Source organism: Anopheles coustani, chromosome 3 (assembly GCF_943734705.1).
Source record: "Anopheles coustani chromosome 3, idAnoCousDA_361_x.2, whole genome shotgun sequence".
Classification (NCBI taxonomy): domain Eukaryota; kingdom Metazoa; phylum Arthropoda; class Insecta; order Diptera; family Culicidae; genus Anopheles; species Anopheles coustani.
In genome coordinates, this window is record NC_071288.1 from 86595516 (window position 1) to 86715391 (window position 119876).

The following is a 119876-nucleotide window of genomic DNA, read 5'->3' on the forward strand; positions in this document are numbered from 1 at the left end:
GTGTGTTATCTTCCTTAAACTGTCCTTTCCCCGGTTTATAATCGTATAAAAGAAACGTTCATCCAAATTCACTGAATCCTTATTGAAGTATTTAACAAAGCCCGAGCAGATCAAACAAGGAGAATTAAACAAGTGACTGATTTTAAATCTTAATTTTCGATGAATCAAAACATTAGCATAAAATAGGTGAAATGACCAAAAGTAAAACAATGAAACTAGCGCAACTAACAAATGTTTACTCGCGCAACAAACGAATTCCCCTTCGACGGAATTCCGTATTCAATTTGATTTCGTGTATGAATGAATGAGAATATGCTGGAATTGAATATGTTTCTATGAAAGCTTTTGATTTCATGACCGTATCAAGAAATGCAAATTAGGTTCTACTTTCGGCATTGAACTCTGGTAACAACTGACGGAGAGGAATTTTTAAGGTAGGATGTCCACTTTGTCGTGATACGAAGCCAAACTTGTCATGATAAAAATCCGGAAAGTACGGAGGGAAATGACAGTGACCCTGTGCTTCACTTTGTAGCGAAATTGATGTTCGATGCTGAGGATCTGGGCAATGTGAGATTTCTTTCTTACATTTGACCATGGCTGATTTAAAAGAACGATCGGCATGGAAAATTGATTAGAAACCCGGATAAGCAAATGTGGTAAAATCCCAAATGAGGCCCCCTACTCGCCACATCGTCGCCGTTTTTTCCACATTTCCGCTTGAAAGTTATGCAATTGGTGGCACATCAATTCAGAAGAATATAATGATGAGAAACTGTAATGATTTGAACTAATCGGTTAAACTGGGCAAGATGGACAGCATAAACCAATGAGTTGGACTGAAGAAATGAGTTTGAAACGGCGGCGCGCCCGTAGCGAGCGCAGTGACAGCGATTTTGGTTGGGTGGGCTTCGTTTGGGATTTTACCATAAAACAAAAACAAAAGCTGCTAAATACAAAAATGTGTTCCGATAATGATAAGCTGTGGAAAACAGCACAGTCATCAGCCCGGAAAGGCGCTGCAGGCAAGCAACCTGTCGATGAAGCAAACGCTCGAGGGTCATAAATCGTCCATCCAGGTGGTGACCTGGAACGAATCGCAGCAGAAGTTGACCTCGTCCGACAAGGATGGCGTTATTATGGTGTGGATGTTGTACAAGGTTGGTTGGTGGGATTTATATGCCATCGGGCTGTTAAATATTTTTGATATACCATCCATTCCAGGGTTCCTGGTACGAGGAGATGACGAACGATCGTAAAAAGTCGACGGTAAAGGGAATGGCTTGGACGAGCGATGGGCAGAAGATATGCATCGTGTACGAAGATGGCACTGTCATCGTTGGCTCGGTCGATGGTAACCGCATCTGGGGAAAGGAACTGAAGAACGTGTCGCTGACCGGCGTACAATGGAGCCCGGACGGGAGGCTGCTCCTATTTAGCATTAAAAATGGTGAGGTTCACCTGTACGACAACCAGGGCATCTTCGTGATGAAGCTGCACGTCCAGTGTGTGTACCTTACGCCGTCGAAGAGCATTACGGTAGTGGGGCTTTGTTGGTTCCATAAGGGCACCTCGCCGAGTCGTCCAGTTTTGACAATTTGCTACGAAAACGGTCGAATGCAGTTGATGCGGCACGAAAACGACGACACGCCGGTTGTGGTGGATACAGGGGTGCAGGCCATTTCGTGTATGTGGAACCATGATGGGACGATCCTGGCGGATTGCGGAATCAAGTCGAACCTTAGCAGCGATAAGGATAGCAGCCAAGTGTTGTTCTACACTCCGTTTGGTGTGGTAAGTGGTCTGTTAAATTGTAGGATATTTGATTTACAACAATATTGCATGAATTATTTAAAATGCGGTAAATAGCGCTGCTTTTGCAAAGTTTGGGATCGGTTGTTACCCACAATAATTAGCTCGAACGAATCAACCGATTTCACTTTTAAACTGCTTGAATCCTTTTACAGCCTTTTACTCAGCACCAGACAATTGCAGCAGTATGCTTAGATCCGCAAATCATGCAAGCCTACTAAAACCACTGACTGCTGAAGGATCGCTGATTGCTTTTTGCTGCGAAATTTGGTGTGATGAGCGGTCATTTCCCGACGAGAAAAAGTCGTGTCTACAACAATCATTTATGCGACACCTATCATTGTGGTAGATCTTAGAAAGCTGTGAGTTGCGACTCACCATGAAGTGCTTAATAGGAGGTTTGCATCGTTCGACGATCCAAGTGCACTGCTGGATTTTCATGCTGGGAAGTAAAAGACCGTATTGTTAAAACAAATGTTTCGCAAAACCAAAAGATCAATTTCGATCCGGATCCACATCCTTCAATCGCAATATGTTTGATAGTAAATCATTCCTTTAATAAGCTTTGGGTTTCCTGTTATCCCTTCCACCAGCACATCCGTACGCTGAAGATTCCCGGCAAAGAAATAACGTCCCTCTCGTGGGAAGGCAAATCGCTCCGGATCGCTTTGTCGGTGGATTCGTTCATTTACTTCGCAAACATCCGGCCGGACTACAGTTGGTGCTACTTCAACCGTACCGTCTGCTACCAGGAGGCGGGTGGTGGTGCCGGGGGCGACGACACGGATTCGGTAACGTTCTGGGACACCAACTCGAATCAGTGCTACGCGAAGCAGATCGAACCGATGATGTCGATGGCCTCCTCGGCTGACCACTGCGTGATCGCCGTTGAGACACGCATGACCGGCAAGGAGTTCAGCGTTGTGAGCGAGGGCAAGGGGAAGGATCTGATGTACCAGCTGCTGATATGCAACTCGATCAGCACGACGGTGGATTGTAGGTTCATTTATTTACAGACGAAGACTAGGTCGCAATTAGTTAATAATCTTTACCACATGGTTCTCTTCACCATCAGCCAAATACATCGACATTAGACCGGAGTTTGTAACAATGAACACAACGCACGTGATCGTGGCGTCGAAGGATCACTTTCTGCTCTGGCATTATCATACACCGAAGGTAAGTCCGCTCCGCCACGAGTTCTGGAAGTAATTTGATTGCCAACGCAAGCTCTTTCCCTTCATGTCCAGGGGGCCTCCACGTTGCACGCGAACCTCAAGACGAGACGCGATCGCAGGTACCACATCGACGACACGCCCGCCCTGGAAGTGCTAAACGATCTCGACTCGAAAACGGCCCACGAAATCCCACCCAGAGTGGACCCGAGCCAGGATCCGATCTGTTGCCTGGCATCGTCGGAGAATTTGCTTTTGATTGGCCGGGAGAGTGGCCTCATCCACGAGTACACGCTGCCCCATCTGGTGCTGCGCAACCGACACTATCTGCAGACGCGCAGCTACAAGTTGGCGATCAACTGTTTCTCGACCCGAGCGGCCATGATCGACTGCAATGGCGTGCTGACGACGCTGACTCTCCGTGACGACACGAGCAACGAACTGGAGCAATCGAGCGGCCACATCGAACGGAAGGACGTGTGGGCCATCTGCTGGGCGAAGGACAACCCGCAGCTGCTGGCCATCATGGAGAAGACGCGCATGTACATCCTGCGCGGGGCCGACCCGGAGGAACCGATCACCTGCTCCGGCTACATCTGCCACTTTGAGGAGCTGGAAATCACGGGCGTCCTGCTGGACGACATCATCAAGGGTGGTGCGACGCCGAACGTGAAGGAGCATCTCGTGCAGTTGCGCGTCAAATCGCTGCGCGACACGGAGGACCTGCTGGCGCACGTCGGGATCGCCGAGGCGAAGCAGTTCATCGAGGATAACCCACACCCGCGGCTGTGGAGACTGCTGGCGGAGGCATCGCTGAAGAAGCTGGACCTCGAGACGGCCGAAGCGGCGTTCGTGCGATGCAGCAACTATCCGGGCATTCAGCTGATCAAGCGCCTCAGGACAATCCAGCTGGAAGCGCTGCAGCGGGCCGAGATCGGCGCGTTCTTCGGCGAGTTCGATGAGGCGGAAAAGCTGTACATGGACGTGGATCGACGGGATTGCGCGGTTCGGTTGCGCCAGACGCTGTGCGATTGGTTTCGCACGGTGCAGCTGTATCGGCTCGGGCCGGGCACGTCCGACCAGCAGATGGAGAACGCGTGGCGCGAGATCGGCCACCACTACATGAACATGCGCGCCTGGGACAGCGCCAAGGAGTACTACGAGAAGGCGCACCACATCGAGGGCCTGATGGACGCGCTGTACGGTTTGGAGCAGTACGACGAGCTGGTCGGCTGCATGCACAAGCTCCCCGAGAAGAGCCCGCAGCTGGCGAAGCTGGGCCAGATGCTGGCCACGGTGGGGATGTGCGAGCAGGCGGTCGCCGCCTACCTCAAGCTGGGCGACGTCAAGTCGGCCGTCTCCAGCTGCATCGGCCTGCGGCAGTGGGGACTGGCGGTGGAGCTGGCGCAAAAGTACAAGATGCCCCAGATCAACACGCTGCTGAGCAAGCACGCGGCCCAGCTGCTGCAGGAGGGCAAGCTGCCGGAAGCGATCGAGCTGCAGCGGAAGGCGGGCCGCTACCTGGACTCCGCCCGGCTACTGCTGAAGATGGCCGAGGCGGAGGTGGAGAAGAAGTCCGACTACGTGCGCATCAAGCAGCTGTACGTGCTGTCGGGGCTGCTCGCGGAGGAGTACATCGAAAAGCAGATGGCGCTGCAGGCGGGCGGCCCAAGCCGAGCGGCGGTCCTGGCCCAGCTCAATCCGGACGATGCGGTGCTGATCGAGCAGATATGGCACCACGCGGAGGCGTACCACTATATGCTGCTGGCACAGCGACAACTGCGCTCCGGGTTGCTGCATAGCGCCGTCATTAGCGCGCTCCGGCTGCGCGAGTACGAGGACGTGCTGGACGTGGAGGTGCTGTACGCGCTGCTCGCCCTGGCCAGCTGTGCCGATCGCTCGTTCGGCACCTGCTCGAAGGCGTTCATCAAGCTGGAGGCGATCGAGACGATCTCCGAGGGTCGTCGGCTGCAGTACGAGGAGCTGGCCATCAGCATCTTCTCGCGCTACGACCCGAAGGACAACAAGGTGAAGCACGTCAGCTGTTACACCTGCGAGACGCCGGTGGCCGACTGCAGCACGCTCTGTCCCAGCTGCGGCAATCGCTTTCCGCCGTGCATCGCGTCCGGACAGCCGCTGACCAATCCGACCGGCGCCTGGCAGTGTTCCGGTTGCTACCACGTCGCGCACCCGCTGGAAATGACGTCACGCAAGACGTGCCCCCTCTGCCATCTCTGGCTGATCGCGCCGGCGAAGGGAGCGGTGGAGATTTAATGTTTTACTGCACACAAACACACATGCTTATTACGTACCTGCGTTCAAGTTTATCGAACACTCCGTTTATCATGATCTTTTCTTAAGGTTAGTACACATTATTCAAATCTATTGTTTCCCAACAGATGAAACAGTTAACTGATAGTTACAATACCTACGATGCGATGTTCCCATTATGTTATTTTCATTTATCATATTACTTTTAACATCAACATTTTTACATTTTTGGGAAGCTACATTCGAAAAGGTTTAAAAAAGAATTAAGTATGACAGTTTTCAAATTATTATGAATATGCAAAGAAGATGTTTTAGATATTGTTGGGAAACCAATCATCGGGCAGTATGAAACGTCGATAACGCTTTCAATTGCAATAAATGTAACACACCAAAATAAACTCAGAAGGACTCCGTGGAAAAATGGTTTAAATGATTGGTAACGAATTACTGGATGATTAACGTGATTAAGTTGACAACCTATGATGAAATTACTCCTAGTAGAAAGAAAATGAAACGTAATAAAGTTAAATAGGTAAATAAGACACTGGACAACTTCTTCAAACTTACTCTACCTACCTTCTTATTTAAAAATACTTACTCTGCCTACCTACAGCGCAGGAACCGATAGGAGGGTTTCTAAAGTAGAACCACAGTTAATATCCTTAGCGAGGGCAAGAAAACTTTACATTTTGATTTATAAATTTTGAACCATGAAGTGAAGTTATACAAAAGCCCTAGGAACGAAAAAACTCACCACAAACCCAGAAACACACCTTTCGGATATTTTGATTAAATACTATCAAGCATGTTGTTTATTTGAGGTAGAACTTAAGTGCGAGTTTATTGCTCAATAAGTTTCTGGTCCTTACATTAACATAGTTTCTAATACAAGTTTGGTAATAATTAGTTGTATTCTTTAATATGTTATCAAATTTACAAGATTTCTATTTTACAACTAACAAATCGATCAAGTCGACAACATCTGACTTTGCGGCCGCATCTATTTATCTCGACGGATTAATCGAATTCGTCTAGATTATTGACATTGTTTGGGCTTGCTGTTAATTCTGCGTCAATTCATCCTTTCAAAATTTGATTTAATTTCGACGTAAATTTCATGTTTTGCGTCCACAGTAGAAAGTTGCTTCCAATCTGTTAAAAATCTATCAATATCCGTACCCGTTAGTTTTGATTCACTTAACCGTTTTGAAAACATCGAAGCCCATTCTTTAACCGAAACGGAATTATTTGCAGGCAACTCATTTCGTATAATAAAGTCTGCAATGAGAACATTATCCAACAACGCATAATAAAACACATTATGATTTTCGGAATCCAGTTGACTGAAGGAGTCGAAAGGATCTTTCTCCATCAAATAAGTGAATATTTCTAATTTGTTTGAAGCATTTTCACTATTGCTCACGCAGAAGAAGAAAGCATTCCAGTTCCTTGCTTTTTCAGGGATTTCCTTCGCATCAAAACCATAATGTTCTATGAGACATTTCGCCAAAGTTAACGAACCCTTCCTGCAAGCGATATGCAGAAGATTCCAGCCCGTTTCATTGCTTTTCCAGTTCAGCTCTCCAGTTCTTTTCAAGCAATCGCAAATGATCTTTACCGACTTTTCATCAACTAAATTATTTCGCTCAAAGTAATCAATTTTGCCGTAGCTATTGAGGATACCATTTTTTAACTTGTCCATCAACACAGGGATTCGCTCTTCGATAGGAAGATGTTCCTGCAATTTACTCTCTCGTTTGAAAATATCCTTGCCAATTTCTTTATTATAAGCCGTCGCATACCAAAAGACGCTCTTTCCATTCGAATCCAGTTGACCGAAACAGTCGAAAGGATCTTTCTCCATCAAATAAGTGAATATTTCCAGTTTGTTTGCAGCATTTTTACTGTTGCACACGCAGTAGAAGAAAGCGTTCCGCTTGTTTTCTTTTTCATTGATTTCCTTCGCATCAAAACCATCATGTTCAATGAGACATTTCGCCAAAGTTAACCAACCCTCCATGCAAGCGATATGCAGAAGATTCCTGCCCGTTTCATTGCTTATCCAGTTCAGTTCTTTATTTGTTTTCAATCGATCGAAAATGATCTTTACCGACTTTTCATCAACCAAATGATTTTGTTCAAATTGAAGAATCTTGCTGTAGCAATTGAGGGTACCACTTTTTAACTTGTCCATCAACAAAGGGATTCGCTTTTTGATAGGAAGATGTTCCTGCAATTTACACTCTCGTTTGAAAATATCCTTACCAATTTCTTTATTATAAGCCGTCGCATACCAAAAGACGCTCTTTCCATTCGAATCCAGTTGACCGAAACAGTCGAAAGGATCTTTCTCCATCAAATAAGTGAATATTTCCAGTTTGTTTGCAGCATTTTTACTGTTGCTCACGCAGAAGAAGAAAGCGTTCCGCTTGTTTTCTATTTTATTGATTTTCTTCGCATCAAAAGCATAATGGTCGATGAGACATTTCGCCAAAGTTAACCAACCCTCCTCGCAAGCGATATGCAGAAGATTCCTAACCCGTACATTGCATTTCCAGTTCAGTTCTCCATTTGTTTTCAAGTAATCGCAAATGATCTTAACCGACTTTTCATCAACCAAATGATTTTGTTCAAATTTAAGAATCTTGTCGTAGACTTTGAGGTTTCCACTTTTTAACTTTTCCATCAACACAGGGATTCGCTCTTCGATAGGAAGATGTTCCTGCAATTTCCATTCTCGTTTGAAAATATCCTTACCAATTTCTTCATTATTATCCGTCGTATACCAAAAGACGCTCTTTCCCTTCGAATCCAGTTGACCGAAACAGTCGAAAGGATCTTTCTCCATCAAATAAGTGAATATTTCCAGTTTGTTTGCAGCATTTTTACTGTTGCACACGCAGTAGAAGAAAGCGTTCCGCTTGTTTTCTTTTTCATTGATTTCCTTCGCATCAAAACCATCATGTTCAATGAGACATTTCGCCAAAGTTAACAAACCCTCCCAGCAAGCATAATGCAGAAGATTCCTGCCCGTTTGTTCGTCTCTGTAGTCGAGTTCTCCAGTTGTTTTCAAGTAATCGCAAATGATTTTGACTGGCTTTTCCTCAAACAAATAATTTTGCTCAACTTCAAAAATCTTGCCGTAAGTATTACGGCGAGAGTTTGTTAACTTGTCCATCAACAAATAGATTCGCTCTTCGATCGGAAGATGTTTCTGCAATTTACATTCTCGTTTGAAAATATCCTTACTAATTCCATCATTATTAATCCTCGCATACCAAAAGACGCTCTTTTCCTTCGAATCCAATTGACCGAAACAGTCGAAAGGATCTTTTTCCATCAAATAAGTGAATATTTCCAGATTTTTTGAAGCATTTTCACTGTTGCACACGCAGTAGAAGAAAGCGTTCCAGTTATTTTCTTCTTTATTGATTTCCTTCGCATCAAAACCATAATTTTCAATAAGACATTTTCCTAAAATAAACCATCCATTTGTAATGGCAATGTGCAAAAGATTCCTACCATTTTCATCGCGGTATCGAAGTTCCCCGATTGATTCCAGAGTGTCACAAATCAATTTACATTTCGTTTCATCTTTCAAATGTGTGTATTGAAGATATTCTAACATGTCCTTTGCATCAAAACCTGATGTTTTGAGGACATTAATCAAATCAATAATCTGCGCGAAATTAAAATCTTGCAACTTCTTCTTAAATTTCCTCTGGAGGATGTAATCACAAATGTTACGATTATTCTTGGCGGCATAATAAAAAACACTTTTTCCATTCAAATCCAGATATTCGAAAAAATCAATAGGGTCCTTTTCTATCATATACAAAAAACTACGTGTTTCGCTTTCATTATTACGTTTGTCTTCTGACACACAATAGAAAAATGCGTTCCAATTGTTTTCTTTTTCATTGATTTCCTCAACACCAAAACCAAAATCTACAATTAGACATTTTACTAAAACATCCCAATCTTCCAGAATGGCGATGTGTAAAAGATTCCTTCCTTTTTCATCGTGGTATCGAAGTTCCCCGACTGATTCCAGAGTATCACAAATCAATTTACATTTCGTTTCATCACGTAAACGTGAATATTGAAGATGTACTAACATGTCCTTTGCATTCAAGCTTGATTCTTTAAGTAATTTTATCAAATCAAAGATCTGAACTGAGTTCAAATCCTCCAACTGCTTCTCAAATTTTCTTTGAATGATGTAATGAGAAATCTTCCTGCTATTTTTAGCTGCATAATAAAAAACACTCTTTTCTTTCGCATCCAATTGACTAAAACAATCCACAGGATCTTTCTCTAGCATGTGAACGAAGATATGTTTGTTATTATCATCCCTTCCGCAACTTGATACGCAGTAAAAGAAAGCGTTCCAATTGTTTTCTCTTGTATTTATTTCCTTCGGTTGGAATCTGTAATGTTCCATGAGACATTTGACCAAATTTAAATCACCATAGCCAACCGCAAATTGTAATAAATTTCTACCTTTTTTATAAGTGCCTGTAAGATCTCTCTTATCGACAAGAAAATGATATGAGCTTAAACAACACCACTTTATTTTACAGGTCAGGCAAATTTGCCTAATAAAATGATTGTCTAGATTTGTTTTTGTTTTGTGCAATAAATATTCGACTGCGGATGCATTATCAAGGTGCAATGCTCGTGCAATCAAAAACTCAGTCCCACTATCAATACCGGTAGCGTCTCTTATTTCAAACTTTGTAGGAAAATTAACCATAAGATCGTGTTGCGATGAAAATCCTCTGTTCCATTTCTCAGACTGAAGTGGAGTGTTTTCGCGGCAATTGATGTTATGCCGAGTGCAATATTCGTGGAAAAGATATTTGAACTCCAGTTCATCATTTTGCAAGTATGCAAGCAATTCCCACAACTCCCGCTCAAAATTATCTTTTATCAATTTCAAATACTGTCGATGATCTGTTATCAAATACTGTAGAACATTAACCGAACGACATTTTAATGCTAACTTGAAATGGTATTCATTAGGTTGTTTGAGTTTAATTTCATTAAAATTTTCAATGATAATTTTCGACATTACAGAATCCATAAAGATGTAATACTCTAAAATTGGTATACTACTGGAGAAGTCTTCCATCATTTTTTTTATGCGTTGATTTAGTTTTGGATATGGTTTAAAATAAATTTCCATTTCTTGATGCGGCTCATGAATCGGTATCTTTAAATTAAGTACCTTGTCCGATCCTAAATTCTTTACTAATTGCGTGAAAATCGTTTCAAAGTTCGGTTTGTAGTTTATTTCTACGAAGAGTTCAATTATTAACACGAATACGATGATCATGAAATATTCTTTTGTAGAAAATCTAGATAACATTTCAGAAGTATCGATAGAAGCTCCTTTGTGTAATAATGCCACTACGTAGTCTGGACCGTCATAGTTGTACAAGGATTCCCTGTTGGAACGTGGAAATACGAAGTCAACGCAATATGCATAATCCAATGGAAACCATTCGAAATATGTATCGCGTATATTTGCGCTATTCTCATCAACTCGATGCAACAAGAATTCAACAATTTTCTTATGGCCTTCAGATGGAGGAAGTGAAACTGACAAATGCAACGGAGTTCTTCCCCAATCGTCCCTTTCAGTAATGGAATTTGGGTTTTCAGTTAGAATTCTCTCCATTTTGACTTTTGAACCATCAAGAATTGCCATATGAAGTGAACTTTTCCTACAAATCATTCTATCTAAAAATTGTCTTATTTCTATTCTGTCCCTCGTCTCATAAATGTTACGTTTCAGGAAGGCTTTAACACCGGCTAGATTTTGATTCGAATAAAACCAAAAAGCTGCAAAGAACTCTGCAAACAACCTGTGATTGAATATCGGTGTGGTATCTACAACTCCATCGATAAGAACCAATTTTTCTGAACCATTCTTAACATTTTCCATGTACCGGCGTGCAGTGTTTTTCATTTCATTCGTCAATAATTTCTCTAAATCATTTTCGTGCATAATTGTGTACAAAGCCAACAGTGAGTGGGTATCATGGTCCTTTTCGTGTATTTTTTTTGCATTTTTCCTTGCCACGACCGTTTTAGAACTAGCAATAGTTGAACCAGTTTTCTCAATGTTCAAGATGTCAAGCTTCTTTTTAACAAAACTTTCCACCATGCCAAGAAGTTCAAAACTATTCTCACATTCTTCAATAATTTGTTTGGAAATTGTTTCTTCTTCTACACTTATATACATTTTCACCATAGGCATCAACAGCTCTATTCCCATCGATATAAACAGAGGGATTTCCATAAGGTCTCCCAGGATCTCTCTTAAAATTGCAAAAATAACACGACATGTTCTTTTTTGTTTTGTATCGTCTGATGATTTGTATTTGTCGTAGTGCTTTAAAAGATATTTACCAATAAAAGAAAGTTGATCTTGTTGGTCGAATTCCACTAAACGGTAGCATGCGCAATCTTCTAATGCGGTTTCTACTTCTTTTCTCAAACCATACGGACGACTAGATAGGTACAGCTTGCAAATTCCATCTAAGGTTTTAAGCGTGGATAAAAGGTTTAGGACCACCGTCTTATAATATGGCGCGATTTCGTCAAACCCATCCATTAAAATAACGATTTGTTTGCTGTTGAATTTATGTGCAAATATTCTAAGCAGTATTAATTCCTCAGAAGATAAGGATTTCGTTTTGTTTTCATCCAACTTCAAAGAACCGTTTGAAAAATCAAGTGCTTCTGCAATTGCCCGAGCATAATTGGATTTCTCATTTGAATCCATTTGAAACATGTTATCGACAAACCAAGCCAAGTAGACAAGCTGAAAAAGAAATCTTATCGTGATCAGGTCATCCATAATTTCAAATTTATCAGTTTTTTGCAATTGGTCGAATACCATGGAATATTGGTTTAAATTGAACTTAATAATCCACCAAGACGGACTCTTATCCTGCAGATACGTAGCTAACCAAGTAAGATAGAATGATTTCCCCGATCCGGCTTCGTTGAAAGTTACATGCACTTTAGGATCGGTTTTATCGAAATCACATGGATTGGACTGTACTTGGTCATGAGTGTTTCCAACAACATCAGGTGGATCTGTGTATTCACTGTTTCCATCCAATAGAATCCTGTTGAACTTTTCGTTGTTATAATCCAAAAATGTTTTGTAACTGATTTTATTCTCATTTTCACTGCCAGGAAATAGTTTGGTAAGAGTCGTACCTTCTTTTCTAGCTGACCAAAAGCTCCAACTCGAAGTTTCTCTTAATTCGTTTTTATCACAGCGCTGGCACCTTCTTTTAATGAACACGTCTTCAATTTTTCCAAAGCTATCCTTCAATTTGTTACATTTTATTCGTGATTCACTGGAAAGCTGTAAAATATCTAAAACAAAATCAAGTTTATCTTCACCGAGGATAAGCTCACTGTTTGATGTTTCGGTTCCAAAGAAATGTATGCTCTTGATTTGATTGACTACTTTTTCTCTGCTTTCGTCTGTCAGATCTCGGACAAGAAGACCCCTTTCAACCTCTAAAGCATTATAAGTTTGGTTGATAAATATAATCATTTTGATAGTTTTTGTTGGCATGCCTCCTTCAACTCGCCCTTCTATATACCCTTTAATATTGGCCATACTTGTGTATTCAATGACCAAAATAAGAGGACTTTTCATTGCACCAAAGGCATCCATTATCTGTTTTCTCCGTGGTTCAAACTCTGTGTCTTCTAAAAATAGAAAATCCAGTTTGGAATCGATAGTCTGTATAATTTGAGGTACAACCCACGCGGGGTAGTTGTACTCATCAATATCCACGTTGAATTCCTCATTCCGATTAGTTTCTACTTTAACAAGTAACGAATGGAGGTTTTTGTATAATTTAAATTCTTGCAAGACTTCCCGTTTGCATTGAAGTCCCAAATTATCCAATTTGTTACAATTAGAGTTTGATAAGGCTTTTAACTGCGAGAAGTTTAACGATGACTCAATGTTCATAAACAGCTCATCCACATCCCGTCTTTGAATAGGTGTTCTGCTTTTGTCTATCATCCTCTTCAAAACCCACATTCCGACTTTGTTGAAAGTAAACGCGGCAGCGGATTGTTCTCTTATGTTTTTGGATAACACGTCACCTTCGAGAATGCTGGCAACGACTTGGTCTTCCTCGTGTTTTGTGTTGCAAACTATTACAAGTGATTCGAAAAATTTCTTGATTTTATCATCTTGTACTGATATTGGTAATTCCTTCTTGCCGCTGTTGTCTGGTTGCTTTATTTTCTTGAGACGTATGCCTTTGTGTTGAGCATCTTTCCAAATGGCTATAGGCTCTGGTTTGAGCAGGTTTTGATACTCCATATCAAACAGCATTTTGAAATCCTTACATCCTACTTTGATGAAATTGTTTTCATCGACTACGTAACAACCTTTATGGTTTTTTCTGTCTGTGGCAATAAACTTTTCTATGAAATATCGGTATTTTTTTAATACAGTAATCTGAAAATCAATATGTTTTCCTTGGTAAATATGTTGGGCTAACTGTGTCGCAAGATCAGCTACATCCGAAATGCATATTCGTTTTGGATTTTTTTTGTCCTCCAACTCTGTTGGTTTTGCTTTTTCAAGTTTAATGCCTTTCTCTTTCATATCATTCCGAATTAATTGTTCTCGATGTTGAAGTTTGTACTCGTGTTCAAAGAAACTTCTAAATTCCACATGTTCATTGAAAAACCCTGCATTTACTTCGTAACACTCGTGGCCTTTACTTTTCTTAGCGGCAATCTCGTTTTCTATGATAGATCGGTATTTTGTTTGAACCGAATCATTACGAAAATCGAAATTTTTTTTCTGGAAAATATGCTGTGCAATCAACTTTGCGAGACTACCTAATTCGGAGTCTTCTTTTAAGTAGTCCAATAATTTGTTTTTGGTTTCGTCTTTCAAGATGTTCAAATCAATTTTATAGGCATCATTAGTGATGGATTTGAGAATAGAATCAACGATATTTGTGCCAAAAGGGTATTCTTTAACGGACGTTTTGACATCTTCGTGCAGTCCAATGTTTGTACAAAGTACTAATACGGGCGGCTTTTCCCTCTCAACCCACTCTTTCCCCAAAAAACATTTCAAGTACTTACTAATCGCAAACGGTGCATCTTTTTCCGTCGATATAAGGTCGTCCCATGTGATGGTGCTGCTCTTATTTTCCTTGTGCTTAGCTTGAATGAAAAGCTCTCCATCGTCGGATTTAAATACGATGTCGTCAAACAATCCACCTTCTTCATCGTCATTGGTTATTGTGAAGTTTAACTGCTTATCTTTTCGAATTAGCGTACCAACTCGACATATGACTGGTATGGACAGCTTTTGCTGATAGGTTGCACCAACAAGAGAGTCTATCATACCTAAATTTCTTTGTTTTGCAGTAGAGCTATCATTGGACTGTGTTGATGCTTTCTCCTTTCCTCCACGTTTTTTGCTAGATTCGCTCTTACCAAGCGCTTCAGAATTGCTGGCACCATCGTTTGTTGGCGAAATGTGGGCTACGGTGTTTGACTTGATGTGAGGATGTTTTACTTCACTCGATTTGAACCCTTCTTGCAGATTTGAACTGCCGAGTATGTTTCTTCTCCGAACAGCGTCCACTCTCAACAGGGGCCCTCTCTCTCTCTCTCTCTCTCTCCGTTTCTTTCTGCACTCTCATGTGTAGAGCTGCCATTGCGAGTCTCTGCTAACCCACGTCTATGCATGCTAACCGCTAGACCGTCGCTCTTGGTTGAGTATGATAGGCTTCAATATATGTATATCTAGCCAGTTGAAACGACAGAATCCACGCGGCGCGCTCTCCGTACCGAGCCGCTATTACGCTCAGAGTATTGTGAGTTGCTTCAGAGCGCGTGCTCAACCAGAGGGGGCATTTAATCCTTTCACGGGATCCTCGCGGTATACTCTTTGCGCCGCTTTACGTTGGGCGTATGGGCAGCAAATGGGCACGGTAGGGAGACATTTTTGGCAGTGGTGAGATTGGGGCAGTCTTAACCCGAAGCAAGTCTCGCTTGGGAATTGTTCACTAAGATATTTATAGTTCAGAGACTGACTTATGGTCATATTTGTAACGATTATTTTTTTCGTATCTTTCCATTTCCATTTCCTTAATCGTTACTTTAAAAAACTTCAGCTCCTTGTGTTTGTAGTCTGTAAAGAGATGTTTAAGAAACTTAGTTTATTGTTTACAGCAATCAATGTAATAACTCACACACTGTGCCCTAAAATGATAGCCTCCCCCACATTTTGGTCAAAAATTTAAAAAATGGAGTGTCCCATAATGATAGCCTTACTTCAACAATCATTCAAATTAACAAAGTAACCCAGTTCCTAGCCTCACTCACTAGTAACTCACACACTGTGCCCTAAAATGATAGCCTCCCCCACATTTTGGTCAAAAATTTAAAAAATGGAGTGTCCCATAATGATAGCCTTAGGCAGCGCTCTGTGAGCTATCGAACAAGACAAACACGACAAACACGACAAAAAAAAAACGATCAAACCCAAGCAATCGTATGGAGGTGCTCTGTCAACCTGCATCGAACATGTCCGACAAACACGACACAGAACAAAACAGTTTGATTTTGTCGTGCAGGGCTGTATCCCACGGAGAAACAGTATATACCTTGTTTATTCTGCTACCTTGCTGCTGGGAGAGTGACAGTTCTTCACGACAAGTCGCAGAGCACCCTTCGAACAATGTCGTGTTTGTCGTGTTTGTTGGACTGTTCACAGAGCGCTGCCTTACTTCAACAATCATTCAAATTAACAAAGTAACCCAGTTCCTAGCCACGTCATCAGTTGCCAAAAGTAATTTTTAAGTTCTCTTACTTTAATTTGTAATTTTCTGAGGATCCTTTTTCTAATTTTTTATGAGTTTATCATCATTTTGTATAATTATTGAAATGATTACCAACGACTTCGTTTGAAAAGAAACAATCATCCACTTCACGGAAACACTTGAGCGCCTTAGGTATAAACGAAGCTGGAGGCTTCAAAGGAACCTTTGAACATATAAGGTATAAACGCACAGAGTTCATTTTTCACCGACCGTCGAACGGATTTTATCCGATCGTAGTCCGTGCTCTACCCGATTGTCATTGCAATATTTCTATGCGTATTTCATTGCAACATTGCAAAGATCCAAACGGGGAGGTTAAGCATCGAAATATTGCATTCACTGTCATTTTTGGTAGAAATGTCAAATTTTATTCCATTGCAGTGAAATATTGCCGAAATCCGATCCGAAATACTTGGCGTTCCTTATCAGTAAATACGTTAGAAAAATTATCGGAGATCATGCCATCAAGAATTTTCCAATCAATAAATCGTAATGGGAGACCCACTGATTATTAAATCATGACTTTTGAATCCATTCATGCTATTTTTGTTGATAATTTAATCAAAATCCTAAGTGAGGCTATCATTTTGGGACACCACTGATTTTAGTTTCTTGGTACAAAAGGGATTGTTCATTCGTTTTCTTCAACAATATTTATACAAAGTAGTCATTGTATACTTACAAATATTTGTGTACTTTTTGAAAAAAAATTATATGCTCGGTATTCGCGCTGCATAGAAAAAAACTAGGTGAGGCTATCATTTTGGGGCGCAGTGTATGATTTTTCTCGACATCACTTGTGAAATACCACAGCAACTGGTTTTCAAGGTCACAGACACAATTGGGTGCGGTCGAACATGAATTTCGTCAAGGGCCGTTTCCACACAGCGAGTATGGGCCGGATTTCTACCCGCTAGGCAGCTCGAAATATCGTCCTCAAAACGTTCGACACGCGAACAAACGTCCTACTTTTTTGTATGGGGATGAAACAAATGGAGGACGTTTTTCGAGCAATCGCCCTGCTCGTCCTACTCACCATTCAAAACTGCTCGATGTTTGTGTCACGGAGGACGTTTTTTAGGACGATTTGCTCGAAATTGCCTAGCGGGTAGTAGTGAGTTTTTGATAGATGTCAAAAACGCGCACCGTATCTGGGTGAGTATGCTTCCGTGTGGACGAAGCCAGGTGAGTATGGTATGGTATATGTTGACAGTCGACCTGAGTATCGGCCATACCTGGTGAGTTTGATGAGTGTCGGAGCTCCCATCACTCACCATACTCACTACCATACTCACTACCATACTCGCATCGTGGAAAGAACCCTTTATTCTTTTTTAGTTTGTTCTCCCTGCGTCTCTATCGTAATAAGAACACTTTGAAAACGGTAAGTAAGCTCTTTAAAACACTTTTTGCGGCAAATAAGACCAAATTAATCCGCCAAAGACACGACGAATGGAAACTGTACAATTATGCATTTAACTTCTAGCGGACGTTTGGCTCCACTTTATGCTCCACGTGTACCGCAAACGCGCAAACATAATATCCTTATGCCTGTAGGTGTTTAATATAATTTTGAAGATTTTGCTTTAGTCTTTTCCATGCGGATTCGTATAATTTTGTAATTTTTAGATATTTCACTTTTACGTTCACTGAGCAACTACTCACCGTCCTAATTAGAATGGAAAAGAATCCCGGCTTGCGCACTTCTTCTGGATGATGATGGTTCGTACCAAACCACTCTCCGGGTCGTAAGTTTTCGTCTTGAAAATACTGTTTCCCTCGCAGAAACGGTGTAATCCGGTGACTCTATTGAAGGTGCTAAAAATGAGGCATCATCGGTTGCTTCGAGGTCCACACGTCGACTGCCCAATACGCCTTGCTACAGATCTGCTCAAGGTACCCAACGTGGCACTACGTTCGGCTCAGGCGCCTGATTATGCGCATAATCCAATCGCCGCTGCTACACACACCGCGGTTGCCGCAGCATCTCAACCTCTACCACTCCAGAGATTTTCATGCCGCGTTAAGAATTCAACCCAGAAATGGTGGGTTTTTCATTTTGTACGCAACGCGTTATCAAAAAATTTAGTTCGTGCACTTTTTGTGAACGCCAGATAAGCCTTCAATTTCAAAACAAGAGACGTTATAATTATTGATATCAAGTTAATTTTCCATTAAACGATACCATGTTAGTATTGGGTATGAATGCACTCGTTTTGGCAGATTGAGCAGAGGAATTACACGATTACGCTAACGATTACGCTTCGATTTCCGTACCCTTTATAATAATTGGTGTGCCAAGCGAAACCGACCAAAATAAAAAAGAAAGGACCCTTTTGTCATGTTGCACGAGAGCATAATGCTGTCACCATCGATCTATGCGTAACCAAAATCAGGACGCGATGGCAATCGTGCGTACGTTCGGTAAGCCGGATCTATTTATAACTGCAACCCGCAATCCGCAGTGGCCCGAAAACCAAGGACAACTTTTTCCTGGCCAGAATGTTGTTGATCGTCTCGAACTTGAGGGCCATGTATTCCGCTAAAAACTGCGTACTTGCTTCCACACACTTAGGGGTGGCTGAACCATTTCCCTTGAAAAACGAGTTTTGGACACGTAAAAAGTAGTCACCTTGCAAGATCTAACTAAAATATGGTCATCCTGTGAGTTTGATAGCTCTACGTCAACAGAAACGCGAAATAAACGCAAATAAAATCATTCTCAGCTCAGACAGTTTTTGTTATAATGTGACGTACCATTCTGCTAAAGAATATTAAGTGCAAAAACCGATATTTACCCACGAGGAATACGAAATTTAGTGAATTGAGAATCAGTGCTTGAGACTGTTCATGAAAATTTCGTAAAGTATGCAGATTTACTCATGTTTTAGTTGAAAATGTGTTCAGCTATGAATGGGGGCAATATGCACCCAGTATGTCGGGGTAAAATGTACCAGTTTGTAAACAAACTATCTTTATTTGACGGTGGATGTTGCCTCGTTGTTGTGGTTTTTTTTATTGTGGATACGTTTTTCTTAGCAAAAAAAGCAAACGTTCCTGAACTGGTAACTAGTTTGAACCTTTATGAAACCTATCCAGTGATGAAATCAACAATCAAGAGCCAAGTTGATAGAAAATTTTTTAGTTTTCCTTAATGGGGTGCGTATTACCCCATCCACCCCTACATTCTCAAGTACCTTAGTGAGACGTATAAACTCGTAGCGAGCGAAGATATCGTTGGAATGTTTCATAAAAGCTTGGAAAGTATCGTGTTCTAGGTCGGTTACCGTAGCACACGCGTCACCGGCACATAGCAACAGGAAGCCACATGGCAACCTGCGGACACCGAAGCAGAGCAGGAACGTGAGCCAGCCAGCAAAATGGCTGCCGACACAGCAACACGTGTCGACATGGAAGCTTATGCATTGGAATCAAGAAATCTACCATGAAACGTAAAGATTTCGTTCGTCTTTTTCATAAACCATCATCTTCATGTTTCATTAAAATAAATGTGCGCCACTGTCAACACACATATACATCGGCCTTCGTATCGCTGCGTTCCAAAGAATTTCTTCAGGGTCGACTAAATGTTAAAATTTGTTGTTGAAACTGATTTGAATCATATGGCAATTGGTATGATAGCCTGACGCAACTCACATCACTTATGCACCTTAAAACTGTAGATCAGGGTTCGGCATACATTTCCTAAGTAGGTAGTGTACACAACGTTGTGCTTAATGAATCTTTTGGCGAGATTCATTCATATGAATCTTTCACCTAAGATGGATTCATGAATCTTTGAGGATTCCAATCTTCAAAGCTTAATGAATCTTTCGAAACCTTAAAGCATCTTCACGAAACTTTCATGGGTCTGTCACGAATCTCCCCGATTCTTTCATATGCGTTTGTTTTGAATAGATATCAGCAAGCGGTGTATGTATACACCAATATATGGATAGAAAAGATAACATCATGCTTAACTGCCCCCAACTGTGACCTTGTAGAAACGCGCTTTGCCAGCGTGGAATTCCACCATTAATGGTCCGGACAACAACAACAGGAAACGTTAAAGGAATGCGTAACGATGCGGGCTTTTACTGGGTTATCACACTGGTCACCAATGGTGCCTTTTCGAAGTTGCTGAAATGCTAAACTGGTTTATGTGCAAACTGGTTTGGGAAAGAAACCCAACATAGGACTTCCCATGGTATCGAGCCAGAAAGAATCTTTTTCAAACACTCACTGGTGATCGAGCTGAAATGTATACGTTCCATGTCCGACAAACAATTGATTTTGTTGCCGTTTAGTTGTTTTAACCCTAGAACACACTGTTTTGACATGGCTAATGCGATGGAGCTGATGATCTGATCCACTCTTTTACGAAACGCGGAAATTTCGACATTATTTTACATTTTTCTGATCTGTTAACTATTTCTGTTTAGAACATATGTTGGTTTACTTTTGGATTTTTTGGGTATTCGATGTACATCGATAATATTACTGGGGTCCGCGACAGCCGAGCGGTAGCGCCGGTTAGAAAATCGGCCCATGAGCGCCGGGGCTCACCACCTCGACGGCGTGGGTTCGAATCCCAACCGAGACCGGACCCTCCCCTGTACGAGAGGACTGACTATCCACGTACTACAACAGGGAAACAAGTCTCGTAAGCCCTTAACGGGCAGGCATGACCAAACAAGGTCGTTACGCCAAGAAGAAGAAGAAGATAATATTACTCCACGATCTCGGAGTAAACGAAAAAAGATCCGGTAAAAATTCTCTCAACTTGTTTTTTACTTTTGAAAAAGAAAACGATCAAGTAAAAATAAAAGGGGAGTTGGAAAGCAATAACATAAGCACGCAACCAACCCGTTGACTGGTATGGTTATTATTTTTGATAGCCAGCTATCGTAGTGTCTAAAAAGTTTTTATACCATAAATAAATAAAAATACAACTAATAGCAATAGGTGTTATAAAAACTAATAGTTTGGGATGCTTTGTCTGTGCTGTTCTTAAAAACCGACGGATTGTTTGTTTTTATAAACAAATTTTATCAAAAATTATTGAACTCAGAAAGTGTGCTAAAACGCTTGCTAGTCAAAAAGCTAAAACATCTATTAAATATATACTATAGCTTTTTTCTGTAATGAGTTTTGTGCACACTAAAAACTCGACCAATGCACAACCGAACAACTTCTGAAACATTCCACACGCTGAGTTTAAGCACTGCGGATGTTGTTGAAGATTGGTTTGATTCTGATTTTTCAATAAAGTAATTTAAATTTACATTTGAAACTCAGTTTTACTTACGCAAACAAAACAAACACATCATAAAAATGTGCAAAATCTTGACTTGTATTGCACAAACCAAAGATTCCCCGGTAGCAAAATCATCATGCTCTCTCGTTCTTTCCAATTGACAATTGATACCAACAGAACGAGAGAGCAAGAGGATTTTGCCACCGGGGTTATCTACAACTTCTTTTTCTTCTTCTTCTTCTTGGCGTAACGACCTTGTTGGTCATTACAAGACTTTTTCCCTTTGAGTACGTGGATAGTCAGTCCTGTAGTACTAGGGAGGGTCCGGTCTCGGTTGGGATTCGAACCCACGCCGTCGAAGTGGTGGAGCATCGGCCTTCAAGGCCTGATTTCCGTACATCCGTACGCTGAAGATTCCCGGCAAAGAAATAACGTCCCTCTCGTGGGAAGGCAAATCGCTCCGGATCGCCTTGTCGGTGGATTCGTTCATTTACTTCGCAAACATCCGGCCGGACTATAGTTGGTGTTACTTCAACCGTACCGTCTGCTACCAAGAGGCGGGTGGTGGTGCTGGGGGCGACGACATGGATACGGTAACGTTCTGGGACACCAACTCGAACCAGTGCTACGCAAAGCAGATCGAACCGATGATGTCGATGGCCTCCTCGGCTGACCACTGCGTGATCGCCGTTGAGACACGCATGACCGGCAAGGAGTTCAGCGTCGTGAGCGAGGGCAAGGGGAAGGATCTGATGTACCAGCTGCTGATATGCAACTCGATCAGCACGACGGTGGATTGTAGGTTCTTTTTTTTCATAGATTAAGACTAGGTCGCAATTAGTTAAAAATCTTAACCACATGGTTCTTTTCACCATCAGCCAAATACATCGACATTAGACCAGAGTTTATAACAATGAACTCAACGCACGTGATCGTGGCGTCGAAAGATCACTTTCTGCTCTGGCATTATCATACACCGAAGGTAAATCCGCTCCGCCACGAGTACTGGAAGTAATTTGATCAAGCTCTTTTCCTTTATGTCCAGGGGGCCTCCACGTTGCACGCGAACCTCAAGACGAAACGCGATCGCAGGTACCACATCGACGACACGCCCGCCCTGGAGGTGCTAAACGATCTCGACTCGAAGACGGCCCACGAAATCCCGCCCAAAGTGGACCCGAGCCAGGATCCCATCTGTTGCCTGGCATCGTCGGAGAGTTTGCTTTTGATCGGCCGGGAGAGTGGCCTCATCCATGAGTACACGCTGCCTCATCTGGTGCTGCGCAACCGACACTATCTGCAGACGCGCAGCTATAAGTTGGCGATCAACTGTAACTCGACCCGAGCGGCCATGATCGACTGCAACGGCGTGCTGACGACGCTGACTCTCCGTGACGACACAACGAGCAACGAACTGGAGCAATCGAGCGGTCACATCGAACGGAAGGACGTGTGGGCCATCTGCTGGGCGAAGGATAACCCGCAGCTGCTGGCCATCATGGAGAAGACGCGCATGTACATCCTGCGCGGGGCCGACCCGGAGGAACCGATCACCTGCTCCGGCTACATCTGCCACTTTGAGGAGCTGGAAATCACGGGCGTCCTGCTGGACGACATCATCAAGGGTGGTGCGACGCCGAACGTGAAGGAGCATCTCGTGCAGTTGCGCGTCAAATCGCTGCGCGACACGGAGGACCTGCTGGCGCACGTCGGGATCGCCGAGGCGAAGCAGTTCATCGAGGATAACCCACACCCGCGGCTGTGGAGACTGCTGGCGGAGGCATCGCTGAAGAAGCTGGACCTCGAGACGGCCGAAGCGGCGTTCGTGCGATGCAGCAACTATCCGGGCATTCAGCTGATCAAGCGCCTCAGGACAATCCAGCTGGAAGCGCTGCAGCGGGCCGAGATCGGCGCGTTCTTCGGCGAGTTCGATGAGGCGGAAAAGCTGTACATGGACGTGGATCGACGGGATTGCGCGGTTCGGTTGCGCCAGACGCTGTGCGATTGGTTTCGCACGGTGCAGCTGTATCGGCTCGGGCCGGGCACGTCCGACCAGCAGATGGAGAACGCGTGGCGCGAGATCGGCCACCACTACATGAACATGCGCGCCTGGGACAGCGCCAAGGAGTACTACGAGAAGGCGCACCACATCGAGGGCCTGATGGACGCGCTGTACGGTTTGGAGCAGTACGACGAGCTGGTCGGCTGCATGCACAAGCTCCCCGAGAAGAGCCCGCAGCTGGCGAAGCTGGGCCAGATGCTGGCCACGGTGGGGATGTGCGAGCAGGCGGTCGCCGCCTACCTCAAGCTGGGCGACGTCAAGTCGGCCGTCTCCAGCTGCATCGGCCTGCGGCAGTGGGGACTGGCGGTGGAGCTGGCGCAAAAGTACAAGATGCCCCAGATCAACACGCTGCTGAGCAAGCACGCGGCCCAGCTGCTGCAGGAGGGCAAGCTGCCGGAAGCGATCGAGCTGCAGCGGAAGGCGGGCCGCTACCTGGACTCCGCCCGGCTGCTGCTGAAGATGGCCGAGGCGGAGGTGGAGAAGAAGTCCGACTACGTGCGCATCAAGCAGCTGTACGTGCTGTCGGGGCTGCTCGCGGAGGAGTACATCGAAAAGCAGATGGCGCTGCAGGCGGGCGGCCCAAGCCGAGCGGCGGTCCTGGCCCAGCTCAATCCGGACGATGCGGTGCTGATCGAGCAGATATGGCACCACGCGGAGGCGTACCACTATATGCTGCTGGCACAGCGACAACTGCGCTCCGGGTTGCTGCATAGCGCCGTCATTAGCGCGCTCCGGCTGCGCGAGTACGAGGACGTGCTGGACGTGGAGGTGCTGTACGCGCTGCTCGCCCTGGCCAGCTGTGCCGATCGCTCGTTCGGCACCTGCTCGAAGGCGTTCATCAAGCTGGAGGCGATCGAGACGATCTCCGAGGGTCGTCGGCTGCAGTACGAGGAGCTGGCCATCAGCATCTTCTCGCGCTACGACCCGAAGGACAACAAGGTGAAGCACGTCAGCTGTTACACCTGCGAGACGCCGGTGGCCGACTGCAGCACGCTCTGTCCCAGCTGCGGCAATCGCTTTCCGCCGTGCATCGCGTCCGGACAGCCGCTGACCAATCCGACCGGCGCCTGGCAGTGTTCCGGTTGCTACCACGTCGCGCACCCGCTGGAAATGACGTCACGCAAGACGTGCCCCCTCTGCCATCGGCTGATCGCGCCGGCGAAGGGAGCGGTGGAGATTTAATGTTTTATTGCACACCAAAACACACACAGATACACATACTTATTACGTACCTGCGTTCAAGTTTATCGAACACTCCGTTTATCATGATCTTTTCTTAAGGTTAGTACACATTATTCAAATCTATTGTATCTCAATAGGTAAAACAGTTAACTGATAGTTACAATAACTGCGATGTTCCCATTGTATTATTTTCATTTATAATATTACTTTTAACAACAACATTTTCACAATTTTGGGACGCTACATAAGGAAACACTTTAAAGAAATATGAATATTAAGTATGACAGTTTTGAAGTTATTATGAATATGCAAACAAGATGTTTTAGATATATTTGGGAAAAAAAATCAGCGGGCAGTATGAAACGTCGACTACGCTTTCAATTGCATTAAATGTAACACACCAAAATAAACTCACATCCACTCCGTAAAAATGGTTCAAATAATTGGTAACGAATTACTGGATGATTAACGTGATTAAGTTGACAACCTATGATGAAATTACTCCTGATAGAAAGAAAATTAAACGTAATAAAGTTAAATAGGTAACTAAGACACTGGACAACTACTTTAAACTTACTCTACCTACCTTCGTACTTAAAAATACTTACTCTGCCTACCTACAGCGTAGGAACCGATAGGAGGGTTGATAAACTAGAACCATAGTTGATGTCCTTAGCGAGGATAATAAAACTTTACATTTTGATTTATACATTTTGAACCATGAAGTGAAGTTATACAAAAGCCCTAGGAACGAAAAAACTCACCACAAACCCAGAAACACACCTTTCGGATATTTTGATTAAATACTATCAAGCATGTTGTTTATTTGAGGTCGAACTTAAATGCGAGTTTATTGCCCAATAAGTTTCTTGTCCTTACATTAACATAGTTTCTAATACAAGTTTGGTAATAATTAGTTCTATTTTGACATAATTGTATTCTTTAATATGTTATCAAATTTACAAGATTTCTATTTTACAACTAACAAATCGATCAAGTCGAAAACATCTGACTTTGCGGCCGCATATATTTATCTCGACAGATTAACCGAATTCGTTAAGGTAACTCACATCGTTTGGGCTTGCTGTTAATTCTGTGTCAATTCAACCCTTCCAAATTTGATTTAATTTCGACGTAAATATCATGTTTTTTGTCCAAAGTAGAACATTGCATCCAATCTGTTAAAAATCTATCAATATCCGTCCTCGATAGTTTTGATTCATTTAACCGTTTTGAAAACATCGAAGCCCATTCTTCAACCGAGACAGAATTATTTGCAGGCAACTCATTTCGTATAATATAGTCTGCAATGAGAACATTATTCAACAACGCATAATAAAACACATTGTGATTTTCGGAATCCAGTTGACCGAAGCAGTCGAAAGGATCTTTCTCCATCAAATAAGTGAATATTTCCTGTTTATTTGAAGCATTTTCACTGTTTCTCACGCAGTAGAAGAATGCGTTCCAGTTGTTTTCTTCTTCATTGGTTTCCTCCGCATCAAAACCATAATGTTCAATAAGACATTTCGCCAAAGTTAACCAACCCTCCCAGCAAGCGATATGCAGAAGGTTCAAGCCTCTTTGTTCGTCTCTGTAGTCCAGTTCTCCAGTTGTTTTCAAGTAATCGCAAATGATCTTTACCGACTTTTCATCAATCAAATGATTTTGCTCAAATTTAAGATTCTTGTCGGGGCTATTGAGGCGAGAATTGTTTAACTTGTCCATCAACACAGAGATTCGCTCTTCGATAGGAAGATGTTTCTGCAATTTACACTCTCGTTTGAAAATATCCTTTCGAATTTCTTCATTATTATACGTCGCATACCAAAAGACGCTTTTCCTCTTCGAATTCAGTTGACCGAAACAGTCGAAAGGATCTTTCTCCATCAAATAAGTGAATATTTCCTGTTTGTTTGAAGCATTTTTACTGTTGCACACGCAGTAGAAGAAAGCGTTCAAGTTATCGTCTTTTTCATTGATTTCCTTCGCATCAAAACCATAATGTTCAATGAGACATTTCGCCAAAGTTGACCAACCCACCATGCAAGCGATATGCAATAGATTCCGACCCGTTTCTTCTTCTATGTAGTCCAGTTCATCAGTTGTTTTCAAGTAATCGCAAATGATCATTACCGACTTTTCATCAACCAAATGATTTTGCTCAAAGTAAAGAATCTTGCCGTAGCCACTGAGGTAACCATTTGTTAACTTTTCCATCAAAAAAGGGATTCGCTCTTCGATAGGAAGATGTTCTTGCAATTTACACTCTCGTTTGAAAATATCCTTACCAATTTTATCATTATTTTCCCTCGCATACCGAAAGACGCTCATTCCCTTCGAATCCAGTTGACCGAAGCAGTCGAAAGGGTCTTTCTCCATCAAATAAGTGAATATTTCCTGTTTGTTTGAAGCATTTTCACTGTTGCACACGCAGTAGAAGAAAGCGTTCCAGTGCTTTTCATTTTTATTGATTTCCTTCGCATCAAAACCATAATGTTCAATGAGACATTTCGCCAAAGTTAACCAACCCTCCTCGCAAGCGATATGCAGAAGATTCCGACCCGTTTCATTGCTTTTCCAGTTCAGTTCTTCAGTTGTTTTCAAGTAATCGCAAATGATCTTTACCGACTTTTCATCAACCAAATGATTTTGCTCAAAGTAAAGAATCTTGCCGTAGCCACTGAGGTAACCATTTGTTAACTTTTCCATCAAAAAAGGGATTCGCTCTTCGATAGGAAGATGTTCCTGCAATTTACACTCTCGTTTGAAAATATCCTTAAAAATTTTTATATTTGTAATCCTCGCATACCAAAAGACGCTCTTTCCCTTCGAATCCAGTTGACCGAAGCAGTCGAAAGGATCTTTCTCCATCAAATAAGTGAATATTTCCTGTTTGTTTGAAGCATTTACACTGTTGCACACGCAGTAGAAGAATACGTTCCAGTTGTTTTCTTTTTCAGTGATTTCCTTTGCATCAAAACCATAATGTTCAATAAGACATTTCGCCAAAGATAACCAACCCTCCCTGCAAGCGATATGCAAAAGATTCCGACCCGTTTCATTGCATTTCCAATCCAGTTCTCCAGTTGTTTTCAAGTAATCGCAAATGATCTTAACCGACTTTTCATCAACCAAATGATTTTGCTCAAAGTAGAAAACCTTGCCGCTGCTATTAAGGTAACCACTTTTTAACTTGTCCATCAACACAGGGATTCGCTCTTCGATTGGAAGATGTTCCTGCAATTTACACTCTCGTTTGAAAATATCCTTACCAATTTTATCATTATTTTCCCTCGCATACCGAAAGACGCTCCTTCCGTTCGAATCCAGTTGACCGAAGCAGTCGAAAGGATCTTTCTCCATCAAATAAGTGAATATTTCCAGTTTGTTTGCAGCTATTACACTGTTGCTCACACAGTAGAAGAAAGCGTTCCAGTTGTTTTCTTCTTCATTGATTTCCTTCGCATCAAAACCATAATGTTCAATGAGGCATTTCGCCAAAGTTAACCAACCCTTTCTGCAAGCGATATGCAGAAGATTCCGACCCGTTTTATTGCTCTTGTAGTCCAGTTCTCCAGTTATTTTCAAGCAATCGCAAATGATCTTTACCGACTTTTTATCAACCAATTGATTGTGCTCTAAGTAAAGAATCTTGCCGAAGCTATTAAGGTAACCACTTTTTAACTTGTCCATCAACACAGGGATTCGCTCTTCGATAGGAAGATGTTCCTGCAATTTACACTCTCGTTTGAAAATATCCTTACCAATTTCATCATTATTATCCGTCGCATACCAAAAGACGCTCTTTCCCTTCGAATCCAGTTGACCGAAGCAGTCGAAAGGATCTTTCTCCATCAAATAAGTGAATATTTCCAGTTTGTTTGCAGCATTTTCACTGTTGCACACGCAGTAGAAGAATGCGTTCCAGTTGTTTTCTTCTTCATTGATGTCCTTTGCTTCAAAACCATAATGTTCAATGAGACATTTCGCCAAAGTTAACCAACCCTCCCTGCAGGCGATGTGCAGAAGATTCCGACCCGTTTCATTGCTTTTCTCATCCAATTCTCCAGTTGTGTTCAAGCAACCGCAAATGAGCTTTACAGACTTTTCATCAACCAAATGATTTTGCTCAAATTTAAGAAACTTGCTGTAGCTGTTGAGGTTACCAGTTTCTAACTTGTCCATCAACACAGTTATTCGCTCTTCGATAGGAAGATGTTCCTGCATTTTACACTCTCGTTTGAAAATATCCTTACCAATTTCTTCATTATTATCCGTCGTATACCAAAAGACGCTCTTTTCCTTCGAATCCAGTTGACCGAAGCAGTCGAAAGGATCTTTCTCCATCAAATAGGTGAATATTTCTAGTTTGTTTGAAATATTTACACTGTTGCACACGCAGTAAAAGAATGCGTTCCAATTGTTGTCTTTTTTATTGATTTCCTTCGCATCAAAATCATAATGTTCAATGAGACATTTCGCCAAAGTTAACCAACCCTCCCTGCAAGCAATATGCAATAGATTCCGACCCGTTTCTTCTTCTATGTAGTACAGTTCTCCAGTTGTTTTCAAGCTATCGCAAATGATCTTAACCGACTTTTCATCAATCAAATGTTTTTGTTCAAATTTAAGATTCTTGTCGGGGCTGTTGAGGCGAGAATTGGTTAACTTGTCCATCAACACAGGGATTCGTTTTTCGATAGGAAGATGGTTCTGCAATTTACACTCTCGTTTTAAAATATCCTCACCAATTTCATCATTATTATCCGTCGCATACCAAAAGACGCTCTTTCCCTTCGAATCCAGTTGACCGAAGCAGTCGAAAGGATCTTTCTCCATCAAATAAGTGAATATTTCCAGTTTGTTTGAAGCATTTTTACTGTTGCACACGCAGTAGAAGAAAGCGTTCCAGTTGTTTTCTTCTTCATTGATTTCCTTCGCATCAAAACCATAATGTTCAATGAGATATTTCGCCAAAGTTAACCAACCCTCCTCGCAAGCGATATGCAGAAGATTCTTGCCCGTTTTCCCTTTTTTGTTGTCTAGTTTCCCAGTTGTTTTCAAGCAATCGCAAATGATCTTTACCGACTTTTCATCAACCAAATGATTTTGCTCAAAGTAAAGAATCTTGCCGCTGCTATTGAGGTCACTGTTTGTTAACTTGTCCATCAACAAAGGGATTCGCTCTTCGATAGGAAGATGTTCCTGCAATTTACACTCACGTTTGAAAATATCCATACCAATTTCTTCATTATTATCCGTCGTATACCAAAAGACGCTCTTTCCCTTCGAATCCAGTTGACCGAAGCAGTCGAAAGGATCTTTCTCCATCAAATAAGTGAATATTTCGAGTTTCTTTGAAGCATTTGTACTGTTGCACACGCAGTAAAAGAATGCGTTCCAATTGTTGTCTTTTTTATTGATTTCCTTAACATCAAAACCATAATGTTCAATAAGACATTTCGCCAAAGTTAACCAACCCTCCCAGCAAGCGATATGCAGAAGGTTCAAGCCTCTTTGTTCGTCTCTGTAGTCCAGTTCTCCAGTTGTTTTCAAGTAATCGCAAATGATCTTTACCGACTTTTCATCAATCAAATGATTTTGCTCAAATTTAAGATTCTTGTCGGGGCTATTGAGGCGAGAATTGTTTAACTTGTCCATCAACACAGAGATTCGCTCTTCGATAGGAAGATGTTTCTGCAATTCACACTCTCGTTTTAAAATATCCTTACCAATTTTATCATTATTTTCCCTCGCATACCGAAAGACGCTCCTTCCGTTCGAATCCAGTTGACCGAAGCAGTCGAAAGGATCTTTCTCCATCAAATAAGTAAATATTTCCAGTTTGTTTGAAGCATTTTCACTGTTGCACACGCAGTAGAAGAAAGCGTTCCATTTGTTTTCTTTTCCATTGATTTCCTTTGCATCAAAACCAAAATGTTCAATGAGACATTTCGCCAAAGTTAACCAACCCTCCTCGCAAGCGATATGCAGAAGATTCCTGCCCGTTTTCCCTTTTTTGTTGTCTAGTTTCCCAGTTGTTTTCAAGCAATCGCAAATGATCTTTACCGACTTTTCATCAACCAAATGATTTTGCTCAAAGTAAAGAATCTTGTCGTAGTTATTGAGGTCACTGTTTGTTAACTTACCCATCAACACTGGGATTCGCTCTTCGATAGGGAGATTTTCCTGCAATTTACACTCTCGTTTGAAAATATCCTTTCCAATTTCTTCATTAATATACGCCGCATACCAAAAGACGCTCTTTCCCTTCGAATCCAGTTGACCGAAGCAGTCGAAAGGATCTTTCTCCATCAAATAAGTGAATATTTCCAGTTTGTTTGCAGCTATTACACTGTTGCTCACACAGTAGAAGAAAGCGTTCCAGTTGTTGTCTTTTCCATTGATTTCCTTTGCATCAAAACTATAATGTTCAATGAGACATTTCGCCAAAGTAAACCAACCCTCTCTGCAAGCGATATGCAGAAGATTCCGACCCGTTTTTGTGTTCCTGTATTCCAGTTCTCCAGTTGTTTTTAAGTGATCGCAAATGATCTTTACCGACTCTTCATTAACCAATTGATTTTGCTCAAATTTAAGAAACTTGCTGTAGCTATTGAGGTTACCATTTTGTAACTTGTCCATCAACAAAGGGATTCGCTCTTCGATTGGAAGATGTTCCTGCAATTTACACTCAATTTTGAAAACATCCTTACCAATTTCTTCATTATTATACGTCGCATACCAAAAGACGTTCTTTCCCCTCGAATCCAGTTGACCGAAGCAGTCGAAAGGGTCTTCCTCCATCAAATAGGTGAATATTTCGAGTTTGTTTGAAGCATTTGTACTATTGCACACGCAGTAGAAGAAAGCATTCCAGTTGTTTTCTTTTACATTGATTTCTTTGGCATCAAAATCATAATGTTCAATGAGACATTTCGCCGAAGTTAACCAACCTTCCATGCAAGCGATATGCAGAAGATTCCGACCCGTTTCTTCTATTCTGAAGTACAGTTCTCCAATTGTTTTCAAGTAATCGAAAATGATCTTTACCGACTTTTCATCAACCAAATGATTTACTGCTAAATATTCCCATATGTTTTCTGTCGAAATATCTGACTTTTGTAACATGTCAAACAAAGCAAAAGCTCGCTGTTCGATTGGCAAATGCCTCATTTTGTCACTCTCTTGTTTCGACATTTTTTTTGCAAGGTTTTTGTTAAACTTATTCAAATAATAAAACAAATTTTTCTGGTTTGAATCACGTTGCTCGAAACAATCGATAGGGTCCTTTTCCATCATGTACAAAAAGAAACGTGTTCTGTCTTCATCAAACCCTGCCATTCTGTACTGTGACACACAACAGAAGAATGCGTTCCAGTTGTTTTCTTTTTCATTGATTTCTTTAACATCAAAACCACAATGTTCAATGAGAAATTTTCCTAAAATGAACCATTCTTTCGTAATGGCGATGTGTAAAAGATTCCTACCCTTTTCATCGTGATATCGAAGTTCCCCGGTTGATTCCAGAGCGTCACAAATTAATTTACATTTCATTTCATTTTTCAAATGTGTATATTGAAGGTATTCTAACATGTTGCTTGCATCAAAACCTGATGTTTTGAGGACTTTTAACAAATCAATAATCTGATCGGAACTAAAATCTTGCAACTTCTCCTTGAATTCCCTCTGCAGAATGTAATCAGAAATGTTACGTTTTCTCATGGTTGCATAATAAAAAACGCTTTTTCCATTTAAATCCCGCCATCCGAAACTATCTATAGGGTCCTTTTCCATCATATACTGGAAGAAATTTGTTGTTTTATCATCAAAAATAGAAAAACTTGCAAACACACAATAGAAGAATGCGTTCCAGTTGTTTTCATTTTGATTGATTTTTGTAATATCAAAACCATAATCTTCAATGAGACATTTTCCCAAAACAAACAAACCTTCTATAATGGCGATATGTAAAAGATTCCTACCATTTTCATCGTGGTATTGAATTTCCTCGATTGATTCCAGAGTGTCACAAATTAATTTACATTTCTTTACATGATTTAAATGTGGATCTCCAAGATATTCTAACATGTCCTTTGCGTTCAACCCTGATACTTTAAGTACTTTTATCAAATCAACCATCTTTTCTGAGTTCAAATCCTTCAACTCTTTCTCAAATTGTCTTTGAATGATGTAATGAGAAATCCTCTTGTTGTTCTTAGCTGCATAATAAAAAACACTCTTTCCTTTCGCATCCAGTTGACTAAAACAATCCACAGGATATTTCTCTAGCATATGAACGAAGATATTTTTCCGGTTCCCATACCAAGCGTTGTTATCATCATCATCAACATCATCATCAACATCATCATCATCATCATCATCATCATCATAATCATCAGCTTCATCTGCATCGCGTACGCAGTAGAAGAAAGCATTCCAATTGTTTTCCCTTATATTAATTTTCTTCGGTTGGAAACCGTAATGTTCCATGAGACATTTTACCAAATTTAAATCACCGTAACCAACTGCAAATTGTAACAAATTTATACTTTTTTCATCAGTGCTAGTAAGATCTATGCTGTTATCGAGAAGAAAATGATAGGAGCTTAGACAACACCACTTTATTTTACAGTTTCGGCAAATTTGCCTAATGAAACGATTGTCTAGAATTGTTTTTGTTTTGTTCAATAAATATTCGACTGCGGATGCATTATCAAGCTGCAATGCTCGTGCAATCAAAAACTCTGTACCATTATCAATACCGGTAGCGTCTCTTATTTTAAACTTTGAAGGAAACTTTTCCATAAGATCGTGTTGCGATAAAAATCCTCTCTTCCATTTCTCAGATTGAAGTTGAATGTCTTCGCGGCAAGTGATGTTATGCCGAGTGCAATATTTGTGGAAAAGAGATTTGAACTCCTGTTCATCGTTTTGCAAGTAAGCAAGCAATTCCCACAACTCCCGTCCATAATTATTTTTTATCAATTTCAAATACTCTCGATGGTCTGTGATCAAATACTGAAGAACATTAATTGAACGATATTTGAATATTAACTTGAAATGGTATTCATTAGGACGTTTGATTTTAAAATCATTTGAATTTTCAATGATAATTTTGAACATTACAGAATCAATCATGATGCTAAACTCTAAAATTGGTATTCTACCGGAGAAGTCTTCCTTCATTTTTGTTATGGATTTGTGTACTTTTGTATTGAACGTCAAATACCTTTTCCTCCTGCGAAAGTATTTCGAATGAATCGGTATCTCTAAATTAAGTACTTTTTCTGATCCTAAATTCTGTACTAATTTTGTGAAAAACGTTTCAAACTTAGCTGTGTTGTTTCTTTCATTGAATAATTCAATGATCAACACATCTGCGACTCCCTTGCAATGTTCTTTTGTAGAAAATCTAGATAACATTTCAGGAGTATCAATGAAAGCTCCTTTGTTTAATAATGCCACTACGCAGTGCCAATCTGAGCTGTCATAGTCATCGCCAATATCTCTTTGTTGACATAAGCTTAAGAACTTCCTGTTGGAACGAAGAAATACGCAGTCAACGCAATATGCATAATCCAATGGGAACCATTCAAAGTATGTGTCTTGTATATTCGCACTATTTCCATCAACCCGATGCCATAAGAATTCAACAATTTTGTCTCTTCTAATGCCTTCAGGAAGTAAAAATGACAAATGCAACGGAGTTCTTCCCCAATCGTCCGTTGCAGTAATGAAGTTTGGATTTTCAGGTAGGATGCTCTCCATGTTATCTTCTGAACCATCAAGAACTGCCATATGAAGTGGACTTTTTTTACAAATCATTCTATCTAAAAATTGTCTTATTTCTATATTTTCTTCGGTCGCATAAATTTCACGTTTCAGGAAGTCTTTAACACCGGCTACATTTTGATTCGAATAAAACCATAGAGCAGCGAAAAACTCTGCAAATAACCTATGATTAAAGATCGGTGTACATTTTGCAACTCCTTCCATTACACCCAATTTTTCAGAACCATTCCTAACATTTTCCATGTAACGGAGTGCAGTATTTTGCGTTTCAACCGTCAATAATTTCTTTATATCATCTCCGGACATAATTGTGTACAAAGCCAATAGTGAGTGGGTTTCTTTGACCTTTTCTAATTTTTGTTTTGCATAATCGATTGCCTCGACTGTTTTAGCAATAGCAATAGTTGAACCGGTTTTCTCAATGTTTACGATGTCAAGCTTCTTTTCAACAAAACTTTCCACCATTCTGAGAGGTTCAAAACTATTCTCACAATGTTTTATAATTTGTTTGGAAATTGTTTCTTCTTCTATACTTATGTACATTTTCACCATAGGCATCAACAGGTCTATTCCCATCGATATAAACAGAGGGATTTCCATAAGGTCTCCCAGGATCTCTCTTAAAATTGCAAAAATAACACGACATGTTCTTTTTTGTTTTGTATCGTCTGATGATTTGTATTTGTCGTAGTGCTTTAAAAGATATTTACCAATAAAAGAAAGTTGATCTTGTTGGTCGAATTCCACTAAACGGTAGCATGCGCAATCTTCTAATGCGGTTTCTACTTCTTTTCTCAAACCATACGGACGACTAGATAGGTACAGCTTGCAAATTCCATCTAAGGTTTTAAGCGTGGATAAAAGGTTTAGGACCACCGTCTTATAATATGGCGCGATTTCGTCAAACCCATCCATTAAAATAACGATTTGTTTGCTGTTGAATTTATGTGCAAATATTCTAAGCAGTATTAATTCCTCAGAAGATAAGGATTTCGTTTTGTTTTCATCCAACTTCAAAGAACCGTTTGAAAAATCAAGTGCTTCTGCAATTGCCCGAGCATAATTGGATTTCTCATTTGAATCCATTTGAAACATGTTATCGACAAACCAAGCCAAGTAGACAAGCTGAAAAAGAAATCTTATCGTGATCAGGTCATCCATAATTTCAAATTTATCAGTTTTTTGCAATTGGTCGAATACCATGGAATATTGGTTTAAATTGAACTTAATAATCCACCAAGACGGACTCTTATCCTGCAGATACGTAGCTAACCAAGTAAGATAGAATGATTTCCCCGATCCGGCTTCGTTGAAAGTTACATGCACTTTAGGATCGGTTTTATCGAAATCACATGGATTGGACTGTACTTGGTCATGAGTGTTTCCAACAACATCAGGTGGATCTGTGTATTCACTGTTTCCATCCAATAGAATCCTGTTGAACTTTTCGTTGTTATAATCCAAAAATGTTTTGTAACTGATTTTATTCTCATTTTCACTGCCAGGAAATAGTTTGGTAAGAGTCGTACCTTCTTTTCTAGCTGACCAAAAGCTCCAACTCGAAGTTTCTCTTAATTCGTTTTTATCACAGCGCTGGCACCTTCTTTTAATGAACACGTCTTCAATTTTTCCAAAGCTATCCTTCAATTTGTCACGACCGTTTTAGAACTAGCAATAGTTGAACCAGTTTTCTCAATGTTCAAGATGTCAAGCTTCTTTTTAACAAAACTTTCCACCATGCCAAGAAGTTCAAAACTATTCTCACATTCTTCAATAATTTGTTTGGAAATTGTTTCTTCTTCTACACTTATATACATTTTCACCATAGGCATCAACAGCTCTATTCCCATCGATATAAACAGAGGGATTTTCATAAGGTCTCCCAGGATCTCTCTTAAAATTGCAAAAACAACACGACATGTCATTGCTTGTTTTGTATCGTCTGATGATTTGTATTCGTCAAAGTGCTTTGAAAGATATCGATCAATAAAAGAATATTGATCTTGTTGGTCGAATTCCACTAAACGGTAGCATGCGCAATCTTCCAATGCGGTTTCTACTTCGTTTCTCAAACCATACGGACGACTAGAGAGGTACAGCTTGCAAATGCCATCAAAGTTATTAAGGGTGGATAAAAGGTTTAGGACCACCGTCTTGTAATATGGCGCGATTTCGTCAAACCCATCCATCAAAATAATAATTTGTTTGCTGTTGTATTTATGTACAAATATTCGAAGCAGTATCAATTCCTCAGAAGATAAAGATTTCGTTTTGTTTTCATCCAGCTTCAAACAACCGTTCGAAAAATCAAGTGCTTCTGCATTTGCTTGAACATTATCGAATTTATCATTTGTATCCATTCGAAACATGTTATCGACAAACCAAGCTAAGTAGACAAGCTGAAAAAGAAATCTGATCGTCATCAGTTCACCCATGATATCAAATTTATCATTTTTTCGCAATTCATCGAATATCATGCAATATTCGTTTAGATTGAACTTAATAATCCACCAAGACGGATTCACATCCTGCAGATACGAAGCTAACCAAGTCAGGTAGTATGATTTCCCCGAACCGGCTTCGTTGAAAATTACATGCACTTTTTTAAGATCGGTTTTATTGGACTGTACTCGGTCCTCGGTGCTTCCTTCAACACCGGGTGGTAGTGTGTATTCACTGTTTCCATGCAATTGAATCCAGTAAAACTTTTTGTGGTTATAATCCAAAAATGTTTTGTAACTGATTTTATTCCCAGCATCACTGCCAGGAAAAAGTTTGGTCAGAGTCGTACCTTCTTTTCTAGCAGACCAAAAGCTCCAACTCGAAGTTTCCCGTATTTGTTTTTTGTCACATCGCTCCCATTTTCTATGAATGAATATTTCTTTAATTTTCTCATAGCCTTCCTTCAACTTATTCCATTTTATTCCTGTCCCACTGAGGAGTTGTAGGACATCCAAAACAAAATTAAGTTTATCTTCGTCCTGGAAAAGGACACTGGTTAATGTTTCGGTTCCTAAGAACCGACTGGTTTGATTGATTACTTGTTCTCTGCTTTCATCTGTCAGATCTCGCAAAAGAAGATCGCTTTCAATCTGTGTAGCATTATAAGTTTGGTCGATAAGTATAATCTTCTTTAAAGTTTTTGTTGACATGCCTTCAACCCGCCCTTCTATATACCCTTTAATATTGGGCAAACTTTTGCATTCAATCACCAAAATAAGAGGACTTTTCATTGCACCAAAGGTATCCATTATTTGTTTTTTTCGTGGTTCAAACTGTGTGTCTTCTAAAAATAGAAAATCCAGTTTGGAATCGATAGACTGTATAATTTGAGGCACAACCCACGCGGGATAGCTGTACTCAGCAATATCCACTTTGAATTCCTCATTTCTATAAGTTCCTACTTTAACAAGTAACAAATGGAGATTTTTGTATAATTTAAATTCTTGCAAGACTTCCCGTTTGCATTGAAGTCCCAAATTATCCAATTTGTTACAATTAGAGTTTGATAAGGCTTTTAACTGCGAGAAGTTTAACGATGACTCAATGTTCATAAACAGCTCATCCACATCCCGTCTTTGAATAGGTGTTCTATTTTTGTCTATCATCCTCTTCAAAACCCACATTCCGACTTTGTTGAAAGTAGACGCGGCAGCGGATTGTTCTCTTATGTTTTCGGGCAACACTTCGCCTACGAGAATGCTGGCAACGACTTGGTCTTCCTCGTGTTTTGTATTGCAAACTATCATAAATGATTCAAAAAACTTCTTGATTTGATCATCTTCTAACGGTTTTGGTAATTCCTTCTTGCCGCTTTTGTCTGGTTGCTTTCCTTTCTTTAGACGTATGCCTTTGTGCTGAACATCTTTCCAAATGTCTAGAAACTCTGGTTTGAGCAGGTTTTGATACTCCATATCAAACAACCTTTTGAAATCCTTACAACCCACTTTATTGAAATTGTTTTCATCGACTACGTAACAACCTTTGCGATTTTTGTTGTCTGAGGCAATAAACTTTTCTATGACATATCGGTATTTTTTGAATACAGTAATCTGAAAATCAATATCTTTCTCGTGGTAAATATGTTGGGCTAGCTGTGTCGCAAGATCAGCTACATCCGAATTGCATATTCGTTTTGGATTGTTCTTTCCCTTCAACTCTGTTGGTTTTGCCTTTTCAAGTTTAATGCCTTTCTCTTTTATATCAACCCGAATGAGTTGTTCTGTTTGTTGAAGTTTGTACTTGTGTTCAAAAATTCTTTTAAACTCCACCATTTTATTGAAATACCCTGCATTTACTTCGTAGCATTCGTGACCTTTACTTTCCTTGGCGGCAATCTCATTTTCTATGATAGTTCGGTATTTTGTTTGAACCGAATCGTTACGAAAATCGATATTTTTTTCCCGGAAAATATGCTGTGCAATCAACTTTGCGAGACTTCCTAATTCGGAGTCTTCTTTCAAGTAGTCAAATAATCTGTTTTTGGTTTCGTCTTTCGAGATGTTCAAATCAATGTAATAGGCATCATCAGTGATGGATTTGAGAATAGTATCAATGATATTTGTGCCAAAAGGGTATTCTTTAACGGACGTTTTGACATCTTCGTGCAGTCCAATGTTTGTACAAAGTACTAATACGGGCGGCATTTCCCTCTTAACCCACTCTTTCTCTAAAAAACATTTGAAGTACTTACTAATCGCAAACGGCGCATTTTTATCCGTCGATGTAAGGTCGTCCCATGTGATGGCGTTGCTCTTATTTTCCTTGTGCTTAGCTTGAATAAAAAGGTCTCCATCGTCGGATTTAAATACGATGTCGTCAAACAATCCACCTTCTTCATCGTCGTTGGTTATTGTGAAGTTAAACTTCTTATCTTTTCGAATTAGCGTAGCAACTCGACATATGACCGGTATGGACAGCTTTTGCTGATAGGTTGCTCCAACAAGAGAGTCTATCATTCCTAGATTTCTTTGTTTTGCTGAAGCGTCATCATTGGATTCTTTTGATGCTTTCTCCATTCCTCCATGTTTTTTGATAGAATCGCTCTTATCGACCGTTTCAGAATTGCAGTCACCATCGTTCGTTGACGAAACTTGGGCTATAGGCGTTTGCTGGGGTGGATGCATCACTTCATTCGTTTTGACCCCTTCTTGCTGATTTGCTAGATTTAAACTACCGGGATCCGTTGCTGTTATCGAATCAGCATCAAGCATCTTTTTTCCCAGAGATGATGCGTTTTGTTTGAAGACAAATTTATCGTCCTCCTTGTAACGATTATTTTTGTCAGTTGATCTTTCCATCTCTTCAATCGTTACGCAAAATACTTCAGCTCTTTGTGTTTTTGTAGTCTGTAAAGAGATGTTTGAGAAACTTAGTTTATTGTTTACAGCAATCAATGTAATCATATTGTAGGCATGTAGAAAAAAAGCTTCTATGTCGATTAATGTATCTTTTTTTAAAAACACATTCTAATAAGCAAATATCTGCGATTCGAATTGATATCAAAACAAATTGAACACCTTTTACGGCAAATGAACTCCAACATATTTGGATAATTTATTAGAGTTTCGAAAAAAAAACCAATAATAATGATTTAAATACAATTTGCTTAACGTACGCGTGACGGAAAAAGGTGTCAGGATAGGAGCAACAGCGGCAACGACATCATCGTGAAGCCAAAGATATGTATGAGTGGTGCTTAGCGAGGCACACGAAACGGGAAAGACGTCAAGGGACCAAAAGAGCCAAAGCCAACGGAAGCCACAAAACACAAACCATCCGCGCTGAACCAAACCTTCCAGGATAAGGAGAGAAACGAAATAAGGAAGCTAAAGGCCAGAAAGCGGCCAGCGAACGCGGTCATACAGTTTCAGGCTGAATAGTGGAAGACTGTAGCCCATACGCTCGGCCAGGAACATCATTGCCACTACGGCATACGGCACTAAGATTCGACCGTTTGTGATGAGTGGTCAGTATGCATGGTCCGTGTACTTGATGGGTTGGAAGCAGCATTAACCTAGGGCTGATCTGTCTGTCCCCTGGAGGGGTTGCGTGGTGGATCGGTTTCGGTAAACCTCCGAAATAGCAGGACTGTTTGCTGATGCCGCCTACCAGCGAGGAGTCGACCTCCGGCGCGACCTCCATTGTAGACATAACATTTACGAGCTCCTCGATCACCAGGGCTCAGTGCATGTGCATTGTCGTACATACCCCTGCTTCATCACAACTTTGTTTGTCGTGAGCTATGCTGTTCGTAGGTTTCAGAGCACTAGAGATAGCATGTTGAGAGTTCTGAGGATAACAATTTTTTTGTAAGGGCATGTTGTCTGGTTCAAACAGAGTTCATGCATCCAAAGCGTATGCGGACACTGGGACCATGAATGTCCGGTATAGCCCCGACTTCAACTGTCTTGACAGCTATCTCGAGTGGACGAGTACGAGCGTAGTATGGCCCGTTGGCTGCCAGCACGCTGGCACGAATCTCTTCCTCGATGTTATTGTCGGTACTGACCCTTTGACCCAAGATAGGAGCAACATTTCCGATGACTTTAGAAGTGGGTTCATCACCAATATTTTAAGCACATAAAGAAAGAGTATATAAAGCTGCGGATAGACGGATGCAATATTTCAATGCAATGAAATAAAATTTGACATTTCTACCTAAAATGACAGTCATTGCAATATTGCTATGCGTATTTCATTGCAATATTGCAAAGATCCAAACGAGATGGTTAAGCATCGAAATATTGCATTCACTGTCATTTTTGGTAGCAATGTCAAATTTTATTTCATTGCAGTGAAATATTGCATCCGTCTATCCCCAGCTTAACGTGCATAGCACCTACACCACGACTTGACAAAATACAGTCTGACAAGAAAGTATCCGTACAGTCACCAATTTCAACTTTAAGCCTAGTTATCTCAGCGACTACGTGACCTAGGACAACCATTTAAACGACATATCGTAGATAAACTTCTATTCTATCCAATGAGGTCTTAATATTTCGAAAAAGTTACTTGTAGGACACTTTGTTCTAAAGAAACCCCAAAAAAGGCTCAAAATTGATGACAAAAAAGTATCCGTACATGATGAGTATTGATGATGTGCCATCCGTACATGATGTGCCAATATGTTGCAATCAATGCCACTTGCCTCTATAATAGCCTGCAAGTGCCAAGGCATCATTACTACCAGTTTTTTTTTCGAAAGATGCTTGAAATTTGACCCGATTCCAAAATAGTTCTAAAGATGTCTGCTAAGATCAAGATAATGTCCCGTTGATGGTAATTCTAGGCATCTATCGACGAATGTTGTATAGAGATCCATTACGGACACTTTTTGAGTATCGTCAACACTTGTACGATCTCATAAAGTGGTCATTCTTGGACAATACATGGCCCATTTTTGGCATCGTTATTTTACTCACAGAGAACATTGTAGAACACCTAAACTTTTACCTAGGGACCTAGGGTCCAAGGAATAAAATGGGCGAAGTAGACCATGTCCCACAGATGATTCATACTTAATTCAATATTTCCAGTTCGATTAATGGCCTCCGAACACCATAACACATACTCTCAACTACTGTGTTTTATAGTTGGAACAACGTTGCTCGTATTGATGATTGAGTTCGACGTCAAGTCTCTATTGGCGTTCGTTTTTTGGCCAAAATTGCTTAATTTTGTCTGTATAAAGTCTGTATATTGTGTATAAAACACTGTGCCGACACGCCAATGGCATCAAAATACAGCGATTTGCAAATCTCCAATCTTCCTTATTCTTTCCTAAGAAACGAAAAGTTTGCAACGTACAATTATTACATTGCAATTGTTATTTCTAAAAAACCTTTTTAAGAGTTGTAATCCAAATCATATGATTGGTGATCTAGACACTTCGTTCGACATGTTTGGGAACTTTAAGTATGGAGGACTTCATAGCTTTTCGAGCAATCACCCTCCCATAGCGTAACCACGAAAAATGTCTGTTTGCAGGGTTTAGTCTAGTTACATCCTGATTAATTCGACAAATTATAAGTTCCTGAGACTTAGCATGAGATTTGCCACAGGGTTCATCAACTAGCCATTTTAGGTTCCCTTTACATCTCATGAAAAAGATAGTTCTCTATAGGTTGCAGATGTTTGCCTAGTTTCACCGGCCATTTCGCGTTAAATGATGATATAAAATTTTTGCCTCCATTCTTTTAGACACTTGATAACTATAAATAATGACTAGGTTGATATTTTGCCTACTAGAACCTTACCAAACCGGTGTTTTTCTTCAAGAAAGGTGGGTGTACGGATACTTTTTTGTCATCAATTTTGAGCCTTTTTCGGGTTTCTATAGAACAAAGTGACCTACAAGTAACTTTTTCGAAATGGTAAGACCTCATTGGATAGAATAGAAGTTTATCTATGAGATGTCGTTTAAATGGTTTCCTAGGTCACGTAGTCGCTGAGATAACTAGGCTTAAAGTTGAAATTGGTGACTGTACGGATACTTTCTTGTCAGACTGTATGTACATTGAAAATTAATTAATTTGATAGCTGAGCCCATATTGCTCATTTGGATTACTTCAGTGATTTTCATAAGTGAGCTTCACAGAAAAATTCTGGGTTTAAGCTCAAAATGTAGAAACAAAAACTTCCTTAAACAAATTGAAAATTTCATGCTAACACGATCTGAACCGTCTTTTGTTTCAATTCAAAACTACCCAATTTACCCGAGTTGGTTATCGTAAACGTAAAGATCAAGTGTACTAAACTCCCGTGTATCCGTGGACGACTTATCCGTGAACTATTTTTAAGCTCGAAAAAAGTTGTGGCAAAGCAAAACAATTTGAATCAAGGAAAGGTAGCGCTGGCGTCGTTTCAGATTCGTCTTACGGCGAGACGATTCTTCTGCGCCATCTACAACCTACCCAGCAATACGATGCCCCCAAACATAGAAGATCGGGAATCCCCGGATGCCCAAGATCTAATTTGCATGATGATTATATTTAAATGTGGCACAAAAGGCAACCCGTCCTCAAACCACTGAGAAGGAATTTTGTACCTCCGCACAACTGAAACCAACCAGTGGACCAAGTTGTGCGAGTTTTTCGGTCTCCAACTTTCGTTGCGCGAATGGGCTATATTTTGACCAACACATGTTTTCAAATAAATTTACTAAAAATAGAATAAATCTACCAAAAAAAAATATGCATAGATCATACTGAGTTTGCATTTGCTTCACTTACATTTTAATTTAAACAATTCACGATCTTCCTGATGATAAGTTGTAGGGAAGTGGGTTGTCTCACGATCTTCTCCTTTAGAAAAGTCTGCACTCAACGTTGCTGCTTTCGTTACTGGAGCCTTGATTTATCGCCAAATTACATCATATTCGGAAATATAGCCAACAGTACGTTACAAATCATGTAAACTAAGAAACGCCGTTTTGGCCTGAGATTACGCTGTGGCACTTGCGCTTACCACTACAGCAGATGTTTTCTTTGCAAGCACTTCTTATCACTGCCTTGCCGGATCCACCAAAACCCCAGTCTGATTATTGCTAGGGCACTTTTTGTAACTGTAGTACTTTGTTTTAAATGGTAAGATCATATTCCGGTTGATTTCGATTGCTACATACGTATACGATTGTTTTTTCTCGATATCACTTGAAATACTACAGCAACTGGTTTTCAAGGTCACAGGCACAATTGGGTGTGGTCGAACATGAATTTCGTCATACTTTTCGTTTATCCTCCGTGTGTCACGATCGTAGTAAGAACACTTTAAAAACGGTAAGGAAGCTATGTTTTAAACACTTTTTGCAGTAAATAAGACCAAATCAATCCACCAAACACAAGACGAATGGAAACTGTACAATTGCTGTACAAAATTTAACATCTAGAGGACGTTTGGCTCTTCTTTTTACTACCACCACTAACGTGTACCGCACGCGCAAACGCAGAACACTTACGCCTCTAGGTGTTTAAGATGATGTAGAAGATTTTGCTTTAGTCTTTTCCATGCGGATTTGTGTAATTTACTAATCTTCAGATATTTTACTTTTAAGTTACAACACAATACAACTGTACACTGCGACGCTCTTCTCGCGGAGAAGAAGTTTTCTTCTTCTTCTTCAGCTTCGTGGGCCTTCGCAAGCTATCGTGGCGATCTCTATAGTGTTAAGGATCTGCTGCTAAGGCCATATGTCCTGATCTTCTGTGATTATCCTTTCTGTCTGTGTGAGTCACAGTTTTCTACATCCGGTTAATTTTACTTTTTGCTAACCTATTTCAGGACAACGTGCACTGCTAACCGCACTAATGCGCTGTCAAGCTGAGACTAGTCGACTAGATCTGCACGCAGCTGCGACGGTTCAACTGGTAACGAACAAGATTACTAAACACTAGACAGGTTGCTACAAATAGAACATTTTTACCGGTTGACGATAAAAAAATGAAAGAAAAATTTGACAAACAAGTTGGGAAATGCTATTTTCAATCAAAGAAGGCAGTTTACTCTCGAGCATGTCCGTCATGAGCCCGACCTTGCCTTCGTTCAACATTGCAAACGCGATAAGTTCCTGATTTTCCCTATTGTAGCTTGCATTTGAGTACGGGTGTGTCTGTAGTGAGGCCAAATCCTCGATCAGCTTCGTCAACGGTTTTGACTGGGGACGTACAAATGGATGAAGTTCATATCATTCTTCAAGATCAACTCATTGTACACATTGCGTCCTTCCTCCGATTCTACGATTTAGAGCAATGATGTTTCTCATATCTTACGCTTATCACAGCCTATATGGCCATGGTCCAAGCAAACCAAAAGAAGATTAAAAGAGAAGCATTTTTACGCGAGCCGCTAGATAATTTCCATCATTCCTGCAAACCACAACACTATCGCTATTTTGACAGCCAAGTTGTAAACAAGATATCCAAAATGGTTCCGAGCAAAGACAATTAACAGACAGGTCGGGTCAAAGCTGATTTTTGCTCCGCCATTGTTGTGACTCGGGGTCCACACTACAGCGCGACGTCCCGTCCCGAAACGCGACGTCGCCTGACAGGCGGCCGAACTCCATACAAAAAAAATGTCGCACAAATCGCACTAGTGTATAAACAGCGAAAAACGCGACCTCGCGCTAGCTCTTGTCAAATGTCAATTCGAAACGTAAACAAACCGACAGCAGGATAAAACGTAAACAAACCGAATCACAAACGCGAACAAAACGAAGAAGATAGAAGATGATGTGGAAATATATACTTCCTACGGCGGGCCAAAATATGCCGTCGTTGTCTGTTTAAGTTTGTTTTCTCAGTGAATTTCAAATGTGGAAGCGCCAAACTCACTCAGGGCGCATAAAATACGTAGCTAACCAAATATCATGCATTACTACCTCAAAATTCAATAAAAAGTTTTAGCCGAGTTTGCGCCCCAATGTGATACATATTTCCACATACTCTCCTACCTCTGTCGCGCTTGGCTTGCGCAATTGTTCTGCCGAAACTGGGCTACTTTTGAAACGGGACGTCGCGCTGCAGTGTGGACCCCGAGTGACAGTTGGTTAAAAAAGTGTTTACAAAAATTTCCAGCTTACTTGTGGGAGATCTCCGCCAAAATCTTCGCGAAATAGGTAGTTGGTAATTCTAGATCACAGTATCCATGGTCTTGCGGATAGAAACTGCTCTTCTGTGTGAATTCATGGGATATGGATCCTTTTGCTCGCTGTGATTGCCGAAATTAATTGTGTTAAGCCTTAATTAATAAGCCTTATACGGAGCCTTCCTCCAGAACATATTTCGAACGCTCAACTCTTTGTTCTGTTGATGAAACATACCAAATTTGCAGTTTTACCCCACTTTCTTCGCTGTTCGTGAGAAGTAAACAAAATTTTAACCAAGTGTCAAAAATTTTCCCACGGTTTTTGGCTCGTTACTCGGAGTCCACACTACAGCGCGACGTCGCCTGACAGGCGCTGAACTCCATACAAAAAAAACCTAGCGCGATGTCGCGCAAATCGGATTTGTATGGAGTTCAGCGCCTGTCAGGCGACGTCGCGCTGTAGTGTGGACCCCGAGTTACATGGTATGCTGCGACCTGTCTGTTAATTGTCTTTGGTTCCGAGCAAAACTGCTCTGTCGCAACCTGTCTAGTGTTTAGTAACCTTGGGTAACGAAAGATTAAGCCCAAGATCAGTAAAAAGAACGGTCGGGTCAAAGCTATTTTCTGTTCCACCGTTGTTGTGACAGTTGGCTTGTAAAGTGTATACAAACATACTTGCAACATGTTGTAGTTCTTCGCAAAAATCTCTTAACCGTGGTATGAATAAATAAGATGCTGAAATTTTAGTGCCCCCACACAGCATGCATCTACACGGTAGAGTTGTATGAGGGCGAGCATCTGGTTATGTTTTGCCTTTCTGAGTCTTGGCCGTTATGAAGCCGTAATCTCTCAAACCTGCCCTCGCCGGGCTCCCGTGCCTCGCCCGCGTCGGGCTTCTCTTGACTGTATGAAGGTTTCGATTCCATGTTACGTAAGAACTGATGCAGAGGACTTTTTAAGGCAGTATGTCCCCTTAACGGTGATACGAAGCCTAAGTTTTCATGATGAAAATCTGGAAAGTACGGGGGAAAATGACAGTGGTCCAGTTTTTCTCTTTTCCACTAGCTGTTTCCTGACATTTTCGTTTCACATTGTAACGATATTTTACTTCGATGCTGATGATATTCCCAATTTGAGATTTTTTGTTACATCTGAATAAAGCAGGGCATAAAATAGCGATCGGCATGGAAAATTTGGTTAAAAACCCAGATTAGAATCTGTCACACTCCCATTGATTCGATTTGAATTCACAATCCGGACTGTTCCATCCGCTTTCCTCCTTCTCGTCCGACAAGGATGGCGTTATTATGGTGTGGGTGTTGTACAAGGTTGGTTGGTGGGATTTATATGCAATCAGGCTGTTCAATATTGTTGATATACCATCCATTCCAGGGTTCCTGGTACGAGGAGATGACGAACGATCGTAAAAAGTCGACGGTAAAGGGAATGGCTTGGACGAGCGATTGGCAGAAGATATGCATCGTGTACGAAGATGGCACTGTCATCGTTGGCTCAGTCGATGGTAACCGCATCTGGGGAAAGGAACTGAAGAACGTATCGCTGACCGGCGTACAATGGAGCCCGGACGGGAGGCTGCTTCTATTCAGCATTAAACATGGTGAGGTTCACCTGTACGACAACCAGGGCATCTTCGTGATGAAGCTGCACATACAGTGTGCGTGGTAGATAAGTAAAAGGCCGTATTGTTAAAACAAATTCGCCACGGGAGGAGCTGGAAATCACGGGTGCCCATCTAGCTGGACGACATCATCAAGGGTCACCGAACGTGAAGGAGCATCTCGTGCAGTTGCGCGTCAAATCGCTGTTCGACACGGAGGACCTGCTGGCGCACGTCGGGATAGCCGAGGTGAAGCAGTTCATTGAGGATAACCCACACCCGCGGCTGTCGAGACTGCTGGCGGAGGCATCGCTGAAGAAAATAAGTAACGGCGTTCTCGTGCTTTAGCTCTAAGGGAACATTTGCCATCTATTCACCGAGGCCATAGAAACTGAGAATGAAGGTTTGTTAAGATTGAACCACAATTAACCGTCCTAAGCGCGGATAGTTGAAACTAACCCAGGAACATACCTTTCGGACATTTTGGTTAAATACTATCAACCCATGTTGCTTGTTTCAGGTTGCACATAACTGCGAATTAATTGCCCAATACATTACTAGTCCTTACAGTAACTAACATTAATTACATATACATTAGAGGGGGGCAACCTTCCTAAAGGCTTTCGGGTTCTTGTCAATAGGGACAAGCCTACCGTGTGTAGGATTTCAATGTAGCTTACCTCGGTCAGCTTACAAACTATAGTGCGTTCATTATGGCTCTGTCATCACGTGGCGTGGTCTTGCGAGGCCTGCCACCTGCCCTGCGTGACTCGGTGGTGCCCTGCTCAGCGACCCGCTTGAACAAATGAGGTATCTTTCTCGACTGATCAACCGAATTCGTTACTGTAATACACATTCTTTTGACATGATTTTAATTCTGAATCGATTCATTCTTTCATGTTTTGCTTCTAACGTATAAAATATATCGCGTGCCATGGTAAATTTACATTCACTAGAGCGTTTTTGAAGCCTTTTCCAGCTTCTTTTAATCATTTTCACTATTTCACAATCAGTACCTATACTGTTATCGAAAAGAAAATGAAAGTAGCTTATGAACTACTAAATGGAAAGGACTTTTCCTACAAATAATTTTATCTAAAAATTGTCTTATTTCCCTTCTGCCGTAGGTTTCAAATGCTTTGCGTTTCATGAAATCTTTAACACCGGTAACATTTTGATTCGAATAAAACCAAAGAGCAGCAAAGTACTCTGCAAACAACCTGTGATTGAAGATCGGTGTGTTGGTTTTTGCAACCGCCAATGATCAATTTTTAACATTTTGCATGTAGCGTAATGCAGTATCGTCAATAATTTCTTGATATCCTCTTCTACAAAACTGTTCATCATGTTTAGATGTAAAACGGACAGCTCGCACCCTTTCATGGTGTGTAATGAGATTATTTCTTCTTCTAAATCAATGCAATGTTTTACCAATGGCCTCAACAACTTTACTCCCATCGATAAAAACGAGGTAACTGTTATGTCTTGCAGAATGTCTTCTAAAATTTTAAAATCAATACCACATGTCCTTGCTTGTTTTGAAACATCTTCACTGTGGCTTCTAATTCGTTTCTCAAAACATAGAAAAGCGTACGATTCGAAAAACGATAGTATTTCAAATACGGCATTCTTGTTATCTGACGCGATTTCGTCAAATTCATTCAACTAAACAAGGATTTCTTTGTTGTTAAACCTATGTACGAATATTAATTCCTCAGGCGAAACGATGAATATGGTAATCATTTCTTTGTAAGTTATTCCAATCTACGTGACTACGAATAGAATCAACCATACTACTGCCAGAAGGGTATTCTGTAACTAACGTTTTAACATCTTACTTACTAATCGTAAACAGTGCATTTTTATCGATGAAAGGTCTTCCCACGTGATGGTCAGCTAAGCAACTCGACACGGTATGGATTATGATCGGTATGGACAGCTTCTGCTGATAGGCTGCACCAGCAAGATAGTCTGATTCCTAGATTTCTTTGTTTTTCAGAAGCACCATCATTGGAGTACTTTCAATCTTACTCCTTTTCTCCATATGCTTTGCTAGAATCGCTCTTATAAAACGTTCCAAAATTACCGGCACTGTCGTTCGTTGGCGATGCGTTTGCTAAGAGTATTGGTTGGGAGATTGCTTCATTTAAACCTTTCTTCTTTCAATTTAAATTGCCAGCATTCACTTCTCTTGACTCTTACAAACCATCGTCCTTAAGATTTGATTCCGATGAAGTTAAGTGTTGTTCGAAGAATGCTTCATTATCATCGTTGTGGTGATTTTTTTTATCGAAACATTCTTTCCATTCCAACGTTTCGTTTAAACCTTCAGCTCCAGGATTTTGAAGTCTGTAAAGAGATTTTTGGAAACTTAGTTAATCGTCTACAATTATAAAATGTAAAATAGGTGGTATGTGGGCGGTATGCAGGATAGTATTAGCTTCGATTGATATATCTTTTTCCAAAACTAGACTTCGACAAACGACTTTTTCCGAAACGAATTGATTTATAAGCATTTTAATTAATAAATTCATTGAGCAAGTTTAAAGTAGCAAGTAGCTTAAAACAGCAAGCAGCAAGCAGTATGGAGCATAAAACAGCAAGCCGCATGCGAATTGACAAAATAAAAACTGCGCCCTGGAGAATTGTAAATTTTATGTAAATGTAAATGTAAATTTTATTTGTTATGGTATAACGGACGTTGAACGATGTAAATATTTTACACTTTTTACGGCAGGAAAACCAAACGTGTTGGTATGATGGATGATTTTATAAATTTTCGAAAAAATCACCAAATAATTAAGCACAATTCGCGTGCGAAACAAGTAGAATTTTACCCGGCATAGCTTAGAACCTCTATGCCTCTATTTCTTAATAAGATGTACCCGTTTTCCTATAAAAAATAAACACTTCCCAATAAATTTTTGTAACGTTCAAATATATCTGGAGCCGCGACAGCCGAGCGATAGTGACGGTGTGGGTTCGCATCCCGACTGAGACCGGACCCACCCTCGTACGAAAGGACTGTCTATTCACGTACCCAAACGGAAAAATGCTAGTGAGCATTACCAAGCCGATCGTTATAAAAAGAAGAAGATTGTTCTTACGGTTGAGGACCTACGATGTCATGGGCGGAAGCAGAGGGAGAGGAGAGACAAAACTACTGATGTAGAGGCCCTACCCCTCTTAATCTTTTTCTTCGTTCAACTTAATCTTTTTCTTCCCTTCCTTAAGGACTACGGTATTACCTTGAGGTATATAAACAGCTATATGGAAATCCCCATTTGTTTTAAGCAACTAGCAACGAAGAGAAGGAGGTAGAAACAATCGAGCGGTAAAAGGACGTGATACAGGAAGTAATTTCTTCTTGCTGGCAACGCAGACACTTTGAGCTCGCCGTGGTTTACCATGAAATTTCAGCATTAAGCAAAATGGACGTATTTCTATGATAGCCCTTGATGATGTCCAGTCTCAGAAAACGGTACAGCACGGGATAGCGACGAGGAAAGGTAGCGCTGGGACGAGCGCACCTCCTCCAAGCTATCCAGCAAAATGGCGTTCCCAGCGGGTCGTAGCTTAGATGTAGCACAAGAGGCAAACTGTCCTCAAGCCATAAAGAAGATGGGGAATACGAGCGAAAATTTAGAAAATTACAATCATTTAACGAATTTAAGCATGAATAAACTTTCTTTGCTTCTACTTACATTGCACATGAAATAATCTCCGATGGTCACGATCTTCCTGAGAGCAGGTTGTGGGAAAATGATGTACCCGACGATCTTCCTTTAGAAATATCTGCGTCCGACGTTGCCACTTTCGGCATTGGTTCGTTGATTCAACGAAAGAATTGTCTCAATGTGTGTCCAGCTTGTCTTGGATCGCTGAATAACGCCAACTTCACACTTGTTTCACTCCTTTGTCACTCGTTAGTTAATACACTTGAACTGGAAGCAAGCTGAAACTATCTCAGATTCGGAAATACAGCCAACAGATAAGCGATACAAATTATGTTAGATAAGAAGCAACGTTCTGGTCCTATGTCCACGCGTCGTCATCACTATTTGTTGCGATCTAGCTCACCGACATGGACGCTGGATCAACAGTTGCCGCTTACCAGAAGGCTACCCCAGCATTTAGCTCGCTGATATGCCCGATGTAGTCTTTGTAAATGCTGCTTACATCGCCCTCGCTGGACCGACCAAGTAGCATTTTATTTTCCTCAATAGTTCCTCGAGTTGGTTTTGGATTTGATGCAGATGATGCTTGGATTTTGATTGCAGATGATATCCGCGAAATTCCACATGGTTACATGGTCATAAGTGATTTTTTCTGATATCACTTCCGGCTGCATTCCGGAAATGCAAAACACTTAGGCCTGTTGGTGCTCACGCTGATGTTGAAGATTTTTCTATAATCTTTGCTAAGTGAACTGCTCACCGCGGTGGTACGATTGGAAAAGAAAGATCACTTGTAAAAACTATAGTGACAGTCCAAAAAACGGCTTAACCAAGGTAGGTTCTGTGAGAGGTGGACGCATAGCCTCGTCGTGACAGCCATAGTGAAATTGATTTTTGACATTTGTTCTGATTTTTGTTTATTAAAAAAAGCTCTCATCGCTGGTCAAAGCTTTACGCAAACACATGCGTTTTTCATCTGTCAAACTAACACAGCTTTCTGCTCCAAGTAATACTTTAACTTTTAAAAATCCCCATTAAAAAGAGCATACAATCTCGTTAAAATGTGCTAGGAACAATATTTACTATTGACATATAAAAACGCAAGAGTCTGCGGCAAGAATCAAACTTGTTTGTAGTATTTTTTGGGGCCACAAGATGCTTTATATCGGTGCTAAATATAAAAGGTGTTATGCACTTAAACCATCCTTGGAAGCGCAATAGCGTGAAGCATCCACCAAAGGAAGATAGCCGAATATCAAAGGAAACATGCAAACATTTACCATGGTTAAAGTAGAGCCTAACGAATTCTGAACTATGTCTTGATGAATCAACAATATTTAGAACAAGGTTCCAAAAGATAGAATGTTTATTTACGATGCAATATAATACACAATTTGAGTTTGGAAAACAAAACTTTCAACTTCCTCTATTACTCCGAAATGTGATAAAAATGAAAATTCGAATCCAGACGTTTTGGTCACCCGACCCGACCCTGACGTTACTATGTGTTGTGGACAGATCACTTAAGTCTCTCAACTGCTCGAATTAAGCGACAGGATCGAGATGACAGGATCGAGATGCCAAGGAGGACCACGTGCTGTGCTTCGGGCGCATGGGCGCAGCCATCGCGATATCGTTCGGGCGCAGCCATTGCGATCGTGTCTCGGGAGATCGATGACACGGAGCGGCGAGCAGATCATCGCTGACTACCAAAGGGCACGCACCAAAAAGCACGCTAAGAGTATTCGTCCCTAGTGTCGTGTGTTAAGGTCTTATTTATTATTTTAATGTGTCGAAATATATGTTAAGTTTTAAAGTGTAGACCAGTTGTGTTTCACTAGGCGACGTGCAAGGAAAACAATATATCACACGAACTAAAGAACACAAAACTATGTGTATGAAAAATATAAAAGAACGTTGTAAACCTTCGAACTTATTAACCCTAGGTTACTTATTTCGAATCCAACAACCACTTTTGCAGATAAATTAACTAAATATTGGGGAGTTCGCAGACCCGCAGAGCCTAGACGAATACGAAATGCCAAGTGTCATACCAATAATCCAAGAAATTGCCCATTGTGCGGACTGTATGTCAACAGATTGTTTGACATCTGCCTTCATATCAAAACAAACAATTCGGCAGAAGTCTTCCGATCAAAATAGACGGCCGGTGGAAAACATCTCTGATTCCCATGCCTGCTAGGCTCTTTTTCTGACGAAATTTTAGTGCCAGTGGCCGATTTAAGTATGGGATCTCAGCAACGAACGTGCCCTTTAAATCTGCTCCCGTTCGAGGTACGGTAGGCACCCTAGACGGCTATTTATTGAAGTGAAATTTTAGCTTCATGTGCTCTCGTTCTAGGTGCTGTGCAAAATATTCGACCAGCTTGACCTGCGGAGTGTTAAAAGTGCGTCCCTTACCTGTCAACGCTGGGAGCAGATAATCTTTTCGAATCACTATATCAAACGGTTTACCCTATACGTTGCTTGCTCAGGGCGCAGCATTTCTTCGTCAACATCAACCACGTACGGCATGGCTAAGCGATCCCTATTTGTTCTACTTGTTTGAACCAATAGCTCTTCTTTCTTCGTCTGTTCTTTTCCAACAGCGGCAAACACGAGATGAAACATTTAGCCCGCCTGATAAAAGCCTCCAAACGTTGCTATCCCAATCTGACGCTCGAGTTCGATCGGCGGAGCGAATTTACGGACCACGCATTTCACATGCTGTTCGAGAGCTTAAGCTGCCAAAAGCTGGACCATTTGGTCGTCCTAAAGCTGGTGCTGAAGGCGGACCCGGACCTGATGGTGATGATGGTCGTCAATGCCGTGCCGGAAATGAGCCGCCTGGCCGCGCTTCACATCACGCTCGGCTGTGGATACGGGGTCGCGATGAGTCAGCCCGAGTTCCACTTGCATCTGAAAAGTGCCTCCTTGCGGCATCTGGAGCTGAAAGCATTCTTGCCGGACTCGATGAACCTACCTTCGCTGAAGTCGCTCGAAGTGTCCCTTCATCTGAAGGCCGACATGATCTACGGCCACTCGTTGCGCCAACGAGATGAAATGCCGTACAGCCTGCAGCTGGAACGTCTCGAAGAGCTGACGTTCAGCCAGCCTCCGTCGTGCGTCAAATGGCATCCGTCGGCGCAAAAGACCAACCGACCGGGGTACAAGTTTCGCTTCTACCAGCAACTGACGGGGCTCAAAAAGTTACACCTGTTCGAGAACAAGACGCCCGAAAACATCTTCCTGGCGATTTGCGATTCGTGTACCTGCCTCACGGAGTTGTGGATCGAAGGGCTACAAATTCTCGATCCGAACGCTCCCCGCCACCTAACAAAGCTTCCCTTTCTACGCCGGCTGACAGTTAACGAGTTCATCGCACCGTCACGGATATCGTTCCAGTCCGCCCACCTGCCCAACCTGGAGCACCTCCAGCTCGGTAGAGGCACGTTTGCTTACGACTCCTTCCGGGTGCTCGGTACCGTCAAGTCACTCCAGCTGCAGGTAACGGTGAAGAACATCGAGGAATCGATGCGTGCGATCGCGCAACACATGCACAATCTGACGGTGCTGAGCTTGAACCTCGACGCCATGCCTGACTGCGACCCGCTCGTCGTGCTACAATCGCTGCATCTGCTAACGACAGTCCGGGAGTTGGTGTTGGAGGGCGGTTTTTTCCATCAGTACACGTACCAACCTCCCAACGCAAAGCCCATGCCGGAGCTACAGAAACTTCGCTTTCGCGACTGTCGGATGCATTCGCGGGAACTTCCCTGGCTAAGCCGTATGTTCCCCAATCTGACGGTGCTCGATATGCGCCAATGTCAATTTCTCTAGATTTACTGCAACAAACTCTACTGTATGGGATGTGATGGACGCCGAGCTGTGTCCGATAATGTGATGTTACAATATCGATTGTAGGTAACTAAATGTATGCGCTGTGCTTATTTAAATTGTATTGTTGAAAGTTACATATTTGCGAAAATAAAATATGAGCTGTCATTTTAACCAAATCATTCGGATTATGGTCAATCTATCGTTATTGTTTAAAATACTTAACGGCTTTTTCTCAAATGGAAATTAATTAACTATTAAATTAACTATTCATTCTGAGACACACGTTGATGATTAAAAACACAGATGTAACCGTTAGTTATGTAGTTTATTTTTTAACCATAGCTCCAAGAATGATACAATTCGAACCGATAAGCGCTCGCTTTTTGTTCCCGTGGGGATTGTTTGTTTCTTCTTACCGTTAAATATGCGTCTAATAATATATGTTTTGCATAGTTATTATTATTCGGTGTGTTCTTCAACCGTTTACGGTTCAGTGTACGGTGCGGCACGTGATTTGGCTCGGGATAAATAAACATATTCGGGTACGAGAGGAGACTTTTCCACCGAAGGCTGCAATCTAAAACAAAAGAAAAGCCTCAAAAAACATCCACCGATCCTGGGAGGGCTTGTGTTTGGAGAAACAAATTCGTACGCTGCTTCAGTGGAAAAGCAGGAATGGGGCACATTCAAAACGAAACAAGCATGTAACCGTTTCTACCGCATGAAGAATGCTGCGCGTGATTTTCGTTCTTAACTCTTCAGCTTTGAGACGATGATGCCGGTCACGACGAGACCTATTATCACAGCGATTATCAACAGTATCAGCACCTTGCGCCGGTACCGATTTTGATACTCGGATGCCGTCTTCAGTTCCTCGGCACCGCTTTCCACGTTGTCCGCCGTTCGGCCGATCGAGTTTTCGATTGTATCTAGGTGGTGGAGAAATGAATATGAAATAGATATAAACCGAGAAGATATGGTAACGAAGTAGTCGTGAAAACGAACCTATCACTTCACTCTGTTGCGTGGTGATGCTGCTCAGCTCCTTCATTATATGGTTCACGTCCAGTACGTTTGCTTCGATCTCCCGGAAACGTTGCTCCCGCTCGAGTAGCATTTCCTGCTCGAACTGTAAGCTCTGCTGAATTTGCTTCTGTCGCTGCAACAGCTCGGCCGATGATGTACTGATTTCCCCGCCGACGGACGAGGCCGACTGATCGTCCAGCTGGGACGCGTTCACCAAAAACACTTGCTTCATCTTGGCCATTATACTCTGTGCGAGGAAGCAGACATGAAGAGTTATCATCACCAGCAGCGTTGATTTTTTTTTTTGCGAACGGAATGTCTCGGGGTGTAATACCTGTTGGCTTTTGGAGTAAAACTGAACCACTTGCTTGAAGTCGGACGTGAGCTTCTCCACCTGCAGCTTCTGTTGCTTGTCGCCACCACGCACCACCACCGTGAGCCGCTGGAGGTCCTTCGTGGTCGTAGCAATACGCTGATTCGTCCCCGATTGGATGTCATTGCTGAGAAAGAAAAAAAAGAAAATTTGAGTCATAATAAATTCCTTCCACAGCAACCTTCGAACTCACATCTTATCCCGCAGGGACTGATTGTCCTTTGCCGTGCCGAGCGTGCGGTTCGCCTTCTCCAGAAACTGCCAGCTCTGCTTGACGAAGATCGTGTTGGCTGCGATCGACTCGCTGAGCGAAATGAACTCGGTCGGGCTGAAGCCCCCGAAGTTCCCGTCCGACGTGGTCGCCGTGCTGCTCATCGCACCGTAGTCCCTGGCCTGGCCGAGTCCGCGTGGCAATCCGAGTCCCTCTCTCGACATTCCGGTCGTCTGGCGAAGCGCTTGGTCGGTCGACGTCGACGGGTGGGGCACACTGTGCACAAGATGTGATTTGATATGATCAGTCAAAACCCGTATCTACTTGAACACAGGTTGTCCCCCTAGCCATACGGGGATGACCAAACCGATTCTAACAGGGTTAAATAGAGCGATGCGCTGGCCGTTCTTCGACGGAGGGCGGGACCACTTCTTCCGTTGGCAATATCCCGTGCGAGCAATGTTTCAAAAGTGAGTAAATGTGACAAAGGAAATGAGATAAGAGCCAACAAAAAACGATCGTCAAAACGATCGCGCTGGGTGACTAATGCATGATGATGTTTTTTGTCGCTTTACGCGAACGAAACCGGTGGATTATGATCCTTATCAAAACACGACCACAATGTACGATGGGCGGGTTGGAATTTTGATTGAACCTACTCGGGCGTACTCGCCTACCGTATTATCACCAAAACGAAACGAAACCTTTCCGTGGCAGGCTGCGTGAAGAGTATTTTTCATCAACCGGAAACGAACGTCATCAGCCCCGGGGGAAAGAAATCGTATTCCTTATTGTTCCTCCACATCCGAGCCTTGGGAAGGAAGCCTTACTCATCCGTCGAGTTTCTTTTTTCATGATTCGCTGGAAATTGTCGTCACGACACAGCGGAATTTATCCTTCGCTCACTCAACTTACCAGACACTGTGTCCACCAGTCGAGCAAAGGCGACAATGCAGTCGTCCAGTGGGCTTTTACTTGAAATTCCACTCCCACAGCTTATACTAGAGTATGTCGGTAACCCTTTAAAATTGTTGTAATTTAGCAACCGAACGACGCAAAATAAACTTTCCTCTGCTCGGAGGTCAGTGCTTTTCTGACAACCAAACACATCTGTGACAGCTGATTGTCGGAGTCATATGACTTCATCACTTGGGGGACGTACAGTTTGAACTGTTTTTTTTTTACTTTCGGTTGAAAGTGCTGAACCTAGCGAACCCCGTGCAAGAACGGTTATAATCAGAAAACAATAGGTTCATCCTTGGGACACTACAATAAACTGATTACAATTTGTGGTACAATTATTATATATATTATTTTAATAATTTTTCTTGAGACAACCTCATACATTGTGGCACAAATTTCACGGAATCGAATACACCGTTCCAAAAGTGGCAGTCTTTCGAATTCGATAGGTGCAACCAAGATCTACCAACTCTACAAACAGCTGTGGGCAACGGAACGCTACATACAGTATATGGTAGAAGTTGTGATACATTAATTGTTTGCTAACAAATGAATTTATTGGTTTAAATGACTTGAATTAAGTCCATCTTGTGTTAGCATCTGTTGGTTCCAAACCACCTGCTTTACTAATTTAAAATGTCAATTAGAATAAAGGCCCATATTTGAGCCAATCTGTAATAAATATTTAACCACAAACAATTATCAATCACAGTCGTATTTATTCAATTTGAGTGTTCTTTTAATATGTTCATACAGGGCGTTAAACTAAATCCACCTCTCTGATAGTATGGAAAAAAAAATCGGATAAAATTACTTGAGTTTTATGTTTTCTATTTTGAGATTATGATTCGAAGAAGATTGATAATATGGGTTTTCATCTTGACCTATTACAATATACTAGTTCTGATTCCAACAACATATTTTGATTCTGCAGTGTTACCAGAATACCTTCCCCGAATCGAGGGAAGTAAAAGTGGTGCTCAACTTATTATCCGAACTGTTGCCAGGCGCGAAAATGTTGCAATTTTCCCTTTTTTCGCAAAAGCAAGGAGAGATTTGCTCAAGAAGTTCACCAGCCGGAAGGCAACCGGCTGCATCGCGTATGCATGCGATGACCCCAAAATTGGTGGCCAACTGAACTGTTGATAATTGTAATCGGTATCACCAGGCGCACCGGATTGTGACGAATCAACAAAACGGAAGTCCGAGTAGTTTGGTCGTATTTTCATAGGTGCGTGGTGTGTTTTTTTTGTCTGCGGAATTATTATGATGAAGGTATGGCATTATAATCCGCAGTTGATCAAGTAGGCTTTTTTTAACGTGCAAAGCTAGTCGCACAGAAGAAAGTGAAACACTGCCAACGACTTTTTGAAGGTGTTTTACGGAAATTTTTTTGGGTATACGCTCCTCAGACCTCAGACGCTGGTTTGCATTTTCATCACGGTGGCTAAACAGGGTTCAAAATAAATCCACAAATCAACATTACGATCACTTAGAGTTTGTTGCAGAAAGCCTACATAAACAAAACGTTTCATTTGTGTTAATTTCTCAGAACCCTGTATGGTTTTGCCGAGACATTTTTTTTTAAAGAAAACGTTATTTGCACTGCACTGCATGCATTTGCCAGAGAATGGAGCACACATTGAACGATCGTTGGCGATCCGGCCCGTAGGCATGGCAACCGCGAAGAAACAAATCTTTTCCTTGCATGAACCAACAAAGAGACACACAGAGGGAGAGAGAGAGAGAGAGAGGAGTTTTACTGAAAAACGCGCCGCCCCAAGAGAGCGCGACTCCACAACAAACCCCGAGTGGGGCCATTTTCCGCCTTTTGGGGAGCCGCTGCTGGTAAAGGAAAAGGCCGGCATCGCGAAGCTCTCCGGTCTCGGAATGCGTGTGCACGTTCCGCGTTCTGGTGCGCGGTTCATGCCAGGTGAAGACGCGATCGCCCATTCAGTCTTGCAAACGGTGGCAAACGCGCAACAACGACAGGAGGCTGAGTCATTCCGTGGAACATAACGCGCACACGTACACACACACACACACGGCACTGTTTGCCGGGAGATTTGTGTGCGGAAGGAAAACGCTAATCAGTGCAAGCGGTGGCTTTTCCGTTTTCCTGCCAAAATCAGTTTGTGAGTTTCCACAAATGTTACTACCTTCTCCCTGAGTGTTAGTGTTTCCTTTTGCCTGACTCGGTTCCCAGTGATCAATTCAAGTTACTACCAACGTTGTTGTGATCATTTCAATGTTCAAACGATTGCTACCCCTCTTGCCTTCCGGCATTCCACACGCACCTGTGACGCATGCGTGAGTGCAGGGAAATCAAATATCTCAACAACAACAACAACAAAAATTATGTGCAAACTGCTGGTGGTTGATTAACGGGTTTCGCTTTTCGTAAATCCATTTCCCGGCCAATCGGGGGGCGAAGGCGTATTGAAAACTGTGACGAAAGTGTATTTTTTTCGCCTCCGAACCCCGTTGTCCCGTCCGAAGGTGATAATTTTGTGCGTGTGTATGTAGGTATCATTCCGTGAAGAAACGGTCCATCCCCGAAAGCCTTGGAACTGTTCCTGGACGGGGGAATCGGGCCCAACTCCTACGGCTGGAGGCCCCAAATGCTCTCCCAGGCCTAATTATTGGACGATAAGCGTGTAACCTGACCGACAATCCGACCGTTCGCGTACAACACTACGTGTGTGTGTGCCGAAATGTATGTGCGATTTGTGTTTGTGCGTATGTGCGCCTACTAAGCGGTATTTTCCTGTCAGGGCCTTTCCTTCCATATAGCAAACATTAAACCTTCAAAGTCAGGTTTCGTTACTTAACCTCTACGTACTTTGATTCACTGGAAAGGACTTGACCCGCCGGCCACTTCCGGCCTTTTCCGGTCAATTGGTGGTTGCGCTTCCCCCGGTGTCACAAGGTCCCCGCACTGAGGTGAGCTTTATACGATCCCTTCTTAGGACTTGCTTGCGACACGACGCTTCTTGAGGAAACCAAACAAACTCACCAAACGTACCAGGGATACGGTCAATTCCATTAAGGGCTTCCTTAATCCCCTCCGATCTTGCACTTGCGTACTTTACGGGACAGGAACAACACGGTCATGGAAAGGATCCCCTGAAACGATATGCAAGGGGGGGTACGTGTGTAGGTCAGTAATAATGTTTCGCTCTTTCTTCTTGATAGGCGTGTGGTTTAATGTGAAGCAACGAGAATATTGTGTTTGTGCATTTATACGGAAGTTTATTTGTTTAAGTCTGGTGCATGCAAAGGACATCCGAAACAAAACATCCCATTAGCAATCCGCGCAGCCTGATTGAATGTCGCTGAGAAAACTGTAAAAGCAATCACGATCTTCACGACACGCGGTAAGTGAAGAATTTGCAATTGTATTGCGTATGGTTTTCAATTTATTTTGGTTATTTTGTTATATTTTTAAAGTACCTGTCATATCGATTCGATATGTGTAACGTGAAACACATGAACGTGATTAAACTTTGACAATTGAAACAAAAAGAAAAGTTCATTGGGATTCGATCGAATACTCCCCAAACCTATTTTTTCCAGATCAATTTTTTTGGCAATCTTTTCATCAATCTCACTAATAATACTAGTTCTTTAAATTTATATGAATGTTTCAGTAATGGCATGAAGTACAAGTAAAATGAAAAGAAAATTATATTTCTTAACACAAATCCATTGGCAAGCATCGTGGAAGAATAGACACCATTTTCAGATCATCAACCTACTCTCGTTAGAATTCGAGGACTAGCTATTGAACTAATTATTATTTTTGTATGTCAATTATTTAAATTCAATTCAACATTTGACAGTAAAAAAGTTGTAAGTGTAAAGATGTAAAATTAAACTTTTTTTTACCATTCGGTTTACGCATTACGATACAAATAAGAACAAATTTAAATTGATTTACGAATTTAGACAAACGTTACGTGGTATGTTGCGATGCACTAGTTGTTCGAAGTCTGATACACTTTTGGTAAATTTATTGGCATAAAGCAACAGCGTTTGGTCACAATGGTGGACTAAATTTAAATGAACTTGAAGAATCCATTACTTCCAAGGTGAATAAGATGAAAATAGGAGAGTCTCACCAATGTTTCGAAAAACAAATGAAATTTATGTGTCTCTCAGCATTGTACGGAACAAAACAAGATGGCCAGATTGGGCTTTTTTTTCCTCTTGTTTGTTTTTTTGCTGGTGGCCATCGGTTTTGACCGTAATAATTCATCTTCGCACTGCTGCTTCCTCCAAGAATGGCGTCCCGGCATTGGAGTTCATTTTTTTGGTGTTTTTGCCTTGGAAAACCGTTTTCCCAAACCCACGGGAAACTCGCGGGGGCAGTTAGGCCAAATACCAATACCTTATGGGGGATCGCTTTTTTTTGTTGGTCTTGGAAGAGCCCGCAAATCTCGGCCAGCAGCAGCAACGGCGCTATCAAGAAACTGTTGTTTTTCGGTAAATGAACCAAAACCGCGCGGCTGAACCACTAATCTTCCGATCTGCCCCGGAGTTCCGAGCCGGGATTCGCTCAATGCTCGGCCGGTCTTTGTTGCAGTCTTGGAAGAACGGATGGGCAAACCTTGGGCAGCGAACCAGACAATCTGCTGCTCTACCGTGAAAATGAAAGATTGCACTGCTGTGCGCCGCTGCTCAACCTTTTAGCCAGCCGGGGAAGAGAGGTGTTCCGGGCGTTTTCTTCCCCCCTCGTTTGCCGATGGATTTCGCTTTTACGCCCACCCCCCCTCCGTCTTGCCACCGACAAATCTGGCAAGTTCAGAACTCGATTGCCGTACAACATGTGTGTATGGATTGTGGTAACATTGGTTCAATTTCGGAACACCTTCCAATTCGCGGTGGAGATTCTTCTTGGTTCCTCCTTACTTGACGTGACTCGTTAGATGCGCGGTTCCCGTTGTTCGGTTGGTTTTTTTTTCTGTGGTACCTTCCATACTATCAGATCAATCGGAGAAGGTGGAACTGAGTGTTGGCCGCGTGGAGTAATAGAGGTGGCGAGTAACCGAAAAACCCACGGAACACGGAAGGCAGGTATAGCAGGGTTGCCGAATTAATTATGGGCTTTCGATCGCACTTTTCAGTTAGCACTCGGGAAGATAGCGTGGACCCGGGGCCGGGAAGGCTGCTATATAGCGAGAAAAGCTGTTTTGGCACGACCACCAAAAGAAAACCTTTACTTTTAGTGTACGTAAGGTGGAACTTCCTGGTTCTTGCCATTTTGATTGCAGCCCATTTCGCTAGAAACCAGATGAGGGAACTGGAAATCCGGAAACTGGTTAAACTGCCAGACTATTTACACAGTTATATTATGTACATACCGAGCCTGTCTTTCCCTTCCCAGCGACAATGTGTTTTGTACACTTTGAACTTCACATCATCTTCGGGTCAAAACGGGAAGACAAAACCCGGTTGGTGGACCGCTGCCAACCGAAACACTACGCGGCAAGAAGTACCTCTACGGTACAATGCAATTTGCCGTTTGCGATGTGCGAAAAGGAGAAGAAAGGAAAACGCGAACTTGTAAGTTGTATTGCGGCAAGTCGATCTTCCTCGTCACGGGCAAAACCTGTTTTTGGACCACAAGGAAGTTGCAAACGTAACACAATTCCACCCCGTGGCCAATTCACCGTACCTCCGTGGGCATGTCTTTTGCTAAACGTTTTGCTTCTCTTCGCTCGGTCTCTTTTTCTCCTCGGCCGCTTTTTCTGGAACCATCTCGAAACTGCCACCGACCGAGTGAGGTATCCCTTCACTAAGGTCCTATCTACCGTAGGCAAAAGGGTTGGCTCCTTGCGAATTGGATATTGGATAAGCATTGTGGCGGTTTCGTAGGGGCAACGATTTTGACCCACGAGAGGCACCAAACGAGACAAGGCATGAGACAAGAGCAGAAAGTAAACGATTTTAAAGAAAAATATGCTTGAGAAAAGATTGCATACTGCGTGTTCTGTGTAAAAAATCGTTCCGTAAAGACCATCGGACGCTTGTATCTTTCCAAAACACTGCCAAGCACACTGCTGCCCCATTTTTCAATGCGAGGAAATGAAGCAACACACGCGCACGTGGGGGGGGGGTTCAAGTAGAGTATCTTTCCGACAAATTGACAGGATCCCTTTGGACGCCACAAATGTCCGCCACATGCTGACGCTACCGGTTTTCATTGGCGCATGTGTAACAGTAACGAGTTTATTTATGCCGACGCAATATCTCGTCAACTGCATTTTCCAACTTGGCTAACGCCTAGGTGTGTAAATGTCTAGTCTACTCCATCTGCCGCCAGCTGACTCCAGTAAGGTTACTCCACTCCATTGCCGACCGAACAATGTTGCGTGGGATGAGAAAAGCCGCTTTTGGTTACTCGGGAAAATTGGCGACAGTTTGTGAAAACGTTGGAACAACTATGAGAGACTTACTTTTAAATGTAGTGCATTTGTGCAGTACATAAAAATATGCATTCAATCTACAGTATGTTCAGCACGAATGTTTCTATTAGTTTCCTCTTTACATTATCTCCCTAGAAATATTAAGACGTCTGCTGTAGTTCAAAAGTAAATGAGGAAATGATGTATAAGTTAATTTGTTCAATCGGCTATCTTGAAGTTAACGATTTGTTTACAATCTATTTGAAAAAAAAAACAAATTACATCTAGATTAGAGTTTCCGCTACACGAATGATTCCTCATAATTTTTCATAATTTTTTCATTTTTTTAGTAAATAAAGATTATGTTCCCAATGTAGTTACCAAATGTTACTTTTTGTTTTTTGTTTGTAAATGCACGATTTTACTGTGTGTTTGACATTATCAATTTATTAGCAAATGTTCTGTCACAAAAGGGGAACTACTGTGCACTGACTTCAATCGCTCCACACACAGTCAAATACACATTAAACCACAAATTAAAACCAAACAAATAGGAAAATGAACCTATCAAAATACTTCCTCGATGTGGCACACCCAAACAGTTTACCGGTTTGCAACACGGGACTATTCGTCAAACGATTAATTCAATTTAAAAACCTATTACCGTGTGGGGAAATGGCGTGCGTCACGTCTTGGGTGTCGGATGGATTGAAAACAAAAGAAGAGATGATTGAAAACTGCCGAACAGTATCGGAAATTTCTCCATGCACAGTACACCATCGCGATCGGAACTTCACTTTCATTTATCATCGAATCAGTAGGGTGTTAATCTTTCGATCGAGCGGTTGATTATAGTTTGAAATTAAATCAAAGTTATTTTGTATATGTCGACAGAAGTGGCCTAGCTTTCCATACATGTTTAAATAGAAGCGAGCAGGAATTTAAGATACATTTCTCACTGAAATCACTGCACTAAAAGTCTTTGTTTTGTCCACCAGTTTACGTAATCCACCATAAATCACTCCCCGGTGAGACGAACACGATCGGTGGCCACACTTTCCTATCGAAGGTGTGCTGATGATGCATTGAATTAATTTTTTTTGCCCTCAACGTCACTCTAAAGTGTTCGATAGAAAGGTACAATTTAAAAGCATCGTGATCACTGGCCCTGGCCATATGTTGCATCGCGTGGAGGTAAGAAAAATGACCTACCTATGTTGGGGGTAGAATCGAGGAAGCGTGTGGAGCCGACCGACAGAAAAACAAAATAAGCTGATGAAAAACTGGTAAAGAAAACCAAGCCAACACGAAATGTGCCCTAAAAGCATAAATATATCATGTTCAGTGGAGAAGTGTTCCTGATGGATGGAACTCTTTGCTCGGTAGGGTTTATCGTACCGGTTTTGTATTTTTTTTTTTGTCATTCGGAGCTGTTATTGGATGCCTTAATGTAGGGCGGCATTGTGCCCACAACCGCAACCTCTTCAAGCTACGAAATGTGGTTTAAAAAAACAGGAAAAGTAAAAGTTACTATATACGGTTGAAAGCAACAGGCTTAAAATACAAGTTTATTGTAATTTAATCTAATCCGATTCAAAAATTCAACGTCGTGCTGAGATCTCATCATTTTTGGCTTCGACAATAAAGCAATCAAAGAAATTCCTTTGCTTTATTTAATACCAGATGCCGTTTTCGTTTTTTTTCAACCATTAATTCAATGTGTGACTTTTGGAAAAATGGCGTTTAAGACAATCCAACGATCCCAGCCTCGGAATGGAAGCTAGAGGTGGCCAATTCGCACAGATCTTTCTTGTGCCGTGGGTGGTGCAATTGCAAAGCAAAGCCCGATCCAAAATCCAACTTACCGTTGCTGACTAAACACCCGCCCAAAACTTCGGGCGGCCCATTTCCAAAGCGGCTTTTTATTATTTCAGGCCCGGACGGTTCAAGCGTTTCGCAAGCAGACAATTCGCAACGCAATCTCCATGAGTCATTTTGCCGTTTTATTTCTTTTGCCAGATGGTAAGGTGGTTTTCTCGTCCGAAAAACTTGACCACTTTTCGTGCGCGTGTTTTAGGCGTGGGTGTGCATTTTTGCTGCTCCCTTGCGAAATGAAGTTTGCAGATCTTGCGCCAGTTTGCTGCCGTTTTAGGGCACAGCACTTTACATGGACAGATTTGCGAACCCTTCGCAGTGTGGTGTTGTTGACAGAAGCGAAAGTAATGATATGTTTTTGTATGGAGGTTTAGGTAGAAAGGAGAGAAACTATAATGTTTTTAGTTCAGGAAAACAATTCCTTAATGCGTTTGCAATATCAATACGCGTACAATACTGAGATTTGAACAACCGAACAACAAAAGGAAGGACTTCAAAAGTAGTTTCAAAAAACAAATTGCAAGAGCGTCAATAATGTCGAGTGAGGACCAAAACGATGGAGTTAAAAAATAAGAAGCAATATGGCCTTTGACATAAAAAAATGTCTCATCCAAGTAAAAAATTAACACATCAAAAAGAAAATGTAATGACGCTGTTGGTCATAATACACGAAAACTGTAAGTTAGTTTGGATGTTTAAAGAAACATTGTTTGAAATGAGAACAAAATGAGCTGTCGATGGGATTAAGTTCTTTCTAGTGTATGAAAATCACAACATGAACTATCCAATGGCTTTGCCAACTTGTCTTAAAACTTTAATAATAAAATAATTGCTCTTAAAAATCATCGTTTTTAAAAACAAGCTAATGGTGTTAACGTGGTTCTATTTTTTTGTAGTAGAGAGAGGATAGAGAATCGAATTTTGTAAAAATGTTGGGCTATGTTTCTTAGATGGGCTTCAAGAAATTTATGTTGTTCGTTTAAGATGTGCATCTTGCCTCATTGGCCTTGACTGTTGACATACTTCAAAACACTCTACTCATGAACAGATCATGACGAATTTGTTAGTTTTAAAATACTATGATATATTTTGTCAGCAACTTGCATGTTGTGTTTCTTTGGAACGCATGATCCATCTAAGAGTTAAATGGATTTTTTCTCGACTTATCCATATACTGCTCTTCTCGTGAGCATCCTTCGCGCACGTACGCGACGTCATCCAGCCAAAGTCGGTCTACGTTGTTGTCCGTTGCCTCCCTTTCCAGCACGTGGCACGCAAATGAGCCGACCCATGCCTGGCAAGAAGACAGTTGGCACAGTAGAGCGTGTGATATTTTTCCCTCGACCTTGAATCTCCTCCGATTTACGATATCGCGTTCCGGCGTGAACATTTGTGTAGTGTGGCACATTCATCGGTTCGAACCCGGCCGTCGTTTCGCCAATCATGCCCATCCGAACAAACCGTTCATTTCCTGCGGCGCCAACTCCGGAGACGGCGACGGCATAGTGCACCAGTGGAATGTGAAGAAATGGTGTGTTGGCCGATGAAGGACACACGGGGAGGAACGGTCAAGGGGAATGGTCAGCGCAGCCGAAGAAGGGGTTCGCTCTTTAAGGTTTGGGAGCGGAAAATAATAATAACAAAAAAAGCACGTCCAAAGAAAGAAAGATTAATTTGTTTCCTGCTGGCTGGCGAACTTTTCGTGAGTTGAAGGTTATGCTCATGCGGACGGCGATGGTTTCTTCGAAGGCTTCTCCTCCAAGGGCTTTTCGGGATTTGCCTTCGCCACCGTTTCCTACCGAATGGTAAAGGTGAGGCCCATTCCGATTGCGTAACGGTTTTATAATTGGCAGTGCTTTACTGGACTGCGCCACCCCTGAGAGGTGCAGAACCTTCGAATCAATTGGTTCAGAACGAAGTTGATTGCTGCATATTGATTATTGATCCATAAATAGACAAGAGTTTGTGATAATATTTGAAGAAATGATAAAAGCATAAAAAATGCGTCATAGCATGTTTTTTATTGATACCTATGTTTTGAAATCTCTAGTCCAAAGATTCGACATACTTTCCACCGCTAAAAATCTCACTCCTCACGCGGATTGATTGAAAGCTTAAAAACCTAACCAAACCGCCTAAATTGACATGTCTCGTGGTAAACTGGGTTACCTTTACTTTCACCGTTTGCAGCCGCGAGGGGCGAGCGCTAGGGGCACTTAAAATTCTGCCTCAACGCCGCCTCAAGACTTGACACCGCAAGACGGCGCAACTTTGATACGTTGACCCAACACCGCTTGCAACCATCACAATGTGTCCCCTGCGTTGTCCAGATCGTACCACGGCCGACTTTCGACACATCACAGAGGAAAGACGGTCTAGCCACCGCAGTTTAAGCCCACCCGTTACAGTTTGCGCAGATGCTTCGACTTCGGACAATGGAAAATGGAAGCCCAAATTATGCAGACTGCGTCGTCGCCGGCTCGAACTTTCACTCGGTGCCCTCGTGGTCGCGACTTTCACACTTGCAGTAGAATAAGCCACTTACCTCCGGCGAGGTCAAGGCGAGTAACGTTGGGAGGTGTGTTGAAAAATGGTGTATCCCCAACATGATGCGGCCTAAGCTACGCTGGGAGTAAACACTCATCAGTAGTCAGACCACTCTTGGATGGCATTGGTTTTATTTGCAATTCTCGGGACCATTGGTAAACAGTCAACGTAAACAATGTCCATCCTTTGGCAGTAACCTAGATTGTCACCAAACGAAATGGGAGCAGACGTGGAATATAGGTATTTTTATTTTGGTACTTTCTTTACGTTGATCTTTTTTTGGGTTTACCGGAGCATTTCATTTTCCTTGTTGTCGTTAAGAAGTTACTGGAATGAAACATATGGATCGATTTTGCCTAATGATCTCTACAATAGTCTGGAACATTCTGGAGTTCAAATACCATTCTTTAAGTCCCGACTTATATGGTAAATTTAGCAAATTCATTTATCGAAGATCCGCATATTATCAATACGTAGACCTTCACAATGATGTTTATTCGAAACAGAGGAGCAGAAGTACATTTCTGTTAAAGTCCTGAAGATTTAATTGGCTCAACAAACATTGTACATCCGTCAACAATCCAACTCACTGGACGAACCGAAAACAATAAACATTCGATCATCGTTCAGTTTGGTCGGCTTTGTTTTAGAATTGCATTTGCGAGAAAATATTTGTCCAAGCAACGCACAAGGTCCATCGATCCATCGGCAGCAACTGAAAGAGCTCCTACCGATGGTGGTGGTACCGGTCATTTAGATTCGTAACATGCCCACCCTCCCTTCGTTCGATGGAGATACTCACTCCGCTGGACAAAGATCTCCGTAAACGGGGTGTCTCGTGGATGCACGCATATTGTATTCAAAACGTTCCGTGGAACCCGGTCTCCTTGGATTGTTTGGACAAATGCATGCGATCATCTGTGTGGTGTGTGCATTCGACGCAGTGGTGACCTAATTTTTCGGTGAGCTGTAGCTCACCATCGTCGTCATCTTTGACTCTGTTTACCCCATGGTGGCTTGTTCCTTTTGTCTCGTCGGGATACGTGATGCATGATCAGAGGCCGCGATGATCCCCGGAATGATTCATTTGCTACGAACCGATGAATGTCTGTCCAGCAGAATGGTATGTAAAATCTCGCCCCAACTTTCGCTTGTGGGAATATTTATGAGCAGAACCTTCTGGATGACGCAAGTCATCCTCCGAGGGGTGTGAGTCAGCGTGAGAACGCAGATCCAATACATCATATCACTCCGTTAATCCCCAAAACCTGTTCGCGAGGAGCCGGTCCGTGTAGCGACAGTTCGAATGGTTCTTTCCCGAACTGTACTATCGGTTACATCGCATCGTAGTCGTAAAAGCAAAAGCCCACCCGTTCAGCCCCCGGCGTAGAATATGTTCTCCAAATCGACATGTTTTTACCATTTGCGAGTTTTTATCGAGTCATGCGAGTCAGCATCTCGAAAGCGTGTGACAGAGTGTTATCCCGAAAAAGTTGTCGGTGCCAATCGGGCTACACGGTGTTCTCTTGCCAATGATTATAAAGACATTTTATGCATGCCTAAAATCGTCTTGGATAACTTGGAAAACCTAGAAGTGCACTTGCCAACAAGTGGAAACCGACCAAAGCCCGACGTGATACTTAAGGTTCTCAATATCACACAGCTTTTCATGCTCCCGTTTGGTAGCGCAGAAAAAACGAACATGAGATAAACGCTTGATAGCCGCATCGACAAAGTCAGAGCCAGACTAGCAGAACGTGCCGCTGGCGGTCTTACCTTGGACGACGACAAACACGGCGGCAAATGGTCGTAAAATGGATCGCGTGCCTCCGGACGTACGTCGGTTAGCATCGGTTACCGGTGTGCCTGAACCTGAAGTGAAGGTCCCGGTAGAAAGATCCGCTTTTGATTTAAAGTATGTCTTCATGTTGTTGTGTTTTTTTTTAAAGACACTGTCACATTACTTCCCATTGACCTCTATGATAACCGGTGTTAATGCATATTCCGGAATTGCAGGTTTCACCATTACACTTTTGTTTTGGGGAAAATATGCCATAACCAACTGCAAGGTTGTTGCGATAAAGATGGCTTTTTGACGCAGAGCCGAGACTGGTTTTCTCTTTTTCCACTTTGAACATATAACCTGACAAATGTAAGTAGTAGGTTAAGGTACCTACTTCCCGATTCCCGATTCTTCTTTAAAAAACCTACCCAGTCTTGCCAAGTCTGGGTGGCAGAAATTGTTAGGACAATTGGTGGAGAACTTGAACTGCTTCCACCTCCTCCAAGAAGACTTTGAAGACTTCTGGAGGAAATCGGATACCAACCGACCCGACCGGAAGATGAAAATCCGATCCCACCACCTGGTAACACAATAGCGTACAATAGAGTTCCCTCCATGTGTGTGTGTGTGTGTTGGTGGTAGCCCACTTAGTAAGGCATCGTTCCGGAACGGTGGGGTCCCGAAATCGCCCGTGCACTACTGTTCGTGCTGTGTGTTACCGTTTGTGGAGCGGATTATAGTCCGAGAGCCGTGTTTGTGGCTTATCGCGGCAAGTGATCATACTTTGTTTCCACCTCCCGCTAGTCTGATCGGTATAAGTACTCCAACTACTGTCAAACTAAGCGCAGTGACGTTGTTAATCCGTATAATTTACCGCCAGTGTGCTCGGAGTGAAACCAATCCTCTTCATCTGGGACCTTCAGTCCTCCCAGGTTGGGCGTCTTCAACAGCATTATATGCAAATGTGCAAGTAGAAAGCTCGGTAGCGCTCGACCGAACTTTACCTCGCGTACTACTAATGAATTCTTCTCACAGACCTACACCCGGTAATTTGGGTGCGATCCGGAGCGCGATCGTGATCTCATATCCCTTCCCCTTTAAGGGGACACCGTGTGTCATCATCCAGCACAACTCACAACTTCTTCCGACCAAAACTGACGCCGGTAATTGGTGGGGGTGTAAAATTACTGTACGGTAGGCGCCCCGCCATACACTTTGGATGTGCACATTCGCTCCCTTCTTGAGATAAATTTAAAGCATCGTGGATAATCGGTCGGCCTGTAGCTCTGATGTTGGTCACCGCAAGCAACCTCCTTCGGTTACGTCTTCGATGTCGTCCTGCACGCGGAGGTTAGCTATTACCACTGCGTACCTAATGGCCTCTTGGCGAACGCCAATTTAGGACCGAATGGCGCCGGACGGATTGAAATTGATCAATCAAATGTCCACGTGCAGAATTACGCCATCCTACCTGTGTTTCGTTGCGATGCCCGAAGAACGAATGCAACAGCGACGCCGAACGCGATCATTACGGCATTGTTTCACCGTAAGAAATCTTCGAGCCGCGCGCACTGTTCCGTGGAGGGTGAAATGATTCCAAACCAGAGCAAACTAAACGTTTTTGTGTCCTCCCCTCAGAGCCAGCGGGGGTTCTGTAAAGGGCACAACTAAACGGTTGTTTGTTCGGTAGTTTAGCTTAGGTAATGAGTAACTGTAAGCCGAGGTTGTGTTGCACAAAACTGCGTCTAAATGTCGCATAAGTGCACCGGATAATATATTCAGCCCCAAAGCAGGTGGTTACGGAACTGGTTTTGCTTTTGCTCTACTCAGTCGTATGTTAATCAATCATTTCCTCGTGTTTCCGGTACACACTTGTTTCCTCTGAACTCTCTGGTTGACGGATATAAATCAAGACTGATTATCGGAAACCCGATTAATTGCATGGTTCAATGTTTAAAAATTAACACTTACGGCTAGCCTATCCTGTGACCATTCTCTTGTTCGGTCGTTTAGTTCGAAAGGAAACGTGCCTACCTCAAGATACTTCACGTTTACCATATCTTATCGAACCGGTGAGGTTGTCCACTATAAAGTGATCATCTCAATTTCATGTGGGGCGGGATCGAAGCTGACTCCCGACGCCCCTGGTCATGTAGAACCGTGCGGTTGAGTGTATCTCTTCGCACCGTGCTCTTGAAACGCAACTCGATCGATCGTTTCGTTTCGTCTGCAATTAGGAACGATTTTATTTGCTACTCGCAGATTGGTGGCCTCCGCTGTCTTAACGAGTTTGCTGGAGCGGTGAGCACAACACGACCGACCATGAGAGGGACCATGAAGCCGAAGGTCCGCTGGTGTCGAAGGATTGCGGCGAACGCACGCACTTCAATCTGGTGGTCGATTTTCTATTTCTGACAGATGTTGAAGATGCTGCGTACACAGGCCCGTGCGCCCGTTCTTGGGTAAGTGATCGAGGGCGACTCCACTCGGCGACCGCTCGCTTGTCGTTGGTTGGTTTATTTATTTCTTTTGCCTTCTTCAACGGAATCGCTCGATCGTGTGGCGGTCACCTTCTCGCATGCACGGTAATAAAACGATGATGCCAACCACGGAGAGTCGACGGTCCGAGAAGGTTATGGAAGGCATCGGTCGTTGAACGGCGCGAGGTAGGTCGACGTTGGTAAGAGTTGCACTGCTTCGGTCTACACTTCATCATTTGGCGAACTTGTCCCTCCACCGATATTCCTGCCTCATTTTCTTCACCCTCATCTCTCGAGTCCGGAGTTCGGATGGAAATAAGTTTTCGAGTGGGCCCATTCGTAACGCCACACGACGCTTCCCAGGAAAACTGTAACAAACATCAACAGAGTCAACCTCCGACGCGTGCAATCGGCACTTGCGCGGACACGGACAACATCGTGATGACAGGATAGACGGAAAAGGTTCTACAAAAAGGTTGGCAGGGACAGAAGTATTTTTAGAAAGCGCAGCTCTTCAACCGCGTCGTGTGCCGCCCGGTCGGAGTGCACTGTCGGGGTATCGGTGGTCCGCTCCGATGTCCTTCTGTTGCGCTCCAGTCCAGGTCGGTCTTGATGCCAAACCGGAAAAGCCGTCCGACTAGCGTTGACGGACGGAACGGATGACGCCGATGTCATAATTCATTCCCATCACGGTGCCATCCGTTCATGGTGAAATAGAACACGTCAGAATCTGCATGCGCAGCCAAATTGTTGCTCCATAAATTTGCTTTCCGCCCCATAAGTTCATAAACTGGAAATTTACTCAAGATTTGGCAGAATGTCATAAACGCTTTTCTCAGGGCTTTGTACTTAGATTTTTCGTTCCCGACTTCATTAGTTGGAGACTGCTTCCGCCACTCTACCAAATATCAAGATCTACAATCAACGGTTCCACAGTGTGCTCATCTTCATTAGGACCAGGGTACCGCCTCGGAAGTGATGTTTCATTAAGGTCAGACAACATATGCTGGCGTTATTTGCTCACGACCGCATTTTGCTTGTACTATGTTACCTGGATTTTTTTTATAGGTTAATGCCCCAAATTGTCGATGGTGATCTGAATCGTTTTACGAAAAGATTAACTGTTTAACGAAATGCTTTTAGTTAAAAGAAGGTTGGTAGTTTGGTAAAATATAGATTTTAAAATTAATATCTTTAGTTTTAAAATTGCTTCCAACCCAGCAAGAACATGTTCAACGATGTTGCTTTTAGTCCCTACTTTTAATGTCAACATCTTGTAAAATAATCTTTCTTCACACCATTTTTTAATTAGCCCATGCCTTTAGCTACACCGTATTGTGTTTCTTCACCGATTACAACACAATCGAACACCGTAGATACAACCTTTGGCGCGATAGACAGAGCGTCACACCTACCGCAGATTGACTGATGTCAGTCAAAAGCTGTTTACAAAAATATCGAGCGTCCCATTTTCGTGTTTCCGGCACCGGTATGGGTTGCATGAGCTATAACAAGCCGTCAAGTAACTAAGCAGAGGTTGATATGTTCCCATCGTTGGGTTTTCAGTTTTGTTTGCTTCAGTAACAAGCCCGAGACGAATGGCTTTACACCAGAAAACAACTCAAAGAGCATCATCAGCGGGCATCCTGTTTGTAGAGCGGTTGTAATACGCCCCCGTAGGAATTGCGAAGCGATGGAACAGATGACAAGGGGATGCAAGACAGACAGCGCCGTGAAGAAGCAACTCTTTCGACGATCGAAGCCCATGAACGCCGCAACGCTGCTGATGCCGTTTTCGTTGCGCTGGTCAATTTGTGAAAATCGACACATTCTATTTTTGTGTTTGGGGTGTGCGACATGGTGGAAATTCGACGTGTTTTTAGGGGGGAAACATATGACGTAGTTTTAAACTCAAAAAACATATGGATCAATCAATACGACTGGCTGATTTTTTCCTTGTTTCCGTCGATCGTTGGGAGAACGGTTATGTTGACTATATGAAAAATTTATTAACGATAGGAATAAATGTCAGGGAATTTCTTCCATTTTTAATCCTGCATGGTTGACGAAATTTAACAACGACCGGTTTCGAGAAACAGGAAAACTAACAGAAGAAAATTTCAATCGTTTGATCACGCTGGTAGAAATGTGAATGTATTGAAATGCGTACAATCGTGATCCCTTTGGCTTATCTCACGAAAAAGATTTATTTCTGTTCGATTTCAAACCAACTTCGTAACGTCGTCTGATGTGACACACTTTAAGGCGCGAAATAGTCCAATAAAGCGAAAAGAAAAACTTAAAACATACACAAATGTTCAACCGAGTCCGCACATTTTTTTCGTCGCAAGTTTTACTCAAGACAACTCCCGGCAGGCAATAAACGTATGCGAATGGCACGCTTGGCGGTGCCCGGGCGTGTGGAAAACACGACAACGACAACGCACAAAACCAATAACAGTTTCCGTAAAAAAAAACACCGCGCGATCGCGCCATGGACCTGGGCTGGAATTCAATTTTGCTTTCCGCCAAACGGACCCGGTATTTGTTTATTTTCCTGCCCGTATGCGCACATGTGCGCGAGAAATACGGCGTCCGGTGCGTGAAGACGCGACTACTATCTGGCGGAAGCTGGTTAGCTGCCTGGCATGCTGGCAAATTGAAAATTCGAATTAGCGCACGTCGGCGCGGCGATCAGCGCGTTTGCCTGATGTCGGGTGATGCTTTGTTTTATTCTTAAGCGCACACACCGTTTAATTACTCTTGATTTTTATACTGTTTATTTTTTGTGTTTCAACGGTTTATTTGGGGTTTTCAATTTTCTTCCAAATTGGAATGCTAAACGAATTTTTTGTACATTATCTAGGTTTGTTTAGGGAATTTCGGTCGGAAGGGGGGGGGGGGGGGGGGAGGGTAGGGTGGGGGGGGGGGGGATAAGGGATATTTGAGGATATCCTGATCTTCTTGAATTGAATGCTGCGCATTTCTTTTATTTAGATTCGAAGTTACAATTGTTACCTTTTATCCAGACGTGTTCGCAAATGGATTATAATTTCAGGTTGCAATACAACAACCCGCGATACAGTTTTTGAGGGTCTTACAATAAAAATACCAGTCGAGGAGGGGTTGAAATGCCACACTGTTTATAATAGGTTTCCTTTTTCACACCGCAGTCAAAACAACGGCCACAAATAGTTGTACGTGCTATTTACGGTATCTCATAGTACGCGCTAGCGAGAAGTAAATGGAACCACCAAAGATAACCACCTGCTGAACGATCGATGATAGTCGCTTTATGATGGCCCGCTGCCCTTGTTGTCCAATGTTGACCAAACATATGTGGGCCCTTTTGGAAAAAATAAAAATAGAGATAAAAATATTTTCCACAGCACAATTCATTCGATTGTGGACATTGTAAACAAGCAATCGATTGCTAAATGCTAAAGGAATAGGAAGTAGGGCTTTCGGGAAACTCGAACGGTACCTGGTTACTGGACCAACACTCCAACCAGTGGAACCTGCTGCTTGAGGAAGATTTTGTGGCAAAATAGTACACGTTGGCAGTGGTCAGAAGTACCTGTATCGTCCAGGTATGGAACCGAATGTGGGAAGAACAACGGGGCCGTAAGTGTGAGTTGCCACAATCGAACGTTCTCCTATCTCGGAATCCAAGATAAGTCCCAATACTCGGTGGACTCTCGTGGACCACTGGGTGGAAAAGGTAGTAGAGTAGGGTGTGATTACGGTCGGTTTGTCGTTCTTGCAGCTGATAAGATTGTTTCCAGTGTGGGACATCGAGGTTCCTTTACGGAACAGTACCGATAGCAATCAATCGATAGCTGACTCCCCGGTCCGTCGGTTGTCGCCAAAGAGTTGAGAGCCATTCCCACCGACTAAACGCCACAGTAAGGTACTGGAGTCGATCCACTGGGGTAGTGTGCGAGTGACACTAGACTGCTGCTTCTAAGAGCTGTAAGAGGCAATCGACAGTTTCGGTTTAGGCAATACGACTTCGATCTAGGTGCGAAAGGTGAGTGGGATCACGTGAGCTGCAAAATTGTGTACCATCTTCCAGGCTATAATTCGATGAAGCAGCGAAATGTAATGTACACCTGTAGGTGTTTAATTGTGTCCTACGCCAGTGAACTACGCAATCGAGATTGCGCATGTGCCATCTGCTGTATGAGGTGTGGGTTGTATATTCCAGTTCGTGTATAGAAAGTGCAATTCCCCAAGAGCTCCTTTGGATAGCGGATTTCGATAGACATTCGATGGAGTGAAGCAAAAAGAGACTCTCTTTTTAAAAGCTTTAGTATAAAAATGTCTGGTGACACATCGCTTTATAACTCGATTGACCATCGAAAGGATACTTCAGACATTGGAAACTGACCCGATGATGATGATGATTATGACTAATCATTGTTCGGAACGTTACGCCATGGAGCGAAGATATTGGAGGTCACACTGTCGATGGTGAATACGAAGTATGACACGACGGTGTGTGATCTCTTCCGCAAAGAGGTGTACTATGCATATTTTCACCCATTTGGTCATCCATCGTCGACGTGAGTCACGAACCCTGAATATCGTTTGTAGGCGGTAAGCTAGTGAAGCACATCAGTCTTTTCGCTGCCATAACTGACATCATACCGGGTACGGGAAACCGGTTCTCCTGCCTTCCGAACCTTCGCTGCCACCGACAAACGAAAGCGAAATGTCTTTCATTATTTCGCCCTTTCCCAACTTCTAATGCACTTGCCTTCTAACCACTTCCTTGGGTAGGTTGATACCGATGATAAAACAAGTATCAACGATAAAGTGCCAGTTCTACAGGTGCAGTTGTGGACCGCGGAGTATTCACCATTTTATTACCATTTCTCCCCCAGAGTGCGCTCATTCATGTGCGTCACCAAATGCAAACACCGACAAAATCGCCAGGATAGGAAACGGATACGTTACCCACGGTTAGCGAGTGGTGTGTGATAATGTTTTCGCACATTCTCCACGGCTGATAAAACGTGGTGGTCTGCGCGAAACATACAACCCACCAATCTCTGGCCACGTTAATGAGTGTGTAGACTTGGAAATGGGCGTTGAGATTCGATGGTCTTTACCGCCGATCTTTATCTACGCCGGCCGATAATTTTCGGCAGTATAAAGTGTCGTAATGCACCCGATACGATGCGCTACACTACGCTGGTTTTCGTATGTTGGCTTAATTTGGACCTGACTGTTGCGGTGTTGTGGGTGGTATCGCTTGTTCTTGTGATTGATTTTGAGCTGCCTCTTGAAACGGCCGGTTGCACAAGACTTTCCTCTGATGGGTTCCAAACGGCGAACCTGGGGACTTTCGTGGCGACCCCCTTTGGCTTTCCCCGCCAAGGTTTGATTTGTTATCTCCTCGCGTAGCAGTTTATATTATCATTGTCAAGCACGGTTTTAGCACTCGTTACGGCTATCGAACAAGGCTCAGTCGCGAAAGTGACTTAATTATTGCTTGTTATAAGTGAAATGGTTCGAACCTCTAAATGTTGACTTGCCTTTAAGGAACAGCAATTTAACGCTTTGTCTTATTGCTAAATTTTTGAAACAGATACATATTTTTAAAATTTTATTTTGTAATTTGTTCCATTACATTGGCACTATGCCTTTTTGGAATAATTGCAGTTTGTTACTACGTAAAGGAACGAATTGACACCATCGTTACTGAAACCCATTTACAACGAGGGCAATGAGGTCAAAAACATTTAAATTTACACTTTTGCTGCGTAGAAAGCAATGGTTGGGCAATAAAGCAATTATTTACGACACCATCGCCGTACCAGAATTCAGATTGGGTCACCATCGTCGAGGGCAAACAAAAATCGAACAGCAAGCAATCGAGCAGGCAATCGAGTGTCGTGTCGCAGAAGAGGCCTTGAATAACGACAATAATAATAATGATAATAAAAATAAAAGCACGCACTCTACAACAAACCGTCCACCAATTGATCGGTGAGGGTACCATCTTCTTTAATTGACATCCGTTAACGTGACAATCGTGTCACGTTGCCTCTTATCTTTTAGCATAAATCGCATCGGTTCTTTTCCAAGTGGATGCTCCCCAGGTATTGGGGAAATGAGCAGAAGAGCTATCTAGGAAAAAGGATTGCAGTGTGTCCCCAAAATGCAACTACCCTTAATTTCTTCTATTGTTTATCATTTCTTTTCTCGCGTACTTCACACCTGATTTAATCACAAGTCATTATTTTGTACAGAGCCCTACATACCCACTTCGGGGAAGTTAAAACTGCACCGGCTTTTGAAAGGGATAGCGTCGCACTGAATGATTCCAAAAGGGAAAACCTTGCTGCCCCATGGTTTATTGCACATGCACTTGCATTGCAAGGCACGGTGTGGGCCGTACCGTCATCGGTTTATAGCCAACGATCATAAATAAGTTTGTCGAACCTCCCCCCTTTCTTTTCATTTTTTTCTCTGCCCAACTTACCCTCGCATGAAGTGTGAAATGATTGATGAAACAGCTGCTGTGCACGTCATCACCGGAAATATTAGATGCGGCTCGTTTCGGCCGCGCCGTGTGCGGGAGTAGTTGGGGTAAATAAATTGCATTACACGCATCGAAGCGTTCTCGGTGCATGCAATTCAATCCGTTTTTTTTCACTCTCTTTTTGTCCGATGAAAGATAGCGATCCCGGGAGCTGGTGATAATGATGGGAAAAATGCACCGCTTATCGGGACCATTTCGATGCTGAACGACGTTTCTTCGTTTTTCAACCTTCTACGTAAATTATTCACAGGGTGTTTCGTTCACCGGGGTTTTCCGCCTGCCGGTGTTTGCGTGCATTTGGATGAACTGAAAAACTATATTTATAGTTTGATTATACAGTTAAAAATACCGTTTTCAGTCACAGTATTTACTTGGCAAATTGTGCTGTAACAGTTTTTGCAATAATACATTCAAAGATAAGAATTGTTTGTGGTGCCCTAATATTTTCTAATGATCTGCATGTAAATTAAATCCAACAAAAGATCCGGGATGGATTAATCGGTGAATGATCAGTGAGCCTAAACATTCAAAGTGGTATCATAATTGTTACTTACCAATTTAGACGTTGTTGGTGGAATTTATTTTCTTTGCCATTCTAAGGGAACCATTCTGCCTGATAAAGTTATTTCAACTTTAAATAAACACAACCTGGTCGCGTTCCTTCTTCCAAGATTTAAAACCCGTAAATACTATTCACGGTTGTTCAGCAAATATAGCTGGTGCTTCTAGAAAAAGAGGAGTAAAAGAACATCATAAACGATCTGCATCGACTTCTCAGTCTCCATATCAGTTGGAACAACTTGTTGACCGGTCCCGTCATCAACGAACGGTTAATGTAACTTACCAATTAACATGTACTCGACAATTGCCATCATCAACTGGCAAACGAGATGTCGACACATTGCCGACCGAAGGTTCCCGTTCTCGAGTGCACAAATCACCAATAATTTTCCAAGAAAAGCCTGTCCACCGTCTACTTTGATCAAATACCATCGGTTAGCACAGATTCACGGTGCGCAAGGAGCAAAAACTCCTGCATGCGATAAACAAGCAGATGGTGCAACGTTCATCATTCCCGTAAGCTGTCAGTGAGCAATTTGACACGGTACGCGACGGGCTGACCATTTGACAACACGGTTGCGCCGACGTGTTTGGTTTTGGATCGAAGTAAGCCACAAGTTTTACCTGCGGCCCGCGAGCCACTGGAGCCGATGCAGAGATAGCACGTAATGATGCTGCAAATCGATTATTCCTCCTAAATCGACACCAGGGGCCGCTTACGTTGGAAAGTTTGGAAAACAAAATTATCGTGTAGTGATCAATCAAAAACGATGGGGTAAGATTGCGTGATTGTGCTGGGTAATGTGTGCGCTTATTATTTCAAAACCCACTTTGCTCATGAAAAATGATGGTGCCAAACGCTAATTTTCTTCGGCGGGCAACAAATAACATTGCCATCGCGGGAGCGCGGCATCTCGTTGGTGTGTCCTTCTTTTTTATCCGTAGTATGTCCGCTTCCGAGACGAAAGTGTTTGTCGTCAGAGTTGCCGCTGGTATTTCTTTTTTCTTGTTACTGGCGTGAGGTGTAAATGCTAATGGATTGAACGCCGAATTAGTCACGCGATCCGTCGTCCCCGTCGGTAGCGGAAAGGCGGGGGCCCTTTTTGTTGGGGTGTTGGTTTGCTTTAATTTATTGCCCAAGAAGTACCATAATGGATGGGTCTCGTCTCGGCATCCCGAATCTAAATCATCTACCACTGTGATCGTGTGACAAGGTGTATAATTAAATTGTGATTGTATAGTTCCAGTAAAGAGGAGCCTATTTGTTTCTATATGGTTTGGATGTCTAAATTCTAGATCAAAACGTATAGGTTTCAATTTAATTAACTTGGTTGGATACTGTATGTTTATGAAGATTTGAACACACAAACCTTATCTTGTTTCCTTGCAATATTCAAAGGCCATTTATGTACATTAACTTCTTACTCCATCATACAGATGCTATACGTTCTATCATTGTAATCAACCTCTGTCAACCGAGTTTGGAATGTTGCACAAACCCAACTGGTCGGCGGCGTTGGCCAAAAGAAAAATCAACGTAAACCATCAACATTGTCAAGTGCTCATTCAACAGAACTGATAAAAACAGAAAGGTTTGCGTGATCAGTGACAGGAAGGAAAAAAAAAACGCCTGCCATCATATTAAGTGTCTGCTGATAGCGTTCCATTCGCTCCTAACAAATATACCCCCATTTTCTCACAGGTGACATAATCTGCCCTATCGAGCCAAACCGAGACACACCGGGTACGATCATCCATCAGCATGGTTCAATGAGTGGACCGTTTATTTTACTTTTATTACACCAATCGAATTGGTGGTGCTCGTTCATCTTTCCAATCAGCTTTTAACATTGCTGTGATAATGATAAATAGTGATAAGCACGGGCTCTATTGCCGACCAATTTCAACTTGCTTTCGTTCGTTCGTTACAGCCAGCAAAACTGCGGGTGGGACAGCGCCAGAATGGAGCGAGGACTACACGATCGCGATCGGGTAGGGTTGCAGGACCAGGTGCTACTGGAGGACTACCACAGTGAGGATGCGTTCATAGACAACCTGAGAAAGCGGTTTCAGGAAAATTTGATCTATGTAAGTTGAGTTTTGGGCTTATGCTATATTAAGTTAAGTAATGATAATGTTAATTCTAATGCTATCCACTTCTTCATCCATGCTCGCTTGTAATATTGATTTTTATACAGTAGAATTTACTTTGGCTTTGGCATTTTCCTAACATCATCAACAAGCTAAAAACACGACATGCTGCACGAAACCAGATAGTTTTAATCCTTTACTGACAACACCGCAAACAAAAAAACCGAGGGGTCCAGTCTCTGTCTCTAACGAATTCCCTATTGATCGTTAATCAAAATGTATTAGGAATCGAATTACCACCGTGTAGAGTTAAGGGGTTGCAATGGCATTGGATTCCTGCTGCAAATTGCAGACGTTTGTTGCATGTTTTTATCGATTTTTTTTTGTTTTCCTCCTATCGTCTCCCCTACATGCACCCAGACGTATATCGGGCACGTACTGATATCGGTCAACCCATACAAGGAGCTCCCGATCTACACCGAGAATGACGTGAAAGAGTACCGGAAGCGACACTTTTTCGAGGCCCCGCCACATGTGTAAGTAGTGTCAGTGAACCGCGCGTCACGTTTGAATTGAGTCACCGAGACAGCCTGGCGGCGGTTCAAAAATAACCCAACCCAAATGTGCGTGCCTTGTTACCGAACCGTTCCCTGGTTCTTTTGTCCCCTCACCCGACCAGGTTCGCCCTGAGCGACAACGCGTATCGTTCGCTGACCGAGGAAAACCGAGGCCAGTGTATTTTAATTTCGGGCGAAAGCGGCTCGGGCAAGACGGAAGCGTCGAAGAAGGTGCTACAGTTCATTGCGGCCGCCACCGGGCATACGCACAATGTGGAGGGCGTCAAGGATAAGCTGCTGCAGAGCAATCCGGTGCTAGAGGCGTTCGGGAATGCGAAGACGAACCGGAACGACAACTCTTCCCGCTTCGGAAAGTACATGGACGTGCAGTTCGATTATGCGGGCGTCCCGGAGGGTGGCAACATTCTGAACTATCTGCTGGAGAAGTCGCGCGTGGTGCACCAGAGCGCCGGTGAGCGGAATTTCCACATCTTCTACCAGCTGCTTGCCGGCGCGGACGATAACCTGCTGCGGGAGTTACACCTGAAGCGGAACCTGGACACGTACTACTACCTGAGCGACGGGGTAAGTTGCCATAGCGTCATTAAGCGAACCAAGGGGTGGTAGTAGCATTACATTAATCATTCTGTGTATGACATTGCGTCCGTCAGGCTAATGGTAACGTGCCGAATATCCGTGATGCCGATAATTTCCGTGTCGTGCAGAAGGCGATGGCCGTCATTGAGATCGCTGATCAGGAGCAGCGTCAAATTCTCGACATCGTGGCCGCTGTGCTGCACATGGGCAACGTGGGATTCACGGAGGAAGAAGGCAAGGCGAAAATTTTGAAACCAGAATCCGTAACCGCGATTGCAAAGGTAAACAGAGAAACATGTAAAACATAAATGATGTAATATTATAACTATTTGAAACTGATATACCCTTTTTTCCTACAGCTTCTGGGATGCAATGAGGAGCAGTTGACGAATGCGTTTACGCACCGAACAATTGAGGCCCGGGGTGAAATTGTAACGAGCCCACTGAATCGGGATCTCGCCATCTACGCCAGAGATGCCCTGGCAAAAGCGGTGTACGACCGACTGTTCAGCTGGCTGGTGTCGCGCATCAACACCTCGCTCCACTCGGAGGGCATTGAGAAGAAAAACAGCGTGATGGGCATCCTGGACATCTATGGGTTTGAGATATTCAAGAAGAACAGCTTCGAACAGTTCTGCATCAACTTCTGCAACGAGAAGCTGCAGCAACTGTTCATCGAGCTGACGCTGAAGCAGGAGCAGGAAGAGTATCTGCGCGAGGGCATCGAGTGGGTACCGGTGGAGTACTTCGACAACAAGGTTATCTGCAATCTGATCGAGGAGAAGCACAAGGGCATCGTGGCGCTGATGGACGAGGAGTGCCTCCGGCCGGGCGATCCGACCGATCTAAGCTTCCTGGCGAAGATGAACGATAATCTTGGCTCGCACCCGCATTACATTTGCCACAGCCGCGCGTCGACAACCGTGCAGAAGACGATGGGCCGCGACGAGTTCCGGCTGGTGCACTACGCCGGCGACGTGACGTACAGTGTGCACGGGTTCTTGGACAAGAACAATGATTTGCTGTTCCGCGACCTGAAGGAGGCGATGGCCGAGTGCAGCAACGGCATCATCAAGAGCTGCTTCCCGGCGGCCGACATCAGCAACAAGCGCCGCCCGGAGACGGCCGTTACGCAGTTCAAGAACTCGCTCAACAACCTCATGGAGATTCTGATGTGCAAGGAACCGTCCTACATTCGGTGTATCAAACCGAACGACCTGCAAACGCACAGCCAGTTCAATGTGGAGCTGGTGCGCCATCAGGTGAAGTACCTGGGATTGATGGAGAATTTGCGTGTGCGCCGCGCCGGGTTCGCCTACCGGCGTACGTACGAGCTGTTCCTGCAGCGCTACAAGTGTCTTAGCCGACAGACCTGGCCACACTTCCACGGTCCCGCCAAGGACGGTGTGCAGATCCTAGCGAACGAGTTGGGCTACGGGAAGGAGGACTATCGTATGGGTAAGACAAAAATTTTCATCCGCTTCCCGAAGACGCTGTTCGACACGGAGGACGCCTTCCAGGCGAAGAAGCACTATCTGGCCTCCATCATCCAGGCTCGCTGGAAAGGCCGCCGACAGCGGCGCCTGTATCTGGAAACGCGTGCCAAGATTATCGTCGCCCAGACATACATACGGCGATACTTGGCCATTCAGGAGCTGAAGCGACGCCGGGAGGCGGCCGCCCGGATTCGTTTCTTCATCAAGGGCTTCATCACGCGGCACGACGAACCGAACGAGTGCAACCGCTCGTTCATCCAGCTCACCAAGCGCCACTGGCTGATGAAGCTCTCCAAGAGCCTACCGACGACGTTCATGAAGCACACCTGGATCGGAGCGCCCAAGCACTGCGTCGAGGCGTCCGCCCTGCTCCGGCAAATGCACAAACTGCACCTGGCGCGCGTGTACCGGGTGGGACTGAACGCGGAAAAGAAACGCCAGCTCGACCTGAAGGTCCTCTCGGAGGCGGTGTTCAAAAATCGGAAGCGCAACTACCCGGAAAGCGTCGGACCGTGGTTCGTGGACGATCGCATTTCGAAGCAGCACGCAACGCAAATCTCCAACTTCACTTCGCTGCAAATGAACGGCGAAAAGCTGCACGTAAGTGTTGTCTCGGTTGTCGATTCGGTGTTGGAGGCAGTTAACTTGCGGAATTTACATTCCTTCTCTTTCTCCTTTTTACCCCTCCACCCCACTGTCCAGTACTCCACACCGGTGATCAAGTACGACCGGCGGGGCTACAAACCACGTGAACGGTTCTTCCTGCTGTCCAATAAGGCGGTCTACCTGCTCGACGGGAAAACGTACAAACAGAAGCACCGGCTACCGCTGGACAAGATCGACTTCTGCATCACCAACGAGCGCGACGGCATCATGCTGATTCGGATTCCGCTCGAGCTGAAGAAAGACAAGGGTGATCTCATACTGGACATTCCTGACATCATCGAGTGCTGCATCTGGATCATGGACGTCACAAACAATCGTAACATTGTGAACATCGTGGACACTGGATCGTAAGTGTTTCTACGACGATCGTATCTGATGTAAACGTTATTAACTGGATTTTTCGAAATTCTTTCCATTTTGTTAGACTGTCCCACAACCTAGTCAGAGGAAAGACTGGCGTCATCGAAATACAGACTGGGCCGCAGCCAAGTATTACTAGGGCCAAGAGTGGTAATTTACTGGTTGTAAGTATCCAATGATTGATAAAATATGTTTCCAATATTTAATTTCTCTTTATAAAATATTAAATTTTTTTATTTTCGTTTTTTTTACAGATTGCAGGTCAATAATCGTGGAACGGCTTCCATCGTGCTCGTGTGTAAAGCTACTGTGGCGCCGTTCAGTGACGTATACGATGGGACACAGCAGGCGAGCATAGCGTTTCACATTAACAGTTATTAGTACAGGAAACAAATTGCGAGTCGCGCGAATCTAACGCGCATCGAATTGGGAAGAACTACGCTCACACACACACTTAGTGCCGTTAGCCGAGTTATGTACATGCGGGAGCCCTTACAACATATCATCGTCGTCGGCACAATCATCGTATACCTTCGTACACACATAAGTCAGTAACAGGATAAATATTTTATTCGGAAAGCGTGTGATGCCTTTTGCGCTCGCTCGCGCACTATCAACGCGATTATTTTTCCATGTTTTAACCCCAAAAAAATCCGACCAACATCGTCGGAACCGGCACAACACTAGAAACGTAGGAAAAGGTTTAAATTAAAAAGGGGTTATTTATCGGCGAACCATCACTACAACACCCTACACGCGTGCATGGGCCGGGCGTTTCTAAGCGAGCTAGATTTTTGCTGCATTTTAAAGCGCATGGTGAGGGTTTGATAAAATGTGAAACAACGAAATCCATTGGCAAACGAATGACATTTTTGCGATTGGGTATGTTTGGTAGCGTTCGCTCGAGATCAGGAAAGGAAATCGCTTAATGATAAACATAAACGACAATTCATGGATGTGGAGAAGGAAGAACCCAGGGTAGTAGGGGAAAACTGCAAAAAAAATGTAAATTGTCCATATATGAAATAGAAAAGTGCCATTAGCATTAGCGCGGAATATTGTCAGGGGGAGAGGGAACTAAACATACGGCTTTAAACAAAATGTCGAGCCAATGTTTTCGCAAGGTTGACGCCGTAGAATACCGCGAATAGGACATTTGGACGTAAGCGAGGCGAGAAACGATTTTACATCGAAGAAAAGCGGCGTTGTAATGCGAGCTGCAGTGATTCTTATTGTAGTTTAGAAAAGAGTATGATAGCCAAAATTGTTGAACAAAAATGCGTACTTGGTTACCACCTCAGCAGGAGAAGTTTAAAATTGATCCCGGGAGGTAAGGTGTTATGTGGAAGAAAAAGTTTCTTGTTTATCTACGCCGTTACTTATCCTCCTGGCGCATGTACTTGAGCTGGCGCACAACTGAGATCAGCCATCAGTGGCCGCAGGGTATTGTCGTTTATTTCCATTTTCCTTTTTTTATTATAATAATTTTAATGCTAAGATACCGCGAACGATGGTTATTTATTAGTGAAGATATCCGAACTCGACGTCATAATCACGGTGCCCCTAAGTTTCGCCGTAGAATTAATGTTGTCCGGACAACATTTGCTAGGGTGTCGGAGATAATGGCCCACCGTTAGCGTATGTAAAGAAGGTACGCGTGCCCTGTTTTGCTTCCCTTCTGTTTTCGCCGCCGGATCCATCCCGAGACAGGATGGGTTATTGAAAAGAAGTTCCCAGCCAGTGGATCTTGGCAAGGGCTTTGCAAGGATGCCAAGTGCAAAGTGAGCGTGAGGCGAGCTGTTTGGAAAAGGATTTTCCCCCGTCCTGCAGCGAAGTGCGCCGCAGACCGACACGACCTTACTGTGGGGTACCGTTTCTTTTTTAACGACGAGCACGAGCCCTTTTTTTCATCTTTGTTATCACCAGTGTCGATTTTCCTAATGGCAAAGAGTAGCGCAGTGCATCGGGGACGCGTGTACGTGCCGCAGGAGGGACGAATCTCGCGTCGGGGTGCCTCTAGCGACGTCACGCATTCCCTGGCGGAGTGCTAGGGAGGGTGCGAATGGGTGTCGGAACAAAATTGGGAAAAAACGAACCGAAAACCAATATTTCCTATCGATAAATTTTCCAACGCAACTTACCCCAAGCTAATTTTGTTTTTTTTTTAACCGTACCACAGTGGTGTTCGGTGTGTCGTAGTGTGAACCTAGCAGACCTTTTTCGTAGGCGGCCATGATCACGCAAACTTCTAATGGATGTGCGGAAGTTAGCCTCAGTGCGATGAACAGCAGTGTCTTGATGCCAGTTTTTTTTTTGTGCGTCCCTGAGGAAAAAGAGGAAACACACAAACCAATTTCTTTTTGAACAGAAGCAACCAAACGGCAGCAGTGACTGTTTCAATTTCCCAGTTCTCGCACAGCGTCCGGCTTTTAGAAACCATAACAACCATTAATTATTATACGCTATACTTATGCGAAGGATAGCCTACTTTGTCCTTTTCCTACTCTCGATTGCGAACGAAGGTTTCTCTGTTTCTCATCATATGTGTCCCCTCGTTCATTTGGCACTGTATAGATCCTTTTTCCGTGATATTTCAAAGGATGTGGATATTTTGCTGCCGGAGCGATAGGTTTCTGTCTTATTGCCCGTGGCACAAATTACTTTTAGGCCCTTTCGTTCGTGTGTGGAAAGGGGCAAAGATTTTTCAACAAACTTGTAGAGAACAGAAAAAATACGTAACCGCGCCGGTTTGATCGTGCACAATCCGATGCGTAAAAGCTGCTCATGGTGTGTGAAACAGAGCTCAGGAAATGTGTTATTGTTTCATTTGTGCCTTGTTTTAAAAAAACCAGTTCTGCTTCCTTCATCTTTTATCCTTTCCAGACTGCCCTCAAGTGCTGTGCTTATGCGTCGTCCAAGCAACCGAAACCGTACTCATACAAGCAAGCATATCTCATCGGTATTCCTGCTTTTCTTCTGCGTCCTCCGTCTGCAAGGTCCTCGGCTTTGTCATTGTAGCCTTTGTAAACAAAAAAAAAGGATATTCGCAGGCCCAACGGCGGAGTATACACAGGCGCGTGATGGATGATGGATGAAGTTGATGAGCAACGGCTGGTAGAGAGGATGGAACTGGAAAAGCATGAACAAAATTCAACTGGATCGAAAAGAAAAGGGACGTTCGAAATGGGCTGTCTTAAATTCTACACCGTACGATAATTGTCCCTTTGCCCAGAGGAAAGAACCAAAGGTGTGAAAGAAGATATACTATGCTGCTGGGTTGATATGTCCTCCTCAAACAGCAGGAGCATTAATTATCGAACCAAAACTAACAGCGTGTTGGTGACACAACACTTACTGACGAACATATCCGCTGGCCGCAACGGAATTCCTCAGCCGAGGTTGACTGTAACGTATGTTTCTCCTTGTTTCTCGATTTTATATTTAATTCAACCGTAAACATTACGTAGGATGATTAATTTTAGGTTAAGGGTTCAGTCTACGCATGTAAAAACTCTTTTCTGTGGTTCGTTAACAAATTAATCGCAGAATAATCATTAAAATCTTTTTTTACGTTTTGCCTGCTATCGATATAATTTATGCAATTGATAAAAATCATAATCGCAACGTTTTCGCTATTTTGAATGGGCGATTTAGCGTGAAATATTTCATTAAACATTTCTCACCAAAACCCCGAAGCTCTCCGTCTTTTTTCCTCTCCTAAATTTCAAATTCTCTCTTTTGAAAGAAGAATCTGCATTGGTGTTAGTGATAACTAGCGGTGAGCGGGTAGACCCGAACCTATCGGATCGGAGCCATCCGTAAGCGATCCGGAGCGGTTCGGGTCGTATTCCCAATTCCAACGAGTCTGGGGCGAGCGGGTATCGTTGACCCCATCGTTGGGTGCAGCAAACAATCCCTTGGAACACGATGCAACCAAATTCTTACCAAAGCGGCATGCGAATAGTCAGAAAGATTTGGTTCCGCAAGCCTCGAAACAAAAATGGAGCAAAATCGACAAAAATGAAAAAGTGGAGGACCCTGTTGGGGCCCTCTCTCTCGCTCCTCTTCCTTCTAACCCCAGTCTATGTACACCAACTGCTAGACCGTCGCTCTTGGTTGGGTACCGTGCGCTAAACTCGCGTTGTACTCTTTGCGCTGGGCGGATGAATGTATGGATCGTATCGCGCCCTTTAATGGGTTCACACATGTTTGTATCCATGTGAGCCCAGCTAACCAATCAACCAATCACAAGCCTCGATTTTTCAGTGCGGATCGAATGTCGCGGCAGTAGATGGGCGCAGCTGGGAGACATTTCTGACGATGTTGGGAGTGGTAAATTTCTGCGTTGGTGTAAAAAACAAGGCTATCACCATCTAGCCCATTCCCATTCAGTCCCAAGTCCATTCTCAGCCCGAGGCTAGTGGGGCTTGGTCGGAATTGATTCTTTTGAGGATGAACTCGATTCCGGAGCGATCCGTCGAGAGAATCGTAAGACTCATCACTAGTGACTACCCTGTAGAACGGCGATTGCAAATTCAACAACCGAAGTCAGTGTATTGCGAGCGGTCTTTGCGTGAGGCAGCATCTAGTGCGCGTCTGCTGCGGGTCGTGCGTTTCTACACCCCTGTAGTTCCTAATACAAAAATCGGTGTGCGCGGTTTTTGTGATTTACATTGACTGAATTTTGTCGTTGCGATTCAAAAGAAATAAAGTTAGTTATTAGGGTTTCGGACGTCACAAGTAACAAAACCAATTTTTGTGCATTTGTTCAGTCCGGCAGTGCAAAGCACTAAGTAGCCTGTGCGTTTGCGATTGAGTGTTTATGTGTGTATGTGTGCTTGTATGGATGCAACAACGGCAGTGGCAGCATCAATCAACTTGTGTTCCTCAAGTGTTGTTGCTCTAATCTAAACGGGCAAATTACACAAATTGTGTTGATTTGCTGCCGCTTGCCTGGTAGCGGAACAAATTGAGAAAACTAAAAGGAAAAATATCAAGTCGGCGCATCATAATATGCTCACCTTTTGAATCCTCATTACCTTGAAGGGTGTGGGGTTGGGGGGGGTGAGGCGAGAGCAGAAGTTTCGCGAGATCGGGCGTCGCCATCCTGAGACAACCCCTCGTCCTCGACGCAGTTACAGTAGTGTGCGGGTGTTGTGCAGAATTTAAAATTCAGGTGATTATTGGGTGTTTGGAAATTGGCATTGAAAAAAGGCTGAAATACACGGGCAAGCAAAATCTCATGGAGATCAATATTCGCGGATTCCCGTTTCGTCGTCTCGTCTGGGTTCACGAATCCCCTTTTGTTTCATCGTTCCGTTCATAAATGTCTACCGTACGGCTGTATGTGTGTGTGATAATGTGTGCAGAGCATAGGATAAAATTCCTTTCCGTTGTTTTATTTCCCATTCAAAGTTTTCTTGAAAACCGTATTGGGAACGCAAAAAAAAAGTCCAGCCAGGACAAGTAACGATATACGAACGGGTGAGAATGAGAGAAATTGTGCAAGGGAAAAAGAGAGAAACATGTACGTAGAAAGACCGAGAAAGAGAGAAAGAGTGCTCGCGTAAGAAAGGGAAAGGTTGTGAGCGAAATATTTCGGAAATATATGTGCAAGTGTTGCGAGCATAAAATGCTTATGATGCGTTGATGCACTTATGGAAACAAGCAGTGTTAAACCGAAAAGAGTATCAACAACCGAACGAAAATTAGATGGAGTGTTTAAAAATAAAAATATTACCCATAATTCCATAAAAAATTATAAGTGAGAAAATATTCACAAACATAACGAAAATCGCATTCAAATACCAATCGTTGACTCGAAGAAATACCGAAATAACTGTGTCCAACCAAATGTTCCGGCGTGAAATTATTTCCCAAAAATTGAAAGTGAATTGTGTTTGATAGAAATGAAATATCCCTGAAAGCAAATATCTTCAATTCTGACGTCCTTCTTCCCTTCCGTTCTCGAATGAATCTCGACCAAGGATTGAATAAAAAGGGGTTTGAAAATCGCGCATATCTTCCTCACTGTGTCCGGCCGAAACATCAGGGTGTACCGTGGACAGGTTTGGGGGAATGGAAACCGAAAAGAAGGTAGATAAAAAAATGAAGCGCGTCCCTTCTCGGGTTTCCGCCGCGGAGAAAGATGCGAAAGGTGTTCGACCAAATTCGCGAACGCAAGGAGTTTGCATAAGCGGAAGAAGCGGAACATCGGAAACTCCTACAACCGACGTCCGGTATCGATAGTGCTCCCGTGTCTGTGTGTGTGTTGTAAACGTGTAAAAAGGAGATTGTTATTTTTTAACTTCTTTCAAAAATCGAACGCACATGAATATGTGGAGAGTGGAAAGAAGGCACGCAGGTCGCTTACCGAAGACGCGGCGAGTGCTAACGAGCATGCACATGCTTGAGTGAGATGGAAGGGATGTTGCATACATACCCTTTTGCTGGAAGGGTGGAAGATATGTTGGCAACAGCAGGAGGGGGTGTATTGATTGACAATATCGAGAAAATACATCGTTTTAGTGATTGAGGAGCGGATTCGGACGAGTGTGAATGAGAGCCAGCTATTCCGTTGCTAACGCGCGAGTGAGCTGAGAAATGAATGCTCTCGCAAGGAACCGAGTGAGAGTGAGCAAAACAAAAAACCAAAAAGCAACCCCTTGTGACGCTCCCTGTCATGCTCACGTGTGAGAAATGTACGGCGCAGGGATTTACTTTCATAAAAAATAAAATGAAATTATGCTCGTTGTCCTTTTCACACTTCCCGATTTCGCTTCGTTTGGTCCTATGCGTGTGTGGGTTCTTGCGCGCGTCAAGGAGAAGATTTTTTCCATGTTTTTTCCTCGCGATACCTCGTTTTAATGTTATTCTTTTCCCTTCCACCCCAATCGCCCTTGCCGCTGTGAATGTATTTTTCGATTGTTGTCTCATCGGGATCGTCACCCACACCTGCACCCCTTCCATCCTCCACGGGCTAATCCTCCTTCAGCCGCCACTTTTCTCGTCAATATATTCATTCGAAGATTCTTTTAACGTTTTATTTCCATTCGTTCGTTCTGCTTTGGTCTCGATAGTTTTTTTTTTCGTCCTTTCCACCGTTTCCCACTGCCACAGCTTGAGGAAAAAATGCCCAAGAGCAATAGCAATCCCTCCAAAAAAGGGGAATGCACGGAGAACGAAGGAAAGAGCTAGAAAAAAGAAAGAAGGAAGTGGGCAAGCCTGTGGGGGGAGGGTTGTTGATAGGATATTTTAATTTAAATTAGTTCTCCACACCTTCGAAGGTCGATAAAATTAAAAAAAAAACACATACACGCACATTTGGCGTGGGCGGAAAATAGGAAGGTTGTTTTTTTGAATAAAAATTAAGCGAGGGGACAAATGTTTTAAAACATATCCATAATTCATGCATGAGAAGGGACAGCATTCTTTGGGTTCGACGAGTATAAAATGATATAAACTTTAATTTGTTAACTAGGGCTTTTGCTGACAGTGTGCTCACATGTTGTTACAACATTTTTCTTTCTTCTGTTTTTATAACACCCAATAATAGTTATAGCAACATAGTAACATTTCAAAGCTATAAATTATTTCTGCCAAAAGTGATGTATTGAAATCATCAAGCGACGATACTTGCTACAAAAAAATCATGTTAACTGTTCCGCACTGTGCAATTGTTGCACATAATTGTCCGTAAAGCGAACATCACGGCCATTAAGCATTGGAGCAGCATAAATTCAAGTAATAAAAACCGACCAACTGTGCCCCTGGTTCCTGGAAACCGACCGGTGAAAATGCCATCTCGCATGAAACCGAGCATAAATAAAATCACAAATCATGATGAATAACAAAAAAATAAAAAAACAACAGAAATGAAACGAAATGACATACATGGCTGGATATGATTATTCCGCTTTCGGTTAAATCGTGCATACCGTAGCCGCAAATGTTAATGTGCCCCGGGGAAATTAAGTGTCCCACCCTTTTCGTCAGTTGCATTGATTGCTGCAGTGCTATAGTTGCATTGCGCTAGTAATAATTGTTTTTAACCCTTGAAGGAGTCACTTGTCATGTTTCGTCACTTTGACTTTTTGCTAACTTAAAATATAGTTAGTTTTGTAGAAAGTTGTTTCTGTTCTTTATTTTGAATTAACCAGATTGTAAGAGAAATCATGCAATACATTTTATTATTTACCATTACAAATCAAATGTGAAACCCAAATTAAGGGTTGCCAAGCTCGGTTCAATGTAAGATGTGATGATTTTGTGCTTTGGAGGAGCAAATAATTGCCCTTGCCTTGGCATGTGCTTCCGTCTCACGGTGAAACATTGTTGTGTAATTTAGTGGAACAACAATCGCTGGTACTTTTTTTGAGGGCACCAGTAGAAAATCAGTCACCCAGGGATGGGGCGTCTTTTTTGGGAAATTTTCTTGTCATTCTTTAGCCAGTTGGAGATGGACGACAGAAGGCGCTTCATTTGCGATTGTTTTTAAATCCCTCTAAAATAAACTGTCGAAGCCGTTCCCGCGGCGTCAGTTCCCATCGCCGATGCATGACGTTGCACCACACCAAGCCGTCGTTGCCGATTGACAATGACAACGGGCCAGTCGACATCTCGAGCGAAATGACGATGGACAAATATGGTCGTCTAACCAAGGAGGGGGAGCAAAAGAAATTATGCATAAATGATGATTCCTTCCATCCATCACGCAACAAAGATTGAAGGCTGTTCAATACGCTTTTTAAATACTGCCTTTGGGGCGGGGTTCTGACGGTTGTTGTGTGTAGTAAATCAAAACCCGTCCGACAGTGCTCGAGAGCGGCTACACTCGAAGGTAAATGGTCAATAATTAAATGCATGATTTACTATGCAAACAAACGGCTTGAGATGATTTGAATTGCTGGCCAAGGGAACGCTGATAGAACAGCACACATTTCAAACCCTTTTCCTACGGGACGGGATTCTTCGAGGGCAAGCTTAAAACTTTTTTGTTTTTGCTCTCACCAGTTCACATTTGCATTTTCCATTTAAGTTTATTGTCAGCGATGGAAAACAGGAGCGTTGGAAAATAAAATTTTGCACTAAAAAGGAACGTCTATCCCAGAAGTCGATAAAGTTGGGCTTGGGAATAATATTTTGGTTCAAAACTACATAATTTATTATGTTTCCCTTACCAATAAACATCAAATTTGATTCGTATCGGTTAATGATTTCAACTTTATCTCGACCACTGTTCAAATGTGTAACAATAAGGACTCCATAATTTATATCTTTCTTAAATAATTTCAACTTAATTTTTCACGAACTTGTTTGCAACTAGAATATATACTATATTATATGAATATTTCGTATTTGCCAATAAAATTAAGAAAAGATAAAGAAGAGATAGAAAATTCAATCCTAGCTTGGTTCAGAATGATTCACCATGGTCTATTGTAAAATTATTGTAAAATAGTGTTAATCAGAATGCGAGATTAAGATAAAATGGTTATCTAAAACAACACTTTTCAGTTACCAAAGTTTAAATAATTCCTGCCCAATAAAAACGACTCACATTATTAAAACATACCATCAACATTATTTTTATCTATAGACACAATCGTCATCCACATTCTTCATGTTTGAAAGTTCGTTTGGTAAAAAACCCGCATGCCGTCAATGTTGCTTCATTCCAGCCCTTATCAAACATAAATTTGACGACCTCTGATCCCTGTCGAGGTCGGATTGAATTTCTAATAAGCACACCAACGCTGGGTGGTTCGTGACGAGAACTTGTTGACTTGGCCATAAATTAGCAACCAATTTGCAAATTTCACTTCCCAGCTGCGAGAGGCAAAAGCGCGAACCAAACCAGGGTGGTGAAAGGTGCTTGAGATCAGAGTCAAAAATATACTGCTGAGTTGCTGAGGATCCTTAAAAAATTACCATGTGAAGAAAAGATGAAAAAAAATGTATGAAAATGATCACTTTTAATCGTGATTTTGAAGAATTATTTAATATAAGATGTTTTCTAATTTCCCCTACCGAAGATTCCGTTTTAATATCTAAATTTTCCCATATGACACACCTATGGCGCTGGTTCTGATGGTGTCGAGCCGGCTAAATAATGCACCACATCCGGGAGTTTAGGTTGGATGATGCTCAAACGCTTTCCACATTCCACCCGACCCCGGTTGATTACGTGCCAGAGCGTGGCCACTCCCTGTAAACTGCATTTCCACTTTGTGCTTTGTCAAACTAAATCCAACTCGGGTGGCAACTCGAGTACGGCCAGCATGCTGCAACCCGCGTGGACCGACACAATGGCCAGCAAAGAAAATCACTTCCAAAACGTACAATCTTTAATTAACATCTACCCACCAGAGAGGCCAGAGAGCCCAATGGTTGCCGGTGGTTTAGTGGCCACGGCAACTAGGTTCGGGGTTCTTTTTTTCTCTCTCTTCTTGCAGCGTGTCAATCGGAGGGGGGAGGCGCTGGGAAGTGTGTTAATTATCATAATTTGATCAGTTAATGAACTACATCCGTTTTCGTGTGGCTCGACGAAGCGAACTAACGGCAGATGGAAATGATGGTCGGTGTGGAATATATGAGCGCTGTTTCACACTTGGTTGCAAGTAACGTGGGGGTTTTGGAGGGTGGGAGGAAGGGAGGGACCGGTTCACACATAGGGGACATTTGTGAGTTTGTTTGGTTCGGTACCATTATATGACCTTTCAAGTGGGAATTTTCGATGGAAAGTTTATGCGATGTCAGAGAAACGAGTTTTAATTCATTTCCTTTTTCTCGTTTTAGTGATGAATGTTAATCTTGACGTAGTTCGGAAACAACTTGGCCAAGCAATCCAGCTGACAAGAGGATACATTCAGTGCACAGAACATTAATTCACGCACCCGCAACGCACACGAAGAACAACAGACTTGGAGAAGGATCGTCTACGAAACCGGCGCAAAGACTTCCGGCAAATCGTCCCCGATCGATCTTAGGACCACCTTGGAAGAAGGTGTAAATCGAATCGAACCCGAGCGCCTCACAAGGTGCCTCCCGAGGCGTGTGCCACGACTCCCGATACACCGCTCCCCTCGTCGAATGCTCTTCGCGCGACGCTCAGGGTAAGAAATCATCATCACCGTACGGCCAGCCCACTGCCACCGGAGCAGCGGAGAAAATCAAATAAATCCTTATCCCTTTTCGCCACCGCACAAACGAGGAAACCTTCACGCACTCCGAGGGACGCCATGCTATAAATTTATGCTTTACGACAGGCGGCCGGGTTTCTCCGGTCATAACTGTGTGCAAGAGCGTTTGCGGTTTTTTTCAGATAGCACCGAGTGTGTGTGTGTGTGGGGATGGTGTGTTGGTTCGGAGTGTGTTCAGTAAGGTAAACAAAACCCTCATGCTATCTCACCTCGTAAATATATAAGTGGTGAAGCAAATGAAACTGGGAAAACGGAAAGCCCAAAAACACAAGAACTCTAGGGCTCCTTGCACACCTTTTTCCCTGAAGGTTGCTGGTGGATTTCATTTTATCTATGTTTTACGGTTCTGTTGTTATTTTTTATCGTTTTCCTTCATTTACTTCTTTTTTCCTTCACTGTTTTACTCTTGCCTCAAGTTTTGTCCCGTTCGATCGTTCGTTCTTTCGTTCGGTTCCATCTGTTCCAGGATACGCGTCCTAAAAAAAAAACCACGGCCGATTACCGAGTGCTGCCGTGTCCTTTTCGTAACCAACCAACGTATTTGTTTCTTACCTTTCCATGTTGTGCTATTTTGTTGCATCTTATCTACCGCTTCGTTCACTCCCTTTGGTCCTTCTTCGGTTTTATTTTGTCGTGTGATATCGTTTGTGTTTGCCTATTTTTTGTGTGTGTGTGTGTTGATTTGTCGATATCCTTTCGCTACTATAGGATGGATCTTCGTGTGTTGTTACTTTCTTACCGCCCGCGGTTGATAGTTCGCTACGTACCTTTTTCTTCAGAGATTCTCAAGCCATGTACACCGTATGTCTGCATTAAGGAATCAGTATAAACTACTAAACTTCTGCAAATATATCTTTCTAAATCATGTGTCTTTTAAATAAACGTAAGAGTACCCATCAATCTAAAACTCTCGCCAAATGATCGGCTTGCGAAAATCATCAATCGAACTAGGAAATTCGGGTTTTCTTAAGCAAATTTCCTTCAAACATTGTTTCGCTGGCTAGCGTTAAGAACTATGTTTTAGTTACTCAGGAAAGCAAATACGCCTCTTTTTGAGTCTATAAAATGTCCGTCAGTAAAATGAACCATCTTTAAAACTTAAACAGGGATTTGTTATAAACTGCCAATGCCTGTCAATCAAACTCATTCGAAAATTGGCAAAAGTCGTTCGGAATTTTTGTTTTGGGTCGTTTGTTGCATGTTTAAGTCAAACTTTGAGTTTTTTAATTCATCAAAACTGGAAATTGAGTACAGTTTTTGCGTTAAAGAAAATGAGTATTTAACATCAAGATGTACGAAAAGATATTTGTTTCGTATGAATTTATTTTAGTTGACGAAATTGTACAACAATGCAAACGGGATGAGAACCGCTGCCTTAATCAATTGTCGTTTTGTAACGTGTGCGTGCATAGACATGTGCGTGTGTGATTGTTTGATTGAACAAAGTGTGGAGGAAATATAATTTATGACCTGCCCGTTGTCATCGGACTCTTCCCGAAGAGACGTCCTTTCTTCCCTTTTCCTCTTGGTTAGCGCTCCTTGGAACAAAGGCCGATGCTTGCTAGCGTCATCATCTGGAAGACAGTTTTGGGAGAAATGGATAAAATTTGTAAGAAGTAACAAGGAAGAGGCCAACCGACTAATTGATTATTTGCTCAGGAAGTGAAGGAGTGGACAGGGACGACACGGGCAACCCGAAGGAAACGATCTCGTTCGAGCGATGCGGTCTTCTTTCTACACTTCCTTCCTCGCATTTTCCCACTTTCCCGGTCGCTATCTTTCTCCCACACCGGAAGATCGTCCCGCAGGGGTGACAGATGCGCTACCGAAGCGAAACGAACCGAAACGAAGACGGAAAGGTTTCCAGGTCCAGGTTCCTACCTTTCGCCAACCCCGTTTCCCCCGTGTTGTGGTGCCTCTGTCACCTTGGTGTCCTCCGGCGGGGGATGTGGCAGCATGTGGATGGGAACTAAAAATACAAAAGAGAAGAAAAAAAAAACAGACAAAAAGAGGGAAGGGAACAATTATTGGTGTGTCAAAATTTTACAACCCAAACCATTAAACAACCTGCACAGTGTGTGGCAGTTTATGCACAACAGTTGTTTTACGAGGCTCGCCAGTTCTTGTTTTTAGATTAAAACAATGTGTACGCGGCATCATATGGTCGTCGGGAAGTGGACGGATCGGAAAGGATCCGTTATTTTCCCCGTTCTTCTTACCGGGGGTTTGAAAACGATGAGTTCTTCGTCCATTACAAAACTGTAAAGCATTTGGTTTGAAGCAACTGTAATAAAATTGGCAACAAGAAAAAAGGGGCGATCATCATCGGTTAAGGACGAGTCAGCCGGAAGCACCGAAATTAAAAAAAAAGAATTAAATTAAATAGAACATTTCGCTGCTAGCTTAGACGACGCAGGAAAATGGTATTCGATTTCATTTCGATTTTCTCTGGCGTTGTTTGAAAAGGTCCTATAAACATTCACAGAGAGAGAGAGGGAGAGAGAGCGAATGTTGCTTTCTTTCGTCGAGATGGAGATGCGCGTCTGCGGGCAAGAAAAAGCATTTTAAACCTAGCGGAAATGGTGGAAATCGCAAAAAAAATACGGGGAAGATCACGCGCCCTTCGCCGCTGTGGGTGTTTGTTGAGGTGCTGTTCTGCTGGTATTTGTGCCATTTTAATGCCCTTTTTGCATACAAACATGTATGCATCATCAATCGATCCCATCTCCTTCGTTCGCGCGTGTGTGTGTAGTAGTAGAGAGACATCACACGCTTTTTTTAAGAAGAGAGAAAGAGAGAGTGAAATAATAAAATGCGAGGGAGTTTTAAAAAATACATATATATATTGGAAATAAATCATGGCTGAATATATTGCGACACGTGGGACGAAAGTAAAAGAAAATCCTGTATGTCCTGCGAGTTTTGCACCCTTTTTTTATTTTTAATTTCCCCCATAGCCTACCTCGAGGAAAACCTCACGCGCCTTCGTTGCCATATTTGATTTTCTTCTCGCCCTCGATGTGGACCGCTTTTTGGGGGAGAAAAGTGGAAAAATTTCGCCAAAATTTCCCTTATCACCCAACGTGCCTAGCAAATCGGGAACTCGGGAGGCGGAAAAACGTCACGCGAAAAGATGAAAAATATAATAAAAAATGGTTTAAAGAAATAGAAACGGGAAGAGGGTAACGACCATGGTCGAGGGAATTTCGTTTATACCGCGTATATCCACTCCAGCCATCGGTTGGCCCGTTTCGCTAACGAGCAAAAGGACGATGTCCTTTCACGAATGCGCGAGCAACAACAAAAAAATGCGAAGACATTCACCGGAGGGTCGCGAATGCCGAGAAAAGAAGCTGTATGTAGATGTGGGAATTTCTCCCCTCCGGGGCAAGGGTTTGGCGTGGTGTTGTAATACGGTTCGCTCATTTGGGTTGGGTGGCCTCGATGGCATTCGGGGAAGGGCGAGGAGGGGTGAAAAGGATGCTGTGTGGAAGGGCGAAGGGGTGGAAGGCAACGGACAGGCGACCTAATGGGTGCGCGGAGATAGAGAAGAGCGAAAGTAAATTTAAATTGGATCGGAAATGCTCGAAAGTTTTCACGAGGGACGATAAAAGGACTTCGCAACGAGAGAAGAAAAGAGAGAGAGAGAAAGAAAGAAAAAAAATGAAGAAAAGAAAGCAAAGTGACGTCGATAGGGAAAATAGGATCGTTTTCCCTTCTGCTGAAGGTGCGTCACATGCACTTGACGGACTAGTTCGGTTGGGTGTTCGGTTCCGCTTTTTTATTTTTCCTACCCTCAAGTGAATAAAGTGAAAAAGGATATTCATGTACTCGCACACATATTGCTTTACCGTTAGGATGATAGGACTAAGGGATTTTGCAAATCAGCCTCCAGTGTGTCGCTTGAAAGCGCAATGTAAAACTTAAGCATTTCCTCCGATGCAGGACATTTTCTTTACGCCATTTATTACCATAAAACTAGGATTTAAAGAGTGTCAATCGATTAGGAAGGCAGTTACCAATTTAAATTTATATTGAAAAGTTAATATAGAAGGAGAGCTTTGAGACTTTTGAAATTGAAACTCAGGGAAATTTTATTCATGTTACATTGTTTTGGGAAGTGATGAGTTTTGAGTAGCTAATTTATATTACAAGTGTTTATACCCATAAAAGAATGGATTTATTTTAAATTTCTCTTCAATTTCGGAGTCATTTTTTAAACTTGACGAGTTTCCGTCTAAAGCCAGACGGTACAAGCCGCCGTTAAGAAGAATATAATTGCGTCTGCAGCGCAAAAAAAAGAATGAAGCAGTCTTTCATCTCGTCCGCGGACCGCCAGGACGGCACGAAAAGCTTCGCCGACGCTCTTCCCGGCAACCGGGGACGATAAGAAAAACCACTTGGTGATTCTGCGCAATCGCACCGCGGACACCGGATGTTTTCGCCGGGGCAGCATGCTGCCCGTTTTGGCTAATTATTTATAGCTGTATCATTTAAATCTTTTATTTGAAAATGGTTCGTAACTCTTTACAACAAACTGATATTTTGCGAGTTGTATAACTTATTAATTGACAAGGCAAATAGGATGTTGAGCTTCATGATTAGAAACACTAAGGAATTTAACGACAGGCTGGTAGCTCCGACAATATTCGTAGCCAGATTAATCCGTGGAGTAATTAATGCGAATTAATTAATTCAATTCACCATCTCGACAATTGAGTTTTTCTGAGTTTTTAAGGATAAGATTTAGCAGGACGCATTACGCTCAGTTTGCCCCAATGCCCTCCAGAGCATTCAATAAAGCTTATCCGGCTATTGACTTTCATATATCAATTGACATGTTTACAGCTAGACTGTTGAGTTAATAAATAAATAAATTAACCTAATCCATCGTAAACAATATTGCCAGAAGCTTTAAAACCTTTATTCGGGATCTTCAGATATGAAGGGTCGACCAAAAATAGGGTGAATCTTCTTAATACTTTAGAGATTCATTAATTCTTAATACAAATATTCTGATTCCTGTTTTTAGTTTTTCAGATTTATGAATCAGAATCTGATCCAGAATTACCCAACTCTAGTTACAACATTTGCCAAACGAAGAACTAGTATTTCCATCGTAGTTGGCGTGCGGTAGCTTTTGTCTTTAAAAAGTGTTTTGCAAATACCTCTTCCGTCTTTTTTGTAGTGACCACCGATTAAGAAGAAGCTAAATTTTAATTTTAAATTGCGTCCAACCCCAAGAGAGGCGAAAGATCATTAGAGTTTTGCGTGACAAATAGGTCCACCCGAACCGTCTCCGCGCATTGTGCAGGTAATGAAATTCCACTCTTCGCCGATCGCCCAAACTAAACGTTTCTCGTTTCTTTCCTGCTGTCATTTGTTTTCCTAGGGGTTCGGATCGAACAGCTTCAAAATATTCAAGCTACCCATTCGGCATGTTTAATGCTAATTTCTCTTCGCGCACCGCAAAACGGCGCCCGGCTGAAGTGGAAAAATCACCCCCAGAACCTCATCCTCCTGCCCATTCGGTGGATTTACTTGAAGAATAGCAAATGAAGTCTAAAGCGGTCATTAGGCGTAAGACGCGAAGCAACGACCCAGAGCAATGAGGGCCTAAAAAGTGCTACACACTTACCCCGGTAGCTTCGATGGGAAAAGTTGGCCATGCCAGGCGAATCGGATCTCTGGTGGTCTCCGGTCTTGGTCGGTCTGTCTTGCATTCTAATTACGTCCAGCCTCGCATCGGGGTGGCTATTTTGTTTCCCCCATCCCCCCCCCCTTCCCCCTATCACAGCGGGGGGAGGAAAGCTGGCTCGTTTGGAGGCGCAGGAGGCGTGAACCGTTAATGGAGTTTGTGAGCTCATTTGAATCCCCTTCACCCACCGATCGAACGGCGCGCAGTGGAATGTAATGAAGCTCCATCAATATCATCACCTGGCCCGGGACGGCCGTCACCGGCGGACTTGGGGCCGAAATCTTCCTTTTCCCTCTTACAGGCCGTCAAGGGTTTTAAGAATCGTGCGATAGCCTTAATACGCCCAATCCATGGCTCCGATTTACCGCGCCCAGGCGAGAGATCTGGTTACGGGAATCATTTTTCAATTTCATCGCGCTAATGAATTAGTAAAACCAATAATCCGCGGACCTTCCGCGTCCGAGGTTCTCTTCCTCCTCGCTTTCGGGCACGTGGAAGTGCCGGGGGAGGGCTTTGTGCCATACACGGAAACACACACACATACCTTGTTTGAAGCCGTCACTATGTAGGTGTGAGTACTTGTAGTTAACGGGGATGATGGGTGCTTTCTTTCACGAACTACTTCCAGCGTTCCAGGGTTGAGCGGGCGGATCCAGTTCTTGGTCCTGAAAGAAACATCCCTCGGAGTGGGTAGTTTTATATGGCTCTACCCCATTGGACTGGTCACTAACCTGGTTAGAGAGAAAGAGAAACGCGGAGCGCTAGATGGTTCCCGGATTGACGCGATAAAAAGCGCACTGTGCATAGTAATTCGATGGCCATTTGCTTTCCGGCCGGGGCGAGTTTTATTTGTTTACCGTTCTTATCAGTTTTCCCAATGGTAAACTATTTATGACCCGGGAAGGCAGTACGGAGAAGGTCCGAAAGGGACATCGATATGCGCACAAATGTTGACTTAGAACCACGTTTAGCAAAGTGCGATACATTTTCCGTTACGTTTATCAAACTCTTTAGAGAAATGATGAGCAGGGCGAAAATAATGCAGTATCACTCATAAGGTGAGTTTTGCTATCTTAAATGGCGCTCTTCTTTTAGATATAACTGTTATATGAAGTATCTTCTTAACTCTGAAGGCTACTTCATCGTTTTAAAACATCTTGCCAATTTTGAGGAATGAAAATTCGTTACTTATAAAAGATAGAATGGTAATAAGTGCTTGATAGCAACTAAACAATAAAAAGCTAACAGAAACAATTGTGTCTGAACTCCGCAATAATTCGCTCATCACCAAACATACTTTAGCTTATCGGAAACCCCAACCGAACCCAACCTCTGGGACGATAGAGTAAATAATTTTCCCAACTGTCCCGAGCCAAACGAGACCAACATAAGGGCGCAGAGGAAAGTAAAGCGCATCAGCGTCTTCAATCACCACACACCATAATCGGCACTCAAGCGGGCTACAATTTGATGCCTCATCGTGTGCCCCGGAACGTCCTCAAAGATGCCCATCCCGGAGATGGTGGAATGTGGTGGAGAGGGAAACAGAAAATGTCTACGTAATCGTCAATCCTGCGGTGTTCGGTTTAATTCAATCTTTCACCCACAAACACCAGGCCGTCGTGGCTTTAACTGAATCAACGTTGGTGCAAACACGTTTAAATCATTTGCCTGCTTTCGTCCACCAGCAGTAGGAGGAGGAGAACGAGGAGGGTGTGGAGTTTAGGGAGGGCTTGGGTGGTGAATTAATACCGTGGTTCTGTGCACTCGTGGAAGTGGTCGGGTGGGATTTGGATTGGATTCACATTATTCCAATACGGCCGACATTCCAAGGCATCCGGGGTTCGGTTGTGGCGAGGACCCCGGGACACGATGTGATTCTGTCGTTTGGATCATTTCGAATTAAAACTCCTATTCTTTATCACTCCCTCGAGTCCCCCTGAGGTGAACTTTCTCGTGGACACTCCGAATGGACAGTCATCGTTGCGCCTTATAGACACGAGGTTGTTGTAATGCGTACCTCATTATCAGGGTAATTCTACAGTCCAGTGGAAAGCGAAGGGACCCCTCTCGATCACCGACACACCGCAGAACGCCTTCCTCTGTGCAGTTTGTCTCTAGTGGAAAGAAGAAGAACAAGGCGTCTTCTGCGCCAACGGAAACGTAGGGACCCGGCCTCGGTAACCGGGGCGAGAACTACCTTCGCGTTTATTTGTCTATGCGATTAATATTTCAATATGATTTATAAGACCCAGACGCGCGTCCCGGTTGGACCGTTGGACACCGTGAGTTTGCGTCTTTCGTTTGCATATCGCTCTTCGATTTTTAACCTCATCTTTCTACTTTTCCTCGCGTGTCTTGTGGCTCCTGATGGGTACAGTGCTTTTCGTAGCTATAGAATCACTCGATTTTTGGCGGCTTTTAAAATTAATTCATCGCGTGTATAAGACTTCATCTCAAAATACTTTTCGGAAGGTGAGCATACCAATGACACGAACCTTCTACGATAATTCCCATTTTTTTTTGCAAAGTAGTTGGAAATTTTGTATAGTTATGAGGCCCATTAGTCTTAGTCCTTATTAGGAAAGCCAAATCCTTCAAAAATTGATTTTTGAGATTCAAAGATTGATCTTAGTTGTCTAGTGGTAGTGATCCTTGGAATTAGAAATCTATCGGGCCTTTGCCTTTGATGTTGGACTCGACTATCGGAATAGGCTCCTATATTTTCCATGATAGTTTTAATCATTTTTTAAGGAAAATACGTTAAAGAAGCGAGAAGGATATACTGATCTAGAGCTGGGTTGAAAATTTACGTTTTTCGTCTTGCACTCACGCTTTCATCATTTTATTTCTGAACCGCAATGTCGAGTGACATACCCTGGTGGAAAGACGGGTTCATTTGTTTTTTTAAAATTATACCGTAACTATCACACAACAATAACAGTGAATGTTCTTTAGGGGAAGTTAGAAAAAGGTTAGGACATTTATTAAGGTTAGAACATTTATAAACTAGTGTTGTAGTTAAAATTTAACATTCAATACATTCTTAAAAAGTATCAATCGTTAGACGATCACTAAGCGAGTGAAAAGTCTTTACAAACTGATTATAATTTTTGGTTCATAAATACTTTATCTCGAGTGGTTCTGTCGTAATGGAAAGCACTGTATATCGGTTAACCAATTAGTTCCTTTTGCTTGCTCTCTCCGGTTTGCTCACGTTTGTCTGTGTGAAACCTTCATCGTACAGTTTGAACCTGAACCATCCGAAACAGACCAACCCATTTATCGGGCTCCTTGTCCGCGACCTCCACCAGCACCACCCGTTTCCAAGGGGGGGGGGGGGAGGGTGCACATCTTATGCGCACATTTTGTCCCTTTCTACTTTTTTTCTCCACAAGACATCCCCGATGTCCGCAGCCGATCGGTGGTTGTTTGATTTAGCACTATTTATTAACATACGTACCGGTCACCCCCTCCCGAACCCACCCTCCCCAACTCACCCTTTCTCTGCTTCGGGGTGCGTTACCGATTCTTTAATGCTACGCTCACTAATGTCCCTTTTTTCTCGTGTTCATTTTCTTTCTCTTCGTTTCTGTTTTTTTTTAGATAACGATATCCAGTGCTGCAAACACCCTGCGGACCCGCGCCAGTATTCCGGAATCGATCTGGAAGAGAAATTAAACACCAATAAATGCTGTGTTGGAAAGTAGTTCGTACTAATAGGATTTCAAGCGTCCGCCTCGCCAACGAACAACACGACGGAAAGGAGGGACGCTAAAAAGCACTGAAAAGCGGGTCACTAATTTGTAACCGTGGCAAGAAAGTGAGCGTAAAGGTGTTTATCTGCTAGACTCTGGCCAGAAATACCAACCAGTAACATTGAATGCTCACTACATAAATTGGTGGAGTTGCAGAATTACCAATTAAAGCCAAAATATTAAATTGTTCGTGTTGCTGCAGACTGGTCCATAATGTTGCTGCCTGTTGCTGGTAAACACGCGCACAGAAACCGAGGGATTCCTTCGGGACAGCTAAACTAGGAGGCAGGCGCCCGGTGCGAAACTCTCAATGGCAGCACTGAATCGTCGACCTATTCCAATCACCACCCAGCGGCATGGCAGCGTTTCTGATCGACCCGCGCTCGGTAATACTCCGGCAATGAAGAGGAACAACCCGTTCATCCTCGGTAGCAGCAGCAGCAGTAGCAGTGGCAAACGTAATCGAAAACGGAGCACCACCGACGATGGCCTACGACAATCTCGCTTCGCACCAGTCTCAGCGCGTCGTTGCATCGGCCACCGTCACAAGGTACAGCAGCTGACCGGAAGCACGCGCGTCGTGACGTCGATTCCCGGTGCGCCCTCGCGTCATCCATGAAAATCGTGCGCGTGATCAATGAGAGAAAGAGAACGAGAGAGAAAAACGGACAAAATTAAGTAGCGCAAAAATACGATTCGCACCTTGGGGGAGTGTCCCCACAGAAGCACGTGAAGAAGATAAAACCACCGGTGTAATAAGAAACAACTTCGTGTTAGGAGAAAGCAATCACGAAAAACAAACATTGGTTAAAAGAGAGAAGAACGAAACGAAATAAAAACAGTAACAGCTAGGAGAAGAAAGCACATTCAAAAGAATGACACAACCGAGCAACTATGTCAGCAAATATGCCGGTGAATACTGCAAGCTGGTTGTGGAGGGCGACATCGGGAAGGTTAAGTCGAAGTTCAAGGAGTTCGTGCTCGACTACCAGACGCCGGAGGATCTCAACACGCCGCTGCACCTGTCGATCATCGCGCAGCAGAACCGCAACGAGATCATCCAGTTCCTGGTGGAATCGGGTGCCGACTGCGATCTGCGCAACTCGATGAACCTGACGGCGTCCGAGCTGGCGATCAATCTGAACTTCATCGACGTGACGAAGTTCATGCTGGCGGTCGAGTTTCGCAACCTGACCGACTACCGGTGCTTCTACCGGTTGATCCGGCGCGGTTCCGTGCCGCTGTTGCAGCTCTTTCTCGAGCTGAAAACGTTCGACATCCACCAGCAGATCGGGTACGTGTCGAGCGTGTGGCACGAGCTGTACGTGAAGAATGTGCCGCTTACGAAGAGCATGGAGAACTTTCTCGAGTACCAGCTGCTGAACTACAGCTACGCCTATCACCACCCGCCGGCGCACCGGCCCGACCGTCAGAAGTTCGACAAGGAGTACGAGCAGCGGATCGAGCTGATCGTCGAGTACACGCGCTACCTGACCGAGCACTACGACGCGACGGACAATCTGAACGACTTCGACGATAAGTTCCTGCTGGCGATCAAGATCGTGTACGACAATCTGTTCTTTTTGCGGGAGAAGCGAGACCACTTGGGGCAGGTGCCGCTGGACGAGATCTGCCGCGTGCTGGCGGTGTTTTTGGCCATCTTCAAGAAGTCACCACACTACGAGGTGTACAAGCTGATCCTCAACAAACGTACCGTACTCCGGTATCTGGCGGCGGTTAGTGAGGAGTTGGAAAAATTCCGCACCGCCCTGGTCGATCGGGAAAGCCGCGCTGCGCAGCCAAAGTGGACCGTAGATCAGCTGCTGTCACTGATCGGTTGCATCAGAGACGCTGCGCCCGCCAAATCGACGAAGGCGATCAACGCCCTCTGGCAGAAGCGATGCGTGCTCAAAAAGAAACTCATCTACTACGTAAAGGGGCGTCTAAAAGTGAACCCCGATTTGAACGCGATTCAGGCCCGGCACAGCAACAACCTTTCGAAGGCGGAACTGGAGCTGATCCGGCAGGAGATGAAGGCGAAGCAATTCCTTAACCTCACGCGCACCGTAAGCCGCAAGAATCAGGTCGTCTTCCAGCGGCTGCGCAAAACGTACGATCACGTCGTGCAGCTGTACGCGATCAAGAAGATCCTACGCTACCTGGATGGGATCGCCCGGATCCAGCTACCCCAGTACCAAGTGTCCGGGGTGTTGGCCATCAAGCGCACGCTGCAGGTGATCGCCGAGACGGTCGAGAGTGCCCGCTACTGTCCGTCGATCGCGCGCAAGCTGCACAGTGTGGTGCACAAAATCCTTCCCCTCAACTTGGACGTGGACGTGCGGGACTTTTACCAGCCGAACGTATCGCTGTACAAGCTGTGCTCGGACAAGCTCGAGACCGGTCGGCTGATTCCGTTCGCGGAGGTGCAGTGCAGTTTGAAGTCGGTACGGCGCTACTTTGCCTACGTGCACGATCGGAAGATGCTCGAGGCGTACAAGTGCTACCTCGGGAACGTGTACCAGCTGCGCAACCATCGGCAGGTGGCAAGCTACAATCAGTACGTCGGTGACGCCAATCGGATGTACTTCGAGAATCACACGCTGGACGATCTGTACTTCGAGCTGGAGGATTGTATTCGCGTCGTGGAGGAGCTGCAGGAAACGTTCTGCCAGCAGCAGGACGAAAAGATTAGCGATCTTTTGCGGTGTCTCTATGGACCGCTTGCGCAACGGTACGAAGCGCTTACGAAGGGTGACGCCAGCCGAAGTGCGTTGGCTTCTGTCAGTGCGAACTTCAACACCACGATGATGCTGTGTGGGACGGAGATCGATGTGGTGAAGGTGCGCCGTATTGTGGGTTCGTTTTTGGCCGAACGATGTCCCAAGTACGACATCTGTACCGACGATCAACTGTTGCTAGTGAGTCCAATCCTGCAGGAGCTGCTGCACCTCTTCACGAACTATCTCTACCAGTATCAGATGGACGAGCGGGTGACGAAAAACTTCATCACGATGGTGGAGGTACTGCATGTCGGGCGCTATATGGCGGTCGACCATTTTCTGCCCGAGCGCGCGAAACCAACCGACAGTCTGACGCACCAGAACTACACGAGTGACATACTGAAAAAGTTTAACCTGCAGAACCTCAGCTCGATCGAGTTCGCGGTGCTGCACGAACAGCTATCGCAGAGCTATTACGACAACTGCTACAACCTGGACAAGAAGTACGCCGTGCTGACGATGTTCTTCAAGTCGACCAACCGGCAGGTGAACGATGCGATTGTGAAGCGGAACAAGCGGATGGATCGGGAAGAGTTCCAGTCGTTCCTGGACAGCAAACTGAAGTTCATTGGACAGTTTCTGCCCTGCAGTGACTTTAACGAGGTGACGCAGTTCATCAACGAGGCCGCACCGCACGTCGAGTTTGCACTCGAGCACTGTCTGATGGAGCTGTGCGAAATACTGACCGATCTGGGCGTGTTCCAGGACAACCAGTACGTGCTGAAGCTGCAGTCGGCGAACGTTAGCGGGCGCAATCTGCACGAGTACCTCCGGCGCGGTGATACACTCGAGCACGACATGCTTACCCTTACGCACAGCACCAAGGTGAAGGTGTTCCTAAACGGGCTGATCTTTAAAAGCAACGAGTTCAAGCTGTATCAGCCAGCCAACACGCAGAAGGCGAACGCAGATGAGCTGCTAGCGATCGTGGACAACCTGACGAACAACTACAAGATGCGCTGGAGCTGGGTCGAACAGCAGGAGCGTCTGTTTAAGTCGGTCGAAACGATCGACCTGAAGCTACTGCAAGCCCTCACGCCCGACTACGCCGACATCCGGGGGATGCGGCTGGGCGTCCTACACCCGGGTACACCGGCGACCGAGTACGAAATCATCGACCACACGGTGCGCAACAACCTGAAGCAGATGGTCGACTACCTGTCCGACGAGCTGGCGGCGATTTCGTTCGAGAAGCAACAGTTCTTCCAGTACGTGCTGGTGCGCAGCTCTAACTCGCTCTTCATCGATGCCCACTTCAGCCTGACGACGGTGCAGGAGCGGCAGGCAACGATCCTCTTCATGGCACTCTACTTCCGCGCGTACGACGTGTTTCTGGAGTGCGTCCGACGGTTTGAGCTGACGGTGAACTTGGGGAAGATCATCAAGTACATCAATCTGGAGTTTATCGAGAAGATTGCCAAGCAGATGAAGGACATCGGGTGGAACTGTCAGGATGGGAACGGTATTACCGTGCTCGATCAGTGCGTGCAGAAGGGTGATCTCGGGGCGGTCAAGAAGCTGATTAAATTCGGTGCGGAAATTTGCGCACCGACTGCCGACGGTACGTCACCGCTTCACCGGGCCTGTAGTCTTGGTCTCACCGAAATTGCCCGGTTGCTCGTGAAACAGAACGCCCCGCTTGGTACGCTTAGCGGCGCGGATCGACTACCGCTGCACTACGCGATCCAATACCACGAGAATGATCTCCTGCCGTTGCTCTGCGCGGACGACATCGACGTTGACTCGGACAAGCACCGGCTGGTGAAGTGCGCGATCAAGTACGACAATCTCGATGGGTTGAAGTTTCTCCTCGACAGCCGACAGGCGAAGCTGTCGGTCATCGATCGGCATCAGAACACGGTGCTGCACCTTTGTGCCATCTACGGGCGGATGGGTATCCTGCGGTACCTTTACAGCGAGCATCTTTCGACGCTCAAAGAGGAGGACTTGTTGAATCGTCGGAACGCATTTTCGAAGACAGCGCTTCATATAGCGGTGCAGACGCGGCGGGTTGAGATGGTGCGGTTTTTGTTGGAACAGGAATCTGGGGGAATTAACCCTTCGCTGGTGGATGACGCGGGACTGACCGCGTACGAGTGGGCTGTCCAGAAGAGTAGCGTTCGTGTGATGAAGCAGTTCGCAAAACATCACGCTCCGTTGCGTTCCATTTCGAACAGCCGCGAACGGGAATCGCTGCCAGTTTCACTCGCGATCGAGCAGCGCAACGTACCGGTGCTGAAGTTCCTGCTACGCAACGGGTACAGCCTCTCGGAGGAGACGCTCTGTCTGATCAAGGCCGTTTACACACGATCGCTCGAGTTGGTGCGGTTCGTCGTCGAGCACTGCAAACCGTCCGTACACTACCGGGATCCGTACGATAGTACGTCGCTGCACGTTGCCATCGCGATCGATTGCAACGAGATCGCAGCCTACTTGATCGAGTCAGGTGCGGAAATCAACGCCGTCAGCAAGTTCGGCGATACTCCGCTTCACGTGGCGACCAAACACGGAAATATTGTGGCCGCCCGGATGCTCATCCTCAAGTACGCGGCCATCGACGAACGGAACACGTCCGGATTGACACCGCTAATGCAAGCGATGTACTCACGCAACCTGGAGATCATGAAACTGCTGATTGGGGCCGGAGCCAACATCGACCTGCTGAAGCTACACCTGGCGGAGATCGAGCAGATTTCGAAAATTCCCACCATGCACCTGTTCGTCGATCACTATGGGTTGCTGGAGTTTATGATTCTACAGCTGCAGTACGACCCGAACGTACGGGACGTTCGCTCCCAGCAGAGTCTGCTGCATAAGGCGTGCTACGCAAACAATCTACAGATCGTACAGTTTCTAGTCGACTGGTGTCGGCTGCAGCCGGAGCAGCAGGACGCGAACGGTCGCACCCCGTTGGCGATAGCGAATGAGTGCAAGAACTACGAGGTGGCCGAGTTTCTGCGCAGCAAGAAGAGGAAGAAGTCTCAGATCGCTCCCCAGCGTTACTTTGATCCGACGGGCATGCTGTAGGGGACGAGTAGTTAGGTCTCAGGCCAGGCAAACGGAGTAAGAAGTGCAACCAGTGTAGGATAGAGAAGTTGTTCAACGTCTGTGTTAACGCACGTCGTGACTTTTTGTTTTGAACGCGTCCCAGTGATTTTATTTTTAGGGCATACTTTCTAACGGAAATATCCCCAACATTTCGCTTCGACAGGCAGTGATGCAACCCAACCATCCCCGACTTGGAAGGATTATTTACGCACGAAAGCAATGGAAACTCGGTGTCTGGTATTAAGAACATGAATGTTCTCTAATGATGATGAACTCGTTGTTAGTGAACAATGGTGAACCCTGTCCGGTTCGTTTGAATCTGATCAGCACTGTGTGCTGCATATTTCGAACGGAACCGGTAGATCGGATCGCACAATCTGTTCCTCGTCGGGAGTTGCCAAATTGATATCTATTTGAACCCTAGCTCTTAGAAGCAATATGTTGGCTATGTATTTCCATTCTCATCAGGATGATTCTTATCCCGCCTCCGACCGCCTTGAACGGTAGACAACTGATCGCATGTGCAGATACACACTACAGCATACATTTAATATCGTATATTTGAAGAACGTTTGTACGCGTAGCTTTTTAGATTGATACTCCATCCGTACGGTGGCCAACGCAAGTAGTAGATGCATATACGTATCCGGACAACCACTAGGAAAGCTTTCGGGCAATGTGATCGGTCTCTTCCATTCAATTTGGTTTTAAAGCACAACCGTTTTTGAAAGCAAACTTACCTCATTTTGTCTATATGAGATCTTTTTATACAATATCAAAATGGTAAATGGCCGCAGCGCTACACCACAAGGAACGTCTTTTATCTTTTCTGTGCGCCCGTGATCCATTAAGTGATCAAACGAAGTTCTAGTCAGTGTGTTACTTTTTTGTGAATTTCAACGATTTCAAGCAGCGTTAGAGCACTGAAAACCCGGAAACATGTGGGCTTCCTAGATTCCCCGATTTCTGCCAATCGTTAAAGTGAACGATTATCAAAATTGGCGCAAGATTTCTCTAGAGACATTCCTTATGGCACATTTCTCAGTACAACAGGAAACGAAAAAAACTATCCCCCAGTAATATGTTTAGAGTATTGGAACAACAACTTCTCTCCTCGCTGGTAATACTGCTAAAGTACGCCCTAAACCATGATGCCAGTCGCCATGCACAAAAATCTTGCATAGGAAAGCAAGCAGGAGGAAAACTTCAGCAAAACGAAACAAAAAGTTATGGAAAAACAGACAGATCGTTACGAGCGTAGTGTCTATCCGTGATTTTAGATGTAAAAGGTGTGTGATTTTAGATTTGTTCAAACTCCATTGCTCCGCTGCCAGAAAACGAGAAGCTTCGTTCCATTGCGGTAATGTAGCGATTGCCTGCAAAACTATTAACAAATAAACACTGAAACCATAATATGCAATCAAGGAGAGAGATAAAGCGGCCGGTAGCGATTGAAGGTGAAAGTAAACTAAACAACCATATGGTATTGTATGTGTGTGTTTATGTAATTATATCTACTATTTTATTATGTATGTTTGTGTGTGTGTCCATGTTGGCAAGGATAAGGAAGCGCAAAATATGCCCGTAAATTTTTATCGCAGCAGGCGTTTTAGGGCATGAATAAGCGTCTCAAGTAAAACTGAAACGAGCAAGCCAATAAGTTTGAAAAAGGAACCAGGCAGGCTCACGCGCGGACATGGACATTTTTAGTACCGTAAGATGAAATCTTTTATCGTACCTTTTTAAGTAAACGAAACCTCGCATTCAATTTCACCCGAACACACTCGACCCGCCTCGACCGGCGCGGATTTCTAGTTACGATGGAGCTTTTATATCGCGTCAAGAGTATTGTAAAATGGTGCAGCTAAAAGATATGAAAACATACATTCCTGAGTGCACAGAAGAAGAGAAAGAAAAACCTCCGGAAAAGGATTGGGACGGTAGCTAGTTGATAGGGAGTAAGACGTGAAAAGAAACTAATAACCTCGCATTTATTACACGAATTACAAACTACCATTAAATATATACATATACATACTATATATATACACGAAAACAAAAAATCCTATATAAAACTTCTACTGCATTCCATGGGTGTGTGTTGTATTCCGTCCCATCCTTTCCGTTTTCCGGTTTTCGATTGCACTAGAAACAAAAACGTGAAGACACTTCACTACAAGAGGGTCGGCGCCAGGTATGATAGGTAACTCCGACCAACTAGTCATCCACCGGGGCAGGGGCGAGGGCGTTTGTGAACGGGTTGAAACAAATAAACTATACTAAACCTACTAGCGAATAAGAACGTAATGGTAAGGAATGTGCGCAAGTGCACCGGCACCGACAGACACAGACGGGTAGTCGGAAGGAAATACAAACAAACGTAAATTATTTATTAGGTAGACACTTGTTATGCATGCACCAAATTTAATATAATATATTAAATGGCAATGCAGCAGAAGGTACATGCTACTAATGTGGATTAACTTTGAAAGCTAGTAAGTGCGCATAACAAACAGCTCAAGTGTCACAGAGAGATTTGAACGGACATTCCGACTCGCCCTATACTATGGAAGACATATTCTTTAAACCACTGTCGCAAAGATAGCGGATCGGGTTAAGACGTAACGGCAAACCTCGCAAGGTTGGTAAAGGAGAGCAGTAGGATAAGATAGACAACAAGAACAACAACAAACAAGCAACAAGAAAAGTGTGGATTCTTGCAAATCACACAAAAGTCGCCATCCCTCGCATAGGATATAAGAAGTGAATAATTTGAAGCCAAGCGGAAGAAATGTGGTAAAGAAACCTCATCCAGAGATATATAATACAAAATATCAGTAACGTGCAAAGTGGTAGCAGTAGACTACGGAAAACATTATGGAATGCTATAAAATGATTGGTATTTGTTCGATGTCTAACACTAGTAAAGCAAACATTCCCACGAGACTAGCGAAGCGCGAAAAGTATGGAAGAACCATCGTGAACAACTAACTCAACACGTGCAGAAACGATTCGTTCGTGAACGGTTGTACAAAATAATCTGATCTGAGAATCGCGACAAACAACGCAATGGATACGGAAAGCTAAGGATAAATTCGCGGCCACATTGGCAAACCTTTTGCCAGTGCTGACCGAAACGTTTTGTTTTTGGGGTGTAAATATTCTGCACCTGGGCACGCGGAACGGCTCGTCAAATGAAGTAGAACGACACTGCCTTATGGACGGGCGGTTTCGCTGCCGAGGCGTGCAGGATTTGCGTGTTTCATTTTTCTTTTTTTTTTCTGAGGCATCCTACTTCTCGGAAATGTTCTTTTTTTTTGCTCAAACACTACTTTATACTTCTTCATTTTAAACAACGTGTACTGTTTTTTGTTTTTTTTTTTTATCATGTTTGAATCAAACTTTTTTGCAGCTTTGCTGTTTCCTTCTGTTTGTACCAGTAGAGTTTACATAGCAAATTCAACCTACCTTCCATATGCACTATTACTGCATTCCAAACGATACTCTAATAAGTTTCGATAGTAGCACAGCTGTGGTAGTAAAAAGAACGATACAAACATTCGCTGTACACGCGTTTCCTTTCCTCCCCGATCAGATCGAAGCGTTGTCAATACGTGAGCGTACTGAATGGATTTTGTTTCTGCAATAATTTAAAATTTTTAACCATCCACTGAAAAGCTATACACCGATGTCAGATTATTTTGTTGACAAAATAAACGAATTGAGTTTTGGATAAACAAAAAAATAACTGGTTTTCAGCATGCGTTAAAAAGAAAATCGGAAAGAAAATACAGATTAATTTTATTCTTTGGTACTACGCTTCCTACTAATCGTCATAATAATGAGACGGTGTCGCTAAATATTGAAAAAATATTTGGAGACCCTATCAATTGATTATACAGCAACAAGTGATGGTTAAAACTAGAAAACACACACGAATCGCTTGAAATTTTCATCAACTTACAATGGCAGCTTGATGAACTGCCAGTTTAAAATGTTTCGTTAGGAAAAGTGACAGCATCGGCCCCTTCCTATTGTGCCGTCACTGTCAGCCGGCAATGTTTACCAAACAATTGAAAACGTCAGAGCTGTTTACGTGTTATTCAGGACATCACACTCTTCGACGAATGTTTATCAGTTCTCTATGTTGATTTAGTGTTTCTTAGTTCTATTTAGTTTTACTCGTGATTTTATACCGTGCGTTTAGTTTGTTTGAAGTGTTATTCGTTTCTTACAGATTAGGCCATCATGCTGAAGGCTGTAATTTTAATTGGTGGACCTGAAAAAGGTAAAGCTATTCGATGACTCAGTATAACACGCTTATCGCTCTTAGGATTTGTTGCATGAAGTGGTATTATATTCTCTATACCCCATGCAGGAACCCGCTTTCGTCCCCTCTCGCTCGATACACCGAAGCCACTTTTCCCGGTGGCAGGCAAACCGATCATACAACACCATGTCGAGTCGTGCGTTCGAATCAAAGAGCTGAAAGAGATTCTGATCCTGGGTTTCTATCCGGCGACACAAATGCAGCAATTCGTGAGCAACATGCAGAACTTGTATGACGTAAACATACGCTACCTGCAGGAGTTCACGGCACTCGGAACGGCCGGTGGAATGTACCACTTCCGGGACCAGATTCGCTCCGGCAATCCGACGGCGTTCTTCGTGCTGAACGGTGACGTGTGTGCCGATTTTCCCCTGCAAGAGCTGTACGATTTTCATCGTAGCAAAAACGACAAGGCACTGGTGTCGATAATGGGAACCGAGGCAACACGCCAGCAGGCCGTACACTACGGATGCCTGGTGCTCGGAAAGGACGAAGAAGTTACGCACTACGTGGAGAAACCCCGGGCGTACCTTTCGACTCTCATCAACTGCGGAGTGTACGTTTGCTCGATGGATATCTTCGGTAAGATGGGCGCCGTGTTTCACTCGAAGCAGCACGACTACAGCCTGCTGAACAACGGGAACGGCAAGGACAGTGGGCACATACAGTGGGAACAGGACATTCTGACCCCCCTCGCCGGTACGGGGAAACTATACGCTCTGCCAGTCTGTAACTGGTGGTCGCAGATTAAAACGGCCGGATCGGCCATCTACGCCAACCGACACTATTTGGCACTGTACAAGAAGGCACATCCGGAGCGGTTGGCCAATCCTGGGCTCAAGGAATCGGAAATAGAGAACGGAAGTCTTATCTGTAATATACTGCCGGATGTACACATTCATCCGACGGCGTCTGTACATCCGACAGCGACGGTAGGTGTTGTAGCTTTTGAGGAAAAATTTCACAAAATGAGATATTACACACTTTATGAGCTATATAAAATAATAGATATGTTACTACTTTTTGTAGAAGATCGTGTTACATCATAAAGTAAAAGAAAAACTTTTCAGAAACATTAATATCTTTTCACGTGTTTTTTTTTCAGCTTGGTCCTAATGTATCGATTGGTCCCGGTGTTGTGATCGGTCCTGGTGTTCGTATTCGTGAGTCGATCATTTTGGAGAATGCCGTCATCAAGGACCATTCCTTAGTGTTGCACAGTATCGGTAAGTATTTTTTATCTTCGACTTATGTTAGTGTTAATCTTTAAAAATAAAATCGTTCTTGTTTTATATTCCATCGCGCAGTTGGACGTGGTTCTCAGATTGGAATGTGGTCCCGAGTGGAGGGAACACCGAGCGATCCGGACCCAAACAAACCGTTCGCCAAAATGGAAAATCCGCCGCTGTTCAACAGCGACGGTCGGCTTAATCCTTCCATCACGATTCTTGGCTACGCGGTCAGTGTGCCGTCGGAGATGATCGTCCTCAACTCGATCGTGCTGCCGCATAAGGAGCTGAGTCGCAGTTTCAAAAATGAGATCATCCTTTAACCTTCCCGTCTGCATCTTCTTGCCAAGGTTTTACCTTTACCAATAACTATAGGACAATTGATGAAGGGTCGCGAGGACTTACGCGCGGCTGGGAATAATGAAAGCGAATCAATGGCAGGAATTTCTCGCCATTTCAATAAACACACGAGGTTATAAAATAATTGTGACAACAAATAAAGCCATACGTAAACAGTAAAGTTTAACAAATTGACTGATTGGCGAATTGACAGGCACTGAAAGAACAGACAAATATCATAACACGGACGTGTGAAGTTTTACATACTATTTTTTGGTATGCGAATATGACACGTTGGCAACATAAAACATGGAATTGAACATTGCGTAAATAAACATTGCTTCCAACCACAACTAATGGGACTTAACATGTTTTCAAACTATATTTAGAAGCAACTATTGTAAAACCAAATGCCGTTTTCTCACGACCAAAAATAATAGTTTTCTGTATCCAACAAATCTGATATGGTTGTGGATCGAAGCGCAATTGGGTAGGTAATCGCTTTTTTACATTAATTTAATGATAATTTAAACATCTTCACCAGCCGATCTTCCGCTAAAAATTTAGCCTATGATCGTGTAACGACGAAACAAACATTTTTGTCTTACCGGAAGATCACGTTGTAAATTCCCGGTTCGCTGACCTCTAACTACCGATTCAATGGCCGTAAAGGAACTGCTACTAGCCAATCACAGCGTTCCGTTTAATTTATGGCCTTCTAACACAAACGAAAATACTTACACACGCGTATGCTCCAATTTCGATGGATCCAATTTCGTGCAAAAAAGTTTAAATTCTTTATTGTTTAGTTTCATTTATCGTTAACTTGGAATCCATAAGCTATCTACACTTTTGATCAACATTATGTATCATCTTGAATGCATTTCTGATAGCGAAAAACGCCAGCTCTACAGAAAATTACCAAGAATTTTCAAGATCTTCACTTTCCCGTTGAGAAAAGTGTGAAATATGAAATGAATACAGGACTTGTTTGAAAACCCAATTACTTGTACGTTTCGTATTCTCTATTCAGAAGACAAGTACGCAATTCTTTAGCAGGATGCAAAATGATCATTAGTCCGTTCTTTTAATGAAACCATTAATAAGAGATTTCGGTATTCAAAGCAACAAATCACCCAATTGTATGAAAGGGAATGTATTTTCGTGGCATTAAACGATGTTTAGGGGCATTTTTTTTTTATTAGCACCGCAACCAGCCTAAAGTAAAGAAAGTAAACTTTAAAACAATTATATTTCGGTTATATTCATATCTCTGTTGATTTGCCAGCACTGCCATAATGTGCTTACCTGGAATTTATTCAAGAGTTTGAATGCTTTTATCGCTCGACACACAAAACCCGTTCGTAACTGTCAATTCCGTGAGCCACAGGTGAGCACGAGGTAGAGTGAGAAGATAAAAACATACGACTTACCTGGTCCTGGAATCCCCTCTTCATAAGTCGAATAGTAAAAGATGCGTACGAACTTTGTGTATGTGTCCGTGTGGGCATTGTATAAAACAGGGGAAGAGAACTTTTTAGTACAAAAAGTTAAAAAAAAGTATTTCATCCTAAAGTTAATTTTGCATACATAATTTTGTGTATGTCATTGGAAAGAAGCATTGCTGCGCTACTTACACAGGTTACAAAGACCACAGATAGTCTATGGAGAATCATGGTGAAAAGGATGTTTTTTGTCATAATCCATCCCACTACCTTTGTGGATCGGTATGATTTTTCATGGAAATAGCTTTTTTATCGTACTGGAGAATAAT

General features: G+C 43.3%; 7 protein-coding genes across 11 annotated transcripts; 6 read left to right on the top strand and 1 right to left on the bottom strand.

Moving 5' to 3' along the window:
- Positions 1 to 974: 974 nt before the first annotated feature.
- On the top strand, positions 975 to 5493 carry LOC131268665 (WD repeat-containing protein 35-like). The gene is made up of 5 exons (XM_058270909.1): positions 975 to 1160; positions 1225 to 1794; positions 2406 to 2808; positions 2888 to 2991; positions 3063 to 5493. The coding sequence occupies exons 1-5, from the start codon at positions 975 to 977 to the stop codon at positions 5259 to 5261; spliced, it is 3462 nt and encodes a 1153-aa protein (XP_058126892.1). The 3' UTR covers positions 5262 to 5493.
- A 16306-nt stretch (positions 5494 to 21799) lies between these two features.
- On the top strand, positions 21800 to 24663 carry LOC131268675 (WD repeat-containing protein 35-like; the record flags this gene model as incomplete). Its single annotated transcript, XM_058270922.1, has 3 exons — positions 21800 to 22208; positions 22289 to 22392; positions 22456 to 24663. Coding segments are annotated over 3 exons (2712 nt in total), but the record flags the coding sequence as incomplete, so codon positions are not given.
- Positions 24664 to 53490: 28827 nt separating this feature from the next.
- Positions 53491 to 55354, top strand: LOC131272781 (uncharacterized). Its single transcript, XM_058274634.1, has 3 exons — positions 53491 to 53631; positions 53699 to 53862; positions 53946 to 55354. Exons 1-3 carry the CDS (start codon positions 53584 to 53586, stop codon positions 55174 to 55176), a joined length of 1443 nt encoding a protein of 480 aa, XP_058130617.1. The 5' UTR covers positions 53491 to 53583; the 3' UTR covers positions 55177 to 55354.
- A 135-nt stretch (positions 55355 to 55489) lies between these two features.
- On the bottom strand, positions 55490 to 80432 carry LOC131271745 (syntaxin-12). Of its 3 annotated transcripts, XM_058273265.1 has the most exons (7): positions 80236 to 80432; positions 79946 to 80116; positions 79332 to 79697; positions 56769 to 57062; positions 56537 to 56702; positions 56182 to 56449; positions 55490 to 56105 (listed from the first exon to the last, which is right to left on the bottom strand). In XM_058273265.1, exons 3-7 carry the CDS (start codon positions 79460 to 79462, stop codon positions 55927 to 55929), a joined length of 1038 nt encoding a protein of 345 aa, XP_058129248.1. In that variant the 5' UTR covers positions 79463 to 79697; positions 79946 to 80116; positions 80236 to 80432; the 3' UTR covers positions 55490 to 55926. The 3 variants fall into 3 exon arrangements, with proteins under 3 accessions (XP_058129248.1, XP_058129249.1, XP_058129250.1); XM_058273266.1 differs by lacking the exons at positions 79332 to 79697; positions 79946 to 80116; positions 80236 to 80432 and adding an exon at positions 57702 to 57874; XM_058273267.1 differs by lacking the exons at positions 79332 to 79697; positions 79946 to 80116; positions 80236 to 80432 and adding an exon at positions 57164 to 57218.
- Positions 80433 to 80598: 166 nt separating this feature from the next.
- LOC131260466 (unconventional myosin IC) lies at positions 80599 to 87227 on the top strand. 2 transcript variants are annotated; one of them, XM_058262194.1, is made up of 9 exons: positions 80599 to 80727; positions 81884 to 82040; positions 82464 to 82579; positions 82723 to 83185; positions 83272 to 83478; positions 83557 to 85293; positions 85396 to 85706; positions 85784 to 85883; positions 85974 to 87227. In XM_058262194.1, the coding sequence occupies exons 1-9, from the start codon at positions 80723 to 80725 to the stop codon at positions 85986 to 85988; spliced, it is 3111 nt and encodes a 1036-aa protein (XP_058118177.1). In that variant the 5' UTR covers positions 80599 to 80722; the 3' UTR covers positions 85989 to 87227. The 2 variants fall into 2 exon arrangements, with proteins under 2 accessions (XP_058118177.1, XP_058118176.1); XM_058262193.1 differs by lacking the exon at positions 85974 to 87227 and having other exon boundaries at positions 85784 to 85898.
- A 3550-nt stretch (positions 87228 to 90777) lies between these two features.
- On the top strand, positions 90778 to 114346 carry LOC131272439 (uncharacterized). 2 transcript variants are annotated; one of them, XM_058274165.1, is made up of 3 exons: positions 90778 to 90895; positions 96517 to 96833; positions 106225 to 114346. In XM_058274165.1, the coding sequence occupies exon 3, from the start codon at positions 107252 to 107254 to the stop codon at positions 112181 to 112183; it is 4932 nt and encodes a 1643-aa protein (XP_058130148.1). In that variant the 5' UTR covers positions 90778 to 90895; positions 96517 to 96833; positions 106225 to 107251; the 3' UTR covers positions 112184 to 114346. The 2 variants fall into 2 exon arrangements, with proteins under 2 accessions (XP_058130148.1, XP_058130149.1); XM_058274166.1 differs by lacking the exons at positions 90778 to 90895; positions 96517 to 96833 and adding an exon at positions 96992 to 97102.
- Positions 114347 to 116327: 1981 nt separating this feature from the next.
- Positions 116328 to 118393, top strand: LOC131272434 (mannose-1-phosphate guanyltransferase alpha). The gene is made up of 4 exons (XM_058274159.1): positions 116328 to 116492; positions 116583 to 117466; positions 117640 to 117760; positions 117842 to 118393. The coding sequence occupies exons 1-4, from the start codon at positions 116453 to 116455 to the stop codon at positions 118084 to 118086; spliced, it is 1290 nt and encodes a 429-aa protein (XP_058130142.1). The 5' UTR covers positions 116328 to 116452; the 3' UTR covers positions 118087 to 118393.
- Positions 118394 to 119876: the final 1483 nt, after the last annotated feature.

Excerpts from the sequence above, each read along its gene's own strand:
- LOC131272434 (XM_058274159.1), top strand. The coding sequence starts at position 116,453 with ATGCTGAAGGCTGTAATTTTAATTGGTGGACCTGAAAAAG. Across the intron at positions 117,467-117,639 it reads CTGTACATCCGACAGCGACG|CTTGGTCCTAATGTATCGAT; the intron begins GTAGGTGTTGTA and ends TTTTTTTTTCAG. Across the intron at positions 117,761-117,841 it reads CTTAGTGTTGCACAGTATCG|TTGGACGTGGTTCTCAGATT; the intron begins GTAAGTATTTTT and ends TCCATCGCGCAG.
- LOC131260466 (XM_058262194.1), top strand. Across the intron at positions 82,041-82,463 it reads TTCAGGAAAATTTGATCTAT|ACGTATATCGGGCACGTACT; the intron begins GTAAGTTGAGTT and ends ACATGCACCCAG. Across the intron at positions 83,186-83,271 it reads ACTACTACCTGAGCGACGGG|GCTAATGGTAACGTGCCGAA; the intron begins GTAAGTTGCCAT and ends TGCGTCCGTCAG.
- LOC131272781 (XM_058274634.1), top strand. The coding sequence starts at position 53,584 with ATGGGATCTCAGCAACGAACGTGCCCTTTAAATCTGCTCCCGTTCGAG. Across the intron at positions 53,632-53,698 it reads TAAATCTGCTCCCGTTCGAG|GTGCTGTGCAAAATATTCGA; the intron begins GTACGGTAGGCA and ends CTCTCGTTCTAG. Across the intron at positions 53,863-53,945 it reads TCTTCGTCAACATCAACCAC|CGGCAAACACGAGATGAAAC; the intron begins GTACGGCATGGC and ends CTTTTCCAACAG.
- LOC131268665 (XM_058270909.1), top strand. The coding sequence starts at position 975 with ATGATAAGCTGTGGAAAACAGCACAGTCATCAGCCCGGAAAGGCGCTG. Across the intron at positions 1,161-1,224 it reads TGGTGTGGATGTTGTACAAG|GGTTCCTGGTACGAGGAGAT; the intron begins GTTGGTTGGTGG and ends CATCCATTCCAG. Across the intron at positions 1,795-2,405 it reads TCTACACTCCGTTTGGTGTG|CACATCCGTACGCTGAAGAT; the intron begins GTAAGTGGTCTG and ends CCCTTCCACCAG.
- LOC131271745 (XM_058273265.1), bottom strand. The coding sequence starts at position 79,462 with ATGCGTGTAATGCAATTTATTTACCCCAACTACTCCCGCACACGGCGC. Across the intron at positions 56,450-56,536 it reads TTTACTCCAAAAGCCAACAG|AGTATAATGGCCAAGATGAA; the intron begins GTATTACACCCC and ends TTCCTCGCACAG. Across the intron at positions 56,106-56,181 it reads GCAACAGAGTGAAGTGATAG|ATACAATCGAAAACTCGATC; the intron begins GTTCGTTTTCAC and ends TCCACCACCTAG.
- LOC131272439 (XM_058274165.1), top strand. The coding sequence starts at position 107,252 with ATGACACAACCGAGCAACTATGTCAGCAAATATGCCGGTGAATACTGC.